This window comes from Eupeodes corollae, chromosome 2, assembly GCF_945859685.1.
Source record: "Eupeodes corollae chromosome 2, idEupCoro1.1, whole genome shotgun sequence".
Lineage (NCBI taxonomy): Eukaryota > Metazoa > Arthropoda > Insecta > Diptera > Syrphidae > Eupeodes > Eupeodes corollae.
The window spans coordinates 49,350,708-49,494,886 of NC_079148.1; the positions used below are offsets into that span (position 1 = coordinate 49,350,708).

At 34.7% G+C, this 144,179-nt stretch overlaps 2 protein-coding genes and 1 long non-coding RNA gene across 4 annotated transcripts; 2 read left to right on the plus strand and 1 right to left on the minus strand.

Annotated features, from left to right (window-relative positions):
• Positions 1-18,442: 18,442 nt before the first annotated feature.
• LOC129945406 (von Willebrand factor A domain-containing protein 8) lies at positions 18,443-28,355 on the plus strand. The gene is made up of 10 exons (XM_056055143.1): positions 18,443-18,727; positions 18,787-19,046; positions 19,111-19,278; positions 19,336-19,500; positions 24,570-24,725; positions 24,787-25,111; positions 25,178-25,424; positions 25,482-27,605; positions 27,670-28,101; positions 28,164-28,355. Exons 1-10 carry the CDS (start codon positions 18,535-18,537, stop codon positions 28,261-28,263), a joined length of 4,170 nt encoding a protein of 1,389 aa, XP_055911118.1. The 5' UTR covers positions 18,443-18,534; the 3' UTR covers positions 28,264-28,355.
• A 4,721-nt stretch (positions 28,356-33,076) lies between these two features.
• Positions 33,077-104,098, minus strand: LOC129944655 (mitogen-activated protein kinase kinase kinase 7). Its single transcript, XM_056054242.1, has 10 exons — positions 103,837-104,098; positions 103,303-103,413; positions 103,041-103,229; positions 89,458-89,637; positions 89,219-89,354; positions 88,975-89,153; positions 88,476-88,898; positions 88,358-88,409; positions 33,744-34,102; positions 33,077-33,658 (listed from the first exon to the last, which is right to left on the minus strand). The coding sequence occupies exons 1-10, from the start codon at positions 103,903-103,905 to the stop codon at positions 33,413-33,415; spliced, it is 1,944 nt and encodes a 647-aa protein (XP_055910217.1). The 5' UTR covers positions 103,906-104,098; the 3' UTR covers positions 33,077-33,412.
• Positions 79,267-102,989, plus strand: LOC129944656 (uncharacterized). Of its 2 annotated transcripts, XR_008781471.1 has the most exons (6): positions 79,267-79,329; positions 79,382-80,069; positions 88,478-88,702; positions 88,767-88,929; positions 88,999-89,165; positions 102,800-102,989. It is a non-coding gene; the product is annotated as an uncharacterized LOC129944656 (long non-coding RNA). The 2 variants fall into 2 exon arrangements; XR_008781472.1 differs by lacking the exons at positions 79,267-79,329; positions 79,382-80,069 and adding an exon at positions 85,001-85,733 and having other exon boundaries at positions 102,800-102,984.
• Positions 104,099-144,179: the final 40,081 nt, after the last annotated feature.

The window sequence follows — 144,179 nt, forward strand, 5'->3', positions numbered from 1 at the left end:
ACTAAAGTATAGGTTTAAAGTGAAAATGAGCTTGAGACGGACAATTTATATAACCTTAATAATGCTGTGTTTTTTTTTATATAAAATCTTTTTATTTAAAACTGTTGGAATTCCTCTTTTTGCCTAAGCCGACAGACTTATTTTCCAGAAACGTATTTACAAAAATAAATTTAATCCAGTTCATATTTGACTCGTTCTTAAAGAACGCGTTTTTTCTGCGAATTAGAACCGTTTTGAAACTGAAATTTAGTAATAATCAAAATTTTCGTGTTGAAAACGTTTTGAAACTTAAATTTACAAATAATCGAAATCCTTAAAAGAGTTTTTGTTTGGAAATTAAAATAAAAACATACAATTTTTGTGTAGTAGTACCCGTGGCATGATGGTTAGTGCTTTGGACTGTCCTTGTTAGTGACGAAGGTCGAGCTTCAGCTTATCTTCAACGCAATAAAAAAACAAAAAGTCAGAATGTGTCGATGTATATCCAACGTTATAAAGAGACATTTACCGATTGAGGCAATTAACATTTACACCACGCTCTTCAATAATGCACAGACTAATGCTTATTATCCAGTGCATTGGGAGACCGCTGTTGTGCATCCCGTCAAATCTTCGGTCGATAGGACTTCTTTCGAGCATCAGCAAAGTTTTCGAAAAGATCATCAACAGAGCTCTGACTAAGTGGGCTGCGGGCAACGAAATGACTCCGGATTAACAGTTCGGGTTTAAGGCTTGTCGTGACACAATTCATGCTGCGTCTATACTCGTTTTTCTTGTTAGAACGTCTCAGAGAAATCATTAAAAAATTTGTTTAAAATTGAAAAGTGTTTTTGTGTTGTAATTAAAAATCCCAATACGAATTTTATTGAAAAAAAAAATAACCATAACATATCAGGAAAAGTGTTTTATTTTTGATGAAAGGAAAAATACGTGGATACGAAAGAGTTTACGACAAAACTTTATTAACCTTTGGCAACATTTTTGGCCATATATGAGGCCAACGTACATATTTCTAATTGCATTAAGGTAGTTTGTTTATTTCAAATCAAATTGTAATTTTCCTAACTTTTTTGATAGTCGTTCAAATCCGTTTTCAAAATGCATTTTTTTGTCATTAAACCTTTTTTAATTCAAAAAAACCATATGTTAAGTTTTTTTGAGGCTATTTTAATTTATAAAGCAGTTTTGTTTTTCAATAGATTTCATGATAATTTGCAAATCCAATTTCCAAATTTTCAGTTTCTTGCTTGTTTTGTAAAAAAAATTTCATAGTCGTTAAGACCTCACCTGCGCCCGATAAAGAACGTTGAAGCATTTATTTGCTGAAACGATTTTTAACAGAAAACGCAAAACGGTAGGAGTTATAACATTTAGTTTTTAGATATTGAAACATACAAACATAATTTTCAAAAAAGGGTATTTCTGAGTTTGAACACAACAGCTAAAATCAGAGTTTTGATTCAGAATCATCATTAGAAATAAACTTTTAAAACGAGCTATTCAAAAGCATAAAGAAAATTACATTCAAGGTTTTTCAAAACTTCCAATAGAGTCAAATGAAGACCTTTTAGTCATCTAACAACTATAATGAGAAATCACGAAAACTAAGTGAATTACTTAAATGAATAACGTTGCAAAATCATCATACAATTTATTGTTCGCTCTAAAATGAATGTATTGTTTTGTTGTAATTTAACTTAGCCTTGAAATCCCTATTGAATGTGTCTAGCGTTTTTAAAGTGAAAGATAGGCATTTGTGAATCGTTTTCCTTAAGAAGATTTTTATAAAGGGTGATTTTTAAAAGCTGTAGGAAAGTTTTTTTCAAAAAAATACATACAATTCATTAAATCTTTATTTGAATCGATTGTGCGGTCCATATAATTTAATGTTTGAAGACTATTTCATGTAAATGTTGACCTTAACTGCTCTTTTCAACATGTCTAACGAATAAATGCTTCAATGTTGTTTTCCAATGCGTCTATATAGATATGGACTTTAACAAAGCTCCACAAAAAAAAATCTAAAAACGTTAGTTCGCACAATCTATAGGAGGATAAATAACCGGTCCCGAACGTGAATTAAAGAGTTCACCGAACTCGCCCCTCAGTAAGTCCATTGTTGAGCGTGCTGTGTGGCATTTTGGGAAAAAAAAGTTGGATATCATTTCAGGGTAGAGCTCACCTTACACAGTTATATTACCATTCCCATCATCTTTGAAGAAGTTCGATACAATGATGCCATCAGCCCATAAACCAAACTCTGACTTTTCTGTATGCATTGGTAGCTCTTGCAATGCTTCTGGCTGATATTCACTCCAAAATCGACAATTCTGCTTATTTACGTACCCATTGAGCCAAAAATTAACTTCGTTGCTGAACACAATTTTTCGGCAAAAAAGTGGATCTTCGGATAACTTTCCAGGAGCCCATTCACCAAAACCGTTACGTTGCAGTACGTCTTGTACCAGCTGTATTTTGAAAGGCATCACACCTAAATCCTTCCGCAAAATTGTCCACGTTGTTGTGTAACAGAGGCCCAATTGCCTCGAATTGATGATCATCATTAACACTGGCAGATACCGCTGCGATATTTTCTTCAGTTCGCACTCTACGTATAAGCGTGTTGGTGGTTTAATGCCCAACTATATAAATTTGGCGCCAAATTTAGTCACAATAGCCCTGATAGCCGCTTCAGTGGTTTGATTAAACTGACCATTAAATGGAAGAAGCCCCGACCATAACTGAAGATGTTTGACTGTAAAACAAAACACGAAACGTGCGTTAAAACCAGTGTTGCCAAAAAGATAATAGCTAAAAAAATAACCTTTTATTGATACGAACAACATTTGCATCAGTCTTCTGCGACTTTTAAAATTTGCAAAGGTACGAGTACACCTGTATTTTTATATTATAGAGCAGATCAAATTAATATAAAACTCCTCTTTGATAGTTATTTTTCGTGTAGAAACGATTTTCTACACTGCATTAACTTTCTATGATAACATGCGCAAATAGAAATACAAAATTAAAAATGGCCTTTTGCTGTGTTGTAGGGATTTATTTCATTCATTTAATATCACAAAGTAAAGTAAATCGAAACTCAATTTTAACAAATTCAATGTGAAAAAAAATTGAAAAGTGGATCGTTTTATTTTTATTAATATATGTGAACTTTTCTTCTGTCAAATCTCAAAAGATGACAACTTTAAAAGTAACATCTGCCCAAATACGCCGGTATTATTTAAAATGAAAATTGCTCATTTTTTTACGAATTGGCATAAATTGCACTGCTTTAGGTAATTTTTGAAGTGCTGTAGAAAAAAGCAAGCAACAATTTCACCATCAATATTTTTATACATTATTTATTCACATTAGAAGCATACAAAAAAAAATAAAAAAGTAAAAAAAAAATAAAAATTATGTTAGTTATCAGCTGATGGAGTGGTACGTCTCAAAAATTTGGTGCGTGACCATACCCACGATTTTAACTTTCCTAGAAATCTGAAATTAAAAACTAAAAAAAGATTATTAATCTGCAATAATGTCGCAATGTCTGGAACTACGGAAAAGTTACAAACATTTTTTTTTACAAAATGATGACTGCCTAAAGAAAAAAAAAATTACCATTTTTCTTAAACATTCTTCGATTTGTTGAAAATAGTAAAAATGAAAATTTGGGGATGGCCGTAGTTTCGGACGTAGACAAGTCCCTAAAGAAGACTCTCTTAAAATTTCAAGTAAATCGGTTCAGCAGAACCTGAGAAATCGTGGGTATCAGATTCAAAAAGACAGTTCTGAGAAAAACGCGTTTAAAGTACCCCATTATGTCTTTCGTTCGATTAGTTGCAGCCCAACCTATTTGGATGGCTGCTCAGCAAAAGGGTTTTGTTTAATTTTGACTTTTCAACTTTAAGTTAAAGCTGATTATTTTGCAGTAGAATTTAACATGAATTTCAATTAAATCCTTTATAATTTCTTAAACGAGTAAACTAGCAAAAAAATGTTAAACTATTTTTTAAATAAGACTATTCAAACTTACTTAGCAGCTCCAGATCCCATAAAATTTGCTTTGAAAATACATAGTAAAAAACCAAGGGAAACCTCTAGATATCATTCTTAGAAAAGCTGAAATAGACAGATGTATTATTTTACGGAGCTTTAGAGTTATGTGCATTTAAAATCAAAAACATTTTATGTTTTCGGATCTGTCTAATGTAATTGAATAGTGTGCATTTAAGGTCTTAATTTGGATTTCAAAATGGTATTTATAATTATACTAGAAATCCCATAAGTGGTTGATGGATACCCTTGATTCTTGGTTAAACAGAACGCGATCTGGCGGGATGGTTAGACAACATGGTGGTGCCCTACGCGTTCCGATACATCAAACGAAACTAGGTCAGCTTTCTGCGTTCTTTTGACAAAGTTCTAAAAGTCAAGGCAAGTTATTTTTCTTTACTTTCGTAATTAACTGCAACAAAAAATAATTTAGCAAGCAAATCCAAAAAAATTCTAATGAAGGAATTTAAGATTTTCGTGAGCAGTGACCATCAACGAAATGAGAAAAAGCTAATATTTCTTTAAGGACTTTTGATTTTTCTTATTTTTTTTTAATGAAAAAGTAAAAAACATAACCTTAATACACTCTTCTAAATTAAAATGTCACAATACAATCATGACCAAATTAATCATTCAAAGTTTAAGAAAGTTAAATAATATGACAACTTGAGAATTGTTGACAGTTCTTTGGTACAAAAACGTGTCTTTTTTTATAATGGAACAATTCTTCATACATTTGCCGAGTGTTTTTCGTAGAAATTGGAAGTACCTGATGGATTTACTCGTTTGTTTTAAGATTCCACAGTTTTGTACCTTTCTTTCCACAAAGATCACACTTTTGCCATAAACCAATACAAATTTAGTGAACAAATAATTTCTTAAGCACCTAATAAGGACTATTCCATTTTGTTTATGGCCCTCATTAGCACCACGCTATTTAACGATTTTTAGCTAAAAAGTGTGTAATGGCTTATTTAACTTTTCGCAATACGCTAAATGGTATCTGTCATTATTCTACAAATAATTTCTTGCCAATTTTACGTGGAAGAGTTGATTTGTGTGTGTTTTTTTTTCGGTTAAGAGCTACAATTGTTTTCTTTTAAATTAAGAAGCGATTTTAAGAAGACGAAGATTTTGAGATATTTAAAGACTCGTCTTTGTGCAGAACATTGCAATGTTGTATGTTCCGAGCAAAATTTCTTCGAACAACTGGATAATATAGAGAAATTTACTCTATGTAAAGCAGGTTTGGTAATGTAAAAGTTCTGTTGTTGGAACACCAACATTACACAGGAACTGCAAGCACTTATAGCACACATTTTTGTGTATAGAGAAGTATGCCTTCAACTGTGTCGGTAAGTAAACTTCATAATGAAACACGAGGTTATATCTATGTAAAATTAAACTTATATAAGTGTAGTGTATCAAATGGGCCAGTCTAAAGTTGGGAATTCCAATTAATAGGTAAGTTTAAGTTTGTTTCATTGGTTTTTTTACGAACTGTCACTATTTTTCTTTCCTCAAAGCCAAGGTAGGGTTTCCAGACCCAAAACAGGAAATGCTGGGAGAAGGTACAACGTCTAACGTCTAAAATCGCAAGAGATAGCCAAATGCTTCTCCGACCGAGTTACAAGTAACCTCTCTCGAAGTTCTGTGCCGCCAACACAAAGTATCGAAAACCAGTTCCAACATTGCCAAGATGCAATCAGAGAAGACGCCCCTGACGTGCTGGGTTTCAAGTAGCCACCAACAACCAACCCCTAGTTTGATGAGGAATGTTGGCAGACAAATGTAGCCAAACAACAGGCACGCAAAGCGGCGCTGCAAAGAAGGACGAGAGCTGCTCATGAGCTCTATGAGCAGAAGTGGCGAGAGGAACACTGACTTCTCAGAACGAAAAAGAGAGTGCATGAGAAGCGTGCGGTCAAAGATGTTGAGAGGTTCAAAATCAGGAATAAAGTTGGAAAGTTTATGAGCGGGTGAAACGGAATTCACAAGTTTAATGTCCTTGAACCGAAGGCTGCAAAGACGAAAGTTTAAACATTTTAGTTGAATCGCAGTCAATGCCAGGGACCACTTCTGCAGACTGTATAACGGCGACGACCTACCATTCAACATAGACGACGAAAGCCAATAATCCCTCTGAATCTGAAGTCGAATAAAGCCACTGGAGCAATTGGCTTGCATTCCGAGCTCTTCAAAGCAACTGGAAATAAGGAGGTTAGGAGCATGCACCAACTTATCTGTAAGATATGATCGGAAGAAAGCATGCCCGATGAATGGAACCTCAGTATTGTTTGCCCGATTCTGAAAAAAAGGAGACCCTCTAAACTGCACCAACTATAGACGCATCAGTCTTCTTAACATCGCTTACAAAATCTTCTCTGCCGTAATATTTGAACGTCTAAAGCCCATCTTCAACAACCTGATAGGTCCTTATCAGTGTGGTATTAGACAAGGAAAGTCCACAGTCGATCAAATATTCACATTACAGCAGATCCTGGAAAAAACCCAAGAACTTCAAATCGACACCCACCATATTTTCATCGATTGCAAGGCCGCATATGACAGCATCTACAGGGTAGAGCTCTAAGAGCCATGTCTAGTTTTGGTATCCTTTCCAAACTCGTCCGTTTTGTGCAGGATGACAATGGAAAATTCACGATGCTCCATAAAGGTTGGAAACAACTTAACAGAACCTTTCGATGTCAAAAAAGGGTTTAGACAAGGTGATGCGTATCATGCGATTTTTTTAACATTGTTGACTGTTGCCAACAGCTGTTTCTTTGGGCAAAAAAAGCAATTGAGTAGACAAGCGTGCTAGATGGAGAAGTTTATTGGGTGAGGCCCTAGTTCACACAGGACTGTAAGTCACTATTTAGACGTGTTTGGATTCCCGTTTTGTTATAAGAGGGAATTAGCAGTTTAATAGTTTCACTAAACGAAAAGACAGCTTAAATATTTTTAAGTCGCTTATAAATTCCCTTAACAATAGTTTGTTCACAATTTCGCATCAATGTATTTTAATGATTTTTCTTTTACACAGCTATAGACATTCGCAAACCTCACGATCTTGTTTTGCCCATAGAGGTTTGTCGGTTTTGGTTGTTTCTACTGAGTGTTTTATCTTAAATTATTCAAAAGAACATCAACATTTCTTGCAAATCTAATCTTGAACCATCCAACTATGTAGTAAATTATTTGAAAGACAACATTTAACTGTTCTAGCTTCGGCAGAACATATACTAAAAATTAAAGACAACCTTTTAAAAAACGGCCAACTATAAAATTAATGATATTTCTTCAATTTTGAAACTCCATTTAATATTTCATTTCAATTGTTTCCTATTTTAAGGACTTAACATTTATTTCATTTAAATAGATATAAGTAAATTATATTCAATGATGTCTACAAGATCTATACTGGCTTTTTTTTAAGTAGGGATGGAAGTGAGGGTTCCTATAAAACCAAAATCCAGAACACTGAAAGTCTTGAAATTGTGTTCTGAAATAAAAGTTTTATATGCATAAAATGAGAAAATTCATATTCTTTTTTTTCTAATTTCGATTTACCTTCTGGTCTGAAACTTATATTTTGGAATCTATTTATAAAGTACAATAAATGCTATAGAATCAGTATAAAATGCTAAAACTTTAAGTCATCAAACTTTATTATTAATAACTATTCATTATTTGTTTCAAAATATTTTAAATCTAAAGCAATTTTTGTAAAAGTATCTTGCATAATTTTATATTTTTTATGTTTTCGGTTTAAAAATAAAACCAAACAAAACCGCTTAACCATATAAAACTATACAATCTACTTATGATAATATTCACTGCTCTGCAAGTACAAGTACTTATATCAGCTTATATCAGATAGATTAAGAATCTTAAACCATAATATATCCGTGAGAACCTGCAGCACATATTATTATTTTAATTTTAATAATTTGTTCCTTATAGAAGAATATTGTTTTTTTTTCTGACAACTAACTTTAAAATATTTTCTCAGATTAAAGATTTTCAAGTCTTATCAGTTGCGCGCTGTCTGAAGAAAAATAGAAGTGGTTTCAGACATCAAAACACAACAACAACAACAACAACAAAACGTATCAAAACAATAACACACATTATTTGTTTTTAATTGTGGGAATAATTGTTATCAGTATCAGTTCGAAGTATAATTATGTATTATTCTTTGTAGAAAGTTTCCATATAGTTTCATTCGTTACTTGAAGTAGGTATAGGTATGTTGTACCTCGTATGTTAGGTTTTATTGTACAATTTAATATTAGGGGTCAGTTGTTGTTTAAAAAAAACATTGTCATCTCGATTGCTTTAAAACTTGAACAAAGTCAAATTTGATTAACAAAACTAACTATAGCATTCACTTATAAACATCTAAAAATTTATTAAAAAATACATAATTTTTATAATATGTAGTTTGTATTTAACTTTTTAAATCGTTTCATCAAGCCCATCTCTACAAACAGCTCATATTATTTTAAATGACATTCACTGTGTAACCAACTCTCATTTAATTTTGATTTAGAACTAACAACAAATAACGTATACGCCCCATCGTACATACATAGTTTGCACAGTTACACATTTTTAACAAGAAAATAATATTACTTGTTTAAAGTTATTAAGAGCCAGTTTATGCGACCTCTCAATGTGAGGTTTCAATTAAATAAAATCATGATAAATTTGTATTACATTTTAAAATCCCACGATAATTTTTGTTGTGTTAGAAAGAATGAAAGTGAAATTTTAATTATTGTACTCTTTCGCAAATAACGATAATCTTATATATTTTATATAAAGTCTCTCATGAAAAATGACGATTGAAGAGTCCCCTAGCCAAGACGTCAAGAAATACATTCTGTTAGAGTTCAGATTGAGGTAAATCTAACAGTTAAAAAAAAAACTTTCATCTGTTCACTAAAAGCAGAGAAACATTTAATAGGCTTTTGACACCAAACCCAAAATCGGGTTTTCAGCAGTTTTCAGTTTTGAAAACACAAAAATCGTTCACACGGAACATTTGTTTAACACCGTCTGTAAAATTTTTTATTAATGAAAAAAACATTTCAGAATGAGCCGCAAAACTTTCGATATACTCTGCAACGAACTAAAGAATCTGGAAATGCAAGATACAAACTTTAGCCTTATGTAGGTACTTATCAAGTTTTCAGGAAGGCAACGATCTATACGAGCTCAAAAAAAACGAATGGGATTCAGTCATTGAGTTGTTTAACAAACGTTTCGATACGAAAATACAAAAAAATACTCAGTATATCACCACCCATAAAATGAAAATATTCAAGTACTTCCTTTCACACATTGAAGATGTTCTATATTGTACATATTTATTCTCTCAAGATTCAATTTTTTGAAAATTCTTGAAGTGCAAACATTCTCCTAAGGATTTTTCCTTGCCGTCGACACCCTTGAGTCGATAATCCTTTCCTGTGCTGTGATAGAGCAGCATTTCAACGCAAACAAAGCCTTAACACTAGCTCGTCTCGAAGAGGAGTTTCAACTGAAGTTCTGGGGACGGGTAGAATGGGCTCACGACATGAACCAACAAGAACTACAAGCTCGCTTGGCTGCAACTATCATCTTTGTTTATACTTCAACCGGTCCGATCAATTCACTAAGGAGAAGCTAATTGTCTAGAAAATATATCATAGCATCAACAACAAATAAAACTGTTACAATAAAAATTAATTTTACTTCAAACATTTTCTTCTTCTTTCACAACAAATTTAATCCAAAATACTGAACTTATGACTATTGCTTCTGCTGGCCAAATGTACTTTCAGAATCGCCATATATTGTGGCCGTCCGATCAACTTATAGGCGGAAAAGAAAAGGTCAATTCCTAGTTTCAGATTCGTACCAAAATCACACTCATCCAAAGCGATCACTGAAGCTTTTATGATGGGCTGCAATTTCTCCATGACTATCTCTTTGGTTTCTTCCTTTGAGAACTAGCCTGGCTTGTCTAAAGAACTGAGGAATTTCTTCATATTGGCATCGCTGTCCATCAAGGAGCTTGTAGTTTTATTTACTGGAACAACGATTCCTACATTGTGGAATGTTTTGGCAATTTTTTTTAGCTAGCTGCGACTTAGCCTCCACCAGAGATTTTCTTTCATACTTATTCTCCTCCACAAATGAACTTATCCACTTTCTGATATCTACCAAACCCTTGTGATTAAACGGAGTGAACGCAAAGTCTTTCTCCAGGTAGTAACTAGTAAGCGAAAACGTCGAACATATTTGTGGCGACGAGTTCGAAGACGCGTCGCTTGGAAACTTTATTATGAACTATGAGCAAGTCTTCCTCGTCCTTTGGGTCGTCACGACAGTAGCCATATTGAATTTCGGTTCCTCGTTTAGAAAAGATCGGAGTATCATGAAAGATCCGCTAGTGTCGCAAATAGTCACCGCAGATTTATTCTCGACGTTTTTTTGTTGTTGCCCAGAAGCAGTCCCCACCAAAGTTTCCTTTTCCTCTTCCATATTCTATAAATAAAAATTAAAAAGCAATAATTCTTATTTTGTAATTAAATTGTATAAATAATATTACTTGCCACGACCAAACTTATATCAAATTGATATATTTGTTTTGACAGCAGCCATCAGCTTTTTTCTTTACATTAATTTGAGCGCTGAATGTTTCGAAAGGTTTTATATAAAACTTGTGGTTTACGAAAACTTGTGGTTAACCAAAAATGTATGGGAAAACTTGAAATTTCGATGTTTATAGGTTTTCGGCGAAAACCGGGTTTTGGGTTTGGTTTAGAAAGCTTATAAGCTTCGAAGTCAAAATTGTTGTAAGATAAAACATTTAATGGATAATTCAACTGAATTGTCGGAGGATGATGAATTGACAGGTGCATAACAATTTAAGAAATAAGAGAAAACCTTAATCTGTAATCTATGTTATGTTCCTATTAGCTCAATTTAAATTCTATAGGATTAATAATTTATTTGCGAAATCTCCGGTCTTAAAGGATTTACGTTTAACAGAAAACTATCCTAACAGAAACGAGGACTTATAGTGAAGTGACAATACCTAGATATAGTTTGGAAGAATTTAGATCTCATTTCCGAATAAGCAGAAGTTGCTTTGCGGTAAGATTATAAGTTGGTTTGTTCACAGTAGATAAAGTTTTGACTTAATGGTGGAACCAATCGCAAGAACTTTTGTTGCATGATATTCCCGTTTGGTTATTAAACGCTTATTTAAAAACAATTCAAGGGGCACCATTAACTAGAATATCCAACAAAATGTGAACAAACTGGGCTTTATATCAATAATGAATTGCTTATTAACGATTTAAAATTAATAGGATCTCTTGCACAAAGTGCAGCAAAATAAAATAACTTTTAACTTGGAGAAAAGACTATTGTTTTCTGTTTGAATCTTGAGTAAGCAAGAAAGTTTCTTATCAGCTGGAGACGGGTTTAATTTAGAAACGAATTGTGCTCAGCGAAATTCTCCAAATCGTATGTTCATTGCTCGGAGAGTATATTAAATGGCCAACTGTTCAATATTACAACAATATTTCCCAAGTAAAATCCCATCATCAATATCACTTAATCAAATTGTTAAGTCTGAAGATATTATTTTCCAAAATACGCATTCCGAGAAAAATCTGGAGGCTATATTCCAGTAGTTGTTGGTGCAATTGACCTTTACAAAACCTTATTGATTATTATAACCAAAAAAATACTCACTCCATTATTTTGCAAGGTAAGGTTCTATCAATTTGTTTCCCTATCCGCTTGGCAATAGCCTAACATAGCGAATTTTTTTTAAGTTAAATGTTTAAGAAATGCTTTATAAGTTCCATTGTCCGTTTTTTTAATGGCTGAAGCGCGTCTGCATTACATTGGGCCTGCTTCGATGTTGCTTTGAATGACACTTCCAATCACAGTTGGTCATCTGTGACACAAATTTGGTAATTAATTTTTAACTTGATCAAATTGTCATTTTTTATTCCACTTGGTCATATTTTTCGGAAACGAAAAAAGATGTTCGACAATTTGAGTTATGAAAACATCTTTTTGACATACTCACTTGGCTAAAAAGAAACAACGGTTTAACTCATTTAAGCAACTTTGTGTACTTAAAAACTGTATTAAAAATATAAACTCTTGATCTGAATTGGACTTAGGGAAAAGAAAAATTGCCTACTCATTACATAAGCCGTAAAAATTCTCAAAATACCTTTCAACTCTTAATACAATTATTGTAAAAACAAAAGCTTTACATTTTTATTTATGTACTTTTATGTATTACGAATTTTTAAAACGACTACTACTAGTTATTTAAATTAAACCTTAGTATTAATAATTTAAGAAATATATCCAAAATAACTCCAAAAAGTTTTGTGTCGGTTTTCGAAATTTCAAAATTATCTTTAATTGATTTCTTTCTAAATTGGTTCAAGGTTATCCAAAAGATGAAGTAATGGAATGGACTATGCCTGTATTTTCAAAAAAACACACAATCAACGATAAAATTAACACTATGCGAATTTTTCGGACTTGAATTAATTATGTTCGTCATTTTTACCAACAAGTGGTAATTCTTATTTTAAAAATTGCACACAATAATTTTTTTCATGTTGGTAACCGTGCTTCCAATATGACATTTTTAAAATGGCACTTCTGTCATTAGCAGCTGTTATTTTTTCTCAAAATAAAAAATGATATCAGTTTTGAAACCAGTCTATAATAAGCAATAGGTATCCCTCCAAAAGCAAATGTATTTTATTTGTTGGCTTTTTTACAGTTGTTGAGCTGTCAGACAAAGCAAACTTTCAGCAAATTTGAACAAGAGCTTCTGTTTGAAGTCACATTTCGTAATATAACGTTATTTTCTTACTATTGTCAAATGATACGTGAGTTCGAAGCTTCATTGTGATAGCATGCATTGAATTCCTCTGACTGAACTCGTAAACGTCAGGCGAAGCCGAAGCTAAAGAGTGTTTGTGTTTCAGACATAAGGTGTTTGTGATGACAGTTGTTGTTTCACCGATGTTCACATTGGAGCCCCAGGGAGACTAGTCAACGCAGCTTATCCTCTAAAAAAATTTGGTTACACCATTTCGTGTCAATGGACACTTGACACCGAGACAAGTCCATTGCAATACTCGCCTCAGTAGTGCTCGAGTAACCATTGAAAGAACATTTGCTTTATTGAAAGCACGATTTCGCCATCTAAAATATTTAGATGTTGCGGAACCATTGATTGGCAAATAGCTTCTTTATCGTCTATTATGTACAGAACATCCTCAACAAATAAAAAAGAAATTCAGAAATTCTTGGATACCGCTTTGGATACCTTTTTTGACATCTCAGCTGTTATTTAACACGTAAAACACTAACAAAAAGGTATCCGGATACCCTATGTGTCTGAGATTGAACGCATCCAATGTTTTAAACTTCATTAATACTCTATCGTATCAGTTGATACTAAAGTTGCAGGTTGTCTTATGAAAGGTGATAGCATCTGCTAGCATGTAATGACAGCTACGTTTTCAATAAAAAGTTCAACAAAGCTACAACTTTTTTACTTGCGACATAAAGAAAGTATATGGCAATTTTTGCATTCGTAAAAAATGTCAAACTCGAGATTTTAATCAAATATGACATTACTGTCATCAGCCAAAAGACAAGGCTGGAGAGAATACTGTGAATCAATCGAAGACATAAAGGATTCCGCAAGGCTCAGCAAAGTTTTATCGAAGGAACATTGTAATCCTTCATTTCTTAAAAAGCCTGATGGAACCTGGACAGCCTCTCCAACCGAATCTCTTGAACTACTGATGAAGACGCACTTTCCGGGTTGCGAGAGTGATAACCCCGAATCGCTTGAAACCACAGAGCTAAACGTAGCTCATATGGAGCAAGTCAATTCCGTTATAACCAGAGAAAATACTTTGTGAGCCATCAATACTTTTTCTCCATATAAATCCTCAGACATGGATGACATACTGCCAGTTATGCTTCAAAAGTTGCCATGATGTGGCAGCTCCATGGCTGGAACAAATTTTCAAAGGATGTCTCCTTCTCAAATATGTGCCCATGTCGTGGAGACAGGTCAAAGTAGTTTTTATCCCGAAAGTGGGTAGGCGAGGTCACGAATCCGCGAAGGATTTCAGACCGATAAGCAAATTCTTGATTACCATATTAGAGAAATGCTAGTTGGACGACCTCTCGAAAGCTCTCAGCATGCTTATCTTAAGGGCAAATCTACGGAGACTGCCCTCCATGAGGTAGTGCGTCCATTATAAAGAATTTACTCTTGCCACCTTCCTAGACATAGAAGGTGATAATAACAACGTCCTTACAAAATCCATAGAAGAAGTTCGCTGTAGAAGACTTAATTCGAGAATGGTTTATTTTAATGCTCAGTGGTAGGAAGATTCGAGCCACTCTAGGCAATACAATCGCAACAACATGGATACAATTCTCGTTAAATTAGAGAGATGTGGAGTGAAGGCGGTAGCCTATGCGGATGATTTGGTGCTATTGGTGTCAGGAAAGTACACCTCTGTGATTAGTGAAATCACGGAGTCAGCTTTGAAGAAAATTAGCAACTGGGCCACGAGTTGTGGACTAGGAGTTAACCAAAGTAAAACTGAACTGTTGCTCTTTACCACCGAAACTAAAGTACCGCCCTTCACGCTACCTCGACTCAACGGTCAAATCCTATCATTGTCTTCCAGTGCAAAATATTTGGGAGTTATACTCGACCCTAAACTAAACTGGAAACTAAATATTGCAGTACGGGTTAAGAAGGCCTGTGTTGCCTTCTACGCCTGCAACAAAACTTTCGGCAAAAAGTGGGGACTTCAGTCGAAGATGATTTTATGGGCGTACACAGCCGTAGTACGCCCTATCTTAACAGATGGTTCGATTGTGTGGTGGCCTGCTCTTAGCAAAGCCATTAACATTAATAAGCTAAAGAAGGTTCAGAGAACAGCTTGCGTGGGCACCACAGGGGCCATGCGTACTAGCCCAACGGACGCCTTAAACGTTATTTAGGATCTTCTACCAATCGATCTTTTTATTAAATACATAGTTTCCTGCAGCGCTATTAGGCTGCAGGAATCAAATAGCTGGTTGTCAAAACCTTATGGTCACAGCAACACTACGAAATTAATTCCCTCAGATATTATCCCGGTAGACACTGACTACTGCACTCCTACTTTGAACCTTAGTAAGGGTTTTAAGGTTATTTTCCCATTGGGAGGATGACATCGTGTCGATAGGTTTTGACACAACCATCTTTACTGACGGCTCAAAGATGGAGTGCGGAGTTGGTTCTGGGATCTTTTCTGAGTCCCTAAATGTAGCCAAATCCTTTAGGTTTCCTGAGTTTGCTAGCGTTTTTCAGGCTGAACTGCTGGCAATAAGGGAGGCATGTAAGATACTTAAACAAAGTCCAAACCAAAACCGAAATGTGGCTATCTTTACAGACAGTCAGGCAGATGTCTAAGCCATTAACTCGACCACATCCTCATCTAAATTGGTCCAGCAATATCGCGATGAGCTTGCGAGCCTGAATATTAACCTCGGTGTCATCCTGTAGTACCCGTGGCATGATGGTTAGTGCGTTGGACTGTCATGCAAGGGGTCTTGGGTTCAATCCCTGCCTGTGCCACCTTGATTTAAAAAAAAAATAATTTTCGCGGGTACTACCTCTTGCGAGGAATTGACAAATCCTTCAAGAGTAATTCTTGTCATGAAAAAGTGCTTTCTCAAACTAGCCGTTCGGATTCAGCCTAAAATTGTAGGTCCCTTCCATTCCTGAGAACAGTACACGCACACAGGAATGGTTGAGAGTTGTAAGTCACTAGGCCCTGGTTCACAACGGACTGTTGCGCCACCCCATTTGATTTTTGATTTGTCATCCTGAACTGGGTTCCGAGCCATAGTGGTATCGTGGGAAATGAATGGGCTGACGAGCTAGTCAGACAAGAATCGGCCCTTCATAGCTCACTTGCGGAAATGGTTAACATTCCTCTTGGTGCTATGAAGGGTAAAATCATTTCTATCTACCAAACTGAATAAAACCGAAGGTGGAGCAATTTACCCAACTGCATTATATCTATAAGAAGATATGACACACCTATAATAAAACGATCTTCTATGCAGGCCAAGGCAAGAAATAGCCAGGATTTTTGCGGTTTGTACCGGACATTGGCCTATAGGAGTTCATGCGGAGAAGTTGGTTATCTCCTACAACACCTTTTGCCGTAGTTGTAATGACCAAAGAGAAATGAAACGATAATCCATTTCTTCTACAAATGTCCTGCTTTGGCAAACACCAGAATGAAATGCTTTGGAAAAGCATTCTTTCAAGAACTCGATGAGCTATCTGAGACAAAGATTAAAGACCTAATCTTTTTTCTCGCTATGAAGCTTCTCTATCAATCTATCCCTTTCAATCAAAGGTCAAACGAGTTTTTGGTATCAAAACGGCGCACTACAGCGCTAATTGGATCTCAGGCTAGGTTGCCTTGAGATCGCCATTTCTACCTACCTACCTACCTATGACATTACGATGGTAGAGAGGTTAAAAAAATGGGTCCATTGATTTCGTCCATCTGTCTGCCCTGGCCCCTATACAGTGCAAAGCATTGGGTCGATTAACTTCAAATTTCGAATTCAAGGTTTTGGGCCGATTTGTACGTTTGCTGTTTTTTTTTTCAAAATACAATTTTTTTAAGAATAAAAATATGCGTAGCATCACACACATTTTTGGTCAAAAAACGAAAATTTAAATCGTCTCAAAAATAAATATTTATTTAAAAAAAATATTTTTGTATTGCTTCAGAAGATTTTTTTTTTAAGTTTTCTCAAGAACTAATCAATCGATTTTATTATTTTTTTTCTGCACAAGCTCTTATACTGACCCTTTATTGATGATACTTATTTTTCCGAAAATAATTTGAATTTAGGAAAATCCTCTTGTAGACATATTCTAAAATAGTTAAACTATGAAAATATGAAAAAAAAATCGATTTTTTTTTTATTTTTAGACCAGAATACCCCCTTAAGAAGCCTAAAATTTGTGTTTCTTTGTTTAAATTCAGTAAGTTATTAAAATTATCCATAGAAAACTTTATTTTACAATAATGTTGGCCCTCGAAATCTAAATGTTTGTCTGCTTCTGTGAACAGCTGAAAGTTATTTTTATTTTGAGCAATGCTACCTCAATTAAGGTAACTCTTCTAATAAGATATTTTAAAATTCACCTATCCAGAGAAGCCTATCCAATACGAGATTGAAGGCAGCCATTTATACACGATTTCGTTTGACATTTGATATTTGCAAATCCTGGAAAACAAAACAAAAGAAGTACATGGAAAAAGTAAGCTCGTTATAACAATTGAATTAAAATTAAACAATATTCCTTTATATTTCCTGAAGATTCGTACCATCACTTTTTGGGAAAATTAAACTTTTTAAATATGACCCGCAGAACGTTTAAAATACATACTTACTATGCAATGAACTTCGGGATCTGGAAATGAAAGCATTAAACAATTGGAAGTGTATTCCATTATAAAAAATAGACATTTCAATATGTACCCTGTAAAACCTTTGAATACCTAGGTAATAATTTCAGCTATCTCCGTTCACAACTAAATCAAGGTCTATTTAAATTCAAACTTCTGGAGTTGTGGACAAAAATTAAAAATATCAAAGTTGAATATTTCTTTTTGCAGATGCCAATTAGTGTTTTGTTTACATTTAATTGGTCGCTCAATCCTGGAATTACTACTAGTTTTCGACATCTTTTATATAAACGATAGTTAAGCTCAAACCGAGTTTTTGGGTTTGGTGTGAAAAGCCTGTAAGGAAATGAAAAAAAATATATATTAAAATCTATCAAATCTCCAGAAAAATCATGCATGGCATCACTGAAACAAAAAAAGAAATGTCAAAGTAAACCCTTTTTGCTTTGCCCCATATATATTTTTTGAACATATCCATCAAATAAAAAAATATATATCAATATTCGTGGTGTTAAGGAAAGTTGATCGCTTTTTGCCACCAAGTTGTCAGTTTAACGTAAATTATTATAATAATCAATAATTATATGTCAAACCATTTTTTTTAAATCTGCAAATAATTTTCAACTTTGTTTGTTCAAATTTTGGTTCTTACTGTCCTCACAAATTTATTCTGGTACAATTTTTGTTTTACATTTTAGTACACTAGTTTCTATGCAATCTTCTGTTTCATTCTCTCTCATACTGCCATACCCGATTTGTTGTTATTCCCCTCTCATGTTTACAATCTGTTCTGTCAATCATTTCAAATCAGCTGTTTAATGTAATTTCACTTCCTGATTAGAGTAACGTCAACGTGCGTAGTTGATTATTTTTTATTTCATCACATCCCAATTTGTTTTGTTAGTTTTAAGTAAATAAAATAATGTTAATTCCTTCTCGTTTTATGTCCCATAGTGGACGACTTTTTACGTCTATCCACAAATATAATGTAAACTCCTATAAATCGTTGTTATTTTCTACCAAAGCCAAAACGGTCGAAGGTCAAATAACGATAGGTGATGTAACCAAAGATATTCAAACTCCCGCAAATCCCGAACTAGTTCCCATCAAATATGGTAAGTTCTTCCAACTAATTAATTTAAAATATCCTCATTCCAAGTCGTTTTATCTTTAGTGCAATATAACAAAGATGGATCCATACAGTTGACCCAATCTGCTCTGCATCACTTACGTTGGATGCTCCAGAAGGATTCCCTTAAGCAAGATATGTTTCTGCTTGGCTATCCTGGACCACTGCGTCGAAACATAGCCATGCAATTCTCTGAATTAACTCAAAGAGAAATGGAATACATTGCTCTGAGTCGAGACACAACCGAAAGTGATCTCAAGCAAAGGCGGGAGATTAAAAACAAAGGTGCTGTATACTTTGATCAGGTAATTTGTGAACATGAATAACTATAAGGAATCCGTGTCTTAGCTTTTTGAGAATTATTTTTAGTGTGCTGTCCGTGCAGCCTTAAATGGACGTCTTCTAATTCTCGATGGAGTCGAACATACCGAAAGGAATGTTCTTCCGATTTTGAATAACTTGCTTGAGAATCGAGAAATGCATTTGGAGAATGGAAAATTCCTAATGGCACCTGAAAGATACGACACGTTACTCAAAGTAAGTTCTTATCTATGAAGCTATTTGTATTGTTAAAAAATAATTATCTTTTTTTAGACATACAGCGAGGAGCAGTTAAAGGAATGGGGTTTGTTGAGAGTCTCGGAGAACTTTAGAGTTGTTGCACTGGGTCTTCCAACTCAAAAATACAAAGGAACACCTTTAGATCCACCTTTGCGTTCAAGATTTCAATCTAGAAACGTGACGCACTTTACATTTGAGGTAAGCGAATAATTGGAATGATAAGACAAAACTAGATCTAAAAGGTTTTGGAGTCTTAAACGGTAAAATCTCCTTAATTTAATAGTCTGGTAAAAATAATTTTCTGTTCTTAATGATTTTTGTCTGTGAAGTGTCAATATTTGTTTAATGGTGATTATTCCCTACACCTCCAAAACCAGCAAAGGATGATTGCATGTAGCAAAGAATCGTAGAGCTTAGAGCTCAATCAATAGCTGGTTTATGGGTGCAATTGAATTATTTCTAGAAGAGAGAAAATGTTATTCAACGATTTGTTATAAAAGTCATGTATCAAACCTGTTATAAGGCCGATCTAGATCCTTCTCGATTTGCTGTAATACATACATTTAGTCAAACGAAATCTTTTGTAGAAGGCCAATTCATCGAAACTAAAAAAGTGCTTATTTCTATTGTAAAGCTGACTGGGAAAACCAACATCAATCAATTCAAGAACCTCGATATCATCTTCCAGCAAATCACACAACATAATCTCCTTAGTGAAACTTAAAATTGTATGTGTTACTATTCCTTTCCCATAAAATAAGTTTCACTTAGGTTAATTTATATCAAACTTTGAGTTCTGTGCAAAGCATAAACAGAACTTAGTAACTTATGTGGAACTTATGGCTGAAACACAAACACGCCTCAGCTTCGGCTTCAGCTTCAATGCATGCTATCACAATGGAGATTCGACCTCACGTTTCGTTTGACAATCGTAAGGAAAAGAACGTGATGTAACGTAATTTTACTCCAAACCGAAGCTCTAGTTCAATTATTTGAACATTTGCTTTGTCTGACCGCTCAACAGCTGTAAAAAAATGTCAACAAACAAAATATTTGCTCTTTGGAGGGATAAAATAATAGAAATGTCATTCAAAGCAACTTCGAAGCAGGTCCACCGTAACGCAGACGAAGCCGAAACTGAAACGTGTTTGTGATTCAGCCATTTAATAGGTATGAGTCGTATCAGCAAAAATCGATTTTATGTACATAGAAATGAAACCTACACCGTCAACTTTATGCAGTTCTTTCCTAACAAGATCGAAGCTTATTGTGAAGCTAACATAAAAATCTACTGATGATGAATAATTGAGTGTTAACTTATAAGATCTATAAATTCCAATACAGTTATTTTTCTACATATTTTCGCTAGACCTTATAAAACGAATTTCTTTCATTTCAATGAACAGACAGAATGTCTTCCGAAAACTCATCTCGAGTCTGATAGAACCTTCAAAATATACCTCCTCTAACTGTATTGAAAAGTCTGTCCAATTGCTAGCATATACTGATGACATTGGCATAATCGGAAGAACTCAGCGTTATGTCAATGGGGCTTTTGTGAGTATTGAGGCAGAGGCGACATAAATGGGTTTAACGGTTAATGAGGGCAAAACAAAGTACATGCTGTCGTTAAGAAAGGACATTCAACACCGACGTCTTGGTCAAAACGTCACCAACGACAGACGTAACTTTGGGGTAGTCAAGTAATTCGTCTACCAAGGCTCCGCTGTAAACGCTGAAAACAACACCAGCGCTGAGATCAAACGACGAATAACTCTTGCTAACTGCTGTTTCTTTGGGCTAAGAAAGCAATTGAGTGGCAAAGTACTCTCTCGAAGGACCAAAGTTTCGCTATATAAAACCCTTATCATCCGCGTCCTGCTATACGGTGCAGAAGCATGGGCTATGACAAAAGCGGATGAAAGCACCTTGGGTCGTTTCGAGAGAAAAGTTCTTCGTGCGATCTACGGTCCCGTATGCATCGAAGGGGAGTGGAGAAGAAGATGGAACGACAAGCTGTACGGGTTGTACAGCGACGTAGACTTAGCCACAAGGGTAAAAGTCCAACGGCTAAGATGGCTGGGTCACGTAAAGCGCATGGAAACCAATGCTCCGGCCTGAAATTATTAGAATCCACACCCACAGCCCAGTAGAGGAAGGAATCAGGTGGCTCGCACAAGTGGAAAGTGACCTCACCCAACTTGCAGCGCGAAACTGGAGACATCTATCTAGGGACCGAGCTAGATGGAGAAGTTTGTTGGGTGAGGCCCCAGTTCACACAGGACTGTAGCGCCACCTTAAGTAAATGTATTACCAAAACGTCAATGGCCTAAGGACAAAGATAAATACGATCTATAAAAATATTAACGATCTACAACATGACATAATTACTCTTACAGAAACATGGCTAAATAATTCCTTCATAGATACCGATCTCTTTGACTCAACTTACCAAGTTTTTAGACGAAATAGGCACCAATCGAACGACTCGGGGACAGTTGGTAATGGAAAACTATTCGTGGTAAAAAAACTACCTTATATGCACTTTGGTTGGTATTAAAATCAAATTAGAAACAGGTTATGTCTTTATCATCTCAGTATACATACCTCCAAGATCTACCAGTTTTGTCTATGAAAATTGCATGCATTTAACTGAGAAGATCCACTACCAAATGGAACCTAATGATGAACTGCTGATCGTAGGTGATTTCAATCTTCCGAACCTCAACTGGACAAAATCATCATATTTCAACTATTTTATACCTATCAGTCCAACGAGCACCAATAAATCCACAATTATTGATGGCTTAGCTTCGTGTGGACTTGTTCAATTTAATGGGGTTGCCAATCAATACAACACATATTTTAACCTAATATTTTTCTCCGACACGATAAATACTGACGTAGCTGTATCGCCGATGTTAAACTAGTAAAAGAAGACCGTCACATTCCAGCTTTAAATATATCCCTGAATATAAATGTGTGCAATAAAAAAACTTAATTTCAATTTTAAAAAATGAATTCAATTTTAAAAAATGTAACTTTAATGATCTAACTAACTTATTGTGTAATGTTAACTGGAATCAACTGCTCTTAATCGTACTATTGATGACATGTGTCTAAATTTGTATAGTATTTTTTTAACTGTTTTTATGAAACTACGCTATTACGGAAATCTCGCTATAAATCTAAAACTCCACCATGGTTTGACACTCAATTATAAAACTTAAAAAAAGAAAAGAAATAAGGCATGGCTAAAATTTAGAAAAGCAGAGCAGAAGAAGACTTCAGGATTTACTCCGATCTTAAAAATATTTTCATTGACTCCTCCTCCGTTTTAATATACGCTAATGACATTAAAATTTTCAAATCTATTAGTTCAATTAATGACTGCTCACAGCTTCAAGAAGATCTTCATAGTTTTAGGAAATGGTGCAATACAAACCGACTTTTATTGAATATTGACAAATGTAAAACTATGTGTTTTACACACAAAAAAAACAATTATAGATTATAACTATTTGTTAGATTCTTCCTCCCTTTGTAAGCTTTCCGTTTTCTCTGATTTAGGTGTTATTCTTGACAGTAAATTAACGTTATGTGACCATTATAACTTTATAGTTAAAAAAGCTAACAAGATTCTGGGTTTTATTAAACGTTTTTCTCGTGACTTTCGTGACCCCTACGTCTTAAAACTTCTTTATGTATCATTTGTCAGGCCAATACTTGAATACGGCTGTGTTATATGGGCACCATACTATTCAGTCCATATTGACAGACTTGAAAGTATCCAAAAAAGATGTATGCGTTTTTGTCTTCGTTTTCTTCCGTTTTCCCAAATATTCACACCAACCTCCTTATTCTCAGAGACTTTTGCTAATAAACCTCCCTACACTCTCACAACATAGACAATATCTCCAATTTTGTTTTATTTTAAAATTAATTAATGTTTCTATTAAATCCGCAACAGCTCTGAATCGTCTAAATTTTAGCTATAGTCAAATTAGCATAAGAAGACAGATACCTTTATGTCCGATCTTTAGCAGAACTAATTACTATGGTATGAATAGCCCTTTAAATCAATTGATTTCAGTCTTCAATAAATTTTATAATCTAATTTCATCTGTTAATGACAATGTTAAAAGTAAACAATTTAAAGAAAGCTTTTTAAATATGTTATGGTATTAATTTATTTCTATGTTAATTAAAATTTTAAATTAAAAATTATGTAAATAGCTATAAGTTTATATCAACGTTAGATAATTAACGGATTAAATAAATAGATAAATAAGTAACTAAGCTGTATTTAACGAAGCTTACTGAAAAGAATTTATGAAGATGAGCAAATGTGCTCCACAAACATCTATAAAAAATATTAAAAGATACAACCCTAAGCAACCCCATAAGTAGAGCTAAAAACAGATTGTTTAAAATAGTGTTCCTGTTTTGTTTTTACAAAGGAGGGGTTACAAATTTTGAGAAAAATGCTCGTCGAAACTTAAGAACTTAGGAAAATCCTAAAGCGGATATTTAGTCATATATCCGAAAAATGCTATAGAGGAGAAGATTTAATCTTAAACTATACAAGCTGTTAATGTAGTCCAAAGAACCAAAACACTCCGATTACGCTCAGCCACATCAAGCGAATGGACAACAACGCTCCAGCAAAAAAAATCTTGCAATCCTAGTCCCCAGTTTCGAGAAGACTAGGAAAACCGATCCTCCGCTACAAAGACCAGGCGATTACTGACGCAAGTGCGCTTGGTCTGGCCGACTGGAAGCAGCTTGCAATTAAATCCTAACGATGGAAGAACGCAAAATCTCTTTCTGAGACCTTCTAATTGATAAGAAGCCAGATAAGTAAATAAATTAAGTAACTATGTCTTACGCACGGCTTCTTTTTAAAAGAATCTTCATAAATTCAAATTTTAACCGACAAGATCATCATTTTGCTTAGAAGCAGCAGAAACCTTACGTTAGATTGGGAATCAAAACAAAGATCAATTCCACCGGAACTCTAGGCTAAAAGACATGAAAGATCTGTACAACTTTTTTCTCCACAAGAACTGCGCAAAGACCACGTCAATAATTTAAAATGTAAATCAATCAAAATAGTGCCTAAAAATTATAATTTTGTTGACATTTAAATTAAATTTCTTATAAACGTAAATCTCAAAACACTTTTAAAACTAGTTTTGAAGAAACTCAATTATACGTCAGTAAAACTATTCATGATTCATCATTTCTATGTATTATTCTTTTTATAGGAAATTCTATCAGACCTCCAAAAACAGGCCCCAAAAGTCGGTGAAGATAAACTCAAATCCTTGATATCTTTTGGTCTGGCAGTGCATTCAGCTGATTCATCAGTGAATCTACCCGATTTTCCTCTGGACAATCTTAACTTGGTGGCTAAAATGATGGTAAATTCTCCTCGTTGACACATCTAAGCATTTAAGGATAATTCAAAATAACATTTCACAGAATAGCAATCCTTCGTTGAGTGTACACGAGTGTATTTGCGCCCTCTATCCATATCAAACAACACTAAAGAAGGAAACCAACGACCGGGTTATGAATCTTCTTGATTCATTTAAAATTTCCAATAAACAAAATCAAAATGTCAAGGAAATAAAAGTGACTAAAAGTTCAGGTGATAGCGTCCATCTGAGTATTGATGGTGTGAGTCTTTCCGTGCCAGGAGGCCACAAGCCTCATGAATTCAAGGGTTTTGTTGATTTGGATCATCAACGAGGTATTCTTTCGTCATTGATACAAAAGTATGCTGTGGGTGATGTTTGTTTGATTGGTAAGTCTTCAACTAATTGAGAGAAAGAAACCAAAACAAGTTATAACACATATTTTTTGTATGCAGGACAAAAAGGCGTTGGCAAGGCTACTCTGACGAATCAACTTCTGCACCTACTTAATCAGTCTGTAGAACCGATGGTACTCTATGAGGATATGACCTCAAGAGACTTGGTTCAACAGAGAATCACGACAGCTGAGGGAGATACTGTTTGGCGTGATTCTCCACTAGTTAGAGCTGCTAAAACCGGCTCCGTTGCAATATTAAATGGTGTCCAAAGATTGCACAAGAGCACTGCATCCGTGTTGCAAAGGTTTTAAAGAATTCTTATCCCCATATCTCCTATACATTTTCAGTTTTTATTTTCCAGACTCATTCATGATCGTGAATTACAACTTTGCGATGGAACTACAATGTTGCGAAGTGACCGCTATGAGGCACTTCTCGCCCAAGGTCTAACCCCAGCCGATCTAACGAACAAAAATATTCTTAAAATTCACGATTCATTCCGATTGATAGCTTTAGCTGAACCACCAAACCTCAACTCTAGCGGCCAAAATTGGCTGACTCCAGAGATGCTCAGTTTATTCCTGTTTCAAGAAGTTCGTCCACTCCATCAGAGTGAGGAATACGAGATCATTAGTAAATTGTATGGCAACATCGATGAAAACATTCACAAAATCATCAAACTCTCGCATATTCTTCGTGAAGCCTCCGACCCAGTTTTAAAAGATCTAGCTGGAACGCTATCGACGAGACAGCTCCTTAAGATTGCTCGTCGAATGTCCATCTATCCCACAGATGATCATGTAAAAAATCCACTGAATTCGATATACGATATAATTCAGAATACATTCCTGGCGAAATTTTTGCCGGCTCTTCCGCGGTCTGCATTGGAGAATGCCATCCGGGAAGCAGGTATCAAGAAGCCCAAGCGCACTTCCTCGGGGCAGAAACGATCCATAAGCGTAGATGGAGATGTCTTGCGAATTGGGAAAACCGAAATGAAATTAATCGCCACTGAGGACGAAAGTAAGATCCCCAGTACTCTGTTCTACGATGTCCCACAGCATATTGAGTTGCTCGAGAGACTGCTTCAGGACTTTCTGATAGGGGATCATCTTCTGTTGGTTGGTAATCAGGGTGTAGGAAAGAACAAGCTCATTGACAAGCTCCTGCAACTCATGAACAAGCCACGAGAGTATCTGCAGTTGCACAGGGACACCACAGTGCACAGTTTGACTGTCCAGTCGACCCTGCGCGACGGACAAGTCGTTTACGAAGATAGTCCTCTCGTTAAGGCCGTTAAAAATGGCAACATTCTGGTCATTGATGAGGCCGATAAGGCTCCAGTGAATGTAACTTGTATCCTCCGAACTCTTGTGGAGAATGGTGAGATGATTTTGTCTGATGGAAGGAAGATAGTGCCTGCTGGGAGAGGATCAAATGAGTACGGAATCATAGAATCCCATCCCAACTTCAGAGTGATTGTTCTGGCTAATAGACCTGGTTTTCCCTTCCTGGGCAATGACTTCTTCGCATCTCTTGGAGATGTGTTTAGCTGCCATGCTGTGGATAATCCTTCTCCGGAGTCTGAGATATTCCTGCTTCAACAGTATGGCCCCTCTGTGTCGAAAAAGACTCTTTCAACTCTTGTGAACGCTTTTGGTGAATTAAGGAACATGGCTGATGAGGGTCTGCTGAACTACCCCTATTCCACTCGAGAAGTGGTGAATATTGTCAAGCATTTAGAGAGGTTTCCCAATGAATCTATGTCGGAGTTAATTGGAAATGTTCTCGATTTTGATCGATACTCGCCAGAAGCTTTGGAACAAGTTACCACCGTTCTGGCCAAACATGGTCTGCAAATTGAATCCTACGCCAAGAATGAACTGTTTGCTTTGCGAAAGAAGAAAGAACTCCAATTGACAGTGAATCGCACGAGTGGCTTGGGTGTGTCTGGTCCTAAATATGGAAAAGTCGATCCTAAGAATGAGCCTCATGTTGGTGGAAACACGTGGGCTGGTGGTTCTGGAGGACGTGACACAGCTGGATTGGGTGGAAAAGGTGGACCTTTTCGTCTAGATGCCGGACACAAAGTTCATCAGTTATCGGACGAGGAAAAGGATTCTGTTCCGGAGGAAGTTAAACGAGCTGCCAGAGAGATGAATCGCAAAGCCTTCGAACAAAAGTTGAAAGACATAAAAATGTCCGAACACGACTACAATATGTATGCTCAGTTTAGTGCTCCGATTCGGAAACAGGTGCAGCAATTAAAGGCAATCATGGATGCCCTACAAACGAAGAGCAAAGAGCGACAATGGCAGAAGTATCAAACACATGGCGAATTAGACGATACGCGACTGATTGAGGGCATAACTGGGGAGAAGAATATCTACAGAAGACGGGCAGAGGCAAATCCATGGGCCGACCATGTTCAAGAGAAACCAAATCGATTGAAGTTAGTTGTAGACGTGTCTGGATCCATGTACAGGTAGGGATACATTTACTTTAAGTTATTAAAGAGGAAACGAATGTGGAGAATTTATCACTTCCAGATTCAATGGCTACGATCAGCGGCTGGACCGAGAGTTAGAAGCTGTTGTCATGGTAATGGAAGCCTTCGAAGGTTACGAAAAGAAAATCTTCTACGATATTATAGGCCACAGCGGCGAAGGATGGGATGTGCCATTTGTTGTGGCGGGTAAACCCCCAGCAACAGACAAAGAGCGGCTACAAACGCTTCAAATGATGCATGCTCATTCACAGTTCTGTTGGTCTGGTGATAATACTGTTAAAGCAACAAAAGAAGCCGTCGAATCGCTGGCCGAGGAAGATTATGATAATTCAATAGTTATTGTTTTGAGCGATGCCAATCTCTCACGGTACGGTATACATCCCAAGGAGTTGGCTAATGCTTTGAAGAAGGGCGATCCAAAGGTTCGAGGACATGTGATATTTATTGGCAGTTTAGAAGAGGAAGCTGATTTGTAAGGATTTAAGTTGAAATATGTTTTATTGCCCGTAAATTAAATTATTTTATTTTTTTTAGTATAAATGCGCAAATGCCAGCAGGACATAGTTATGTTTGTATGGACTTATCGACCTTACCGCAGATCCTTAAGCAGATATTTACCTCATCATTAATGTAAACAAAGTGTAGCTAGAATTGAATTTTAGCAAAATTTTAAACTCTATTGTTAAGTTTTATTTTTTTATATAAAATTGTATAAAATTTCAAACAGAAAAAGTTGCTTTGATTTTCTTTCCATAAGAATCACGTCGCGTCGGTACCATTAACCCAGCCGCAGAATTCTCGAACAAACTAAGTAAGTAAGTATGTTTTACTTAGTTTGTGGATCCTTGAAGTTTTATTATTGCGATTGATTTGATAAGGTGCAACAAACAATATTGTGACTTTCGAGGTTGTTTCATCTTAATTGGAACTCAATCATGAAAGGTGGATAAAGGTTATTTTGTTAACAGGAATAAGAACCCCACAGCAAGGAGAAGTTAAAATTTGGTCGATTTTGATTGCACGTCATCGCGATGAATATTAAAAGTAGATGGAAACAGCTGCAGACTGTTTTTTACAAGGGATTAGATTCGATTCCGTCAGAACAAAGCCAAAAAAGGTAAGGCATTTGAATGTTGTAAAACAAAAAGTTAAAGGCAGATAGGGATAAGAAAGGAGTTTAAGAACAGGAAAAAAAACTTTGTGATCTGATATACGCTTAAAATGGGTGTGTTGTACAAAAGCCTCAAGATTATTAGTTAGTTTTTGAGAAATTTACTGATATTATAATATTAGAAATGATATCTGAAAATGGTCTCATCAGGCTAGCTATAAATCTTGTATCGTGATCATGACACTTGTGTTACTTTTGCCTTCAAAGCTTCATAGCAAACAGATTTTTTTTGTACAATAAGCGCTCACTGGAGGGGACGTTTGATACCTTTATTATGCCAAGAGGCAGTGTAAGCATTATGAAATGGTGATGGTTTGAAAGGAGATGTCGGTGCACATTAATGTTTGAATTCTTGAATCTTGCAATGACTGCGAAAGACAAAATTTGGTAAAGCAATCCACATTCGCGTATAACGAATTTCCTTACTTTACAGTACGACCGAAGTTAGGCTGGAGCGTAGACAGATGATAATTCCTAGATGTTGATAAAACTAGAATGGAATTGCTTAAGTTGGTGAATACAACTGGCTTTTTCTCTAGACGATTTTGCGACGGTGCTTAAGCGGTGCACAGTGGCCCGTTTTGACTTTTTGATTTAAAAATTCATATCTCCTAAACGAATAAAGACATTGCTTACTTTTGTTTATCTTAAAGGAAATTTCCAAGGCTATACAAATTGGGACTTTAAAAAAAAAACTGCATTCACAACTTCTCTGCAATTCAAAACGTTCAATATTACTTTGAGCCTCATTATAACTTGTCCATTGAATCCAGTTATTAGAGCGGTTGCATCTGACTGTGCAAAAAATCTTCTTGTAGTGTTTCCAAACCCTAGCTTTGGTTTATCCACATCAAGGCCAAGCTCATCGTAAAAACGCCTTTGGATCTCTTGTTTTCTTCTATTTCTCGCCTCTTTGTTCCCAATCGATTCATCATTACCTTCTTGTCGAAGAGCATACGCAAGCTTCAAAATAAATTCCATGCATCTGATTTTAGCTTGCAGTGGAGAGATCCATATTCGTAATTATGTTTGTCCTCGACTCATCTTTAATGAAGTTCTTTTGTGTTCTTTTGCATATCGGATAATTTTTGACCGCGTAGACCTTGGTTCCGTTGATTCGTTTAATACTTTTTCGTCTATCATAGTTAAAAAGAGCTCGTGATTCACAGTTATGTTATTTCTAAATTAAGTTTTTATATTGTTGGTTGAAAATCTGCTATTTCACTTTAAATATTATTGCCTGTGGTATTTATTATGGCTCTAGTCTCATTAACATATTGGAACATTATGGGCCGACAGAAATAAACTGATGTCCACCATTTGTACTATTGAGTCGAAGCGGTACAACTGATGCCACGAACGTGTGTGCGTCTGTTTCACCACCTGTTGTAATTATTTTTTGCTTGTAGACACTTTGTCCAGGTGATCCATCGCAGCCCCATATACTCTGTAACGTGAGACTAATTGGAAGGGCAATTATTTGATCCTCAGTTTTGCTTTCTATTAGCCGCCTTTTTGTATGATCCATCATGTTTTAAAGTTTCACTCTAGCTAATATTTCCGTGACTTCTCAATTTTCGGGAACTGCCTCTTTTTCGCAACTGTTATCATATTGTAGGATGGCAAGACATCAATGTTGTGATGTCTTAACGAAGTTCTCAGGATTTTATATTTTTCTTTTAAGAGTAATTTTAAGGTATCTAATCATTGGTATATTTTATGATATATATTTTATGATACTTGTTGTAAACTAAAATCAATTGGTTGAGGCATAGCTGAATGTACTCTCTGTGTTTAAAAAGCGATTTAAGATTTATGAGCGTTTATATGGACTGAATAATAGGGAGCCCATATTATGCAGCCATATTTAAATATTGGTCTTACAAATGATATATAATGAAGTTTAAGAATATATGGGTCGCGAAAATCATGTGAAAACCGTTTTATAAATCCGAGTGTCTTATTTGCTTTTTTAATAATATAGTCATAGTGATTTCAAAAAGTTAATTTTGAGTCAAGAATAATACCTAGATCAAAGAAAGTAGAGAGTTTATTCAAATAAGAAGAGTCTAATTGATAACTGAAAGTCAAAACATTTTTGCGTGTAAAACACATTGATTTACGTTTGTCTATGTTTAGTAAAAGCTTATTTGTAAAACACCATTCGCGAAAAGCTTTTGGATCATATTGTAGGAGTAAATAGTCGTCAAGTGAGTCGATACGTTTGAAAATTTTAATGTCATCAGCGTAAATTAAAACAGATGAGTGTTTTATAATAGAAGGTAAGTCGTTAACGTACAAAATAAACAGTAAAGGTCCTAAGTGGCTACCTTGTGGTACGCCAGAGTTGGTATCAAAATATGATGACTGCTCATTCCTTAAAATTACGCTGTATGATCTATTATATAAGTAAGATGAAACCCAACTAATAAATTTATCGTTAAAGCCTTGGGATTTAAGTTTGGAAGTTAACGTTTTATGGCACAATTTATCAAAGGCCTTATTGAAGTCTGTGAAGACACAGTCAACTTGTGTCCGTTTTTCAAACGAATCTAAACAAAATGTAGTGAAATGAAAGAGGTTAGTAACTGTTGACTTATTTTGAACAAAACCATGTTGACTGTCACAAATTATAGACTTACAATTAAACAATATGACTTTACAAATAATGGACTCAAATAACTTAGTGAAGACGGGCATTTTTTCAAAATATAAGAATGTACACCATCTGGACCAAGGCTATAACAAACGTCAAGTTCTGAAGCTTTGCGAACGATTTCATCTTCATAGCTTCAAAGTTTTTTGGGTTGTTTTTTTTTTTTTTTGTCGGTTTCAGTATTTAAAATAAAGTCATTATAAAGAATATCTAATTAGTCAATCAATATATTTCTTAACTCATTGTATATTACCAAGTCATTATCAGCTTTTGTTTTATTATATTTAATCAAGGCCTTGTTTCTTTTATTTTTTAAGTTTTTTAAGCAAGAGTCAAACCATGGAGGAGATTTAACACAGTAGAATTTATAGCATATAGCATTAATGTCACAGTTTTCAAAGAAATGATTCCAGTTAACATTACATAAAAGGTTGAAAAGTTCATTAAGTCTACATTTTTTAAAATTTAATTCAAGATTTTCTTTGGAGCAATTAGGAACATTACATACTATTAAATTAAAAGATAGGTCTAATGCTGGGTGATGTCGGATTTCTTCGACAAGTAGGGTATTGGCTAAATTTACAGCAATATCAGCATTGAGGTCCAATATTTTGTTGAATATTGCAAGCAGTTTTGCATAAACGGGCCACAGATCTTTCCGAAAAAGATGATTGAGATACACATACCGAGAATATCTAATTGTTCAGTCTTCTTGATAAAAGTGTCGTTCATGGATAGTGGCAAATGTGGTAAATTATGTTTTAACGACAGTAGGAAGCATTGAATTCTCGAAGCATTACATTCTACTCGATGTTTGATTCACTTAATACTGTAGTATTAAGTAAGGTAAGTTCGTTAGAAGTTTCAGACAGGGAATCGTTAAAACAAATGAGAAAGAGTTTCGGAGACAGAACAGAACCTTGTGGCACACCATAAAATCATTTGCACTCTCAAGTACAGTTAGAGTCATAACAGTTTTTGGCAGCGTTGAATTGTTGGCGAACTGGCTAGCAAAATGAGCGTTGCATACCTTACTTGAACTTTTTCCGGTATTATAAAAACGGAAACTAAGATTGGTGTAGGACTAAGAGTTATGGTGTAGGGCGTGAGGTTAAGAATATGTGATTTATAAAACATTTAATACTAAGCTTTAGAACTGCCGTCAAAAGTTGGGTTTGCGGCCAGACTTTGTGTTGAAATGAAAATAAAATGGGAGACAGGATGAATAGTTAGATAAGAATTAAAAGAAACTTTTCACGCTATACCTTAGGTCTTACAGTGTTATAAGGGGTGAGTTTAATACTGCAATTAAGAATATTAACTTGTTTGTTTCTTGGGGGGGGGGGGGGGGTTGTTTATGTTTATCCACATTGTTTTTCATTGTTCCTAATTTGATCGATCCAACGGGTTAATAATATTCACATCCATATTTCCCTGGAACGGAGACTGTAGAACTGCTAGTTGCAGTGCGTTTGTAATCTTCATCTCATAGTACGTATCCACTTTTTGGGTTTCGAGGATTTTTCCTTAATTCAGTCTTTTATCCTATTTCACTCCCAGAAAGGTCTCTATTGTATTCTTTACCCGAAATTAAATTAAAAACAAAAAACAACTACAAAGTATATCCTTACGTATATGGCAACACTTTATTTATTTAATTTATATCCTAATAAAAATAACAATAATAGTTTAGGTAGGTAAATATGTATATATGTATGTATGTAGGTTTGTATGCATGTATCTATATATATGTGTATGTTTTTATGAAGGAAACAACATTCAGTTCAACGCTCACGCACATTTCACGATCACACTTTAGTGATAAATGTTTTTGTTTTTCTTGTTTTTATAATTTTTTTAAGTACTTACAAAGCTAATAAAATAAAACTTAATTAACTAACAAAAATAAATGACTTAGGATCAAGGTTTTTCTTTTGCTGCATAGCTCAACGATTGCTACGTATTGTTTTCTTTTGTAGGAATCAGAACCCAGCCATCATCAGCAGGATCTGCGGCAAGACTATCACTGCTTATTTGTGATTGCAAGACATTTACTGATCGTGATGTTTGGGGATCAGACGTTGAATTTAGTTGAGGTGATGTCGGCGACGACGTCATCGTCGGCGTCGTCGTCGCTTGTTGCGTGGCACGAATCCGTTCTATTTGTTGTTTCAGATCGTTGTATAATTCAAGAAGTTCTTCCTGCAATATAAGATGTCAATTATTTATGATTACTATGGTAAGATTAAACATTTGATTCGTACGTCGCGTCGTCGTCGTCACTTACCTTCTCTTCAAGCTTTTTCATTAGAATTATTTTCTGTTCCCGTTCGATGGGATCCAGCGAAGCCAAATACTTATCACGCCGGTCAGTTGCATAATATAATTCTGTGTCTACACGCAAATATTCTTTGGCTAGTCTAGTGTGATCCTGGTAGATTTCTTGTGAAAGTCTATTATTTGGTATTGGAAGCTCTGGTTGCAGGGAAGGATCTAGCATTTGATGTAACGATTGATCGGCCGCATAGTCATCGTCGACTGAGCAAGCGTTTGGTAGGTCATCGTCGTCTTCGTCATCATCATCGTCTTCGGGTATCACTGGTTTTGTTTCTGTGACAGTCAAACGTTGTTTACTATCACTTTTTGCTGAAATAATAAAATACAATTTATTAATTAATAGATACAATTAGTAAAGTGGGATTCATAAAGATATGTAAATGGCTTGAAAATTGATATCGAGCGAATCAGATTCGAAAATTGATAAGAAACTTCAGTCTCATAGGTATATGGAAACATTTTATCAAAAAGCTTTGAGGAGAATATACTCAAGATTCAGATTCGTTCGATTCCAATTTTTACTAAAAAAAGGAGTTGCTAAATATGCATACTATAAATTATCCAGCAGCTATGAAGATCATTTTGTTTTGGAATTAGGGCAGTTGTGTCGCACATTTTGTAGCTGTATTCAAATCTAATTGCTTAGCTTTGACGAATCACTTTTTTATATCTAAAGAAAAGTTATTGAAATAGGATTGTAAAGTAGAAACTACAAAATTTCCCTTATTCTTCCATTTGGTACACAAAAAAATATGTTAAGGCTATGTTTGGTTTTTGAATTCTTCTAAAAGTTGGGTTCACTAAAAAGGTTTCAACAAGTAAAGGAAGTAGCAAAATCAACAAATCTAATCAATAGGGTTATCGAGATTCGGTTTATTTTCAAAAATGTCAAATTTTCTTGAGCAGCTAATGAAAATGTTGCAACATCATTTAGAGAAACGTGACTGATAAATTTAACAGGATTTCATTATTTTATTAAATTTTGCATTTTCCATTCGATAAATATCACATTTAACACAAGTTTATTAGCCACCACTCTTTTAGACGTTCAACTAAAGTCAAGACTAAAATGTTTGCCCAGGTTTTTGTTATCTTGTATCTGATTCGAAGGGCAATTTTCTTCAGGTAAAACCAAAGGGTTGATTTTGACAGCTTGAGGCTTCCATATTGCTTTTTAAACTTCTTGTCAAAATATTGTGCAGGTTCAGACAACATAAGGGACTTCATTTGCAGTCAACTGCATTCTTTAAACGTAAATTTTGACCAATACAACAAGTTAGTTTGTCAAGTGTTATGAATTTCAAATTCAGAGCTTAACTTCACAAACCTTTACTTTAAGTTCATAATACAAAAACTATTAAAATCATTATTGTCTACAAAACACTCCTTAGGTAAGCTGCAAGTCCTTCACGATTTATATTTTGTATTGTAAAGAAATATTACTTATTTCTTTTCCAAATTGACAGGAACCCTTTTACAGAAAACATTAAATGCAGTTGTGCAGAAAATAAATAAATCATAGAGCAATAAAGTTTAGCTTTCAGTTGAATGAAAAATATGATCGCCTGTCTTTTTGACAGAAATAGTCTTGACTGATAGTTGGGGAGATTTTTCGTGACTAACTTTCCAGTTAACTTTCCATTAAAGTTGCCTTAATTGGAAGGTAGTTTTTTTGGCAGCTGGCCAATCAGATACTAGAAACTTGCTTAACTTTCTAGTCCCTTATGTTATCTGAACCTGCCCAACACAAAATTTTAAAAACTTCAATCACAATAAATTTGTTTGCTTTTTTAAAATATAAATAAATGTTTTCTTAACCGTAGACAAAATTTATTCGTTAGCAAAATTTTTTACGTTTGAAGCCAATATTGTGGTTTTGTTTATATAATTTACTTCTGCTATAGAAAAAGTTGTCTAAGATTAGATTTGATCTTTTTATAAGTCAATTAATATTGGACTGTCATACTGAAATTACTGTCGGATTTTTGGGTAAAAATAGCCCAATATGACAACCCTGAACAGAATATGTCAAATGTGGTTTAAAGGTTTTTATTTGCTTTTTCCAAATGACAGGAGGTTAGTAGGACACACGTCGCTACTACAGAAACAAAATCAATCAAATTTATTTTGTACAATAGGCCAGTTCAAATTTCTTAAATTTCAGAGATTTTTCTTAAATATTAATTTATTTTTCTTTTTTTGCTGTCAAAACTCTAGGAATAGTATTTTTGTGATGTCCTCTATTACACAATTTTAATAGAGGAAGAAAATAAAATGTACATTTAAGTTCTGGGTTAGGGGAAAAACTGGTCAAATGTGACAGTAATTTGTGTTCCTTAAGGTAAAGTAGATTGATTTGTTTTTGATTTTTAGATTTTCGACAGATTTACTCATTGGTTGCGTTCAATTTCTGAAAGATAGGACATCCGGATACCTTTTCCCGATATAAATCAGCTTTGAATGAAAAAATGAAAGCTATCCAAGAACTTCTGGTATATGTGGGTATCTGACAGAGCAGTTGATTCAACATATGGTTGAATTCGGAGGAACTTAAAATTGATTTCAAATCTAAATGTAGGATTTGTTTTTGACAGCTATCTCAACTTAGCCATTTGACTCACTCAAAAAAGTTTCTTTACATTCACCTATCCAACACGAGATTGAACGCAACCATTTTTACATATAAATTCATACAATTTGTATCTGTCAGTTTGATGAATATGGTTTTTAATGAAATTTAATTCGTTATTGAAAATCGTATTGAAGTATTGAAATAATTTAAAATTACACCTCTTTATATTGACAAACTCAAAAGAAACAAAGAATTTTTCAATTATGTTCTATTCGTTGAAAAAGTAATCATTTTTGTTTATAAAAATCTAAACTTTCAATCGAAACCCCTGGAAGCCAAGTGACATATAAAGATTCGGGTGAGTCTGCACTGAGGAACTGGAATATTTGATAGATAACTTTAAAGGAGTACATGTTTATTTTGGAGTACTAGATTCTTCACACGCTTTTGGTTAAGAATACCGGATAAGTAATTTTTCTTAAAGCCGCACTTCACGAATGTGACAACATTACCAATAATGTTTTGTATTCATTTATAACTTTTTAAGTGAGATCAAATTAAACAAAAAAAAAATTTAACAAATATTTTTAATAAATTCCTCACAATGTAATGTTTTGTTTGCTTCCTCAATGTGAACATGATCAAAAAATTATTCAATTGTCAGTTTTTGGTTAAGAACAAACGTCGCGTAGTCGCATCCGTCGGCAATGAAGCGTGATACACATTAAAACAAATCCCACCAAATTCATTTCAATGTCATACCAATTGAAAAGTGTACACAAAATGTTTTCAAATTCAATTATTATTTGTTGGTATCCTTGAGTGTACTCATATGTACTTTGTGTATGATAATGTAAAGCTCATTGCACATCGTTGCATTTATTGTTATGTCATCAGAATTTATTTAATATAAACAAATAAAATTAAAAAAAGATATATCCAAACGTAAAACATGTTTTAATATATTTTTTTTTCTCAATCAAATGGAAGAATTCGGGAAAAAAGGTTCGTAGAGCGGCATCTTACAAACTTGGCTATTTAATTCCAAACGATTACGAGTAGGCAACAATTTAAGATATATCTTATCAAACTATTTGTAGTTCATCCTTGAAAACTCGTAATAATAGTTTTTTAGAATGCTCTTTTCTGTACACAAAAATTCCGGTCTACGATATTATTCTTCTTTTTTTTCAATCAATCTTTATGACACAATTTATAAAATATAGATACAAAAAACTATTTGAGAAATAATAGCAACAACAATTAGAACAAATAAGAAAAAAAGATAACTATCCCGATTTGAGGCGGTTTTGACTCGGCAGCACTCCAATGCGAACTAACCCAGCGAAGCAGCTGTGTTCGCCTCCGCAATCTTTCGAAAATTGTTCTCCGAAAAACTTATGGCATTTTGTGGCTAGAAATAAACTCACATCGTCAGAACTCGAATGTAAAACGAATGGAAATATGCTTTTACGGATAGCAAATTATATTAAACCAAAACAGAAAAAAATAATAAACTAAATAAACTGCAGACAAGCGAGGCAGGCTACGGCACTTTTGTCGTCAGTCAATTGTATATTGGCTCTTTGATTTTTGGTTCTGGGTTTGAGTTTGGGTTCCTTATTGTGCTTTCTCTGTTCTGTTTTCTAGAGATTTACATTTTCTCTGATCAGTACAGTGTATTCGAAAAGTTTTAACACGAAATTGAATTAACACATAATTTTTTTTTTAACCTGAGCAAAAGTAAAAATTGTTTATTTTAATTTGATTTAGAAAGCAAAACTCTCAATTTACACTCTACAACACTTATAGGGTTTTTCATGGACACATTCAGATTTAGGTCAAAAATTCATTTTTTTTTCGAGGCGCATGGAACACGATATTGAAGTTTTTTTTTTGTGGTTGGGCAACTTTGTGTACAAGTGCGGTAGAGTTGTCAAATTTCCAACTTAACATTTTGTTTATAATTGTATTAGTGTTTGTGCAGAGTGGTAAATCTTCCCAAAAATCCAGGTCTACAGATGTGTTCCATGAAATACATGATCAGGGGAAATTTGAGTTTTGACAGACCTATTTTAAAAATAAATTGATTTATTTTACCAATGGAAAACCAACCGTATAAACTTACAATTTTAAGAGGCAACATTGCCAAAACTTCATTGTTAAGTATTGTCAGTTGAAGTTTTAAATTGTCAGATATGGTTGTTCAAGACATTTGTTAATTGCTGGAAATAATTATACTGTGTTTGTAATAAAACAATCTCACAATAAAATTGTACGACTTTAAAGCCACATCTGCTAACCTTCAAACAGACAAATTTAAAGATTGTTGGTTATTGTCAGTTTCGTCAGATTACTAAAAAAACCATCAAAAAACTTCATTATTACTTGCGACCTATAGGAACTACATACAGTTGTGTTCATAAAAATAGCAGTGCGGGTCGCATTTTATTAGATTGTCAATTATTTAAAGAACAACAATTCTTACAAAAAAATTACCATATTACTCGTACATGTATCTAACGGTCTTTCGTTTTCATATTAGAGACTTTTAGCTTGAAGTTATACCATACTTTTCCCTGTGAACACCCATTATTTCAAACTCCCTGGATATGGAGTGTTCATAAAACTATAGAAGTGCCTTTGATTTTGTAATTAAAAAGTTTTAAAAATTATTTTTTTTTTATTTTTCGGTAAGTAAATATTTTATTATTTAAAGTTTTAAGGTTTTGTAACATACTAGCATATACAAAATTAATAAATATTAACTCAAAAATGAACAATGGGACGGTCAATACACTGCACCGAAGAAATTCGAAAACTTATTTGAAAACAGCGTTTGGGGGGAAAAACCTACCAAAATATTCAAGGCATCCTAGGCTGCTCAGCAAAAATGGTCTGTAACGCCTTAAAATGGCAAAATAAACCGAAAACGCGAGGTCCAAAAAGGATGACTACTGAAAAAACTGACAGAAAAATTGTTCAGTTAGCAAAACAGAACCCTTTCTTGCCACTAGCAAAAAAAAAGGACTTCAACTGTCTGTTAACGCTGTCACAACACGAAGACGTCTTTTATAAGCGAAGTTACCAGCCCAAAGTCCACGCAAGGTACCATTCTTGACGAAACGGCATGTTCTATAGGAGGCTATGTTACCCTATGCTGAAGAGGAAATGCCGTTGGTTTGGGTATACCAACAAGACTATGACCCAAATAGGGTGTCCATAACGTGTTTGAAAAAAAGAGAACATTTTCAAAAATTCAAACTTCTACTGTTATACTCTGTTATACTTAAATAAATCTAGGTACCTGCACTACTCGTACATACATTTAAATTTATTTGTAGATACAAAATTCTTAAAAGAAGTTTAATAAGTCAAATTTAATTAACCGTTAGAATATTTTGTCATAAAAACGGCAGAAAACATTGGTTCACTTTCATTTTTGTATGAATTCGGGTCTAGACCATATTTTTGCGTTTAGATAAAATGAATTGGATGGCGCAACAGTCCGTTGAGTACTAGGGCCTAGTGACTTACAAATCTCAACCATTCCTGTGTGCGAGTAATGTTGTCAGGAATGGAGGGGACCTACAGTTTATATGACGAATACGAACGTCTAATTTGAGAAAGCACTTTTTCATGACAAGATTTACTCTTGGAGAATTTGTCAATTCCTCGCAAAAGGCAGTACCCGTGAAAGAACTTTAGATGGCATAGGCAGCGATCGAACCCAAGACCTCTGGCATGACAGTCCAACGCACTAACCATCATGCTACGGGTACTATACTATTTTTTGCGTTTAGATTGATGAAATGTCAAATGGAAATGGAAAAACAGAAAAGAAACACAAAAAATACAACACAAATTGGGTGGTGAGTTTAGAAGAGTACATTTAGAGTTATTTTAGTGGACACGTCAAAGTTTTTTTTAATGAAAAGGGAGTAAGATTCCTATTTTTTAGGCACCAACATTTATAAAAAAGAAAAAAGAGAACATAAATAAGAAAGAGTACAAAAAAAAAGAATTTGATGGAAAAAGAAAGAATAAGCAAGATCGAAGTCCAAAAAGAGAACATGTTCTCTTTAATAGAGATGTTCTGGAAACCCTACCCAAACAATACTTCAAAAAAGGCAAAATCATGGTTTACGCAGAAGAAGATATCCATTATGGAGTGGATCGCCCAATCCCCCGACCTTAACCCCATCGAAAATTTGTGGGGGGATGTTAAGAACGCAGTTCATGAAGCAAAACTCAAGAATTCGAAAAAATTGTGGGAAGCAGTTCGTGATTCGTGGAACGCAATACCTGTCGAGAGGTGTCATGTTTTAGTGGACTCGATGCCACGTAGATGCGAATCATCTTAAAAAAGCAATGGTTATGCAACAAAGTACTAATTTTAAGATAACATTATTTGTATACATTCATAAAACTTATTACAGTTTTCCTTACTTCTTACGTAATACTTATTTTCTGTTATTATGAATAAAATATTTTAGTTCGTTATTAGAAGTTTAATGAAATATATTATAACGTTGATATTGAAGGCCTTTTTGTTTTATTTGTAGAGCACTGCTTTTTTTATGAACACAGTAAGTATTGTATCCGTAAAAAATTTCGAACTCTAGGTTTTAATCAAATATGAAACTTCGATGGTAGAGCAGTCGAAAAAAGTAGGTCCCCGATTCAGTTCGTTTGTTTGTCTTTCCTCGCCGTTACAGCCAAAATCATTGGGTTGATTGAGTTCAAAATTAGAAATTAAAGTTTTAATATAAAATTTTGTTGGTCAAAAATCGATAATTCGAATTTTGCCTTTTCATAATTTGTTTTCTTTCAATAAAGACAAATATTTTTGTATTGCTCCAGAAGGGAAACCCCCATATTTTATGGCATTTAAATTTATAAAGACGGTTTTATAATTTGTTTAAATATAAGTACTATTTTTAATAAAACCCCTGGCTACAAGACCAAGTCTTGTCTTATATTTCTTGGGCTATGGAACACCATTGAAAAAAGATTTACTTCTATCAACTAGTGTCGAAATAGCTATCAAGATTTTAATCAAATCTATCTTTGATTGATTCTTGGTGATATTTAGAAAAACGAGTTATTTTTAAGAGAAATGAATTGATGTTTATTTCACTGCTTAGATAAGTTGATAATTTTACAAATTCCTTTTTAAGGTCTTGAATAGATTTTGGTCTATTGGCATATTGCATATCTTTCACAAAGCCTCAAAGAAAACCATTTAAACATTTTAAAACACAAGATCACGATGGCCAGTTTATGACCCCTTTGAAAAATAACACGGTCAGGAAACTTTTGTTTTTCAAAATTGCGACGATACGTGTCGTCTACATTAATATATTTTAATTTAAAGTTAGGTAAGTTTCTAGTATCTGATTGGGCAGCTGCCAAAAATTTACCTTCTAATTAAGGCAACTTAAATGGAAAGTTGACTGGAAAGTTAGTCAAAAAAAATCTCTCTAACTATTAAGCCAAGTCAACTTATGTCACAATAACAATTGATCATGTTTTTTTTAAATTAACTGAAAGCTGAACTTTATTACCTAACATTTTATTTATTTTCTGCACAACTTTATTTAATGCTTTCTGTAAAAGGGTTCCTTGTCAATTTGGAACAGAAATAACCAATATTTCTTTAAAATACAAAATACAAATCTTGATGGACTTGTAGCTTGCCTGAGGAGTGATTTGTAGATAGTAATTTTGTTGACACTTTTTGTACTATGAACTTAAAGTAGAGGTTTGCGAAGTAAAGTTCTGAATTTGAAATTCATGACACTTGAAAAACTAACTACATAGGTGCTCTGTTCAAAATTTACGTTCAAAGAATAAAGTTGACTGCAAATATAGTCCCTTATGTTGTCTGAACCTGACCAATGTAAATCCGAATTAGTGATCCAATCAGCAAAGGAACGTCAATTGTGGTTATTAACCAGCTTGACTTCTTGTATTAACTGAACCTTGAAAGTTTTAATTTAAAGATCGACAGGGAATTGAAAAACCTAGGGTTTCATCAGCAATATTATCAGTTTTTCTTAAGTGAGACCAATTGTTTAAATTCTTGACATAACTAACCTGGTTAATTTCTCAAATTTATCGGCACAATGTTCACAATTCTTGTAGACAAATTTCCAGTGCAATTTTTATTATTGGCGTAGTTTTTACATGTCAAATGTCAAAAGATGACAGCTTCATAATTGAAACCTGTCCACATATCGGGATATTTAAAATAAAAGCTCTACAAGGCTATCAGGAGTTTCAACTAGCAAATAAATTTAACTTCAAACTAAAAAATTATATTGCACAAGTCTCCAAGAAAACTAAACAAATATTTCAGCTTTGAACAAAATTAATTCCGAATTAAAAGCTCACATTTTGAGAAAAGTAAAATTGAATTTTTCGGGTGAAAAGTACAAGAGTGAGAACTGCAGGTAGAAAACTTGAATTATAATTACCAGATTTGGAGCAAGGTGAAATTAATGTTTATAAATACTTTTAACCACTACTGTTTTAATGAATTTTACAATCATTGACTTATTCATAATATCTGACAGGCATGAGGGTAGATTTAGTTATGGAGTTCAAAGTGTATCTCATCACCTTAGAACTATGACGGTGATGGTGACTAAACTCTGGGGATACCCTGGCTTGATGGTATTTTCCTATTAAGGTGAACTTAACTTAATTACTCATAATGACGACGCACGACTGCTTAATGACGGCAGTGGCGACGGGAACGGCAACGGCAACAACGACGAGGAGGTGATGTTTAACGTAGTCGTGACCAAAAGAGGAGCCAGAGCCATATTCTGGCGAAAATTCTCATTCTCATTGTTTATTTATTTTATCTTACTTTATTTTTTCGCCGGCATGTTAGAAGTATTTCTGGATTTCTAATTATATCACATGTCAGCCGCACATCTTGGCGCACATGTTCGCTGTGGGATTATTACCAATTTGAACGTTAGCGTTTTAGCGATCAGAACCATACAATATACTCGTACATATTCCGATTGAATCATCTTTTGTCTGGTCAGAATATTATAAAGAGATGCTTTTAATTATATTGCGCAAACTCATTAAGAAAAATTGATAGAAGGAAAACAAACTTAAAACCAAGATAAAGAAAAACTAAATAAATTGTTCCGAAAACTTTTAATGGAAAGTATAGACTTTTTAGAAAAAAGAAAAATACAAAAATGAAAATCATTCTCATGAGTTTGTGAGTCATAAAGTTGATGTGATTTTACGAGAAAGCATTCGCATCGCACATCTGTTTTGTTTAAATAACGATTTCTTAAAATAATAAAAGTTTCAAAAAAAATCACAAGTCATTAAGTATAAAGTCAACAAAATATTGATTTGGTTGAGCGAGTTGTAGTTGTTTAAAAGTAAAGATTTGAGATGGTTCTCGGTTTTCAGAGCCAAAAAGATTGGCGGCGATTATCTTAGAATTAGCAAAGTACATCATGACATAAATATTATAGTTTTTAAGAGGAACAGCTATTTTCTTCTGAAGAAATTTACGATGTTGAAGGCTGCGTGTGTCATAGTTCTGCGTATTTCACTTTAACAATGGTGAAAGATTTTTTTATATATTTCACAATAAGCTTTAGAAAAAATATGCTATGTTGCTAAGACTTTGTAACATACCTTTCTTGAAATTTCTACTATCTAAGTTCATTAGGTTTCATTGTAAATTCAAAAAAATTAATACAATCAAAAAGTGCGCAGACACCCGAGTGTGCTTTTAACGTTTTAAGTCAGGACCTTCATAGAAGAATTAATAGAATCTAGAGTGTTGGAAAATTCAAAACTAAGCTGACAATTTCAAATTTACATAATATTATTCTGGGAAAATACTGTTTTTTTTTTATGACCGATAAAATTAATATAAAAAATTGACTTGTTTTAATAAACTGTTGAAATAAATAATCTCGAGTATTTCAAGTTTGATAGTGAAATAAATGTTCGTTCATTATTTGCTTTAACTATTTTTAAATGGGTTTTACTTCGAGCGATATTTAATAATTGCAAATTTAGTATTTTGAAGTTTACTAACTAACAACATTCAAACAAATTAGGGAAGCACAGTACTAACTGTAAATAAAATAAATATCGTAAAGGAAAGAAATTTAAATCTTAGAACATTTATTTTTTACGTTCGCGACGTTTTTTTTCGTCGTCCATAGCTCAAGAACCAGAAGAGATATCGACTTAAAATACATTTTGTTATACAGATAATATGGGGGAAAAATTCAGAAGGGGCTCTCAAGAAAATTGCGTTTGTGGATTTTTTACCATAGCAGTTTAAAAAAAAGTTGAACATTTTGGTTAACCCTAAATAATTTACGAACCAAAAACGCAAGAGACTTAAATTAAATCTTATATAATATAATGTAACGTGATACAAAACCAGTATATTTTTTGAAAAAAAAAAAAATTTAAATTAACAGTTTTTTTATACAAAATGATTTTATCCAAAACTTTTTTTAAATCAATTGACCGTTTTTTTAATAAAAAATAAAAGACTAAGAATTACTCAAAGTTTGTAAAAATTGAATTTCGACTCAAATATCTTTTTAAAAACTTGAGATTATGGCTTCCAACTAATTTTAACTTATAAGAAATATTGTTTCCAATATTCGGAAAAATTTTGAGAAAAATCGAATTTACAATTTTTCTTAAATAACAACCTAAACAAAAAAATTAATAAAAGTTGATAAAAATTGATTTTTGGCTCAAATTACTTTTCAAAAATTTGAGATATTTACTTGAAACTACTTTTATCTTTTTAAATATATTAATTTCATCATTCAGTAAAATGTTGAGAAAAATCTAATTGAGAGCTTTTTACAAAAAATAAAAACCTAACAAAAAAACAATACTAAAACTTGTTAAAAAATTTACTTTCGATTCAAATAGCTTTTCAAAAATTAAAAATATTGTCTTAAAATTTTTTTTTATTTCACAGAAAATATTGTTTTCCATATTCATTATTTTTTTTTTATAAAAATCCAACAGACAATTTTTTTCATAAAAAATAAAATCTACAAGAAATAGTTCGCAAATTTGGTAAAAATTGATGTTCGGTTCTTGATATATCTCAAAATAATTTCTAAGCCGCACATTAAGCCACCATCAGTTCGGATAAGAAATGATTTGCCAAAAATCTTTGGTAAATGTGAAAAATAAATAAAATAAAACGCAAGCCATATAAATCAGCAGAAACAACTCAATTATTCTTGAATATTCAAGACATTTGTTTCTAATTCACAAACATCAAAAATAAATTCTATGGACAAAGTTTTCGCCAAAAGGAGCTTAAATAATTTTGCAGATGCCTTTTTTGGGGTCGTGGAAAACATGTTGGAAAACAATAAACAATTAGTATAAAATATTATTGTGTTATAATTTCTAAGCCAGAAATTTCGTGTTTTCTAAAAGGGACACTTTCAATGCTTGAAATATGTACCCCTTAGTACGGGGATATACTTTACAAGCGTATTCGAGGAGGGGATTGACAAAATGTGATGTAGAAAATTCGGGAACGTAGGGGTTGAACAATTTCTCTGATAAACAATTTACAAAGCAGTTTGCAGAAAAGGCTTTGAGTTTTATATCATCTATATGAGCAAGGTCTCAAATAACATCAATAGAGAGATGTTGTTAGTTATGGAGAATGTTTGGACGGGGTGAAGATTTTACCCGCTTTCATGAAAAAGGAATTGACTGACATTTTTTTAAATTTAGATCAAAGCAGTTTTTTTTAAACCAGACATAGACACTGCCGAGGTCTAGTTGAATAAGACTAAAATCATGCATTGTCGTAATGCACTTGCAAATTTTGTGTTTTAAGCGAAAAAAGGATATGAAGAAATATATATTTTAAGGGTAAAAAGTTGAGGACCTATGTGGCTACTTTGTGGTACGCCAGAGGTTGGAGAGAGAGCATGTGAAGCAAACATAGTATACGCGATTATCTAAAAAGACAAGAGTTGAAAGCATAAAGAGTTAAAGTTTTTTGGATATTTTCTCAAAGGTTTTCTTTAAGTCAGGGTAGCGAAAATAAATTTTCCTTTTTCAAGGACCGAGAGTGTTAGGGACATGAATTTCATAAGGTTCGTAGTTGTAGACTTAAATTTCTGAAAACCATGTTGTCTAGTGAAAATGAAATATTTACAATAAAAAATTAAATATAGTCCAAGATATAATATAATATAATAATTTTTGGAATAAGACAGTAGTTTGGCAAATGGGTAATAGTTTCTGATACTGTCTTGAGAATCTTTTTTGTGAACTGTGGTTACGAGGTTTTCTAAACATCATTGTAAAGTAAAATTGTCTATTGTAATTAGGAGTCTATTAAAGCAACTTTAAGAGCTTTAATTCTAATTTTCGGTCCTAATTATCACCCTATAGTAGACAGACAATAACAAGTTTAGTAAAAAATTTGAGTCTTCATATTCATTGTGTGATGCTGCCATGTAATGACACAAGTCGTCCTATTCGCATTCGATAACTTTACGAGTTCCATTTTAAGGTTATAGAACTTATATCTTAACGTAGCATTAATTTGGCAATTCACAAGTTTAAGGTGACCAATTTTGATCACCACTCTAAGAAATAACATTTTCAGAAAAACCTCAAATTTTGAATCAATACGAAATCTATTATTCTAAAATAATTTAGAAAGAGAGATCCTCGTAAAACATACGATTTTCTATAGCTAGGATATGAATTCGAAAAAAATAGCTTGAAAGGCTTACAAATTTCGAAAGGAGGAAAAGATTATATATCCTGGATCAATAATCTATAGGTAAAAGCAAATCCTTCGTAAATTTTCCGTCTAGCAATTGAGAATACCATTCATTAAAAATACTGTAAAAATTGAAATTTTTCCACAAAAAATGAAAAATCAAATTGAAAAACCGCAGAATAAAAACAAAAAAAAAAAAAAAACAACATCACTTTGGCCCCGAATGATTCACCCGCATATTGAGAACATCATACACTTATTATTTCCTTCGAAAATATTCAAATCCGGGAACCCAACAAGCCAAGCGGGGAAGCTGAAAAACATCAGCTAAATTCTTGGCAGTCGGAGCAACGACAACAAGTATTTTCCAATTAACAAGATTTCGTATCTGTTGTGGCAGTGGCACACCAAGACGGCTAACAGCATCATCATTCATCACCAAGAGACTAAAGAAGCGGAGACATATATTTATTTGCTTTATGTGGGATATCTATGCCATCAGGCGGCCTGTGGCGGCCGGCGGCACATTTTGACGGCAGTGGCGGGCGGCGGCGGCGTGTATACATGTTGCAATTCAGTCGAGTTTTCATCACAAAATCACTGCCGGATTTTCCAGGGAGGGTATTTCGAAATTTAGTTTTTCGGCCGTTCCCAACTCCTCCTGTATGTGAGATGAGGAAATATGTACAAATAACATCCCCGTCTTGCTCGTAGATGATGCTCTGTGAGTCATAGTTTTCGATTAAATGATTACAAATAAAAATATTATGTTTTTCCAAGCCCAATCATTCATCATTAAAAAATTGGTTTAAAATTGGTGATAGGTTTGGCTCATTTTTCCTTTATTTTTGTTTGTTGGTTTGTTGTTGTTTTGGCCTTTGAAGTATGTTGTGTACATTGCACGCTAATACCTGGTGGTTGTTTGTTTAATGCCACCACATGCTCTATCCGAGCAAATAAGTAGGACATTGTATTGGAATGTGGCCAAAACAAATTTTTAAACATTTACGATAACTTGGATTTCTTAAAATAGAGGTAAGACCAAAAGGAAAGAAAAGAAAAAGTTCCTTTAAAAGTGTGAGAAGAATAAACACTGAAGAAAGTACAAAACAAAAAACCAAAACAGCCGGCAACCTAAGGTGAGGCCATTATACCTGTGGCTTGACGTATTTTTATTGAGTGACGCCTAAATTAAATAGTGCCAGAAGATTGCCAAAAACAAATCTATCAAATACCAAAAACGTCGTCAGCTACATTCTACATGAATTCATACAAACTTATCTACATAACTGCATATGAGTGTTGTGCAGATACGTTATAAGAGGAAGGACTTTACGTGTCTATAAATCTTATGATTTCAAAAGAGATTTGTAAAATGTGACAGTACATTTTCAATATTATAAATTATATTTCTACTTTTATTCTCATATGTTAGATATCCTTACAAAAAATTGTGAATCATGGAGGCATATTTTAAAACATGTGACAGTTATTTAAGATTAACACTTTCAGAGCTCTTTTTTACTCACAAACGTCAAATTATTAATTCGAAAAAAGCATCACAAAAGTGGCCCCTGACAGCTTTGACTTGCATTGTGAATGCATCTTTAAATTAATGACAGAAGTGTCACTGTCAAAAAACATTTTAATACTTGAAAGTTTACAAACGAAAAAAGCTTAAAGAAATAAATTATAGATGACACCATTCCTGTGTGCGACAACTGTTGTCAGGTATGGAGGGGACCAACAGTTTTAAGCCTAATCCGAACGACTAATTTGAGAAAGTACTTTTCATGACAAGAATTACTGTTGGTGGCAAGAGGCAGTACCCGTAAAAAAAACTTTAGATGGCGCAGGAAGGGATTGAACAAGACCTCTCGCATGACAGTCCAATGAACTTACCATCGTAAGTTAAGATTAAACTATCAAAAATCGATATCTTACAAATTTTACATGTGTCAGTTTCTACATTGTTTCGGAATATATGTAAGCAAACCATACAAATGTTAAAAGCTTGTAAATAATGTTTGTCTCTTTTCATACTATGATATAAGATTGATGTAAAGCCGTACATCTTTGCAGGCTGTAAATTTATATGTAAGAGAACCTGATGTTTCTTTTTATTTTATTAAATCTATCAGACATTTCAATACAAATTGTTTGTAAACCCGATTGGCAGATTTAGATGTCTTCAACGTGTACAACAGTTTCAAATGCCACCTGACAATGGCTGACAATGACGTTTCTGGTAATATTTTCACTCAAAAGTTATGAGTAAGACCTTTGGAACAATTTTTTAACTTACAGATCTAAAAATATATGACATTTGACAGTTTCAAATTCCATCTGACAATGACGTTATTCTTAATAGGAGGAGTCATGGAGAGACTAATTTTAACAAATGTGCACAAGTATTATTTTTCTAATGTATAATTTTTTGTAGTAAATGTTGGCAGACCTTGAAAAAGAACGATGTCACAGCTTAAAGTTTGTAGTTTATTTAACATAGTCTAAGGTTGGACTAATGATTTATTTTAAGTTACTTCAACAAGTAATAACGAAAGAAGACGGTACGATCGGGTTTTGAACTCCGACCTTTTTCGACTTAATCTAGTTACAGAACTAATAAAGTCATAAACTTCAATCGGTACTTGAAAATATCAATTAAATATGCCAAAAATCAAAAGATTTAATAAAATGTAAAAACTATTTTGAGCAATATACTAAGTTTAAAAGATGATTTACGGAATGACTACTTTCACTTTTAGCAATTTTCTAAACCCATATGACATATGTCTAATTATTCTTATAAGAGTAGTGGATTGAATGGTCTAGTCAAGAGTATTTGATTTGATTATTTTCACGAACTGTCTCTTTTTAGGCTTGTTTGGATGCTCGTTTTTTGATAAAAAGCAATTAGCAATTAAAAGTTAGCAAAACGAAAAGAAAGGTTTAAAATTTTGGACTCCCTTAAATATTGTTAAAATTGTTAAATATTTATAAAATTGATAATTAGTGAATTGTTAAACCCTTAATGATACAAATTTTGAAATTTAGGATTAAAGAAAATTGGAGTATGTTTAATAAAACTGCACATTAGTGTGGTCCACAATTGTATGGCAATTTTTGTTTTAAATACATGAAACGCTACCCCCTTAATTTGTTACACATACAGAGAAAATTATTTGTGCAAGATTTCAGTCCTTTAACTTATATATATAAGAGAGTGCTCAACGCACTCATTCATTTTTTTATTGTTTTTTTTATTTTTTTTTATTTTTTATTTTTACAAACTTTTTTCGCTTTTTTCATTTTCTTAAAACTATGGCTGACAGCTCCTTTTTAGAAATTTTAGTTGAAATGCTTTTCCGGTTTTGTTCTACGACATGACGTAAAAATTGCTTTTCTTCTTCATTCTTAGTGAGTATCGTATTATAGTCTTTAAATAATTTTACACCTCTCTCCGCTGTATCATTAACAACACGCAAATTTTCCACGCAGTTTTTTCCGTGAAGGTAATCGGAATTGTCACTCCAAGTCTCAGGAGGTAATTGCAAGAAAGAGCCCTTGATATCTAGAACTGAAAGTGTTTTAAGCGTTCTTTGTGATAAAAAAACTTCCAATGTAGCCTCCAAAGTAAGTTTAGTGGAATCACCTCGTTCTAAACGCTTACCACCATCAACATTTATTTTTTTTACTATGGCCGTTTTCTCACTATTTGTGAGCTTGTAAGAAAATAGGGCTAAGGCGACCAATTCGTCAGACAAATACCATAAGTGACTCTAAGACACCGCTAGCTACTACACTTATTTTGGCATCAATGGCTTCGTAGAATTTTAAGTTTTTCCAAAGAAGAAAGTCACTGGTGCATCTGCTGCCAATGGTGCTTCCATCCAAATTTTGGTGTAGATGAGTGTACCAAAATTAACAAATCGAACAATTTGTTTTTCTTCTCTCTTGGTTAGCTTAAATTCTTGTAAATTATTTCTAAAAAGAAAAATCTTCCAAGCATATAGTAACTTCGCAATCCAACGAGCACGCCAGTGAATCTTCGAAGGAGGTTTATTCAAAACAATCATCGTAAGTTCTATTTTCTCCTTGTAATCATCACGTCCTTGATTCTTTTCAAATAAAGTAATTAGACTCTTGAGAGTATTTTCCGCTAATTGTTCCTTCGCCTTCGCTTCGACGTCAAGACAGTCGTAGTGTTCTTTTGGTAAAATTACACAAACATCACTGAATCTTTTGAATAGAGGTATTTAAGGAGAGTTTAATGGTCCAAAGCACAAAGTAAATACTTAAGAAAGAATTATTTTAAATACATGATGACGACAAGCAAGCCACAAAAGATTATGTCCTATCTTTTCCTCTAAGAGAGTGCAAGCTCCTTTTTGGGTACCGATGTTTGAAGCAGTAGTGGCAAAGCTCATAGCGCGGACTTTATTTGTGATATCCCACTGTTGTATAATGTCAAAAACTGCATCCTATATTTGTTACCCTGTTCCTGAGGTAAGTTTTAGTACGCCTAGTAGTTTTTCACAACCATAACCCGAGACAAGAATTGGAAGACGTTCTACTTTCTTACTGCCAGTTATATCGGGCATAAGTTTACCATCCCAATGTATTACAAGCGGTGAATCGATGTCAAAATTATTTTTTATATTGGAGTTGTATTCGGTTCTGGCTTTTTTCCTTGCGCGTTAAATTAATTGTGCTGCGAGAAATTGGAAGTGAAGCAGGATAGTAACCGAGGGCAGCAGACAATAGAATAATCATTCGCATTGCTTCCCGATCGGTGATTTTATTACGATCAAGAGCACTGGTAACGTGTTTAGTACATATATCGCTAGTAGAAGGCACAACATCAATAGACCAAGTAGCTCTACTGGTCTGTTTTGGTAAAACCACTTTAAACTCATCATCAGACTTACCCTTTAATGTGCTTGCATTAGAAGTACTGGTGAAGCTGCAATCAAGTTCTAGTTTTTGACTTGACATCATGGAAGATGAAGCATTATTTTTAGAAGCAATTTCTCGGAGTTCTTGAGCTCTCTGTTTTCGTTTTATAGAACGTGCTTTGACCCTTTCTACCTTCTTGTCAATTGATGTCATTATCATCTTACCTCTTTGATCAATGAGAAATGCTTTCTCTTCCACAATTTTCATCAAATTCATGGCTCTTGAATGAGCAACTTCAAAGAGTTTGTCTAATTCGTCTAATTTTCTTCAAAAGAAGCCACTTTTTGTGCAATTTTATCAATTTTTCAATGCAGTGATTTTGTTGCCTTGTTGGAATATCGAATTTGGCCCATACTTCTAAAAGTTCTTGCACAAGTACATTCGCCGAATATTTCGCGTTTTTTAATTTATTTAATATATGGTGGCAATGAAGTAAGACTTGTTGAAGAGTAGGGAGTTGGTTAAGCCTTATCAACCGTTCAATATCTCGGCACCCAAGTAAAAAAAAATTCAAAAATTCGTTTTTTTCGAGTAGATAAATACATTTTGCAAAACTTATTTCCTCCGCGTCTATTGTTTAAATAATTTATAAAACTGTTCAAAATATTTAATATAACTTCCTTATAGTTTATTTTAATAACGATCTTATTAGGTAAGCACACCAAACTGACCTATAAGAACAAGTTAACCCACAAAACTGGAAGGAAGAAACAGTAAAAATTAAGATCTTTTTGAGAGAACGAAAGTCGATTGAGCACCCCCTTCCAGTTTAGTTGTACAAACAAATTTTTGGCGTAGTCAAGCTGAAATTTAGAAAACAAAAAAATAGACCACCCTACTGCACATAAGTCTGATGTCAATTATTCACAATAGGCTTGGAAAAAAAGGTATTAAAGGTTAAAAAGAGACTCTATAGAAGTCAGAATGCATGAGATATTACTACATAAGCCATCAACATGCATAAGCTACGTCTTACCTTAAGTTTAATGCTTTCAAATAAAACTCAGTAAACTGGTATAAACATAACAACATAAACATTTGTAAATATATGGTACAATAACTTATTGTTCTAATAACAAGGTCTCATGCGAATCTCTGCCGTCATTGTTGGATCTATTTTTTCTCTTTTTAATTCTCATTGATCGAAGCAATTTATTTTACTCAAGATGACATAATAAAGCCTTGATCTGGTTGAATTAATTTCAGTTAAAACAAAATAATAATAATAATAATAATTTTGAAGCCAAAATCTTTGTGTTCCTTAAATTCGATAAGATTTTTAATAAACAAAACAAAAATAATAATAATAATATTATTTTCCGAGTAGGTAAAACATAATTTTTAAATGTCAGCTGCTGTCTGTCAGTTATTGTAGCAATAAAAGTCGACTTAATTTAACTACGCTATTAATAAAAACCTAATCGTACTGTGACATCTGTGATTATGAATTTATATTTTTTTTTGTTGTTTTAAATAAATATAAATATAATACACAAAAATCGGATATAGACATCAAAAGATTTTTATCTTTCAAGAAACATTGGTATACATATATAAAAATAACATGTGTGAATGTAAGTATGTATATGTATAAATATATAAATTATGACAGTTTTATGGACTATTAATATATTTTTTTTTACAAAGTTAATTCTGCGATGAATCAACATGAACATTCTATTTTTGTAAGTCGTGACACACGCAGATATGATTTATATTTCCGGAATACGAACATAATCTGCAAAAGTTCAATGTTCGGTTTATAGATGAATAAATCTTTGACAACTGATAACGATGCAAGCATAATTGCATAGGCTGTGGATGGCTTTAGTCTTGATCCTGAAATTAAGGAGATCTTGAACTGCACTAATAATAGCAGAATTAGTCTGCTTTACATCATCTACAAGATTTTCTCTGTCGTAAGGTTCCTTAAATTTTAAAAGGCTTTGTCCAAAACTTGACAGATTTTTATCAGTGCGGCTTTAAACTAGTTTATGCTACAGTCACTCAAATGTTGTAAGAATTCGGAAAAAAAACCTAAGAACATCAAATCAACACCTAACGACCTAAAGTCGTATCCTTGTGTTTAAAATGGCTATAGAGAAGTCGTGCTGATCAATAAGTGTTGGTAGCACTTTTATTAAACCCTTTGGTGTCAAAATAGGCTTTAAACAAAGTGATGCGCTGTCATGTGGTGTTCCTAACATCGACATTGAAAGAGTATTGCAGGCCTTCCACGTCAACACAAGGGGCACTCACTTTCAAAAGCCTTTTTGATCATTCGCAAGTGCAGGCGGTATTGACATAATCGGATGAAATCAACGCAATGTCAATGTGACGTTTGTTCAGAGCACCCAGGTTTTGTTCCATATATCACCATCGAGAGATGTAAATGAGGAAGATCAGACTTTGTCTTCTTGGGGTTAGCTCTGAAAACAAAAATTAACGCCTTCGTTGACATCCAACGAAATTACTCTTGTTAAACGCTGGGTTTTTAGGCTAAAATAAAACTAGTGAGTAGTAAGGCCCGTGGCATGATAGTTAGTGTGTAGAACTGTCATACCAGATGTCTTGGATTTAATCCTTGCTTTTGATACATTAAGTTATTTTTAAGGGTACTGCCACTTGTGAGGAATTGACAATTACTCTAAGAGTATTTCTTGTCAGGAAAAGTGCCTTTTTAAATTAGCCGTTCGGAATCGGCATAAAACCTGCAGTTCCGTTCAATCCGTGACATAACCTGCTCACAGTAATAGTTAAGGCCATGTTTGTTTACGAGCTGTTGAGCCAACTCATATACAACTACATATTTAATATAGCCTTTTCATTAGCAATTCAAAAATTGATTTGGAGTTAGCATCTACAGATGCCAGATAACGAACTTTTTTAGAGGTATATAACTATAAGTTGGTAACACTATTTAGGTAGGTAGAAATGGCAACCTAGCCTGAGATCCAATTAGCTCTGTAGTGCGCCGTTTTGGTACCAAAAACTCGTTTGACCTGTGATTGAAAGGGACAGATTTATAGAGAAGCTTCATATCGTTTATGTTAGAGCCATTTTGTGGCATTGAGAAAAAAGATTAGGTATCTATAGCTCATGAAGTTCGTAGAAGCTCATGAAGTTCGTAGAAGAATGCTTTTCCAAAGTACTTCATTCTAGTGTTTGCCAAAGCAAAGAGATAGAAAAGATTTTACCCTTCATAGCACTAAGAGGAATGTTAACCATTTCCGCAAGTGAGCTTTATGAAGGGCCGATCCTTGCCTGGCTAGCTCGTCAGCCCGTTCATTTCCCTCGATACCACTATGGCCCGGAACCCAGATCAGGGTGACACTGAGGTTAATATTCAGGCTCCCAAGCTCATCGCGATATTGCTGGACCAATTAAGATGAGGATGTCTGTCTGTAAAGAAAGCCGCCTTTCGGTTTTGGTTTGGACTTTGTTACAGTATCTTACATGCCTCCCTTATTGCCAGCAGTTCAGCCTGAAAAACCCTAGCAAAAAAAGTCAGAAGCCTAAAGGATTTGGCTACATTTAGGGACTCAGAAAAGATCCCAGAACCAACTCCGCACTCCATCTTTGAGCCGTCAGTAAAGATGGTTGTGTCGAAACCTATCGACACGATGTCATCCTCCCAATCTTCTCTGGAGTGGAAAATAACCTTAAGACCCATAATAAGGCTCAAAGTAGGAGTGCAATAGTCAGTGTCTACCTAGATAATATCTGAGGGAATCAGTTTCGTTGTGTTGCTGTGACCATAAGGTTTTGACAACCAGCTGTTTGATTCCTTCAGCCTAATAGCGCTGCAGGAAACTATGTATTTAATAAAAAGGTCGATTGCAAGAAGATCCAAAATAACGTTTAAGGGGTCCGTGGGGCAAGTACGCATGGCCCCTGTGGTGCCCACGCAAGCTGTTCTCTGAACCTTCTTTAGCTTATTAATATTATAGGCTTTGCTAAGAGTAGGCCACCACACAATCAAACCATATGTTAAGATTGGACGTACTGCGGCTGTGTACGTCCATAAAATCATCTTCGACTGAAGTCCCCACATTTTGCCGAAAGTTTTGCTGCAGGCGTAGAAGCCAACACAGGCCTTCTTAACCCGTACTTCAATATTTAGTTTCCAGTTTAGTTTAGGGTCGAGTATAACTCCCAAATATTTTGCACCGGAAGACAATGATAGGATTTGACCGTTGAGTCGAGGTAGCGTAAAGGGCGGTACTTATGTTTTGGTGGTAAAGAGCAACAGTTCAGTTTTCCTTTGTTAACTCCTAGTCCACAACTCGTGGCCCAGCTGCTAACTTTCTTCAAAGCTGACTCCCTGATTTCACTAATCACAGAGGTGTACTTTCCTAACACTAATAGCACCAAATCATCCGCATAGGCTACCGCCTTCAATCCACATCTCTCTAATTTAACAAGAATTGTATCAATGACCAGAAGCCATAGAAGAGGCGAAAGGACACCACCCTGGGGTGTTCCCCTACTCACGTGTTTGGTTTCGATTGTATTGCCTAGAGTGGCTCGAATCTTCCTACCACTGAGCATGGAAATAATCCATTCTCGAATGAAGTCTTCTACACCGAACTTAACGAGCGATTCTTCTATGGATTCGTTAAGGGCGTTGTTAAAAGCACCTTTTATGTCTAGGAAGGTGGCAAGAGTAAATTCTTTATAATGGATTGTTTGTTCTACAGCACGCACTACCTCATGGAGGGCAGTCTCAGCAGATTTGCCCTTAAGATAAGCATGCTGAGAGCTTTCGACACTATTTAACTGGAGGCCATTTTGTAAGCTGTCAATTGATTTATGTCTACGTCGTTGTACAGCTCGTATAGCTCGTCGTTCCATCTTCTCCTCCACTCCCCTTAGATGCATACGGGACCGTAGATCACATGAAGAACTTTTATCTCGTAGCGACCCAAGGTGCTTTCATCCGCTTTTGTCATAGTCCATGCTTCTGCACCGTATAGCAGGACGGGGATGATAAGGGTCTTATATAGCAACACTTTGGTACCTCGAGAGAGGACTTTACCACTCAATTGCAATTTACAGCGGAGCTTAGGTAGACCAAGTCTTTGACTACCTCAAAGTTAGTTCTGTTTTTCGTGAACTCGCTTGACTATTTCCTGTGGGGATGTGTGAGGCCACTAGTGTACTTCGATAACCCCAAAATGATTGACCACTTCGAGGACAATATTCGCCGCGTTATTGCTTGCCCATATACTGTCACAAATGTTGGAAAAAGTGTACCCCAGTTTGGAATTCGTTCAAAAAGCTATCCGTGGCGGTCTTATGCCAGAAATCATATTTAAGTTATAATTCCAGAAGATTACCTTTTAAATAAAGTAAATTTTAATTCAATTATAAATATTTATGTTTAACACGATTTTAAAGGGACATACAAAAATTACAGTTTTCAAAAATTTCGAGTTTTTGTGGTTTTGGTACCCGGGATTTTACTGGAAAATTTTAATATTTTTCTGACTTTTTAATGTTAGATGGTCATTCTAATTTCTGTGACGTTTTTCTAGTATTTTGTTACCTCAAATCTAGACAAACTTGAAATCTCCAAGATTTTAAAATAACAAATTGGGATAAAAACTTTTTGTGGTTTCGAATTTAGAATTGTTGTTTTTTTTGACTTGTCATTATTTGGTTTGGATTGTATGCTTATGAATATTTAATTAAAACAAAGAATACATAAAACTCTTCATAATATCCTTGCAAATTTAATTAAATCTATTTTAATGTAAAATCTACACTTAAAAAAACCTACTAATCCGATGAGTGTAAAAGTTATTCTCGAAAGACTACAAACCAAAAAAAAAAACCACTCATAATAGACTACACGGCAATTTGAAAAATTAATTCCTTAATGGTCCATTAAAGATTAAACATCAAAGACTCAACACCATAATTATGGTTGTTGGCATCTTTTTTCAGATTATAATCATGAATTATTTATTATTACGTTAAATGTGTCACACCACACACAAAAAACCGAAAATATTTATATTCTAAAACAAAAACTTAGAAATTAAAAATAAAACATTTAATTAAAATCTTAATCAAATTTATAGATATTTGCTCGTATAATATTAAATAATCAATTTGTTCTCCCAAAAACTTTTGTTATAGAAACATTAAAGCTAATTTAATAATATTTATTAAAATTTATTTGTTTTTTCTTAGACAAAAATAACAAAAACAATGGGACTGGGATAATAATTATGTGGCGTAAAATCAAGAATAAAAAAAAACTAAACTGTTTTGTGTGTAAAATGGAAATAAAAAAGAAAATAATTCTTTCTATAATTTAATAAAAGACAACATAAATTTCAATCTTGAAATCATTTCACAGAACGAAGGTAGATTTTTTTTTTAGATAAGGAGACGGAGGCATAATCGAGCCAGGAAATCACACATTAAGTATATCGGCCTTCGGTTTGGGAATTCGCTGTGGTGCGTTTATGGTGGGTGGTCGAAAAAACGAAATGATTCACTTTGCTGTATTGACCCATTTTTTCAAAAATATAAATTATTGGAATTATTTTTGTACAATACAATAGGAGATGATGTTTTCTTTTTGAAACATGGGTTATAATTTACTGATGATAATCAAGAAAGAATTTTGTTTCCAAAGACACCAGACACATGTTTGTATATATACAAAAAAAATACTAAATATTTTCGAAATAGAAACTCCAAAGTCAACAAATATCTCAGTTAAAAAATAGTTTTTCTTTCACATCTTAAATTGTTTATACTCAGATGACAGGGTGATTAAACAACTTAGATATGCGTACATACAATTATAATAAGAAAAATGTTTTTTTTCACGACTTTTCATGTTTTAAAATACATTCTCACAATCGTATCGTCAACTCCACGTGGTGCTCACCGGATAGCCAAAAGGTGATCTAACGAAGAAAGTTGGGCTTAACAGATCCAAAGATGTGACATTTGAGTATCTGCAAAAGAAGAGATATCGTTTTGAAGAACCAGTTCCAACGATCTTAGTCATTAGCAGGCTTCACAAAACGGACATGAAAGGAAAACCTAGTTGTCATGACTGATAATGTCTTATGAGCAATGTCCCAAAAACGAGTAAAGATACTAATGGAAGATTTTAATCCAAAAAATTGGTAACGAAGATACCTTTAGTAGTTTAAACGGAAGACAGCCAACGCGATATCACGTCTTACAACGGAATCAGGTTTTTCCATTGGCAGCTTTTTGAACAATGCATTAGGAATGCAGCTGAAGAAGTGCTAGGATTTTCACAGGCACCACCGTGGAACCCTTGGTTGGGTTCCGAATGTGCTCAGGCAAGCAAAGCAAAACAGAGACCTACTGGTCGTGGCAACATAGGGTTTTTTGTCAATTCTGTGTTGACAAGCGCTTGCTCAGGTACAAGTACAAAGAACCATGAGAACCATGAAGACGAGAGACATTTTAGCGGGAAGGTTAGGTTAGGTTGGAGTGGCTGTCCAGATGTCATTGACACACGTAGACCTCAAGGGTCCATTGTGATACCACTAATGAGGTTACTCATGGGAGAGTAATGAATTTAAACAAACCATTTTGTACTTTTAATAAAGTAAGAGACACATTTTGTGTCAATCGTTGCCAGTTCACTGGTGTTATCGAAGAAGGGATTACCGAGAAAGTAATTCCTTCTAATGGAGAGTGCTGGACATGTACATAGAAGGTGTTGGACCGTTTCCTCTTCCTCCTTGTCCATGCAGCTTCTACAGAAGTCATTTGTGTAGACCCCTAGCCTCAGAGCATGTCTTCCTATGAGGCAGTGTCCCGTTATTACTCCAATTGTAGAGCTTATACTTTGTCTGCTCAGTGATATCAAGCCTTTCGACAGTTTTAAGTCAATACTTGCCCATATTTGCTTGGTTGCTAGGCAGGTGGTACTTTGTGACCATCTAGCATTTGTTGTTTCTAGAGCATATTGCTTGAGAAGATATTTGCATGTAGCAAGTGGTGTTCCTATGTTATGTTTTTGTCTAACATGAGGCAGAAGTGTTCCGTTTTTGGCGAGCTCATCGGCTTTGCAATTTCCCGGAATGTCTCTGTGGCCCGGCACCCAAATGAGGTGAATGTTAAACTGTTCCGTCATCTCATTCAGAGATGATCGACAATCGTGGACTGTTTGAGAGTTTGTGGAGACAGACGCGAGAGATTTAAGAGCGGCTTGGCTGTCTGAGAAGATTCGTATATCCTTACAAGATATAACGTTTTCTTTGAGCCAGGATAGTGCTTTTTTAATCGCCATTACTTCTGCCTGGAATACACTACATTGATTGGGAAGTCTATAGGATAGACTAAGATTCAGTTGTTCTGAAAAGATACCACTTGCAACTCCGTGATCGGTCTTTGAACCGTCAGTATAGAAGTGTACCGCATCGTCTTTCAGGGGTCTCTCTTCTTCCCAGGAGGATCTTGAAGGGATGGACACATGGAATCTTTTACCAAATACCATTTTTGGGGTGGTATAGTCTAAGCGATCTGGGATAGATCGGAAATTGTCTGGAATAGTAGTATGTCCAGTATTGTTACTGGTCCATTGAGAGGTGGCTCTAAGCCTTACACATGGGTTGGCAGCCACCTTTTTAGAGAAGATGTCAAGTGGTGTTAGGTTTAAAAGCACTTCCAGTGCTGCGGTTGGTGTTGAGCGAAGTGCTCCTGTGATGCCCATACCTGCTGACCGCTGGACTTTGATGAGCTTATTTAGATTTACCATCTTGTCTAGTGCGGTCCACCATACGACTGCTCCATAAATGAGTATCGGCCTGATTACCGAAGTATATAGCCAGTGGGTTATTTTTGGGGAGAAGCCCCATTTTGATCCTATGGCCTTTTTACAAGTAAAAACTTTTTACAAGTAAAAAGCGCTTCAGTAGCCTTTTTGACTCTTTCATCAATATTTGCCTTCCAATTTAGTTTTTTGTCTAAAATGATGCCCAAATATTTAGCTTGATCGGAAAAGCTTAATGGTATTCCTCTAATTTTAGCGGTAAACAGGTACAAAACTTCTACAGAGGACTAAAAATTAAAAAACGAGGAAGCAAATACCATAGTGAAGACGCAGTTGAAGCATCTAAAGGCTCTTTCAAGCTTCCACTCAAAGGTGATAGAAAATAAATAGAAGGCTGAAGTCGAACAAAACTGCCCAAGTTATGATGGGCTAACTTTACAAGAACACCACCGGAGATGATTTGGTAAGGAACACCAACTTGTAGCCAAAATTTGGTCGACAGAAAGTATGTCGACGAGTTGAATTAAAGAACTTTTGCCAAATTTCTGTTTTAAGTAGAGGTATTAGCCTTTTAAACGTCGCATACAAGATCCTATTTATTGTATCTAACATCGACCAAATCTTCACTGACCTCCAAGTCCTGGGGAGGACCCAAGAGTGGAACATCGATACACATCACGTCTTCATCGATTTCAAAGCAGCATATTAGGACGAACTAAACGCCTCATCAGAATCGGAAGATAGTCAACAAATACTTTCAAAAACCAAGAAAGGATTACGGCAAGTCAACGTGTTGTCATGTAGCTGTTACAAGAGTCAAGTTCTTGAGTGGTTCGCCAATTCATTGCACCATCATTCAAAAGTTAACCAGTAATCTTAATTAAGCAGATAACTTTGACAGCAAGGTAAGAACCAACCGAACAGTTACGGGTGTATTTTCAAGTATCGAGTCCGAATGAAACAAAACAAGGTTGGTATATGCTGAAATCAAGTGTAGAATAAATCTTGGTAGTCGCTGCTTCTTTTTACTAAGTAAGCAATTGGGAAATAAGGAGAGATTGTACAAAACCATCATTATCCAGGTTTTATGGTATGGTGCAGAAGCATGGCGGATGAAGGATCTAAAGAAAAAGGTTCTACCTACGATCGATTTATGTCAACAGGCAAATGTAGAAGCTGTACAGCGGCCTTAACATAAGTCATAAAACTGCGGGTTCAAAGTTTAAGGTGTCTAGGGAATTTTGAGCGAATGAATATCGGAGCAAATGAAAATAAAAGCCTCGAGTATTGTTTTCGATACTCGAATAAAAGTCAAATTTTATTCCACAGCGGGATTTCACTTCACCTTTTATCGGTAGGGATTCTACTGAGGGTATTGTATTTGTTATTCATTTAAATTTGTACTGCACTTTGTATGACTTTTTAAAAAACACGAATAGTATCTGTAGGTGGTCATAATGCCAATGGATATTAATTCATCCCAAACGGATATAAGGGCCATTGTTATGACAAAAACAGAAACAACAGAAATAATCTAACAAAGCCGACACCACCCACAAACAGCAGCAGAAGTTGAATATAACGAACGGAACCGAGAGAATATTTTCTACATGCCTCATTATGCCGTCATTAAACCTACAAGTACAACAACAAAACTTAGAGTTGTATTTGATGGGTCGGCAAAATCGACCACAGGAATGACCCTTAACCAACTAATGTTAGTTGGCCCAAAACTATACAAGACGACATTACAGCAATTCTGATGAGATGGAGGAAACATAAGTACGTGTATACTTCTGACATAGATAAGATGTACTGCCAAATCGAACTACAAGAAGACCACCAAGTCTATCAGAGAATTTTGTGGAGGAGTTCAATGATCGACCCATTAAAGAGTATAAGCTCACTATTGGCCATGAAGACTCTTGAACAACTAGCTGAAGACGAACAACGGAAGAACCCTATCGTTGCAGAAATAGTCAAACATATGACTTTTATGTCGATGAGGTTATGTCCGGAGGGGATATGATGGAAGAGTGCAGAAAAGCTCAAGAACAACTTAATGGAATGCTAAGTAGTGCAAAAATGGGCTGCTAACAACAAAAAACTGCTTCAAAATATACCAATCAATTTACAAAATCAACAGAAAAGAAGGAAGAGACAATAAAAACTTTGGGAATCCACTAGAATCCTGTAAGTGACACTTTCCAGTTCATGGTCAGCTTGGACACAAGCGTCAATACCATGCTCACAAAACGAAAACCTTATCCGAAATAGCCAAACTGTTTGACACCCTTGGCTGGTTGGCCACTGTGACTGTTAGCGCAAAAATCCTAATGCAGCGTAATTGGAAATCTGAAATCAACTGGGATGACCCCCAATAAAACTTCAAAAACAATGGAACAAGTTGAAAAGGAATTTAATATCATTTGAGGACATCAGAATCCCAAGGTGGACAGAACCTACAAGGAATCAACATTTTGAGCTTCATGGATTCTGTGATGCATCCGAAGCATCATATGCAGCAGTGATTGCTCCATCACTCCTAACTGCAAAAATAAAAGTACACCAATTAAAAAGAAAGTTCCTCTTCCAAAACTAGAGCTATGAGGTACTCATCTGCTGTCAAAACTACTGGCAGGAACTTTTTGAATTTCGTATTTTGTATTTTTGCCATTAATGCTAATGAACTCTTTTTGTCCACACCAAATTGTTCACACATTTAATTCTAGGGATGCAATCGTAAGACACATGGGAATAAATTTCGATCATTCACGAAATTTTTGTGTATGGTCATTATGTCCGTGGAATTTATTCAACCCCATCCTTAAACGTTGCCGTAATTATTTAAAAACTTATTAAATTACACTGGTCAACACTGTTTTTGTCACACGAACTTTGTGATGATTTTTATTTATGTTGATGTACCTTATTCAAAAATAAATCATTATTTTGTATGAGTCACATCCAGTTTTTTTGTGACAGTTACATTTCTGACCTCATTTACGTGGTTTTATTTGTGCTTGGTTGCACTAGCGCAAAAAAGAATGGCTAAGTTCCAAAATGTAAAATAAAAGTTTTGATGCGGCAGTAAAACCCTATTCATACGCATCAGCTACACAAATCTGCTACTTTGTGAGCATTTAACTGCACGGTCTACATTGAACGATTTTCCCAGTGCCGACAAAAATTGTTGTTGTAATTGTGCGCGATTGAGAGGTACAACATGTCTTCTGTAGATCTCAATCGCACACGAATATTTTTGTCGGCACTGGAAAAATAGTTCAATGTAGACCTAGTAACTTAGACCGGAAATACGCTTCTGATGCATTTCGGAACTCAGCCAATCAATTCATGAAAGAAAACGTATGATTTTTAGAAGGAAGAAAGGGATGTTAAAAATGCCATCCCTTTCTTTCTTTCTAAAAAACAACAGTTCTATTTCGTGAATTAATTCTTTATTGTACAGGTGTAACCAAGCACTTTGAATAACGTTAATTTAGAGGACTATATAACGATTGCATTTAATTAAATAAAAATAAATAAATATGCCGCGAAAGTGTTCTAATAACTCAGACAGTTTTTGTTATGTGTGTGGAGAATTAACTTTTACATCTCAGCGTCGGAAATTCACGCCGTTAATTGAAAAGTGCTATTTAGACTATTTCGGTTTTCCTGTACGCCACCAAAATAAACCCTGGGTTCCACATATATGTTGTTCAACGTGTGTTAGACTCCTATTAGGTTGGTCTAAACAAGAATCTAGACATTTGGCTTTTGGTATACCAATGATTTGGACGGAACCAAAGGATCATGTAAGTGATTGTTATTTTTGTTTGATTCCAACAAAAGGCATAACAACTAAGTCTAAACACACTGTCCAGTACCCAATCGTGTCATCGGCCAACAGACCAATTCTACATAGCACCGAACTGCCGGTGCCAAAGCCTCCAAATCAAGCAGAAAGTCTTGATTCTGTTCCTTGTCCGGAATTTGTTCTTAGCCAACAAAGTGGGATATCTCAAGAGAGTGACCCAAGTTATGAGCCGTCAACTTCTAAAGAACCGCATTTATTGACACAAAGTGATTTAAACGATTTAGTACGCGATTTGAACTTGTCAAAAAAACAGGGTGAGCTTTTGGGGTCTAGATTAAACGACTGGAATTTAATTTCACCTGGTACGAAAATTTCTTATTTCCGACATCGTGACGAAGAAATGAAACCTTACTTTTCTAAAGCAGATGATTTAATCTATTGTAATAACATTCCTGTGGTGATGAATTTCTTAAATTTTGAATACGATCCAAGTCACTGGCGATTGTTCATTGACTCTTCAAAAGCTAGTTTGAAAGCAGTGTTGCTACACAATGGAAACAAATTTCCTTCAGTGCCGGTTGGCCATGGTTCTAACATGAAAGAGACTTATGAAAACATGAAGTTCCTTCTTGAAAAAATTAAATACAGTGAACATGTTTGGAAAATTTGTGGAGATTTTAAAGTCATTGCTCTTTTGCTTGGGCTACAGCTTGGTTACACAAAACATTGCTGTTTCATTTGCGAATGGGACAGCAGAGACAGAGAAAGTCACTACACAAAGAAAGTATGGCCCAAGCGTGAATCACTTACTCCAGGGCAGAAAAATGTTAAAAATAATTCTTTAGTAAATCCTAACGACATACTTTTACCACCATTGCATATTAAGCTTGGCCTTATGAAAAATTTTGTAAAAGCTATGCCTAAAGATGGCAGTGGATTCTTATACCTGAAAGAGAAATTCCCTAAACTCAGCGAGGCAAAAATTAAAGAGGGAATATTTGTTGGTCCACAAATACGGGAACTAATGAAGGATACAAACTTTGAAGGAAAGCTGAATGATCAGGAAAAAGTCGCCTGGAAATGTTTTATGAATGTTGTCCGAAATTTTCTAGGAAACCATAAAGCGGAAAATTACAAAGACTTAATCAGTGAGCTTTTAATTTCTTACAAAGCTTTGGGATGTAATATGTCTTTAAAAATACATATGCTGTGCTCTCATCTGGATGTTTTTCCCGAAAATTTGGGTGCTGTGAGCGATGAACAAGGCGAGAGGTTTCATCAGGACATTTCCTTCATTGAAAAGCGCTATCAAGGGAAATGGAGTCCAGGAATGCTAGCAGATTACTGCTGGGGAATTAAAAGGGACCTACCAGAAGCCAAACATTCACGCAAGTCATAAATATTTATTTTACATTAAGAAATATTTTTGTATACATTACTGATTTTTGAACTTTTCATAAAAAATATAAATCTTGATGTCACAAAAAAACCTGATGTGTCAATTTTTTTCTGTTAATACATTTTTGTTTGGTGGCTATAGGACATTCTAAATCTGGTAAAAGTTTTCGTGTGACAAAAAAAAGGTTGAATTTTGTTGACTAGTGTTATTTATTCTGTTCATAAATGAAATGGAACACCCTGTTTTATTTTTGAAAATCTATTTTCCAACATCTAAAATAACGAAAGGGTAGAAAAAAAATCACACGCAAACAAAAATACTTAAAAAAAAAAAAACACAAAAAAGTCTTTAAAAAAAAAAAAGAAACAAAAAATGTTCTTCCTCGAATTGATTTTTATAGATTTTCGAAAAAGCAAAACGAAAAAATTATTTATGTTCTTAAGCGTGCATCTGTTTACTATTCGGTCCGATGCGATTAAACTACAATAATTATTCGCAGCAACCATCAAGATCGCCATCGCTGCCTGGTGTTAGGTCTTTGGAGACGAGCCAGAACTGAATTGTGCGTAATTTTGGCCAACACGCGATGAGTCATCTTCTGATGAACATGACGAAGCGTTTGGTTTTCTTTTCAGGCGGTTGTCGGTGTCGTCGTTGCTGTAGCCGATAATGTCGGTGTTGGGCTAGCCATGCAGAGGACAGTATAAAATAATTTTCTTAATTATTTTGTATATAGGTATATTTTTATTTTAAACTTTTGGTAAATTGTATATTTTTGAACACGCAATGTGCACAACACAAAATTTGTGTTTCCTATGGAAAAATTTCAATTTTAAAGGTGAGGTTGGTGAACTTAATTGGAAAATGAAAATAATGGAATTACATTACATAGGATTGGGCAGTTTAATTTTCGAAAACATTTCTTTAAAAATTCATTATATTTTTAACTAAGTGTTAATGGAACTATATTTTTTTTGACCAGACTTAAATTTATACCATTTTTTAAATACTAATTTTGTTAAAATGCCAAAACTGCGCAACAATAAGAAACATCACGAGACAAAAATATTTAAAAATAAAACGCGAGACTTATTTGTTGTTATGGTTTAAAAGTATTCATTTTTTTAAAAATTGACGAGACTAAAAATAAATTGATAAAATATTTCTACGGATTGATAGACAGGAATGCGAAATATCTGATAAATTTAATAAATCTCTTCAATGAATATTTGTATGCTTCAAATAAAGATTTTATTAAAATAAGAGGTTTTCTTTTGGAAGCTGTTACCTTTTGACAAAACTACAAAACTACGCCTTACTAAAAATTTAACAATACATGATTAAAAAAAGCATCGAAATTTGTTAAATTCACTGTAAAAATGGTGAACATGTCGAAGGTTATCAATCAAAGTTTCCTGATCGTGTCATTTAAGTTATACGTTTGTGGATCGCGTTTTTTCCTTGATTGACCTATTTAACAGCCTTTAAGTTTTTATGATTAATCGAATTGACATGTAATAATAAATAGAAAACCCGAACCTAAAATAAAACTTGGTAAATTTTTCAAGGTTGTTGGAAAAACAACTAAATCACAGGTTTTAAGGCATTTTATATTTGTATGGAATTAACAACATTTTCATAAGAAGTTCATCTTTCATTTTTAATAGATTGCTATTTAGGAAAATCTTAATTTTCAAGCTATTACATTTGAAAAGTAAAAACTACGCTATTAATAAAAGTTGCACGTGTGTATTATTCTGTTTCTATAAATGGCGCAGTTGAAATTGTTTATATTGACTAAAAAAAAGCTGAACTTTTTCAGTTAGAGTTCGCAATTAATCAAAACGGATTTCTTGACCATGTTAATTTGGTTCTGCGTTTGCGGATTGTCTAATTTTTCATCTGATTAATTATAGTTACTAAAGATAAATACATAGCATACCCCAGATGACTTTGCAAGCTCTTAAGCGCAAACCTGACGGAATGTTGTTGTCAAATCAAAAAGTCACTTTTTATGGAATCAGCAACTTCTTCAAAAGTAGTTTTTCTTTTCGTAATAAGGAATGTTTCTGTAAGCGGTTTCATTATGAATACTAAGCTATTTGGGTAGTTTTTTTCACAGGTAATAACTATGCCGTTATTAAAAACTAAGTTTTAAGTAGGTATTCATTGTAGCTGTTAAAAATGTCTATAAAAATATTTTAAATTTAGCTGTCACAATTCGAAAACTACAGAACCTTTGGGCAGTTGTTGAACAGATTTTGGGACAAGTTAGTAATTTAAGGAGGGCAGGCACCAGGTGGAACAACATCACCACGTGTCAAGTCACAAAAAACATCTGGCCAACACTGGATTTAAAACATTCAAGGTGCTTGCTATCTCTAAGCATATCGCATATAAGCTCGATAATAGGTGTCATAACCGGACACTGTCTAATAGGAAAGCACGCCACAATACTAGGCATATTCTCAAATGAATTTTGTAGAAGCTGTATGGACGAGGAATTAACGGTTTTCATCTTCTCTGCACATGCCCTGCTCTGGCTAGAAAACAATTACATAGGAGAATTCTTCTTTAACGATCTAAACGATCTAAATCATATCAGTATAATCAGCCTCTCACATTTCGTATGGGACTCAAATTGGTTCCATTGAGCTTAGGAGGAAGCCTAAAGATTCATGTGGTATCACAATGGGCCATTAAACTGGCCTACGTGTGTCCGTTTCCATCTTCGATAGCCACTATAACCTAACCTTATCTAGTAATTTGAAAAATTGAAATTAAAACAACACAAAAAATTGAGGCTGAAGCCCGTAGAGTCGTTTATAGAATCCTCGTCGATCTTTAAAATCAAGAATTCCACAAACATGAAAAAACAGGTCTGAAGGCTTTTAAAGTTCAGTTAACACAAGAAATCAAGCAGGTCGATCACGAGGAACAACTTATCTTCACTGATAGGATTTTTGAAATGCATCTCACCATTTGGTATTTTCATACAATATTCATCTTCAGTCATGAGGATCATTTTCATAATAGAGGCTACGTTAAGCAGAACTATTGTCTCATTTGGAGCTCAGATCCTTCTAAGAATTTATTTCTACTCCCAACTGGGGTTTTTGAGCTGGTGCTAGAATTTTATTTTTTTGATAATCAGGCTGGTACAACTGCAACGGATAATTGTTCTATTTGGAAAACTAATTAATATCATGAAGTCATTGCCGGAAAAAATTGATATCGATGATATTAATTTTCAACAAGACAACGCAAAAAAAGAAATTTCTTCCAAAATTCCAAATTTTTCTGGCCGTGTTTTTTTTCGAAAAGATGATCACAATTGGCTGCAGAGATATTTAACACTTTTGAGAAAACTAAAAGGAAGCTCCAAGACTGATTTAAGAAAACGATTCTCTTGAAATTTTGATCTTAAACACATTTTTATAGGTTTTTTAATTTATCAAGAAAACTCTCAGTTAATACCCGTGTTTTGTTGGAAAATCCATCAATAGTATAGTAGGATTTTACACGAATAACAAAACCAATATCCGCAGTATGAATACTTGATATTGCATTTGTATCTCGATGGCTGTGTTCGTTGAGTAGTTGTGCAGTTGGAATTATGTGTTTTCCATTGGGGAAAGAAATCAATCTGTTACTGTTGATATTATTTAGTTTTGTTAATGAAAATGGACTAACTGGGCTTATTTTGCAAGAGAAAACAATAGAAAAGATAATTAAGTTTTGCTATGTTTTCACCAAAGGTTTCTCTCAGTTTAGATTAAATAAATCTTCTTGGTGTTTTCACCGCACAAGAAGATTTAAAAATGATTAAGTTTGACAGCACTTTCTAAAATGCAAATGGTGCTTCGATGTTTCTTAAGAAGTGCAATTTTATTTGAAATTGATTAAACCAAAACAATATTTTGTGTACACAAACATGCACATAAACAAACAGAAAAACACACAGGTTTTTCTTCGCAAATTTGGACTCGATTCCGATCCCCGACCGGAATCGCGGAGAATCAAGCTCATTTCAACTCCATTCAGGTATATAAAGAATTGAGGCGAGCTACAAGCTCGCTTCAAACACCACATGTTAATGTAGTAGTCTACGAACAAACCTCCTTCTTGAAGTTTATATTTTATGTCAAAGCTGCAATTGTTAAATGAACTTAGTTCATAGAATTTCAATTTCCAAATGTTTTCTTACCATTTCTTCTTGAGAATTGTCCATTTTATTAGTTTTAGTTAGTTGTTTTTGCTTAGTCAATTTTAACTTTTAATTCTCACAAGACTTTCTTCTATTTGTGTGTGTTTTTTTAAATTATTATTCTGACAGCTCTTTCAGTTGTACCAACTTTTAAATACAAAAATCTGGGTACCGTCGATGCGTTTTTTTGGGAATTTTCTACTATACTATTTATAGAATGGCAAAAAACACGGGTTGATTGCCAATTGGCTATGTAGTTAGGTAGGTGTCTAAAACGGATAAAGAATAGTTCATTGGCGTGATCAGCTTTATGCAGCAGATAGATAGATAAAGACATGTTTATGATGAATTTGAAGGAATGTTATTACATGTAAACAGTAGTTGTATATACATAGGTATAGTGTGTAAACGTTGAACACGTGATTATAATAGAAAATATATATAATCTTTCTGGCCCGTTTCTTCAACTTGTACCAAGTATTTATTGTAGTACCCTGCCTGTGCCACCTAAAGTTTTTATTCATGTGTGCTTCCTCTTGCTAGGAATTGACGAAGTCATCAAGAGTAATTCTGGTCATGAAAAAGTGCTTTCTCAAATTAGCCGTTCGGATTCGGCATACAAATTGTAGGTCAACTCTATCCCTGCAACTACTCGCACACAGGAATGGTTGAGAGAAATTTCAGAGCTATTATTTAGTTCAAGAAAGCAACGCAATTCACCATCTTGAGACATTTGGAACTTCACAAAACGTTTCGAGAGCCCCACGTGCAAGAAAAACCACATTAAGAGAAGATCATTTAATACAAAGAGCTTCAACCGCAGACCCATTCAAGACTTCAAACCAAATAAAATCTGATGTTGAGTTACATAATGGTATTTCTGTGTCTTCTCGGACAAACCATTCGTCTCAAAAAAAATATAAAGTGCAGAATTCCGTATTCTAAGGAACACCTAAGAAAGCCTCTTAATTTTTGGAAAAACGTGCTCTGAAGTGATGAATCAATGTTCTGCAGATTCAGATCAGATGGATGTCAAAATAAGCTCAAAAATGGATCAAAATATTTATAAAAACATATTAACAGATCATATGATTCCCTGCGCTGATGACAATTTGCCTTTGACATGGCGTTTTATGCACGATAATGATCCGAAGCATTCTTCTCGGTTAGTAAAATCATGTTTAGAGGATAATTGTGTTAGGGTTTTGAAGTGGCTCAGTCTCCCGATCTCAACCCGATTGAGAATCTGTGGAATGACATTGAACGCCAATTGGAAGGTAAAATCCCAAAAATTTTGAGGAATTGTGGAAAAATATTAAAAATGCTTACTATTTAACACCAATAGCAGAAAATTGGTGGAAAGTCTGCAAAGAAGATGTCAAGCCGTGATTGACAGCAAGGGTTTTCCAACTAAATATTAAGTAAAATGGAGAAATCAAAAGGTAAATTCAATTTTATAGCACATGTGCTAATTAAATGTCCAAGCTATAATGACAAAAGTTTACTAACTGTGATTCTTTTCTCGTCTTTCTTACAGAAATAACTGAAACTAAGAAACTTATGGTTCCTAATACATTAAGAAATATATGAAATTCAATTTAAGCAATAAAAACTTTATGTACATAAACGTTAAATGTTCTTTTCACTTGAATTTAATTAAAGATTAAAATTAACAATAATGAGTCCCATTTATATAACCACCACTTTACACTTTATGTCGCAAGAAGTAATGAAAACAACGCAAAGCTTCATTTTCTTTTTCTTTCTAAAAAAATAAAAGAAAATAGGTAAGTTAAATTTTATCAAAATCTTAGATCCGATTTTTAACTTCCCATAGGAAGTTATTGTGATGGTTCCGATTTGTCAGATAGAAAATGTTGACATTTCTCGACGTTTAAAAGTCCCTACAGTCGAAATAAAAGATTTTTAGAAAGATATCTGTGCGTGCGTGTGTAGGTACGTTCGTACGTTCGTACGTCCGCGACGTTTTATTCATCGTTCATAGCTCAAGAACCAGAAGAGATATCGATTTCAAATAAATTTTGTTATACAGATAATAAGGCAGAAAGATGCAGAAAGGGCTCTCTAGAAAATTGCGTGGGTGTTTTTTTTTACCATAGCAGTTTAAAAAAAAGTAAAAATTTTGGTTAACCCTAAATATCTTACGAACCAAAAACACTAGCGACATAAATTAAATTTTATATAATACATTGTAACGTGATATCAAAGAAGTATATTTTTTGAAAAAAATCCATTTAACTTTTTTTTCATAAATCAAAAAAATGGAAAACAAATTTGTCACCTCCAAAATTTTAAGACTTAAATATGATTTCATCTTCAAAACAATTTTGTGCAACGAAGAATAATGTTTTTGACATCTGATAAGATTTTGAGAAAAATCTAAAAGACACTTTTTTAATAAAAAATAAAAATCTAAAAAAAGCAAAGTTGGTAAAAATTGAATATCGATTCAAATATCTTTTGAAAACTTGAAATTTAGGCTTCAAACTTATTTTTATCTCATAAAAAATATTGTTTTCAACATTCTGAAAAATGTTCAGAAAAATCGAATTGACAGATTTTTTTACAAAAAATAAAAACTTAAAAAAAAATTTATGAAAGTAGGTAAAAATTGATTTTCGACTCAAATATCTTTTCAAAACTTTGAGATATTGGCTTTAATATACTTTTATCTTTCAAAAAATATTGTTTTCAACATTCAGTTAAATTTTGAAAAAAAAACCGAATTGACAGTTTTTTTTACAAAAAATTAAAAACTGAAAAAAATATTAACAAAAGTTGGTAAAAAATGATTTTGGACTCAAATATCTTTTCAAAAATTTGAGATAATAGCTTCTAACTAATTTTTACTCATAAGAAATATTGTTTTCAACATTGGGACAAATTTTGGAGAAAAATCGAATTGACAGTTTTTTTACAAAAAATAAAAACTTAAAAGAAAATTTAACAAAAGTTGTTAAAAACTGATTTTCGACTCAAATATCTTTTCAAAACTTTGTGATAAAAGCCTCCAACTTATTTTAGTTTACAAGAAATATAAAAATTTTGCGCAAAATCAAATTGACATTTTTTTTGTAAAAAATTAAAACCTAAACAAAAAACTTAATAAAAGTAGGTAAAAATTGGCTTCGACTCAAATATCTTTTCAAAACTTTGTGATATTGACTTTAAACTACTTTTATCTTTTGAAACTTATTGTTGTCAACACTCAGTGAAATTTTGAGGAAAATCGAATTGGCAGTTTTTTTTTCCCAAAAATAAAATCCTAACAAAAACACAATACTAAGACTTAATAAAAATTTTCTTACGACTCAAAAAGCTTTAAAAATTAAATATATTATCTACCAACTCTTTTTATTTTACAAAAAATATTGTTTTCGATATAAAGTAATTTTTTTTTTTCATAAAAAAATAAAATCCACAAGAAATAGTACGCAAATTTTGTTAAACATTGATGTTCGGTTCTTGAAAGCTCTCAAATTTATTTCATTCATAAAATTTGTTAAAATTTAAGAAATTCTACTTAAATTGGTAAAAATTTGTTTTCGACTAAAAATCTATTTAACAAGACTAGATTCTTAAACTAAACTATTTCTTTAAATGAAAAATACTGTTGGTAATTTTAAAATTTTGTAAGAATAATTCAACTAACAGCTTTTTAAACCCAACACAAAATACTACAAACTTTTAAGCAAGGAAAATAGACAGACGGGATGGGAAGTTATCAGTGTGGGTCGCATCCCAACCTCTTTTTAATTTTTGAATGGAAACACCTTTTTAGGAATTTTATCATAATGGGTGACGTAGGCGTATACGCACTTTTTTAAAATTGATTTTTAAAGACAATTCAATTTATATTCGTAGGCAAAGAAACGTCTGTCAGGCCAGCTAGTACATATTCTGTAAAACAATTTAAATTTAAATACTTTGGTAAGCGAACATTTTTAGGACTTTTACATACAAAGGCTGATAAACACATCTTTATTTTTATACAATATTTTCAGAGGTTTACAAAACAGAGACATACGAAGTTGACCTTTGAAGAAATAAAATTGACAGTGTCCAAGACAAGGCAATTCAAAAAATTGAAGAGGGAGAGTGATATTATTTAAATTTAACAAATAGAGATCAATTTAATTTCGGAATCTCTTCAAATGTTTTTTTATCGATACACCGAATTCCAGCAGAGCAGGAATTTTGGTTTGTAATATTTAAAAATTATTATATAAGATATTTAAGAATTGTAATTTACTCAATGTAAGTTTTAACAACAGACAAAATCATCTGTTTGCTACGCACAAACATAGGTACATATGTTTAAAATGTTTTAGCTTGACACTGTTTTTTTTTCAAGACCTAATCAAATATGAAATTGTTCCTTCTACATATTGAAGCACCTTTTAATTATTACCCATGTTTGCTAGGGGAATCATCTGTGATGACGTGATTTTTCGTTGTTGGTTTGTTTTCTGTTTGCAGTTTTCAACTGCTGCTGTTTCCGCCGCCACCGTCTTTACCGAATTAAACAAACTTATTTATTTACAATATTTTATACGAGTACTAAATGTTTTGTATTCGCGCAGCACTTAAACAAAACAAAACAAACAATCTCTGCTAAAATAGTAATAGCAAAAATTCACATACTAACCCGACGACTTATTGTTTTCAACTGAGTAAGTATCGAGCGGGAAACATTTTACCCCAACAATAATTATTTCAATTCAATTAAAAAAAAAAAAAAATTTACATCTCTCGAAAGCACCTATTTTCGTATGTCTCTATAAAAATGTTTAAAGAATCTATAATAAAACGTACATGTGTACACCTTGTATCAAAAAAGTGATGCGACATCCCTTGCCGGAATTTTTGAGATTTATGTATGTAAATTTGTGGCAGCCGGCTATGGCGACGACAACGATCGACGACTTTGGCGGTCGGTAAGTTTCAGATAGTTTAAGGTGCAAAAAATGACACATATTGCTCATTAATGAAACATTAAAACCTCAAGCGATAGATACAATTTATCATATTATGAGTTATTCATATCATCGCACTATGTCAAAAAAAAAAACAGAAAACACGACTATACATCACACTCACCTTGATTTATTGAGCCAATTTACTTAAATTCCGCACAGGTGAGTCGTCTTAAAATTGCGCGACCAAAAGTGTCGACACTACGATTAATTATTCACCAGGTTGCCACTTAGACTGATTCATTGGCACTCAACGCATCAATTATTCCAAATTAACATGATTAATGGGCGGCCGACACAGTGACGAGAAGACGAGAAACGCTCGGGGGTACTTTCTTTCAAATATAAATTTTACCCCCAAAGTGAGGGCTTTTCCCACCCACACCCGCACCTGTCATTTTTTTTTTAATTGAACTCATTGGTTCGATGAATTCTCACTCAAAGTGAGTGAGTGTTGTTGGGATTTATTGCGATCATTGACGAGATCAGTTGATGACGACGCGTACAAAGTTTCCAATTAAAAAATGTTTGGGGGGGGGGGTATGAATCCCTTATTTTGATGATGAATCATTGTGGCACAAAATTCAAGAAGCATTTCTGAATCATTAACACTCAATTCATTTGAGCTTAGGGGAAGGGGTCCCCCTTGTTAGTGTCGAAGGTTGAGCTCCAGCTCATCTTCAATTTAATAAAAAACAAAAAGTCAGCAGGCGTCGATGGTATATCCAACGTTGTACTAAGACATTTACCGACGGAAGCAATTGACATTTACACCACACTCTTCAAAAATGCACTGATATTATCCAGTGCATTGGAAGACCGCTGTGGTTCATCCTCTCCCGAAAAAGGGAAAGGACAACTCCAACCTGTCAAATCTTCGGTCGATAAGTCTTCTTCCGAGCATCAGCAAAGTCTTCGAAAAGATCATTAATAGGGCTCTGACTTAGTGGGCTGCGGACAATAAAATAATTCCGGATAAACAGTTCGGGTTCAAGGCGGGTCATGACACAATTCATGCTGCGTCTAAACTCGTTTCTGATATCCAATGGAATAAATCAAAACAACAATGCACAGGTGCCTTTCTGGTTGATTTGGAAAAGGCTTTGACACCGTGAGGTTAAAGGGTCTTTACCTAAAACTGAGCTGGCTTGGTATAAGCAAGCCGTTATTGTATATACTTAACGGTAGAAAGTTTGTTGTCAAAAGTGGCAATGTAACTTCTACCACAACATTCTCAATTAAAAATGGTCTTCAACAGAGAGCGTTGAATTCGCCAATTCTCTTCAGCATTTACACCAGCGATCTGATAGATAGTCTTACAAAGGCAATTGCGTACGCCGACAATTTAATTGCGTACAGAACGGCCCGAAAGGTTGAGGTTATTAGAATTCTCTTGCAACGTGGTTTCGACAAGATTCAGCGATATTGCGACGACTGGAAACTGAAAATAAATGTCCAGAAGTCAGAGACAATTCTGTTCCGGACTCCGTTGGCTGGGGCCACAAGGGATACGTGTAAGAATTGGCGCAAGATGGGCATCGTTGATCTTCACGGGCAGCCATTAGCGAGCAAAAGTGTAGTGAAGTACTTCGGTATCTGGTTAGATCAGTATTTATATTTCGACAGACCAGGCCAGAGGAGCCTTCGCTCTGTCGGCTGTTTTTTAGCAGTCGGATTGACCCCAGAGTGAAGGTAATTTGCTACATGGCCCTCATACGGCCAATGATCGTTTATGGTTGTCCTGTGTGGTTCAACGTTGCCCATTCCCAGATGGAGAAGTTTCGGGTGTTCGAGCGGCAGTGTTTACGACGCTGTACCGGCTTATATCGAACAGCCGAATCTTCATGGCACAAGGCGGAACAGAGCTCCTTCGGTCCAGCAGGGCTGTATCCGAACGGAACCGAACTGATAGGGTGAAGCAGGAGAACCAGTTATGGTGGCTTCAATCGGCACTTGATAGTGGGAAGTCGGGATGGGGTTTTAAGCCTTGGCCGGCTTACATACTTGTTTAATAGTTTTAGGGTTTAGTTTTAAGTAAACGGTGATTTTTTAAGAGCTTGAGAACTTTTAAAAAAAAAAAAAACGTATACAATTTGCAAAATCTCATCGATTCTTTATTTGAAACGTTAGATTGGTCCATGACATTTACTTTTTGAAGATAATTTCATTTTAATGTTGACCGCGGCTGCGTCTTAGGTGGTCCATTCGGAAAGTCCAATTTTGGGTAACTTTTTCGAGCATTTCGGCCGGAATAGCCCGAATTTCTTCGGAAATGTTGTCTTCCAAAGCTGGAATAGTTGGTGGCTTATTTGTGTAGACTTTAGACTTGACGTAGCCCCACAAAAAATAGTCTAAAGGCGTCAAATCGCATGATCTTGGTGGCCAACTTCCCGGTCTATTCCTTGAGATGAATTGTTCTCCGAAGTTTTCCCTCAAAATGGCCATAGAATCGCGAGCTGTGTGGCATGTAGCGCCATCTTGTTGAAACCACATGTCAACCAAGTTCAATTCTTCCATTTTTGGCAACAAAAAGTTTGTTAGCATTGAACGATAGCGATCGCCATTCACCGTAACGTTGCGTCCAACAGCATCTTTGAAAAATACGGTCCAATGATTCCACCAGCGTACAAACCACACCAAACAGTGCATTTTTCGGGATGCACGGGCAGTTCTTGAGCGGCTTCTGGTTGCTCTTCACTCCAAATGCGGCAATTTTGCTTATTTACGTAGCCATTCAACCAGAAATGAGCCTCATCGCTGAACAAAATTTGTCGATAAAAAAGCGGATTTTCTGCCAACTTTTCTAGGGCCCATTCACTGAAAATTCGACGTTGTGGCAGATCGTTCGGCTTCAGTTCTTGCACGAGCTGTATTTTATACGGTTTTACGCCAAGATATTTGCATAAAATCTTCCATGTGGTCGAATAACACAAACCCAATTGCTGCGAACGGCGACGAATCGACATTTCACGGTCTTCAGCAACACTCTCAGAAACAGACGCAATATTCTCTTCTGTACGCACTGTACGCATTCGTGTGGTTGGTTTAATGTCCAATAAAGTAAACTGAGTGCGAAACTTGGTCACAATCGCATTAATTGTTTGCTCACTTGGTCGATTATGTAGACCATAAATCGGACGTAAAGCGCGAAACACATTTCGAACCGAACACAGATTTTGGTAATAAAATTCAATGATTTTCCAGCGTTGCTCGTTAGTAAGTCTATTCATGATGAAATGTCAAAGCGTACTGAGCATCTTTCACTTTGACACCATGTCTGAAATCCCGCGTGATCTGTCAAATACTAATGCATGAAAATCCTAATCAAAAAAATCACCCTTTAGACAATAAAACATAAAAACAAAAAATGTTAGATTTGCTGCTGTGGTTGTTCTAGTTTTAAGTAGTTTATAGGTAGAATAGGTAGTTTAAGTTAGCTTTAAGTTTTACATTGAGGACCTTATTTTAAGTAGTTTTTAAGTAAAAATAAAAAAGGACCTTGATATTAGTTTTTTCCCATAATTTTCTAATAAATACAAAATAAATAAAATTTAAATTGAAGTAAAATAGATCTTAGGGCTGAAAGGCATTAGTAGTTAGTGTCATAGTTTAACTTAGAGTGTCCGTATGGGACCATTAAGTTAGTTGTAAGTTATGGATAATTATTCCATCGATGATTTTTACGAAAAATTAAACATTGTACGAGTATTGAATATGAAGTGGGGTACTCATTACCCAACAGCCCCTGTGCACGTTTGCCCCTGGTGTGTTTTTTGAGAATATTGAAACTCATCTATTCGCACAATCTCACTCAAAATGAGTGAGTTTAATTTTGTGTTTTATTGCGATCATAGATGAGATCAACTGGCGACGACGCGCGCCAACCAGCCGATTTATTTATTAGGGGGATGAACGATGATTCATCGTTTGATTTGTTGCCGCAGATATAAAGACACATCCCTGGTCGTTATACGTTCGTTTTTTTTTTTTGAGGCGGTTAGGGGCAGCGCTGCGGTAAAGCGCAGAGTAAGAATGGAGGCTGTGATAGTTGTTCTATTAATTTTCTGTTTGTTTATAGGAAATGTGAATAAAAATAGATATAAAGCAGCAGGATGACAGATTTGGGAGCATTTTTTAATCGTGCAATTAGTGCAGAGCAGTGCACCGCTACTGTCGTGTTTTTATTTGCATTAAATAGCTGGGTAATTGTTATTTTTATAGGGAATGATTAGTCATTGCGAGCGGTGTGTGCGCGAACAATAAATCAAGAGTCCTCTGATCCGCCAAAAGGGGCAAACATTTATTTTTACCCTAAAAATAAAAACGATAAAATAACAAAGAGAGCTAGAGAGGGTTTGTGTTTGACCAAAAAATATAAATAAAAAAAATAGTTAACATTTCAATTGTTTTGGTCATAAATTAAGACTAAATTTGGTTAAATCAAATAATTCGTCCGTGATGCTCTTCGGTGAAAAATCCTTTGATTTTCATTCCACCAACGACGATTAAGTAAACATACAATTTATCGTTATAAAAACAAATATAAAAATGTTTAAGGTAAAACAAGTAACATTGTGTAATAAAACAAAAAATAAAATAATTCTAAACAAAAACAAAAGAATTATACAATTATTATGTGAAGAATAAAATAAAATGCGAGAAGTAAGATTTTTCACTTCACTTCAAACGAATATTCTTATTCATTCAATGACTTGCGAGGTTCAAATTAATTGAAAATAATTTATCAAGCACGTGGAATTAATTAAGTAAGTATCTACTTGTTTATGTACAATGTGCATTTACATATATGTATGTTTTTAAACAAAGTTATTTATAAGTTGAGTCAAAGATCATCTTGTTGAATATTCTCGTTGTTATTTTAAGGTTTGGTTTGTGGTTTGATTAGAAAAATAAAAACTTTCGATTTCATAGAAAATTGGATGCTTAAACATTATAATTATTATTATATCATTGTTAATAATATATACAGTGGAACACTATTAAATTCAATGGAGGCATAAATGAACAGTATATGAAGGATGGTCTTATGTCAAGAAATAAGTTAACTTCCAGTGGTGGACACGAACTAAGCATAAATCAATTAGTCATTGCAAAAGGAAAATGGTGATCAAAGGAAAAAAGAAGCCTGATCTTAAAAATGAAGTCAAAAGGGCGGACGGTAACAGACATTTCTAACTTGTTAGAATGCTCCAGGAAGCTGGTTTATAATGCCCTTCGTCTTTTAAAAAAAGTTTGGAGTGATGGAAAACGTTGAACAAAACTCCCGGGCCAGAAAGACAACTACAAAGGAAGATAGAAATACTTATAGGTTATCGACCAATGATCTTCTTTAAGAAGTCCAATGTCATTTGAAGCGAACTTTCAACGAACTATGGAGTAAATGTTTCCTCAAGGATCATAATACGCCGATTAAATGAAAACAATCTATGTACTTGTTTGTATAAACAAAAATCTGAAATCTAGGTTATAGTTTGCCAAAGCTCACCTAGACAAACCAATAAGTTTTTCGAAAAACTTGTTCTGGAGCGATGAATCCAAATTCTGCCAGTTCGGATCGGATGGGAAAAAATACGTACGCTATAAAAAACAGGGAATATGATACAAGTTACACCATTAAGACGGTGAAACACGGTGGAGGCAACGTTATGGTCTGGGCTGCTTTTTCTGCATAATAAAGTGTTCCCTACCAAATACTAAAAAAACTGTTGAATGTGCTAAATTCGTGTTCAGGCGAAAAATAGATGTTTCTACATTCCATACTTTTTTCTTCGTACAGATGTTAAACATAGTTGATAAAGTACTATGAAAATATTGTGCTATGTATAAGTAATGTAAAAAAGAGGCTGGGATGCGACCCACACTGATAACTTCCCATCCCGTCTGTCGATTTGTCTTGCTTAAAAGTTTGTCTTTATGTACTCGTATCAATTTTTACCAAATCTGCGTACTATTTTTTGTAGATTTTATTTTTTTATGAAAAAAGCGGACTGTTGGATTTTTATATAAACATTACTGAATATCGAAAACAATATTTTCTGTGAAATAAAATAAGTTTGAAGCCCATATTTTTAATTTTTGAAAAGCTTTTTGAGTCAAAAGTAAATGTTTACCAAGTTTTAGTATTGTTTTTTTTAGAGTTTTATTTTTTTTTAAAACAACTGTCAATTCGATATTTTTCAAAAATTTAAACAAATGTTGAAAATAATATTTCTTATAAGATAAAATTAGTTTAAAGCCAATATCTCAAAGTTCTGAAAATAATGTTTCTTGTAAGCTAAAATTAGTTGGAAGCTTTTATCACAAAGTTTTGAAAAGATATTTGTGTCGAAAATCAGTTTTTAACAACTTTTGTTAAATTATCTTTAAAGTTTTAATTTTTTGTGAAAACAAATGGTACTGAATATTTACAACAATATTTTTAAAAGATAAAAGAAGTTTAAAGCCAATATATCATAGTTTTTAAAACACATTTGAGTCGAAAATCAATTTTTACGATCTTTTATACATTTTTTTTCGGTTTTGAATTTTTTGTAAGAAAACTGTCAATTCGATTTTTCTCAAAATTTTATCAGATTTTAAAAACATTATTCTTCGCTGCTCAAAATTGTTTGGGAGATGCAATCATATTTTAGTCGTAAGATTTTGAAGGTGACAAATTTTTTTTTCGGTTTTTTTGATTTATAAAAAAAAAAGTAAGATGGATTTTTTTTCAAAAAATGTATTTCTTTGATATCACCTTACAATATATTATACAAAATTTAATTCAAGTCTCTTGCGTTTTTGGTTCGTAAGATATTTAGGGTTAACCAAAATGTTTACCTTTTTTCAAACTGCTATGGTAAAAAAAACCACCCACGCAATTTACTTGAGAGCCCTTTCTGCATTTTTCTGTCTTATTATCTGTATAAAAACAATTATTTGAAGCCGATATCTCTTCTGGATCTTGAGCTATGGACGACGAAAAAAACGTTGCGAACGTACGTACACACGCAGGCACAGACATCTTTTTGAAAATCTTTTATTTTGACTCTAGGGACCTTGAAACGTCGAGAAATGTCAAAATTTTCAATTTGACAAATCGGACCCATTACAACAACTTTCTTAATAAAATATAGCTAATTTCATAATAAGAAAACAAATTGAAAATCAAATGGTTTTTATTTTCTTTAACAAGTGTACTAAATTCTTGTCCACCACTGTATGTAGTTAATTTATTGAAATTCGTTAACCAAACTTACTTTAAAATTTTAAACTCATATGACATTTTATTAATTTTTTATTGGAAGTTATTGTAATTGGTTCAATTTGTCGAATTGAAAATTTTGATATTTCTCGGAGTTTCAAGGTCCCTAGAATCTAAATCAAAGATTTTTAGAGAGATGTCTGTGTTTGCGTTTGTACGGATGTACTTTGGGGATACCAGTTTTCGTCGTCTTTATCTCACGAACCAGTCGAGATATCGAATTTAAATAAATTTTGGTTTTACAGATAATTACATCAAAAGATGCGGAAAGGACTTTCAAAGAAATATTGAGTGGGTCGGTTTTACTTGCGGCGTAAAGGAACTACAAATATTGCAAGTTTTTTTTTTAAATTATCTTCTAGAGGTCAATAGAGTTTAAACATTTGAAAAATTGTATGTCATCAGCATAAATTGACGAATATTTCATGATGAAATGAAAATCGTTTATATTCAATATAAATAGTAGAGGTCCAAAGTGGCTTTCTTGTGTTACGCCAGATTTTGTGCGAAATTGTGATAAAGCACATTCCTAAACATGATGATATACTTATATAAGTAAGAAAAAAACCACCATTACATATTTATCGTAAAAACCTAGGGCCTTCGGTTTACTGAAGTCTGTGAAGATACAATACGGTTGATTTCGTTTTTCTAACAATTTTAGGCAAAAGTAGATAAAATGAAAATGAGGTTGGTAACTGTTGACTTATAACGAAAAAAGTCATGTTGAATTTGACAAATTATATTTCTAGAACTAAACGATAACAAATTTGAAATAATCGACTCAAACAGATTAAAAATAATCGATAGTTTTGAAATGGGACGAAAGTTTTGTATTTCAACTTTACTACCCTTTTTATAGATTGGAATTATGTAAGAACCTTTTCAAGGTTCTTGAAAAATTGAATCTCAGTGATTCATTAAGAAAAATGTGAAGAGGAGGATTAAATAGAGTACGGAGTTTTTTTTAAATATAAGTTCCTGTAATTTTCAAACTACTATTGAAATCACTTCAGAGTCATGGCTAGGTTTGTTTTTAAAAGACATGTAATTTTGATACCCATCAGTATTTTTTTTACTATTAACATAGCTTCAAGAGTTTTTCGGTTTCTTTTTTTTTAACTCGGTTAAACGTTATAGATTAGTAAGCCACTAGAGGCTTTTGTTTAATTTTTTTAATCCAGGCATTGTTTATTTTATTTTATAAGTATTTTAGACAAGAGTCAAACCATACAAAAAGTTTTAAAAAAATGTTGTAGAATATAGCATTAATGTCACCTACAAGATTCAAAAGATCATTTAGTATGAATTTTTTAAACTTCAATTCTAAGTCTTAATTGGAACTAGGAACATTGCACAAATTTATGTTAAGTGATTAGTCTTACGCTTATGTTGGTCTTCTTCCACTAATAGGGTATAGGATGGATTTACAGAAAAGTCAACAATGATAATTGTGTCCTTGAACAACATTAGATCCAATCCTTTTTCAAAGTTATTGAAAATCCCATTAAATTGGATAAGTCTACATGAGGAAAAACCATCATTGCAAAGAATCAGTTTTTGAACAAATAGAAGTATATTATGGTTGTAGTTCGTTGTGCAAACAGCTTTAATGATTTTAAGACATTGATGAATTGGCCGAGACTGTAAGGTTACAGAATTCCATCTTTTTCATGAAATGTTACATCTTCAATTTACACATTTGACGTTTTATATGTATTCGATAACTTCACAGATTCTATTTTGAAGGTCTTGAATTGACTTGGTGTTAAATGACATGATATCTGTGCCGAATTGTGATCAAGATAATAAACCTTTTCCATAAAGCACAAGGCACATCTTCGAAAAAGAAAGGTCTAATCACACGATAGACTCAAAGCCGCACCAAACAGTGACACATTGAGAAGAGATATTTTTGTAACAATTCTTAGATTCTTTGCGCTTTTTCTGTTTATTACTATGGGTGAAAATGGCTTCATCACTTAAGACAATATTTTGCCAAATTCCGGATAATGTTGATACACTTAAAAAACCCAATACGGTGTAATATCGTTTGTGAAATGACTAATTCAAAAGATTGCCGGGTACTATCGGGTACATTAGCAATATTGTCAGTCGTTCTTTTTGTCTTTTGAATATGTCCGGATTTCTTTGACTTACTTTTCAGACTTTTTTAGAAGAATTTTTAATGAAAAAAATGAATTTTAATTGCTGACCTAGGAGCTATCAGATTCGTGATGGTCGCCTAACAATAGTTGTTTTGCATGAGTACTGCCTCTTGCAAGGAATTGACCAATCCTTCAAGTGTAATTCTAGTCATGAAAAGTCCTTCCTCTAGGTATGTCTCGCTAGGCCCTGGTTCCCTACGAACCTATTTTATACAAAAAGCTGTAGAATAAATACAAATTTCAAGTCTTCGTGCTGTTGTATTAGAAAGCATATCCCAACAAAAATATCTTCCTAGGCCAATTTTAAAACACTGTGCTGCACAGCGTTTGTAAAATGAATTTAAAAAATAATAAAAACACAGAACAAAAAAAGAACAAATTGTATTTTTATTGTAAAATGAAAATTATATGGGCGGGTTTTCAATGCTGCTGAGCTACAAAGGCGACAATTTGTCGAAAGACAAGCAGTCTACTTCTGTTCGCGTATTATATGAGACCATAATATTTGCCGCATTCTCAAAAAACCTCATGACTCATCTCACATCGGGTCTTTTGAATTTTTGTATTTTTTTATTCCGACTTTTATTTTTGGGATCGGCCTCTGTTATGCGTAGCCGAGAAGATAGAAAGAAAGAAAGCCTTCGAATTTCAATTTTCGATTCGACTTACCGACCGAACGGCAAAACGAGTGAAAAATGACATTTTGCGTTGTGCTCTTGTGTTCGAGTACGTTTTCAATGATTTTAATTTGTTTCAAAGACGCAGCGGCGGGGGTTTGAACTACATCGGTCGGTATATTGGTTTGCATGGAATGAATCACTTTTGTGCGGATATTTTTGTAAACAATACGATGAAAATTCAAAGTGAATGGAAATTAAGTCAGTAAATTATTATTTAATTAATCACTCGTACGATTCACTATTTTGGGAAAGCCATAAACAAAAAAGGAAAGCGTATTGAAAAAAAGCAAAAATGTCGTCATGCGTCGTGGGAGACTAGTAAGTTAATTTTGTGAATTGTTTTTCGTGAAAAACAAAAATGAATAGTTGGTTTCTAGGAATTGAACTGAATAAACCGTTTGGTAGTTTTAAAGACAAAATGTTATTAAAAAGTTTTAACTTCTTGGTTTGTTTTTCCAACATGATACAAATATCTGATTTAAATAAACTACGAGTATAATAGATTTTTTTCAAGATTATTATTTGAGGTATCTCGGCTTTCCTATCGTTATACTATGTATTTGGTAGCAGTTTTAAGTTTTCAAGTAGTCTTTGTTGTAAAATTGAGATTCTAGGCTTAAAAAATGTAAGTATAAAGCAAAATGGATCTTTGTGTTAATTTCGTCAAATCTCAGGATTGTCTTAACCGATTTGGATGCTCATTTTTTTATCATTGTCATCACAATGACAGAATAGTTAAGAAAGAAATCCTGACGAATTTGAAGGAGGAGTCTTAAATTGAATGCATTACGTGTGTTTTAGGAGGCATTAGAAAATTAGGAACAGAAAACCTCCCAGAAAATATTACTCGCAGTAGTCAATCAAACTCTTAGAACATTTTATGTAAAATACAAAAAAAATTAACCCCTCCGGGAATCCTACCGAATCTGACACAACTTCTGATAACGGATTCAGGCTCATCAATTTTTGTATGATAGCCAGTACACGTTTTCCACACCTCAACATTCAAAAATTAACATGTAGTTCTCCAAAACCATTTATCGTCAACCAGATTGACCTATATATGGCGATCGATGCTAGACACGCTTCAGCATTATGGGTTTCCAAGCTTTCCGGGGACACTACTTCGACACGGACCACTACCTTGTTGTAACCATAGTAGTAATTCAGGTTTCTAGACTTAAGGCAAAACAGGGAGATGCTGTGAGAAGATACAACGTCGAACTGCTACAATCCCAAGAGAATGCCAGATCCTTTTAAGACCGAGTCACAAGTAACCTCTCTCAAAATCCTCTGCCGCCAACACAATGTACTGAGAACCAGTGTCAAAATTGACAAGATGCAATTAAAAAAGCCGACACTGACGTGCTGGGTTTGTAACAGCTACTAACAATAAACCAGTGGTTTGATGAGGAACGTCAGCAAGCCAAAAGAGAGAGCAAGAGAAAAGTGCGGTCGAAAATGTTAAGACGCGGAAGCATTAATAAAGTTCGAGTTCTATGACGAAAGTGGAAACAACTTATTAGAACCACTGTCAATTCTGAAAATATGGAAGAAGACTGTTTAACGGGGACGAGGAACCGAAATCCTTTTTCAGAATCGATATTTAATTCAATATACATGACAAAGCTAGAAATCTTGTCTTCCCTACTTAAACGAAATAGATGATGACGATTGCCATATCCTAACTGAAGTCTCACAAATCCACTGAAGCAGATGGCTTAAATGCCGAGTTTTTCACAGCAGTTGGAGATAATTTCGTTAGGAGCATGCATCAATAAAACAACAGTAGCGCCGAGATTAAACGGCGATGATTATTAAAGCCCTCCTTCAAGCAACTAAAGACTCCATGAAGTATGACAAAAACACCATCGTTTCGAAAAAAAAGTTCTTCCGTGATTTGCGGTTCTATGCAAGGAAGTTGAGTGGAGGAGAAGATGAAATGCCCAGCTGTACGGGCTCAACAGCGAGGTAGACTTAGAGAGAAGGATGCAATTCTAACGATTGAGATTCGTGAGAAGTTGAGATGGTTGTTGTTCATAACTTGACTGTTGAGAATGTGAAATTTGTTAATCTAGAGTTTCAAAATCGTGGAAATATAATTTTAAAACAAACAAATTAATTAAATCTGTTCTAAGAGGTCAAAGAGCATTTTCACTAATGAAGCTTTAGTGATGAAGCTCATTTCGGTACTAAGAGCTTCTCTATTACTTTGTATGCATTTATGTTGGTATTTTAACTCAGTGGTTAATGCCGAGAAGTCAGCAAATCTTCAAGCATTCAAGTATTGACGACATACGGCCATATTTATTGAAAGAAAGCACTGAAAAGTGGGACTGATCAAATATACCATACCATGGCATGAAATCATTTGATAGATATTAAGAAATAAATATAATATTATGTAATATTATTTAAAGCACTCAAGCCCTTAAAAACAACCCCTACATTTTTGTAGATAACGTAAAATGAAGCATTTTTTGAAAAGTTAATAATTATTTTTCTTAATGTTTTAAGATATAGTCTCGGTATTTGAATCAAATATCAAAAACAAAACAAATTATTTTGGGTAGACATTTAATTTTCGTCTAATCTATTTACTGAGCGAATAAACTATTTAAGTCTATGTATTTGTTTCGATAGATTAATTATTAACATAGATTCCGATTTTTTAATTAGTTTTTTTTTTGAGGCGACTCATTTTGAAACTTTATTAATTTTATTAAAAAAAAACTGTTTATCTCTCTTTCCTTGCCTTCAAGTCGTAATTTGGCAAAATGATGATATGTCAAAAGAAGTCGCTTCAAATGAGTCCAATGTGAAAACCCAACCCAATCTTTAAATTAACCATCGAAATTAATAGGATTTGAATACTACAACAACAACTTGACATGGCTGGAATTAAATATGCTTCACTTAACTTAACTTAATTTAAAACTTACATGTGTTTTCAAAAAAGTCAACCATATTGTCGTTTTTCAGTTCCCATGCATTCTAAAAAAAAATAAACATTATGTTTTTCTCTTATTCGAAACATTTCAAACATTTTCTAAAACTTACAGGATCTATTTCCACTGAAGGAGCAGTCATCATTGGAAGATTTCCCCGTTTTAGAATTTCATTTCTGATTGTTTCATTTCTATTGACAGTCTCTTGTGATGGTTTCAAACGGAAAGGATCATTCGAATGAACTGATGAACTCCAAGAATCAGACTTCTCTTCAGAAATTGAATCATTATTATTATTATTATTTAAAGTTGACGTAGATACACTAGGACTAAAACGAGGTGATCTCTTGCCTGCACTATTCGGACTATTTGCATTACTAAGATTATTAAACATATTTGCCAGATGACGAACTGATTCTGAATTTGTTGGTGTTTTCTGTGATGAATGCAAAGAGGACCAAGGACTAAAGCACACACGACTGTTATCGATGGTAGCATCAGTTTCGCTGAATTCTTTAGACGATTGTTGGTGAAACTAAAGAAAATGAAAAACATCAAAAATTCAAGTAAAAATTATGAGATATTTTAAAAGAAATTCTAATTAAACATACATTTAATGTTTCTTTATATTCTAGTGGCTGATCGGCACCAGGAAAATACTCGCAGAGTAAAGTCATGATTTCTACAACGTGCTGCATAGATGGACGGTCTGATGGTTCACGACTCCAACAAGATGTGTAGAGTTCTTCGATTGGCTTGGGGCAGCCTTCTATTATTGGTGGACGGTTGCCTTAATTAAACGGTAAGTAAGAAATTAAAAATTAATTTTAGAATTTTATAAGTAAGCAGATTTACCTTTATGAACTCCCCACAATATCGACAAAGCATGTTGTACATCTTTAAAGGGTTGTTGTCGAGCCAACAGTTCCCATAGAATTATACCCCAACTAAAAACATCACACTTTTCTGAATAATGTGACCCTTCGAAAACCTAAATAAATTGTTGTTTTAATAAAAATAAGCATACATGCAAGCAAAGTTTCTCAGATATCAAAAATATGAACAAAAATTGTGAAAAAAAAATGTTTATCTACTTCTGGTGCCATCCAAGCTGCACTGCCTTGATTGTTTGTCATCCAAGTTGATTTATCTGCCGCTGTTCCAAAATCACAAATTTTTAAATTCCTTGCAGAGTTTACAAGTAATAAATTTGGTGGTTTTAAGTCTCTGTGAATGATGGGCTTTGGTTTCATAGCATGCAAATATGCAACACCCTATAAATATAAAAGATAAATATCAAAATATTAAATATTACTAAATTAAGAAATACATATATGGAATATTTTAAAGTATTATGTTAAACAATGTAAATATATTTGTTAAAACAAAATAACAAACAAAATGCTAGAAGACTATGTCGTCAAAACGAGACACCAGAAGAGTATGAAATGAAAACCGAATCGTGTAGTTCCCAATAATATTAAAAAAAAAAAAAATCATGTACATAGGTAGGTAGGCACTCTTTGAAGATTTTTGTCTTTATCTATGTCTTTTATATATTTTAAAATTTTGTGCGAATTTTTGTGAGTAAGCCTCAATATTCTTTCTCTCACGAGTCAGTTGTGTCATTGATTTGGTGGACAAAAACTGGACGGACCATACATGTTGCTTTGAACTTTTTATATCAAATACCTTGGTGATGGTTGTGAATCCTAAATTAATCCCTTTTCTGCGATTTTAATGACTTCTTGATATTTTTGGGCCTCATATTTTGTGTAGTGAACATTGATAGCCTTTTGAAATCATATCTCTTTGCAATATTTGATTCGTTCCTGTATTCAAACTTAAACAAAAAAATATATTCTATAGCTTCCTTCTTCCCCTAAATGTCTAAAACCCTAATTAAACTTTTTTGAAATTTTGAGATGACTTTAAGTTCATACTATGACCATTGATTCTTTTAAGTAATGGGAGGCCAAAGACCGTGAAAACTTTTTCATGATTATTTCATTATTACCATTTACAGTCAAACTTCCCTATTGCGAATTTTGACGGGTCCAGAAAATTATTTCGTTATATAGAAAATTCGTCATACAGAAATTTTCTGTTTTTACTTTTATTTAAAGAAGTCAGTGATTTTAGTTTGGACAACATTCTTCCGTTTTTGTTTTTCAACAAAATCGTCTAATAAATTGAGAGATTCAAATAAACGGTAATTTTTTAAGAGCTTGAGAACTTTTTAAAAAAAAACGCATACAATTTACAAAATCTCATCGATTCTTTATTTGAAACGTTAGATTGGTCCATGACATTTACTTTTCGAAGATAATTTCATTTAAATGTTGACCGCGGCTGCGTCTTAGGTTGTCCATTCGGAAAGTCCAATTTTGGGTAACTTTTTCGAGCATTTCGGCCGGAATAGCCCGAATTTCTTCGGAAATGTTGTCTTCCAAAGCTGGAATAGTTGCTGGCTTATTTGTGTAGACTTTTGACTTGACGTAGCCCCACAAAAATAGTCTAAAGGCGTCAAATCGCATGATCTTGGTGGCCAACTTACCGGTCCATTCCTTGAGATGAATTGTTCTCCGAAGTTTTCCCTCAAAATGGCCATAGAATCGCGAGCTGTGTGGCATGTAGCGCCATCTTGTTGAAACCACATGTCAACCAAGTTCAGTTCTTCCATTTTTGGCAACAAAAAGTTTGTTAGCATTGAACGATAGCGATCGCCATTCACCGTAACGTTGCGTCCAACAGCATCTTTGAAAAAATACGGTCCAATGATTCCACCAGCGTACAAACCACACCAAACAGTGCATTTTTCGGGATGCATGGGCAGTTCTTGAACGGCTTCTGGTTGCTCTTCACTCCAAATGCGGCAATTTTGCTTATTTACGTAGCCATTCAACCAGAAATGAGCCTCATCGCTGAACAAAATTTGTCGATAAAAAAGCGGATTTTCTGCCAACTTTTCTAGGGCCCATTCACTGAAAATTCGACGTTGTGGCTGATCGTTCGGCTTCAGTTCTTGCACGAGCTGTATTTTATACGGTTTTACACCAAAATCTTTGCGTAAAATCTTCCATGTGGTCGAATAACACAAACCCAATTGCTGCGAACGGTGACGAATCGACATTTCACAGTCTTCAGCAACAGTCTCAGAAACAGACGCAATATTCTCTTTTGTACGCACTGTACGCATTCGTGTGGTTGGTTTAATGTCCAATAAAGTAAACTGAGTGCGAAACTTGGTCACAATCGCATTAATTGTTTGCTCACTTGGTCGATTATGTAGACCATAAATCGGACGTAAAGCGCGAAACACATTTCGAACCGAACACTGATTTTGGTAATAAAATTTAATGATTTGCAAGCGTTGCTCGTTAGTAAGTCTATTCATGATGAAATGTCAAAGCATATTGAGCATCTTTCTCTTTGACACCATGTCTGAAATCCCGCGTGATCTGTCAAATACTAATGCATGAAAATCCTAACCTCAAAAAAATCACCCTTTAAATGAGTCGGTACGTTACTCTTCATCTCCAGAAAGGTTCGAAACACTTCAATAGTAATATCTGTTTGTTAAGTCAATCGATCTTCAACTTTACTAATTGTCAACAACTTTTTCTCCAGAGAAATGCTACTTCGAGACATTTTCAATTTCAATTATATTCACTGAAGCCTGAACATAGAATGCTTGCATTTAAAATCTTGGCGAAATCCCCTTATAAGGTTTTTTTTTTCTCTGCATGTTTGAAATTATTTGAAAAAATCGTTATGTGGAAACAAAAACGTATAAGATTTGGATTTCCAGCAATAAAATTTATATGTTGTAGAGAAAAGTTCGCTTTATGAAAATTCGTTATAAGGAGATCAAAAAATACCAAAAAGATGTGTAGGTACTCAAAATCAATTCGTAATAGAAAGATCTTCGTTATGTAGAAGTTCGTTATAGGAAAGTTTGACTGTATTAATAAAATTCTCAAGCGATCTAAAATGTTGTTTTGGCATAGAAATAGAGGGTACAAACTATACAGTTATCAGCAGTTTTTTGAGAGTACATTTTTTATACCTAATAATAAACTATTTCTTCTTTAACATGCGTAAGCTTTTAATTATTTATTAAATCTAAATCATGATAATAAATTAAATACAAAAAAAGTTAGGATTTGATTTTAAACCTCAGAAATGAAACTGGGGATTTCAAAACTAGTTTTTGGAACTATTGAGAACACTGTAATCACTAGGCTAGATGAATTACTAGTATGGTATTTTGTAATTGAGGGGCTGCAATACATTTTCTTAGCTCATTTTGCCTATTCCTTGTGTTCTAAATTATATTAGTTACACAAAACATACGCTGATGGAGTTTTGAACTTATAGGAATGAAATTAGATAACGTGTTGATAGCTCACATATTTTAAGTTTGATTTTTATAATGTCTTCATTGATAATTTGAAAGCGGCAATTGATATGCATGTCCCAAAAGTAAAAATTAATAAAAACTCAAAGCCTCCTTGGAAACTAATGGAAAATGTTTTTGGTCATTTATTAATAGTAAATAATGTCAAATGGTATTCCTAGCAGTACGAACTACCTTGGTTCTACATTTTCGGATTTTTCAAATATTTGTAATTCGTTTGCACATTACTTCGAATCAAATTATTCAAAATCTAGTTCAGATCCATTAGAAATACCCGAATTATCTAATCATATTTATAAGCTTGACATACAACAATTAGAAATTAATATTTCTTGGGAAAGGTGAATTTCTTTCAGTGTGGAAAAAATCATTTGTTTCTCCAATTCATAAAAATGGTCCTAAGCAGGAAGTAAATAACTACCGTCCTATTTGTAAATTATCAAGTATACCGATACTCTTGGAGACAATTATCTGTAAAAAGTTGCCATTTCTCCTTAAGGAGCATATTTCACCTTTTCAACATGGCTTTTTTGCAGGAAAATCCACTACCACTAATCTTTCTATCTTTTCCAATTTCGTCTTAAATAAACTCTAAGAAGGCTACCAAATTGATGTTATCTATACTGATTTTGCGAAGGCTTTTGATAGAGTTATTCATACTATTTTGATTGAAAAACAATTTGGTTTTCACTCAAATAAGTTGAAATGTTTTTAGTCTATCTAAGGTGTACAATTCGTTTGTATTGCTCAAGTGCTCTCAAGTCCAATTATTATTACCTTGGGTGTCCTGCAAGGAAGCCATCTTGGTCCCGTTCTTTTTTTTTTAATATTAATCAATGACCTGGCTGATATCTTCTTAAATTCTAGTACACTTTTATTTGTAGATGATTCAAAGTTGTTCGGATGCATAAATTCTTTAAATGGTTGTATTCTTTTGCAAAATTATCTCCAAAAGTTAACAGAATGGTGTACAACTAACCAATTATTTTTGAAAGTTAAAAAATGTAAAATTTTTTCCTTTTGTCGCAATTTAAAAAAAAAAATCTTTTGATTACAAAGTTAATATCGTTGTTCTTGAAAGAGTTTTAGAGAAAAAAATTAAATCTAAACTTTAGCAAGCATATAGAATATATTGTAGCTAAATCCAATTCATTGCTAGCTTTTATCAAACGTAATTCAAAAGACTTCAAGGACCCTTTTGTCCCTAAACCTCTATTAAACTCATTTGTTAGATCAAAATTAGATTAATGTTGTGTGATTTGGAATCCTTACTACAATATTTTTTCAAAAAGAAGTGAAATGATCAAAAAAAATGTACAAAGATTATAATTCAGAAATTAGATTGGAACATCAGCAATGTTTATAAGTGACTTTTGTCGCATCATTTCAAATACCCTTTCCTTTTATCGTTGGTAGATTTGTATGCTCCCTCGAATCAAATAAGAGAACGTTGATTATTCCGAGAAAAGGAACATAGGGTAAACAATGCTCGTAATGAACATTTAACTCGCTGTGTTAGAGAAACAGATACACTTTGAAAAATAATATACTTTTGTTCTTTTCGATTTTATTAATCAAACCATGTTTATATAATTGTTATTTTAAACACTTAATATTATACATATATTATTAGTCCTATTTTTTTTTGTTGTTATAAATGATTAATTATTTCTCAACCTTTTTTAATCTAATTGTAGATGTTAAGATCTCTAATTGATGTGAATATAAATAAATAAATATAAATTAGGTGGCGCAATAGTCCATGTTGAACCAGTGCCTAGTGACTTACAACTCTCAGCCATTCCTCTGTGCGAGTAATGTTGTCAGAGATGGAAGAGACCTACAATTTATATTCCTAATCTGAACGGCTAATTTAAGAAATTCAGTTCCTCGCAAGACTCAGTACCCGTGAAAAAGTTAAGGTGGCACAGGCAGGGATTGAACCCAAGACCCTTTGAATGACAGCCCAACGCACTAACCATCACGCTACGGGTACTACAATTGATGTGAATAAATACAAAAATTTAATTTTATCTATAGAAAAGGAGAAAATTGCGAAAATTCTTTTTCCAACCTTTCACTCTCCATAAATTGCAAGTAATTAATAAATAATAATGAATTCGATGAAGATTGAAGAGTTTATGGACTTTTCAAAAACAAATTAAATTAAATTTCTCAAACGTTGAGCCCTTTTTCTTATTTTACTGAACTTCTAATTTTGTGGAATACAATTTCTGAACTGAAGGTTATAACCGAAGAGGATTTTTCAATTCGATTCAAATGTTTAAAAAACGAAAAAAACTTGTAGAATTTAATAATAATAATTGCAAATATTGACATATCTCGACGTTTCAAGGCCTTTATAATCTAAATCAAAGGTTTTTAGAGATATGTAAGTTCAGAATACTATTTTTAGTTGTCCATGTCTCAAGAACTTGTAGAGATATCAACTTCAATTAAATTTTTCTATTACAAATAATAACATCAAACGATGTAGAAAGGACTTTCATAAAAAATTGGGTGTGTTTGTTTTGGTATAACAATTTAAAAAAAAGTATATATTTTGGTTCACCCCAAATATCTCACGAACTAATAACACTAACGATATGACAAATTTCTACAAAATTTCTAAAGTGAAAAGACTTCCCAGCTTTCAATTTACCAGAAATTCTCCTGTCCTGTAACTGTCCTGTTAGATGCAATACTCCCCCGAAACGGCTTAACCAATTTCATAGAAATTTTGCATATAGATTCGGTAGGTCTAAGAATAGGTTTTAATCTATTGTTTATATTCGTAAGTGCTATGGTTTAATTGCATCAACACCGTACACGGTGCAACGATCTTGCGGAAGTATTCAGTGACGCTATGTACAATGAAGCATTGATTTCTATTGAGGATCTTTGCATTATCATTGCCAACTTACCACTAAGTCATTTTGGTATTCATTCACCAAATCGAAATGCATCTGATTTATTAGACACTGGGGTGGAATCGGCTAAGATGATTGTTGATACATGACAATCAAAATGATCGAATTTGATCTCCATAAGGTGATAGTCAAATTGATACCTAAAAAGCTGTCACAAAAAAATGTGATAGCCGTTTTCAAACAAATATGTTTATTCCTAATAGAGCTACCAGACGCTCACACAAACGAATGGTAAATTTTTTATTTATTCATTTATTCAAAATCAGCCAATTTGAAACTGAAATTGTTGAATCCAATTGAATTGAGTTGAATTACTCTTACACAGAATGTGTACACGGAATGAAAATGATAGTCAATTTGATTATCAAAAAGATGATAGTCAACTATCACCTAAGCCGCTTCCACCCCTGAATTGAATCGTGAACTACAATACAATACTGTAGAAATGGCAGCAGCAGCGATTGTTGCTCGCAATGTTCCACTATTGAATGAAGAACAAAGAAACATTTATGACCACATCCAGGATCGCAGTTTCGACAGGACAAGGTGGATTCCTTTTTTTTGGATGCACCAGGTGGAACTTGCAAAATATCCTTATTTCTCTAATTCTTTCAAATAATGGTATTGCATTTGCTTTTGCATCTTCTGGCATTGTGGCAACTTTATTGTATGCCACTAAATCATCTATGGCTACACTATGGCACACAAACATTCACTTAAGGCTTTGAACAGGGCATTGAAAGATATAAAAAACAACGAGAGACTATTTGGCTGCACTGTTTTCAGGTGATTTCAGACAAACACTTCCCGTTATTCCGAGTTTAACATACGCTGATGAGATCAACGCGTACTTAAAATCATCGTCACTTCGGCGTAATGTAGAAAAATTACAACTGAAATTAAATATACGTGTTGAAATGCTTCAACATCCATCCGCTGAAACATTCACAAAACAACTGTTAGATATAGGCACCGGAAAAGATAAAACTGGATGCATACAATTACTGGTCGATTTCTGCAAGATTATTGATTCACAAGATACTCTCATTGACCACATAATTCCCGATCTACACAGACAATATACAAATCATGAGTGGCTGACAGAAAGAGCAATTTTAGCAGCAAAATTGGATATCAACAAATCAAATCTCAAGATACAACATTTGTTACCAGGAGACTTGGTGTCATACAAATCTATTGATACAGTTTGTGATGATACCGAAACTGTAAATTATTCAACTGAGTTTTTGAATGAGTTTTACGGTCATTCCGTAAAACCATTATGGCTGAAACACATACACGCTTCAGCTTCGGCTTCGTCTCCGTTACGTTAGGCCCGCTTCGAGGTTGCTTTGAATGACATTTCTATTATTTCATCCCTCCAAAGAGCAAATATTTTGTTTGTTGACATTTTTTTCCTGCTGATGAGCTGTCAGACAAAGCAAATGTTCAGAAAATTGAACTAGAGCTTCCGTTTGGAGTCACATTACGTTACATTACATTCTTTTCCTTACGATTGTCAAACAAAACGTGAGGTCGAAGCTACATTGTGATAGCATGCATTGAATTCCTATGGCTGAACTCGTAAACGTCAGGCGAAGCCGAATCGACAAAGTGATATCGTCAAAACGATACCGTTTGCACGATAGCTAAATAGGTATCGTCTGTCATTGGTTTTCAAGTACTAACTAAGCAAATTGAAATACAAATGTTTTGGCGTAATTGAGTTTTGTAACAAAGTTAAAATAAAAACTCAGAAAACAAAAATAAAATGAATACCTACGGTTATCGAGATAATTAAGAGACCTTTATATTTTCCAACCTATTTGTAAGCAATTTGTTTTTGATGTCTCACGTGTTGTAAAATAATCTAAACCATTATAGTTTTGTTCAAAGTTTTTCAATAATATCAGATATAAATGTCTTAGATATTGAAATTATAGTAACATCGTTGTCAGCGGCAAAAAAAAAACAGTAACAATAAACACCACAGAATAGTTGGTAAGTTTGCTAAAAAGCAATTTGTTGCAAATTTTCACAACTTTCTATAGACAAAAACCAAGTTTAATAACACTTTCAAGTTATCGAACAAGCATGATCTTTCGTTGAGTTCATTTTGACATTTCAGTAATCTTATGCTGAAAACGATAGACGAGACGATAGCGACAAAGTTACGTGAAGTAAATTATTGACGATATCGTTAATGATAATCGTTTTGAAAATTACGGAATGACTCCGCAGGCATGCCACCGCATAATTTACAACTGAAGATTGGATTTCCGGTAATTTTTGTTCGTTGTTGAACCCACCACGGTTGTACAACGGCACGCGATTAATAATTCAAAAATTACTTTAAATGGCAAATTTCGAGGTGAAAATGTATTATTACTGCGAATTCTTATTATACCCACAAATTTGCCAATTCAATTGCCTTCAATTTCCAATTCGATTCTCGTTTGCAATGACTATCAATAAGTCTCAAGGCCAAACGATGTCTGTCTGCGGCTTAGATTTGAGCACTTCATGCTTTTCTCACAAAGACAATCATTCATGGCGTGCTCTCGAGTGGGCAACCCATCCAGTTTGTTTGTATTGGCGAAAGATGGGATCACAAAAAACATTGTACATTCTGTTGGATTGTTTTTTTTTTTTAGTAATATTTTCATAATCAGCGATATGTATATAACTTAAAGAATTAATTGTAATAAATTAAAACTAATTGTCACCGTTTACAGTGCTCTATACCTCTCCCACTTACAGTGGCGAGCAAAATAATAGCAGTGTAATAGGCAAGAACCTATAATTTATCATAAATCAATAACAAAGCCACTTTTTCGCAACTCTACTGTATTATGGTACTTAGAGTAATTATGTTTAAACGTGGTGATAATTTAACTGTATATTCTCATTGCTTTGTTTAAATGGCGCTTTGTGTAGTGTGATTCTTTATTTTAAGCGAGCAAAATAATAGCAGTGATTGACAAATTTATTTTAAATAATTGTGTTTTGATTTAAATTTTTATTTCAAAAGTGATAAAAAGCAAGTCCTGTTATTCTATTTTATAGTTCCATTAAAATTGTAATAAAATTATTGAATTTATGAATTTAAAGTGGGTCGAGGCAAGCACTGCACACTGGAGAGGCGGGAAATTATAAAAAAGCTTGATTTGGAAGGCAAAACCTATAAAAAGATTCAAGAACTTCTTGGCTGTTCGGCGAAGATTATGCGGAACGCCATAACTTTTGAAGAAAAAGCAGAAACCAGGGGACGGAAACAATCTCTAACACCAACTTTTAAAAAACGTGTGGTTCGCTTTTTAAAAAATAATCCTACAGCAGCAGCTAAAGAGATTGCAGACGAGCTTGAGGTTCAGTTTGTGAGAAGACCACCGAACATAGGATATAACCCCAGATACACCACAAAAATAATTAAGCATGGGGGATCCAGTATAATGGTTTAGGGATGCTTCTCCTATTATGGAGTTTGCCCAATATACTAGATCAAAAGCATTATGAATCAGCACTCTCACGGGGATATCCTTCAAAACACCACAAAAAAACAAGGCGTACCAGTAAAGCAGCCAGGCAATGGTTCCAAGATAATAGGATTGAGGTCATGGAGTGGCCTGAACAGTCTCATTACCTCAATCCCATCGAGAATCTATGGACAAATATTAAAAAAGAAGTATTCAATGCAAAACCAAAAAATAACAAAGAGTTATGGAGCGTTGCTGAGCAGGCTTGGCAATCAATAACATCATCAAGATGTCAGGGACTTGTGGAGTCAATGAAACGTCGCTGTGAAGCAGTTGTAAAAAATAAAAGTCGTGCTACCAAATATTACCTTTTGCTAAATAAAATACCGTATGAAAAACGTTTTGTTCCCCTGTTTTATTTTAATTTAATAGAAAAAGAAAATCACTGCAATTTTTTTTTGTATTTTTGCAATATATTAAATTCCACTTTTACTAAAAATTAAATTTTAATCAATCTTAAGGAGTTTTATTTAGAAACATTTCCAACACCAAAGCCCTATTTATGTTTTATTTAAAATAATTTTCCAAGCACTGCTATTTTTTTTCTCGCAGCTGTACGAGTATATACCACACCTTTACACACTTACAATAAGTTTATTTATTTCCATAAAAATATTCTCTAGAAATAATTTATATGACAACACAACGTTTGTCGGGTCAGCTAGTTTGAAGTATAATTTTTTAATTCATTCGTATTTTGAAAAGTTAGAAAGTAAATCTTATATTTTGTAACACTGATTGACGATTTTTCTGGTTACACAGTGGTGCATTTGCTAAAATTGAAAGATGAAGTAGCTAGTGCTATAAAGGGTTATGTCGCAGCTATGTTCAACAAGTTTGGTAGAAAACCTTGCATTCTGGACAGGGAAGGAATACATCATCAGTATGCGGTTCCATACACACCACAGCAAAACGGTGTAGCAGAACGCAAGAACCGAACCCTAACTGAAGTAGCGAAGTGTGTGTTACTTGATGCAAATCTTCCAAATTGTTTCTGGGGAGAAGCCGTGTCAACAGCAGCCTTCTTGCAGAATAGGCTACCCAGTAAAACGCTCGAGAAGACTCCTGATCTGAGCCATATTAGAGTGTTTGGATCCAAATCGTGTACCTTAGTTCCAAAACAGAAGAGAAAGAAGTGGGATGACAAGGCAGAAGAAGGCGTTCTTTTTGGATACGATCTCAACTCAAAGGGATATCGTATACTTGATCCAAAATCTAATAGAGTTTGGATATCCAGATCTTTGAAAATTATCGAAAATGAACCTAAGAACCAGCAACACACAAAAAGCCAAGAATCCAGAACTGTACACAAATATAAAACGGAAGATACTTCTACGAAAGAAAATTCAGAATATGTTTCAATAAGACTGGGAAGAAACGAAAGCATCTCATTTAATGACTCGGTTGTCATTGAAGAGGAGCAAGTATTTGAAGAATATGAGCCCCTCGTTATAGAAGAGTCAGTAGCCCAAGGCGGTGAAGACATTCAAGGTCAGACAGAAAATCAGGAAATTCGAATTTCAAAGCGTTCAAATAAAGACATTCCTCCAATACGTCTGTCGTACAAAGCCCTGGTTAGAATCTCGAAAGAACCAGAATCCTGGGATGAAGTATTTCGTTTACCACTTGCCGAGAATCAAGTCAATGAACGAGCTTAAAGTTTCGACACTTACAGATCTGCCGCCTGAGGGAACAGTAAGTTGCAAATGGGTATTTAAATCCAAACTAAATGTAGACATTAGTACTCATAAACCCCGACTTGTTGCAAGATGATTTTCTCAAAAATTCGGTGAAGATTACGATACGACCTTTGCGCCAGTTGTTAAACACGAAATTATAAAAACTCTTCTAGTGGTTACCCAATTGAGACGTTTGCATGTGCCGCATTTTGATGTGAAAAATGCTTACTTGAATGCAACACTGAGCGATGAAATTTTCATGGACCAACCCACAGGGTTCAAAATGTTGGGTCATGAAGAAAAGGTGCTTAGACTTAATAAAAGCATATATGGTCTAAAACAATCAACCCGGGAATGGAACAAGAGAGCAACAGAGATCTTACTTGGAATGGGATTCAAGGCATTGACAGCTGATCCGTATCTGTTTTTAAGGAAAGGAAGCAACGGCCAAACAACATTTATGTTTGTAGAACTTATAAACACCATATATTAAGAACTCCAAAAGCAGGTAAAGACGAAAGACTTGGGTGAAGCGAAACATTATCTCGGTATAGAGATCGACGGGAAAAAGAAGACAAAAACCTACAAACTTGAAGATTCAAAAGGAACTTTAACACCAATTGAAACAGGTTTCTTGAGTCCAAGTGAAGAAACAAGTCCGAAGTTACCAAATAATAACTTATACCGCAAAGCTATTGGATCATTACTTTATATTGCAACCGTTTCAAGACCAGATGTATCCTTAGCTGTTAATCTTTTGAGCAGAAGAATAGAATCTCCAACTGAAAGTGACTGGAAAGCTGAAAAAAGGGTTATGCGATACCTGGCGACGAATGTTGACAAATCTTTAAGGCTTCAAACAAATGAATGCTGACTGGGCTGGCGATTCAAACGACAGAAAATTAACCAGTGCGTATGTATTCCAATTCGCAGGAAGTAGCATAGCTTGGTCAAGTCGTAAACAGACCTCAGTAGCTATGTCTTCAACCGAAGCGGAGTATGTAGCGGCATCACATGCAAGTCGAGAACTAATTTGGCTACGAAGACTCTTGACAGAAATTGAGGTAGATAATTAATCAGCCCACAATTATCTATGAAGATAATCAAGGATGCATTCGCCTAATTGAATCCGACAAGTTTGGAACTCGAACAAAACATATTGATATTTGACACCATCATTTAAGAGGCCTAAGAGAGAAGATGATCATCGAACTAAGATACTGTCCATCAAATGAAATGAGAGCTGATATTTTGACAAAACCACTTCCAAGAGATGTTTTCCTTAATTTTACGAATCTTTTAGGAATTCGAAAGGATGACCAATCGAAACCATCTGGAGCGAGAGGGGGTGTTGAAACTGCGCTCTCAGACTGTTCAATAATCGACGGGCGGCCACGGATGGGAAGTTATCAGTGGGGGTCGCATCCAAGCCTCTTTATTTCTGTTGGAATTGAATTGGAAGTTATAATCGAATGCTTCAATCTTTCTATGATCATAAAACATAAAAGTTTGACCTTCATTAACAAAAAGGACAAAAACTTAGTATTTCGGGATAAACACGTAGTATTTGGATATACTCAGTGATTTGTATCTTTGTGCTTTGTAAAATCAGACGCTTCCCTTTCTATTAACACCCTTTTAAAAAAAGTTACAGAAATGTAATAATGCTGTGTTTTACTTTTTGATTTGGTTTTTTTGAACTATTTTTAAGCTTTTTAGTTTTTGACTTCACTCTTTTGAGTTCATCAAATTCATGACACACACAAATTTATTCTACACAACAAATCCTCTTAAACATTTAGACAAAAAAACGTTTCTCTGGAAATGAAATATTAGCCTAATAATATAAATCTATTTGTTTTTATTTACAGATGGACGTTCAAACATTCGAATACAGGTTTTGAAATAAAACGGAATTGAACATCTTATAAACGGTTTGAAAAAAGTTGTATTATTTTTTTAATTTCCTAAATAAATGTACCTACAAGTAAACTTTAAAAATGACTTATTAATAAAATAGTTGAGATCGTCTTGAGCTTAAATTTTAGGCAATTAAATTTGTGTATTTATATTTTCTGTTCTATTATTTTAATTCCAATATTTTTGTATTACCTCTGCACATTGGAGTGCCCAGTTCATTGCATGGGCCGCTGAATAGTATGGCTTCGCCTTTCCATGGAGAAAATCATAGAGGGATCCTCCTTCTGCGTATTCCATGATAAGATAGACGCATTCGTTTTGAATCGAAACGCCATACAATGCAATAATATTCGGGTGCACAACTCTAGACAATTGTTTCACCTAAAAAAAAAACAAAGAAATTATATTTAATACTAAGTTTGATTGTCTCTATGGAAGGTTTCAACACACTTACCTCGGCTTGAATTGCTTTTTGTTCGGCTGTGATGTAAAATTCCTTAACTGCCACATAATGATTCTGCCACTCAGCCTTGTAAACAGTTCCAAAGGATCCTCTGCCAACAATCTTCCGAAAAACAAAAACAAATGAAAATAAAGATTAATCAAGAAAGTGATTCTATCCCTAATAAGTTTGTTGTTGTCGCGAACTTTTGGCATTCCTGTCCACCCCCGCAGACACTCGAAATAGGGTAACCTAATTTCGATGCTCGCTGTTTATATAACAAAAATAAACAAACAAATTCTTTGGCATTCTGGCCTTTGTTTTGGAAGTGTCTCTGGGTCGGGGACGAGGAGTTCTTATCTCTCATACAATCAATCCTCTTTATACTGCACTGCTTTCCACAAAAAACTACCTCATTTAGAAACTTTAGAGAAGCTTTTAGTGTGCGTAGTTTGTTGAAATGCACATCACGTTAACAACAACAAAAAAGAATATTAAAAAACAAAAAGAAAACCCCACAAATTATTGTTGTTAAATTTTACAAACCTCTCTGTTATGGATTTCGTCGAACTCGATTTGCCGAAGATTTACAATTGGTTGTCTGGCTTCAGCCATTTGGATTTTCCTCGGTTATTTAGCAACACTTCGATTGTTTTTTATATTTTCTTAGCATTTTTGCTTTTTCGACGATTGCAAAAATTAAATGAGATTTTAATTATTTTGTGGGTAAAACTCAATGAAAATAAAATTTAGTTGATAAAAATATAATTCTTCTGATAAAAATCGACGGTGGCGGATAGCTGTCAGCTGTCACGTAAACGTCAATTGTTTTTTTTTTCCTGCAAGTTTGTTTTGACAGTGATACCAGGTAGGCCAACATTGAGATGTATGACATTATGAAGCATATACAAGAACCAAGTAATGTTTGTTGCATGAAAATGAAGAGGGCAGCAAAATCTTCTGCGAAATTGTACAATGCATAAGGTTGGGAATTTCAATTTTTTGATGCAAATAATTTGGAAAGTATTTGAAAAAAATTGGAGAACTATTTCAAGAATTTGGAGAATCCTATGTATAAATTCCTCCATTCCTGAAAACATAACTCGTACACAGAAATGGTTGAGGTTCGTAAGTCACTAGGCCTTAGTTCTCAACGGACTGTTGATTTTTGTCTATGCGAAAATTTATTAGCAATTAAAGGTTTGGCATGAGTGACGCATAGTAAGAAAATTCAAATATTTGACAGTTAAATAAACAACAATTCATAAATGGCTACGCTATGCATTTTAATATTGATGTGATTTTTGGTTTATCATTTATATTAAATTACAATTTATTTCAAAACTTAACATATTAACAGATCAATATTTGTTATTCGCCAATTGATTTGATCTTTGCTATTTATCAACATAAAGAAAAACTGTCAAAACAAACATTTAGATAGTTTTAGGGGATTCCATACCATATTGGTGGGCTGCTGAACTAGATATACTCAGGAGAGGTTGTAGAAGGCTTTTCAATCGAGCAAAAAAGACTAGACAACCAAGACTAGTCTTGGTTGTAGACTAGATCAAGATTGGGACTCCTATAAAGAATCCCTCAAAAAGTATAAACTAGAATTGAGAATAGCCAAAAGATCCTCATGGAGATCCTTCTGTAATTCCATAGAAGAATCCGCGGAGGCATCAAGGATAAGGAAGTTTCTCCACAAATCCAACTATGCGTAGTTGTCTTAAAAATCAGATGGTACATGGACTAACTCTTGCGAAGAAACGCTAAACCTTCTATTAGACACCCACTTCCCAGATAGCTCCTAATCCGTTAATACAACAAACAGTCCTGGGTCGGGTATTAACTCATGGGCTCTGAATAGTTTTAAACCATACAAATCTCCAGGTCCAGATCAAATCATACCAACTGCGCTACAATATACCATTGATATAACTTCGCCCATCATTGAGATGATCTTTAAAAGTTGTATAAATCTGGTCTATATACCTTAGCGCTGGAGAGATGTAAAGGTAGTTTTCATTCTCAAGGCGGGCAAATGCTCGCATGTCACCCCTAAGGGCCTAAGACCTATTAGTCTTTCATTCTCAAAAACTCTGGAACGATTGATCGATATCCATATACGTAACAACATTGAGAAGAGACTATCAATGTCTCAGCATGCTTACTGCAAAGGGAAATCGGTAGAAACAGCCTTGCACACTCTGGTAAGAACTATCGAATACTCCCTAGAGAAAAAGGAAGGGCGCTTTCAACAACGTTGACACATCCGCTATCACTTCTGCTAAGACGACCTTAAACGTCGAATACTCAATATGTGAGTTGATTGATTTAATGCTAAAAAGCAGGATCATCAACTCTAGTTTGGGAGATTTTTGCACAAAAAGGTCTGTCAGTAGAGGCACTCCGCAAGGTGGTGTTCTGTCCCCTCTCCTGTGGAACATAGTGGTTAACCAACTATACTAATATCCCTTGAGAAGGAAGGTTACAGAGTGGTTGCATATGCCGATGATGTTGCTATCGCCATTACAGGGGAATATCCTAATACCCTGAGAGACCTCCTCCAAAATGCACTCAATATGTTCACTAGATGGGCTGATAACAGCGGACTTAGTATTAATTCTCAAAAAACAGACCTCGTCCTTTTCACACGGAAATACAAGATCCCAGTAATTGTATCTCCTTCAATAAAAGGTATACCACTAATTTTTACCAATGAAGCCAAATACCTTGGTCTGATATTGGACAAAAAATTAAGTTGGAAATCCAATATACAGGAAAGAGTTAAAAAAGCTACAGTAGCTCTTTTCCTTTGCAAGAAAGCTATAGGAAGCAAATGGGGTTTTCAACCTCGCATAACCTACTGGCTATACACATCGGTCATCCGACCAATACTTATGTACGGGGTTGCAGTATGGTGGACTGCACTGGAGAAAGTCACATACTGCGACAAACTCAGCAGAGTTCAGCGCACTGCATGTCTCTGCATAAGCGGGGCATTGCGAACCACACCCTCAGCAGCGTTAGACATTCTCCTCCATCTGACACCCCTCGACATCTTCAGTAAACAAGTGGCAGCGAGTACAGCGATAAGACTCGACGCCTCATCTCAATGGACAAACAACAATGTGGGGCACTCCATCAAGTAAGTAAGTAAGTAAGTAAGTTATTCATTTATTAACAGTTAAATACAATAGTTTGTTACAAAATTTGAATCTTAGAGCTATGGCTTAGCCGTCAGCCTTATTGGCAAATTTATATTTTAAATTTAATTAATGACTATAAATAAAATAAATTTTCAATAAATTCAAAATGGCAGGTATTTAAATGTATTCAGATATTAACAATTTTCTGTATTTGTAAACTGTTTTCAAGAAATTGCTAAGAGTTTTCCATTCACATTCGTTTAAAAGTTGTACAGATTCTTGTAATGTTAAAGTGGGTTTACCAAAATGCATAATTCTTTGTGGTCTGAATATAGGGCATATACTAATAATATGAAAGCAGTCTTCTTTTGCTTTAAGGTTGCACAGCGAACAGAATTGGTTAAAGCTTCCATTATAGGGGTTCCCATTGAGGTGAAGGACCTCGCACCTTGCTTTGAAGATTATAGATATCTCATCATACCTTAACGAATCATGGAAGTAGTTCCTTTGTTTTAGATTGTAATCCAATTGGCTGTATAAGACTCTGTTATCAGACTCTCGCGCCTTAAGGATGAACATATCACGAGATGCGTCTTCATTCTTCTGAATAATGTTGTAGAGATTTTCTTTCAAATTGCTTAAGTTGTTAGTGTCAATTATTAAGTTTTCACCACAAGCGTTACCAATAGTCTGCCATTTTTTATACCACCAGTCTTTGTTCCTTAACTCATACAAAAACAGTTTCTTCGAAAGTCGATATTCTTCATAATGACTACATAGCTTAATTATGAAGTCAGCTTGAGATTTCAGAGTGTTGGTTAGGAGTTTTGGAAGGCCAGTTTCCAAGTAAATACAATAATTTGGTGTATTTTGTGGCAGGTTAAATAGTTTCTTCAGAAAATTTCTTTGGAATAATTCTATTTCCTCGTACTCATCTGCACCCCAGACTTGAGAAGCGTAGCAAAGGGTTGATTTGACAACTGAATTAAATATCTTATGTTTTGAGGATAAAGTGATTCTTTTGTTTGAAAAAACATTTTTCCAGGTTAGGTTGATTAAGCTTTGTGAGCTATTGCTTTTCTCGGCTAGGTGGTTCTTGAAACTAAAAGTTGAACTAAGTCTCACACCTAGGTATTTAATTTCTCTCACGGTTTCTACAGCTTGTCCATCGTAATACCACTGTCTGTCATTATGATTTCTTGAATGTCGCTCGAAGACCATCATTTTCGATTTTTCTGTATTTATAGATAGATCCCATCTCTTGCAGTAGTTTGACAAGCGATTTATCATCAATTGCATCTGCTCAGGTGATTCAGCTAGTATGACAAGGTCGTCTGCGTAGAGTAACACATTGACTAAAGTACCAGCAATTCTGACTCCACCAGGTAGATCATCTACTACGTCGTTTAAAAAGAGTGAGAACAATAATGCACTGAGGAGACAGCCTTGTTTCACACCAGAATTAGTTCCGAACCACTCCGAGTACGTTGTACCATCCCAAACTGCTGCATTAGTATCCGTGTACATTTCTCTAATCACTTTAATGAATTTTGACGATATACCAAGTTGCGACATTTTGTAAAAAAGAGCGTCCCTGTTAATAAGATCAAAGGCAGCTTTGAAATCAACAAAGAAAGAGTATACTTTTTTGTTCCTGGCTTGGAACGCTTTAACAATAGACGTAAGAACATATATTTGGTCAATAGTGGAGTAATTCTTTCTAAATCCCGCTTGTAGTTCAGACAGAATGTTTTTCCTTTCAACCCATCTCTCTAATCTTTCAACTAAGACACCACAGAAAATTTTTGACATAACATTCATGAAAGAGATTCCTCTATAATTTTCTACAACGTCTAAAGGTCCTTTTTTGTGGATCGGGAAGATCACAGATTTCCTGAACGAAGAGGGGATGCTTGCCGTTGATAAAATTTTGTTGAACAGGGTCCTTAAGTTGTCATAATATTGAGGTGTTGCATTTTTAAAAAACTCATAAGGAATACCATCCTCACCTGGCGCCTTTCCATTTTTCGCTTTCATCAACACAGATTGTATTTCTTCAATAGAGATGTCGGAGTCTAGTGATTCGTCAATGCATAAAGGTTCTGCGTATGAGATTGTCAGATTAGAATTATTTGAGAGGAGAAGTTTAAAGTGGTTTGCAAGTAATTCAGCCGATACACCTGTACCGATTTTATAATTCATTCCGTTGATTTCCCTCGCAATCTTCCAGAATTCCTTGGCGTTTCGAGTTTGTCCTAAAAGAAGAGCTTGTTGGTTTTCAAAGTCAGTTTTCTTTTGACGACATAAGTTTTTGTAATTTGTGTTGGCTTCGATATACCAAGTCCTAAGGTGTTGGTTGTTTGATGAACGGATTGTGCGTAAAATGGAGAACGACTTTATTCTAGCTTTCCAGCACTCTTTGTCAAACCATTCCTGTTTAAATGATAACTTCGGGTTTATAGTTTTGCTTGGATAAGAATTTCGAATACATTCAGTAAGTTGATTTGAAAGATCTTCCGTGGATTCCGTTCGCAAGGCATTAGTTAGTAAAAAATTTTCTAAATTTCGCTGAAACGAAGTTTTCTGTTCATATTTCCAACAAAGACGAGGAAGAAGTTTAAGATTTGTTTCAGTAGAAGGTGCTTGGTTTAAAAATTCCACAACTATGGGCATGTGGTCTGAGAAAGTCTTACACTCAACTTCAAATCTGTTGACACGATCAATCCATTTATCATTTACAGCGCAAAGGTCAATCACAGATTTACCCTGTGCGCCGATGAAGGTGAGGTGGCCATCTTTATCTCCTATTGTACATCCATTTAGAATTGTTAAACCATGAATTTGGAGCAACTGGAGCAATTCCACTCCGTTTTTATTGCATACACTGTCAGCTGAATTTCTTTCGTTGGTAGATATCGAAGGATTTGATATATTTTTTGCTATTTTTATTTGATTTTTTCCAGTTCTTGCATTACAGTCTCCAATGAGGAGTATACTCATACTGCTGCTATCTAGACTTTGGATTGTATTGTAAAGTTTTTCGAAATCATTTTTCCAGTGATTGCAATTTATGTAACATGGTACGATACACATATTCTTCTCCTTCACACATTTTACAATTGTTGTTCCTTCACATTCGTCAAAAATGAATGTATTTAGTAACGAAGATCGTATCCCATATAGAGTGCCTCCACTTGCTCGCCCTTTATCTGACGATTTAGTTGCTTCTAACCACATAAGCTTATAACCACTAAAATATTTTTCAAATTTAATAAAGTTCTCTTTTGTTACATGTGTTTCAAATAATAAAAATATTTCAAAATTTTTAATGTAATTAAAGAAGTTTACAAATAAAAGTTTATTATTTAACCCTGATATATTGTATGAAATTATTTTAAGACAAATTTTAACATTATTTTGACTGACGGCTTCTAAATTTCAGTTTCTATCAAATCTATTACAATTTTGATGTTGATGTTCATGTACCATCCCTGTTGATATTTGCTGTTCTATTACATTTATTTCTTGATGATTGTTGTTTGACAGCATATTTTCTCTGACAGATGTGACAGCTGTTAAGTTTATAGAGTTGAACATATTTTGTAGTTCTGCTTCTCCGTTTTTGTTTAGATATTTTAAGATATTGTTTTTGTTTAAATAAAATTTTTTATCATTAATTATAAGAGAATTGTTTTTAATTAATATTTTTTCTGCTGGGTTACATTTTTTGATTGCTTTTCTATAGCCAAGTAAAATGCGATTTTTAAGTTGTGATTGCTTACTCCGATCATGTTGTATATAGACACCCGTGCCTTTCAGTTTTTGTACTCCATCATTTTGAACCTCTTTGGTTCTATACCAAAGTACATAGACTACACTATTCCTAAACCCCTATTTGGAAAAAACTTCCAGGTATCCATTCCAACCAGAGATGAATGGGGAGACAAAAAACTCCTGGATAACAAAAGTATTCATTTTTATACAGATGGATCCAAGGCAATTAAGGGAGTTGGTAGTGGTGTGTACGCAGGAAAGCTTAATCTAAGCATCTCATTCCGCCTCCCTAATCATTGTAACGTCTTTCAAGCGGAAATTTTATCGATCAAAGAGGTTCTCTCCTGGCTAAGAGAAAACGTGATATCAACTTCTGATATCCGCATCTTCTCTGCCAGTCAAGCTGCTATCAAATCCCTAGACGGTGTCTCGACCAAATCTTTAACGGCCCTCGATTGTCGATCGTCTCTTATGGAGATGGCGTAGCAATTTAACATTCACCTCTGTTGGGTGCTGGGCCACAGAGACATCACAGGTAATTGTAAAGCCGATGAACTCGCTAAAAATGGAACCGACATACCTATTTCACCTGAAAGGGAGAAGATATAGGTATACCGATAGCTACATGTAAACTTATGCTAAAAGAAACAGCTTTTGCGATAGCAAATTCTAGGTGGCACAGCTTACCAACATGCGCAGCCACAAAACTCATATGGCCTTCACTGGACCAAAAGCGATCTAAAGACTTGTTATCTCAAAGTAGACTTCATATTAGCTACCTAAAAGGTGTCCTTACGGGACACTGTCTTATAGGCAGACACGCAATACGGCTTGGCGTAGCCTCAAATGACTTCTGTAGGAGCTGTATGGACGAAGAAGAAGAGGAAACAATCTCTCATCTCCTATGCACTTGCCCTGCTCTTTCACTCAGACGCAAACTTCATCTGGGGGACTATTCTTTTGATAATCCCAGTGAACTAGCTAAAAAGGATATCAAATATCTTCTTCGCTTTATAAAAAGCTCAAAATGGTTCGACTAGTTAGAAGTAATTCTCTAGATTCATGTGGTATCACAACGGGCCTTTCTCTTGGCCTAAGTGTGTGGATTTTTAATCCGCAGCAACGTTAACCTAACCTTACCTAACCTAGGTGTTTCCATGAGTAAAATAAATCAATTTATTCTTATTCTTGATCTGTCAAAACGCACATATCCCCTTTTTTCCATTTCATGGGGTAAAATAAATTGATTTATTTTGTATTTAAAGTCAAATCTGCACCAATACTAATATAATTTAAAACAAAAATTCAGTTGCGAATTTGACAGATCTTCTGTACTCATTAACACGTTGCACCAATACTTTAACAACAAAAAACGTCAAAAAATGACAAATAAATCAGTTCATTTTAACCCCGAAGTGCAAAAACAGATGAAAGTTATGCTTTGACAGATCTAGATCAAGAACAAATTGATTTATTTTACCCATGGAAAAACACATAACTATTTGAATGTTTGATTTGCCAATTGTTTTTGTTGTTGTTGACAAACAGTGAAGATTTATTTATAAAATATCAAAAAAAAAACATTAACTTTTAAACTATTCTCCTGAAAATTTGCTAAAAATTGCTTATGTTGTCAATAAAATATTTTCGATCTTATTAAGAGTTTTTCAAAATACATCATTTTAACCATTACAAATTTTTACTTTTAGGATTTTGACAATACAGTACAATATTTTACGAATATGTAGGAAATACTTAAAGAAAAACTCGCTTATGTGAAAAACAATCACACAAACATTATCTTCTCTTTTATGAACGTTCGAAAAAAAATTTGTTTGACATTCTGATACCCTTGTTACACTGTATATTGTAAATACACAATTTTCATTCCCAACTCTTTTTGTTTTGTATATCTTTTTTTGTGGGAAAAATAAATTATTTAATTTTTTAATTCCGAGATTCGTCTTATTTTAGCATTATTTCAAAACGTTTAACAGATCTTGCAAACTTGACGTTTTGTTGAAAACAAGAGGGAGAGCGAGAGGCATAAAATAAATCCCGCAAAACTTTCCTCCATTGTCATAGTTTGACATTTATAAGGTTAAAGCCCTTGTATCATCGTTTTCCAGTTATAATTTGATGGATATTCAGTTATATTTATAAACCCATTCCAAAACGTGCTCTACCTTAGACATTTAACAAGTACAAGTTTCTTTTCTAAAAATGCAGAAATATGAACAAAATAAAGTTTGTTACTGTAGTTGATAACAGGATTTCGGATTTTTTTTAGCGTAAAAGATTGATTTTGACGTGTTGTTTTGTCATTCTGTTCTGCGTGAACCCAAAGTCGGTTGATATGGCTATATAACGCTCAAGCATTGTTGCCAACCTCATTTAAGAAAAAAACCGGTTTAACATCTCCTTAATCAGTTTGAAACTGTCACATTCTGTGTATTTATTGGCTTCTAATAAAAAACTTGAGGCTTTCCCGAGCCTTAGATCGTTAAGATGCAAAACACATCGTCAGAAATGATTAATTTTTAACCACAGTTGTCGTCCAATTCAAGCTACTCTCAGGCCTTAACTGTGAAACTATAATATAGCTGGTAAAGTTACTTGAAACTTCTAAGCGACTCTAATAGCAAGTGTAGTGGGTGCTTAATTTCGACCAAGACATCTTTTTAAAAACGCCTATTGGGCTACACAGCACCCAGTTTCAAAATAAGTTTTAAATACTGATACAGATTTTCTTTTACGACTTCGAGCGGGAAACAGCTTTCAATTTAAAATAACCTTGATTTTTTTAGTTATTTTTGATACCCTTATTATGCTAAGACACAGTGTGAGCATTAGAATTGGCGGGTTTGAAGTTGCACTTTAGTTCTGACCAGCGTTACCACTTTTCAAAAAAAAGTGGAAGTAGATTTAAGGAAAAAATTGAAGTAGATTGAGAAAAATGGAAGTAGATTTCAAAAATTAACTTTTTCATATTATTCTACATATTTTTAAATTATTTTATTTCAATAAAAAAGTAGAAAAAAAATGTAATTATTTAAGGCTTCATATCATATATATAAATCTTGGTTGTTAACAACGAAAAAGCAAAGATTGGGCTCGTGTTGGCCATATCAAATGACTTTAGGATGTTTTTATTGCAAAGGACGAGTTCTTCAAGAAATAGTAATTGTGATCGTAATATAATTTTTTAGCATACATTTTTAGTACATCAACAAACCTTTTATCTTTGTTATTGGACAACTTGAAAATATCTTTTCATATTGAAAACAAACAATCAAATCCAAAATAAGACTAAGGCCCAATTTAAAACGTCAACAAACAGAAAAAAATCAAATGCACGACTAGTTCGCATGAACTCGCTCATGTATTCAAAAATGTCTGTGTAAAACTATTTCCTGTAATGTACCTGCAAAAAAGTTTGTTTTCAAAAATGTAAATGCCATTTGATTTTTCAAGAAAAAATAAAAAAATTTTAAATTTGCGTTTGAAAATCGTTTTTGAATTTTAGTTTAATAATATTTTTGGTATATAATTTTGAACTTATTATTAGACGACTGGCATTTCAATTTTGTAAAAAATAATAACCCATTTTCAAGAAATCAAATTTCGAAAAAATAATATTTGTTTTTAAATTAAAAATTAAAACAATAATATTTTTGTCAAAAAAAAATAGTTTAGTTCTTGAGAAAACTTAAAAACAAAATAACGGTTCTAACTGGGATGGGATAGCCTTTATATATTTTTATATTGAAAGAAGCTAAAATAAGAAGAATACAAATTTTAGCAAGAATTTAAAAAAATTGATCAGTTTGTTTTTGAAAAAAAAAATCGAATTATCGATTTTTGACCGTACAAATTTGTTTTGAATCTACTGTTATTTTTAGTTTGCAAACATCGGTGGACCACTTTTTTCGTCTTTTCTACAATAATGTCATGTTTGATTAAAATCTCGAATTTGAATTTGTTTTCGAATGCAAAACTTGCCATACAGGCCTTATGTATGATAGATAAAGATATTTACAAAATCAAACTATGTAAATTTGTTATTAAAAGATCGATAAGCTTTGAAAACGTCGTTAAGGATTGTTTGAAAACGAAACAAAAACAATGAATAATTTTCGTCTATTGAAAAGTGAAACGATGAGAATTGGGGCATTATTTTCTTAAATCAAGTCGTTGTTATTGAAATACGGCTTAGACATTTTCAACAGCCTTTTTGACTAGAAATTATGAAAAAGGTCCTTCTAGGCCCTTTCATGTATGATGAAAATGACAAAAGGGTTACACTAGAATACATTAGATAAGACGTTACTTCATTGTAAATGCAAATACTCAAGCGATTTTTAATTCTCTAGAAAGTTTTAAGACTACATACAAGAGTGAGAGAAAAAAGGAGTAGATTCCGTCTATTTTTATTAAAATTGAAGTAGGTAAAAAACCAGATATTAAAAATGAAGTAGATTTCAATATTTTGATGATGGTGCGAAGTAGGAAGTAGATTTTAAATTTATTTGAAAAAAAGAAGTAGATCTACTTCAATTGAAGTGAAGTGGTAACGCTGGTTCTGACTTCTGAGTTCCTAAATATTACAATGATTAGGAAAGACAGTGTGGTAAGGCGTAGCTCGAGGGTATAGTCATGGACATTCCTGGAGGCACGAGTATTACGGTTGAAAAGCTTGAGGGGAGGAATGCAGCTGGCTACTGCTCTAGAGCATAATCCATTAAAATAACGGAAAAAAAAGGTGAAACCAGAAACTTTACGACGATGTTCAAGTGACGTACATAAATGATGCAACGATGATATCATCACCAATCAATTTAAATACTCTAAGCTCAATATACTGTCCAAGAGAATCAACCTTTAACTAGTGACGTGTAGACTCACAGGCATCAAGTGTTTGCGATTCTTGATGATTTAATGCAAGGTTGAGTGGGTCTCAGAATTTTTAGTTTTAGTGTTATACATTTTTTATGTCCCTAGTTAAAGGTTAATCAAGCTTTGGACGTTTATATTTATAAACGATTTAGAAAACAGTAAGATCAGAGGGGTAGAAAAACTTCTTGCATTGTCTTAGGCAAACCAAAACATCTTGCGCCTTTTTTTGGTAACAATGTAAATGATCCTTCCACAAGACTTGGTTGGAGATAATTATTAAGCAATCGATTCTACCCCATTTTTGATTCCCCATTTAACAATGCTGTCTAGGTAAGAATTTATTGAGCTCGAAGATTGCAGTTGAAGATACATATACATTCGAAGAGCCAGGGTTGAGAATCTAAAAATGAGTATGAAAAGCTGAGGGTTCGATCTCTAGCGAAGCAGGTTAGTGGATTATAAGTATCAGTCAGGAGATCATTAATAAAAATGAGAAAGACCATAGGAGACAAAACAGAGCCCTGGGGCATACCAGCATTTATTTTGTGTTCCTCAGACTTGAATCAATCCAATACTACTTGCATTGAACGGTGTGTCAGGTAATTTTAAATCTAACGAAGGAGGGATTCGTCAAAACCGAATGCACTCATTTCCAATACGAGAGCTTGATACCAATCTTTATCAAATGCTTTTGAATTATCAAAAGCAGTAATCTTAATAATCTTTGGTAAGATAAACCATCACCTCACCAGCGGGCATATTGCTACAAAGGCCGAACTGCTGGTAAATCTTCAGCCTTCGAGATATTTATTGAGCTGATAGTTGATCGAAGAAAAAAACGGATAAGTAGATTTGGATATTTTTAGATAAGAACAGAATACCTTTCTGTTCATGAACCGGCTAACGCTTGAGTCATTTTTCCCGCATAATGACGCAGTGCCCCTGCATTTTTGTCTTACAGTTCTCACAAATAGGATGCTTCGAGAGAAAAATTCTTCGGTTGATTTTTGGTCCCGTATGCAAAGATGGAGAATGGAGGGAAGATATAACGACGAACTTTACGGGCTGTACAACGACACTGGACTAGTTAACAGAATTAAAGTCCAACGGCTTAGATGGCTAGGTCATGTAGAGCGAATGGACATCAACGCTCCAGCCCGGAAGGTCTTCGAATCCAATCCCGAGGGACGGCGCAGGTGGGTGAAGACCTTAACCAACTTGGCGTGCGAAACTGGAGACAGCTAGCTAAGGACCGAGCTGGCTGGAGACGCATGTTGGTTGAGGCATAGGTCCGCCCCGGATTGTAGCGCCACTTTAAGTAAGTAAGTAAGTTCTCACAATAACATTAAATTCTGCAAAGGAGGATATACCTTGACGAAACCAATCGACGATGAAGAAATCCTTGCACTCCCGAAATCCTTAAACGAAATAACAGAATTTTTTGTAAGGATATGGATAGATGTTTGATAGTGAGTTGGTAATCTTTTTCATATTTGGAACCTTTCAAAATGGTACAAAATTATGTTTGAAAAGAAAAAATAATTTATTAAATTAAAAAATACACTTATACACATGTTATAAAAACATATTCATACAAATGAAAAATTCTTTTGTCTACTCCTTTATCATAAAGCTAATTAAAGAAATACATTTTATCTCCATATCCTGGACATGAAAGTATGCCTCCATTTTTCTGTTGCATAAAGTATGATAAAAAATATTTATAATTCTTCCTTTGTTGAAATTCATTTGTGTTTTTACAAAGAGCCAAGGATGTGTGTTACTTTGCGTATTTTTATTCATATTTTTTTACATTTAAATAAATTACAAGTAATGGCGTATCCATTATAATTTGTATAAGATTCTACATTACAGCACATTATCCTGGTGGAATGGATGGAGCATCAAACGGTTTTATTGTGTACCTATGTGTACTTTGTGCTGATTGTTTAGAGTGTAAGCATATATGCAGAGGAAAAAGGTTAAATTTATTTGATTTTCATACAAAAAAGGGTTGTAACAGATTCAACATTTTATATATATTTATACGGAACAATAGATATTAAATTACGCATACACACACATGTCTCTTCTTCACTCCAAAAGGATTCACATCAGGGAATGAGTTTTAATTATTTGCTTTTCGTTTACGTCAAAATTTACCCAAATGGAAGAGAGTGATTGTGATTGAATCTGACAGGACGCACAAATGCTACAGGAATGAAATGATATCGCCTTATCTTATCATATACGTCTTACCCTCAGAAGCTTTAACTATGTAAGAAATGTGAGGTGGGTGTGATTTTTTGTTCGGTGACACTTGGTAATATTAATTATCGCCATTAAGTTTTAAATAAGAAGTATTCAATTTTTTGTTTTGATTCAAGACAACTCAGGAGAATGTTTAAAAGTTTTTCAATATGAAAATAATGTTGAAACCTCAGAGATAATTTAAGGCGGCATAAGTTGATTTTCTTTTTAATATTGGAGATACCAAAGTATAAAATTTATTTTCCGAATTCATTTCAATTTGAATTTTCTTCTGGTAGTTTTTGTTTTTGGAATGTGAGGACTCACTTCGATGTATGAACCTGAGGGCCACACAGCACCAGATTTCATCAATGAGAGAGAGGTTACATGCGCTATAAAATGGATATCTTGGGGCTTAGTGAAGTACGTTGTTGGAATCTGACAAGTATTAGTATCTCACTGAAGACACTTGGGAGCACTCGGGAAATTAGAGTTGGGCTGCTGCTAACTAAATCATATATCAGAAGCCTGATTTCATGGGAAGCACTAGGTGGATGAATTTTAAAGGCCAGATTCTGGAACGTCCCTACCATACAATGTTACGCTCTAACTGAACTCGTCCCAGACGAAGAGAAAGAATGCTTAAGCATGTCGGATAGGTGCAGCCTACATTAACACTCCACGAGGAGATATCTAAGGCTTGGCAATAACAACGATAACAACAAAGGGCTTAGACACATCATGGGAAAACATGGAGTTGGCAATTACAACGACAATGGTGAGAGGTTTTTCACTTCGCGATATGTCGACACTTTAGAAGCAGTCACTAGCATGCCAGAAATAGAAGAGGTGCTGACATGGGGCTTGTCCATGATCACCATCTTATGATACTTACTTACTTAAGGTGGCTCTACAGTCCTATGTAAACTCACGCCTTACCCAACAAACTTCTCCATCTAGCTCGGTCTCTAGCTAGATGTCAACATCTTCGCGCTCCAAGCTGGGTGAGGTCACTTTCCACATGTACGCGCTACCTGATCCGCGGTCTTTCTCTGTTGTGCTGTCCTGTGGGTTTGGATTCGAAGTCTTTCCGGGCCGGAGCATTGTTTTCCATGCGATCTACGTGACCCAGCCATCTTAGTCGTAGGACTTTTACTCTTGTGGCTAAGTCTACGTCGCTGAACAGCCCGTACAGCACGTCGTTCCATCTTCTCCTCCACTCCCCTTCGATGCATACGGGGCCGTAGATCATACGAAGAACTTTTCTCTCGAACCGACCCAAGGTGCTTTCATGTGCTTTTGCCATAGTCCATGTTTTTCTGCACCGTTTAGCAGGACGGTGATGATAAGGGTCTTATATATCAACACTTTGGTCCCTCGAGAAAGGACGTTACCATTCAATTGCTTTCTTAGTCAAAAAAACAGCGGTTAGCAAGAGTTATTCTGCGTTTGATCTCAACGCTGGTGTTGTTTTTTACGTTTACAGTGGAGCCTTGGTAGACGAAATCCTTGACTACCTCAAAGTTGAGTCTGTCGATGGTGACATTTTGCCCAAACGTCGGTGTTGTAAGTCCTTTTTTGACGACAGCATGTACTTTGTTTTGCCCTCATTAACCGTTAAACCCATTTTTGCTGCCTCTGCCTCAATACTCTCAAAAGCCCCATTGACATCATGCTGAGTTTTTCCGATTATGTCAATGTCATCACATATGCTAGTAATTAGACAGACTTTTGAAAGATAGTGCCTCTAGTGTTGCCATGTGAGCTCTGCACTATTCTTTCAAGCACGATATTAAAAAAATCGCATGACAAGGCATCACCTTGTCCAAAACCTTTTTGTCATCGAAAGGTTCTGTTAAGTAACGGACGAGTTTGGCAGGGATGCCAAAACTAGACATGGCTCTATACAGCTCGTCTCTGTAGATGCTGTCATATGCTGCCTTGAAATCGAAGAAAATTGAAAAGAAGGTGGGTGACGTTTTTGAGTTCTTGGGTTTTTCCAAGATCAGCCGTAATGTGAATATTTGATCGACTGTGGACTTTCCTGGTCTAAAACCACACTGATAAGGACCTATCAGGTAGTTTACGATGGGCTTAAGACGTTCACATATTACGGCAGAGAAGATTTTATAGGCGATGTTAACTAGACTGTTTCCTCTATAGTTGATGCAGTTTAGAGGGTCTCCTTTTTTCAGGATCGGGCAAACAATACTAAGGTTCCATTCATCGGGAATGCTTTCTTCCGACCATATCTTACAGATAAGTTGGTGCATGCTCCTAACTAAATTATCTTCACATGCTTTGAAGAGTTTGGCATTCAAGCCATCCGCTCCAGCGGCTTTATTAGACTTCAGCTTAGATAAGGACGGGATTGTTGGCTTTCGTCGTCTATGTTGAATGGATCATCTTGCCTGACGGTTCATTGTCACCGTTATACAGTCTGCAGAAGTGGTCCCCTCATAGCCTCAGCATTGACTGCGGTTCCACTATGATGTTTCCACTTTCGTCTTTGCAGCCTTTGGTTCTAGGTTTATGTACCTGTGAATTTCATTTCGCCTGTTCATAAAACTTTCGAACTTCATTCCTTATTTTAAACCTCTCAACAAATTCGACCGCACGATTCTCATGCCCTCCCTTTTTCCTTCTGAGAAGTCGGTGTTCCTCTCACCTCTTCTGCTCGTAGACCTCATGAGCAGCTCTCGCCCTTTTATACAGCGGCGCTTTGCTTGCCTGTTGTTTGGCTGCATTTGCTTGCCGACATTCCTTATCAAACCAGGGATTCCTTGTTAGTGTTTTCTTAAAACCCAGCACGTCAGAGGTGGCTTCTCTGATTGCATCTTGGCAATGTTGCCATTGGTTTTCGATGCATTGTGTTGGCGGCAGAGAACTTCGAGAGAGTTTACTTATACTTGTAACTCGGTCGGAAAAGGATTTGGCGATCTCCTGCGATTGTAGCCGTTCGACGTTGTACCTTCTCCCAGCATCTCCCTGTTTTGCCTTGGGTCTGGAAACCCGAAGTGCTACCTTATGGTCAATCTGGTTGACGGTAGATTGATCTGGAGAACTCCAAGTACCTCTGTGAATGTTAAGGTGTTTAAAACGCGAACAATGCTACCATGACGTTTCACTTCGCAGCAAAATCTATGGGCCTGAATCCGTTCTCGGAAGTGTTGTCGTGCAGGCTGTTTTTCCCGATTATTCCATCAAAGATGTCTTCGCTTCCTACCTTGGCATTAAAATCACCCAGGACAATTCTAATATCGTAGCTAGGACACTGATGTTCAAATGGTAGACATGGGCATTCAAGAGGACACAAGCGTCCACAGGTTTTTTCTCAAAACCCACCTCTGTTTATCAACTCCTACTCTCACCTCCCCGCGGTGAACATCGGGTGCCTAGTACCTCAACTGGAGAATGGGTTCTAACTCTAGTGAAAAGTTGTTGGGGGCAGCAAACGAGAGAGGGGGAGAGGTGTTTCCACTAAGGCACCTCTCCTTATCCAGACTGCAGCGAACGTATTCTCGAGGTGGTATCCACGGTGGCGTCTACAGTTCCAGTAAGGTTGAACTACTTAGTGAACACCTTAAAGGGCTTCTGCGACTTAGTCGGAGCCAGGGCCTAAAAGGAGTGGTTTATCCGGCTACCCTCCCTTGGAGTTACCGAACCGAACAGATCAAAGCTCCATTTGACGGCTTAAGACCACGATTTTGCACTAGATCCTCCTGCATTGTTCACATCAACATCTTGCGGTGCGTCGAATGTCGATTACTACTTCACCTGCCGTTTATCAATTTCGAGAAGGCTGACAGCGTTAACAGAAGTTTATCTGGCGTACTTTGTGGAGTAGGGGTCTCCCGGATGTTATTAAGGCGAATTATATCACAATTTTACGTCTTAAACAGAGTTAGATTATCAGAAGAGTTTGAAGTCCAAAGTGAAGCCAGGCAGGGCTGCAGAGTATTAATAGTTGTCTACGAAACAACTTACGGGTTTTCTGGTGCACTTTACAGAATGACGGGTCTGGAACGAAGGTGCAAGTGGCAGTGGATTGGATATTCACTCACTCAAGAAAGCAGAAGGTCTTAAGACCGAAAAGCAGACGTAGAAGAACAGCTGGGAAGCAATTGTCGAGATTATTGGGATATACCGCTTATGCACTAAAGTCTTCCTAACTTAATGTTCTTAACTGCAACCCTTTGATCATACAGAACTTTCAAAATCTCTGCAACCAATTGATTGAAGTCTGCAATACAGGCCGTTTAATTTTTGATGATATGGGACTGCGAAGAACTTATTTTAATTATACATTTTGTCTAAATAAAAGAAATCTGTTTGCTTCATTTGGGCTTAGGAATCTGATGAAAAATCAGGATAATATGTTGCAGAAGTTTTTCCTAGCGTACAAGTCTTTCAGCAGTTAAGAAATTGTTGTGTTAGAATTTCGTTAACTATAGAGTGTCATGCAAAAAAGTGGTACACAATGCTGCGGGTCTCAGGTCCACTGATTCACATTGCGCTGTCATCCGTTGACCAACATCATCCATCTATATACGAGTACTTACCAATGCATATATACTCACATGCATGTATGTCTATCTATAATAGAAATGCAAAAGCATATTTAATGTCCCGTAATTGCGTTCCTTGTACCTACCGCTACATACAAAATTCAACTTTCTAGAAAATAAATAAAATATTCGTCCTTCGTACTTCCATCATGGTGGGGTCCAACATATGCATAGAAAAAGACATAATACATGTATATAGACAAACATACATCGACATACTGACAAAGCCCCTAAGTGTGTGCATTTTGTTTGAAAAACTTTTTGCAACTTTGTTTTGGAGATTTATTTTATTTCAATTTCGGTTTTACGAGTACTCCCTTGGCCAACACGTCCACCACCAACCCGTTCCGTCCAGCCAAGCCAAGCCAAGCCAAGCCCAACCAGCCAGCCCAGTGTTAAGACTTCAATTTCGCCACCCATAAGGACTTTCCAGCTGCTGCTCCTGTTACTGATGCGGATGCCAATGGTAGAGACAAAACAAAAGTTTTCAGGATGCTTTTAACGTCATCTCCATATGTATGCAATCCGGCCGGTTCGGGGTGGGCCGGGCCATGCAATGCTGAAGAATGGACGGATGGACCGGACGGTCGGGTGAGAAAAACTGGCGGGAGGGCGAGCTGAGGTGAGAGGTGCGAGGTGGGCTAAATCAAACACATCTCTGTGTTGCATTTTGCTTAAGGATATCCTTTTGAACTCTTCCGTTACCATTTTATTTCATAGCAAATACAGCTAAAGCACATTTTAAAAAAAGGATCCTTAACTCACCCCTTGACTGTTTGTAGCGCTCCCTGTGGATGGGAGGCATGGACTTCTATACTTCTGCTTTTAGTTTGCATATTTATTGTATAACGATAATGTGGGTCGTTGCCATGGGTTCCTCCTAAGACCGACATGACTATGATGAAAGGACGAGTAAAAGTTTCCAACGTTTTTCTTTTAGGTTTTAGCCCGTTCTTTATTTTTTGTTCGTCCTCTGATGATACACCACTACCACTGCTCCTTCTGCTGAATGTTGCTATACTTTTGTAACCCAGTATATTCAAAGGATTTATTTAGAATTTCAAAAACTTCTTTGTGATGAAAAGGACTTTCATCGTCCTGCATGAGAAATAATATATCAGTGCTCGTATAAATATGTATATTTTTTGGGGACTATACTTTTCAGCACTTTACGTTTGGGTTCACAAGAAAAATACAAAAAAAAATAAAGGGTTAATGCAAATGTATGATGATGCGAATGGACTTCTATACTATGCTACAGACGGCACACAATATCAGCTCCAGCATATAAAACGGACTTGGACAGGTCACAAGGACAAGAGGGGTTGTTCCCTGATGGGATTTGTATATACACTTAAAAATCATGTTGGGTGGATGTTGTGTTGTATCACTTAACATTACATTTTATGAGATGCCACCTGATTTTTGAAGAGTTTCTGCATAAGTTTAAGATGATGGACCTTGCTATATCTCAAAAGAATAAAATTGATGAAAGGTTTGATATGTTATACTATATCTACTTTCTCTAGATGCGGAGAAAAGAGGATATACGTCAGTGAATTTCTAGAGGTTTTTTATCAGGCTTAATTCTGTATAATAGTTCAATGGGAACTAACATATGTGTACGTAGAGTTTAGCTTTTTTTGAATGAAGTAGTGGAAAGGTTTTAAAATTTTGCATACAATTTTATCTTCTATTTTTAGAAAATATATTTGGGGGCGTAAAAAATACTTTCTTAAGAGTACCTTTTTCAAAAACGAAAAACTAAATTGGATATTAGTTCATTTGTCCTTGAGATGATTGGTAAACAAAAGAAAAACAGTTTCATTAAATTGAATCAGTTTTCTATGGCTTCTTTAGAAGCAGATTCACTATACAACCAATCTTATTGAATTTGTGTCAAAAGCTCTAAACAAATTCGAGAAAGGAAATTAAGTAGACGTTAAAATTACAGACTTTAGTAAAGCCAAATTATTTATATTAAACTTAAAGCCCTAGATTCTCCATCCTTTAGAAAAAATGTAGGAGTTCCTCAAGGTAGTCACGTTGGTCCTTTATTATTTGTCATAATTATCTACGAAGTTATTAAATGTCGTTGATAATTTAACTGTCTCTATTTACGTTGATGACATGAAAATAACAAAAGATTTTTTCTACTCAATCTGATCTTGACTTAATGTAGACGTGGGGCGGCAAACATTTCTTAGAACTCAGTGTTCATAAATACCAAAGTAACAAATAACATTCATTCCAAATCAATTACAACTTACAATCTGCAATCGTAATCTAGGATTGGTCTAAATAATTCTCGGACCCCTATGTCATTAAACCTCTATAAACCACCTTTGTTAGACATCTCCTTGAATACGCTAGTCAAGTCTGGTCTCCCCATCAGAACTCTTACTCTCAAAGAATTGAATCTGCAGATTTGTTCAATTCGCATTCCGCGGTCGTCTTTGGGGTAGAACTAATGTGTTCGGGCTAAAGCTTGAGCATTATATAAAACTAAAAAAATAATAGATTTAAGCCTACCTTTAAGTCCTTACTATTAAAAGCTTGCATTTAGCGTATTTAAATCTAAAAAAATACGCTAAGTAATTTCTAGCAGATCGTTTCTATGTGGTTCGTAATATACAACCAATAATTCCCCCTCGGAGTCGAAACATTTGATTTTAGCTTTGTCGTTATCATCTCGAAAATAAAGATTTTTCTTATGTTTTGATCGGTAAAGGGAGCTTCTAGCTTCATCTTTGCTATTTAGATCTATATCTTAGGTCTGCTTTTCTGACCCTCTGCACTTTGCATTGTAACTTTGTTTGATGAAATAAACACTAAACTAAACTATTGCCTTAAAACCTCTCTTTGCTTCCAAATATAAGTTTTACACTGATTGTGTTGCGAAAAAGTTTAAGACGTGCATAAGACACAACTCTTGATTTTTTACAGCTAGGCTTATCTTTCTATGCTTCTCTAACAGTGTCTTCTAACATATTTAAATCCATTGATTCATAATAAAGTTCGTGTTTAATATTTTAAGCTTTAGTTTTGTTTATTAATATTTGCTGGTTTATAAGCTTAAGATTAAACTATCTACATTATATGGTATATGTAAAACTAATATTTCCAGTTTTAATCTGAATTAACCGATACTTACTTACTAACTTAAGGTGGCGCTACAGTCCGGGCGGACCTGGGCCTCAACCAACAAGCGTCTCCAGCCAGCTCGGTCCCTAGCTAGCTGTCTCCAGTTTCGCACGCCAAGTTGGTTGAGGTCCTCTCCCACCTGCGTGCGCCACCTGAGTCGCGGTCTTCCTCTACTGCGCCGTCCCTCGGGATTCGATTCGAAGACCTTCCGGGCTGGAGCGTTGATGTCCATCCGCTCTACATGACCTAGCCATCTAAGCCGTTGGACTTTAATTCTGCTACCTAGGTCAGTGTCGCTGTACAGCCCGTACAGTTTATCGCTATATGTTCTCCTCCATTCTCCATCTATGCGTACGGGACCAAAAATCACCCGAAGAATTTTTCTCTCGAAGCATCCTAAGACGATCTCATCTTTCTTTGACAGGGTCCAGGCCTCAGCGCCATAAATGAGAACCGGGATGATGAGTGTCTTATAGATGGTGATTTTACATGCTCGAGAGAGGACTTTACTTTTCAATTGCCTTCTAAGTCCAAAGAAGCAGCGATTTGCAAGAGTTATTCTTCGTTTGATTTCAGCGCTGGTGTCGTTGTCTGTATTAATAGCGGTGCCTAGGTAGACAAAGTCCTTAACTACCTCAAAGTTATAGCTGTCCATGGTGACGTTTTGTCCTAGACGTCGTCGTTCAGTGTCCTTTTTTGATAACAGCATATACTTGGTCTTGCCCTCATTGACCACTAAACCCATCTTCTTCGCTTCCGTCGCAATGCTCAAAAACGCTCCACTGACATCACGCTTTGATCTTCCAATTATGTCAATATCATCTGCGTATCCGAGTAATTGGACAGATCGTTAGAAGATTGTGCCTCTAGTGTTGACGGTTGAGTTTTGCACAATTCTTTCCAGAACGATGTTGAAGAAGTCGCATGAGAGTGCATCGCCTTGTCTAAAACCTTTTTTGACATCAAATGAATCGGTAAGATCGTTTCCGACCTTGATAGAGCAGCGTGCGTTCTCCATCGTCATTCTGCACAAACGGATAAGTTCGACAGGGATGCCAAAACTAGACATTGCTCGGTAGAGCTCTTCCCTATGGATGCTGCCATGCGCGGCTTTAAAATCGATAAAGAGATGGTGGGTATCAATTTGAAGCTCCTGGGTTTTTTCCAAGATCTGCCGGAGTGTGAATATCTGGTTGATAGTGGAATTTCCTGGTCTGAAGCCACACTGATAAGGACCAATCAGGTTGTTGACGAATGGCTTCAGACGCTCACATAAAACGGCAGAAAGGATCTTATACGCAATGTTAAGGAGACTGAAGCCTCTGTAGTTGGCGCTCCTCCTGATCTGCTCCTCTGATGTTGAGTGGTTATATCTCCGTTACAGCGGAATTCGGTTCGTCATCGCCGTTATATAATTTGGAGAAGTGATCTTTCCATATTCTCAGCATCGACTGCGGTTCTACTACGATGTTCCCCTGATCGTCTTTATAGGCTTCAGTTTGTGGCTGGTACCTGTGGTAGGTTTTTATTTACCGTTTGGTAACTGCTGCTCGCGAGCAGCTCTAGTTCTTTTGTGCAGCGCCGTTTTGTATGCCTCTTGTTTCGCTGCGTGCGCTTGCCGGCATTCGTCGTCAAACCAGGGGTTTCACTGTGGTGGCCGTGTGAAACCTAGCACTTCAGAGGCGGCATCTCTGATGGCTGCAAGGCAATGTTGCCACTGGTTTTCAATGCTCAATGCAGGAAGCATAGGACTCCTTAAGAGGTTTTTAGAGACTCGATCGGAAAAGGACATGGCAGTCTCTTGCGATTGTAGCCGTCTAACGTCTCTCACAGTACTTCCTTGTTTTGGCTTGGATCGGGATATCCGTAGCCATACCTTGGGTACAACGAGGTAGTGGTCCGAGTCAATGTTGGCCTCTCGGAATGTTCGGATATACTGGATACTGGAGAAGTGTCGTGCGTCGATCGCAATGTGGTGAATCTGGTTGACGGTTGATTGATCAGGAGATTTCCATGTCCCCTTGTGGTTATTAAGATGCGTGAATTGCGTACTAGCTACCAGAACGTCCTGCCCCGCAGCGAAATCGACCAGCCTGAATCCGTTGTCGGAGGTGGTGTCGTGCAGGCTGTATCTCCCGATTATCCCACCAAAGATGTCTTCTCTTCCTAGCTTGGCATTAAAATCTCCTAAGGCAATTTTAATGTCATAGCCAGGGCACTGCTCATATGTCTCGTCCAAGAGCTCGAAGAATATGTCTTTGGTGTCTTCATCTTTCTCCTCTGTTGGGGCATGCGCGCATATTAGGCTTATGTTGGCGAATTTAGCCTTGATGCAGATTGTCGTGATGCACTCGCTTACACTGTTTAAACTCAACACTTGTTGCCTGAGCCTAGTTCCAACAACAAATCCACACCCAAATAGACGCTGTCTTTGTTCTCGGTAGCAGTCGCCGTAGTAGATATCGCAGTCTTTTAGTTTGCGTTTGCCCGGTCCATCCCATTGCACTTCTTGGATGGCAATTAACCGATAATTGATGAATAAATCCAAGAAAGTTGTTGTCATACCATCCTTTGTATTGTACATATATCCACTGCTCATCACTTCTAGAGCTTAATGGAAACTTCAAATTTTATACTGGTGCAGAACATTTTAATGCCATTCAATTGAACTTTCAATGTTGTTCTAACTTTTCTAGGACGGTAAGCTCCAATACTACGGATTTTGTATTTTAAAATTTAATCAATACGAGCTTCAAACAATTTTATTAAACTTCGTAACTGTCGAGCAGTTCTAAAAAGTCTACTTCTGATGTTTTTGGAAGTTAAAGTTTTTTGTTTAAAAAAAATTTGGTATATTTTTGGCTTGTTCATTTCGTCTAGTCTACGAAGGTTTATTCACTTGAGTAACTACCTTCGCTTTCACCTACTCGTAGATGTGCTTGGTGTCTGCATAGGCTTGGCTAGCTGATAATGAAGTGGCATGAAAATAGTCAGGTACCTAATACATTTTTTGAAATAGTTAGATAAATTGTGAAACACAAATCGACAAATGGGAACCATACCCCTTGCAGTTGCGACATTCATTTTGCTCACACATTTCTCTATAATAACACACTCTTGGTAGATTTTTTCATTGAATTTTTTGTCTGTATCTGTAGGGTGTTTGAAGCCAAGATGTAGTACCGTATCCAAAATTTCCATAACGATATCATTTTCCTGCATTTTCCCGTTTAATGGTTGTAATGGTTTCTTACGCATTCCCTTCGACTTAGCTTTGCCTTTTTTTGTATTAATAAGTCCCATAGAATATGTGAAATTGTTGAGATTTAAGTATGTCTTAATATGCGAACAGATAGTTACTAACTCAAATAGTTTATAATAGTGAATATAATATAAGAAGGAAAGAATCAAGAAACAAATTAATTCCATTTATGCAATATATTTGATCCAACATCAAACATGTTTGATACAACACTGAAAAAGTTTAATGCGGTATTTACATTACATTACATACTACTCAGCACACAAATGTACGGAGTAGAGGCACAGCACCTTGAGCGACTGGACTATATACGGTGATTTCAACACAAGACGGAACATGACAGCAGCAGGCAGAAGGTTTCGAGATTGTCCCCCATCTGTGTATTAACCGCGCTCACTGATGCTTGTTGTTCGGAACAGATGCTTATCAGTGACTATTAGATGCAATATTACATTTCTAAGCAACTTGTTTGGTGTAATATCCATCATGTTCGATGCAACATATTCAATGGATCACAGAACATACAACTTCAAACATCCAACATGTTTGATGTCCGATGCAACATCCAACATGTTTGATACAACACATACGTGTTGATGTCCTTTAAATTTCATAAGTTGTGACCATAGTAAAGACTCGATACAAGTTTCGTAATCAGCACCTACATAGCTTTATTGGATTTAAGATTCTATTCAGTGATAACATATTTTTTACTATAACATTTTCATGCTTATTTATTGAGTGTAAGCTTTTATCCTTTGCAAAAAATCAGTGCAAGCATTTTACATAAAATTGTCTGTACAGCAATTTGATTAAATTTAAACATTTCTATCTTTCAAACTTAAAAATTCAATCTGAAATTAAGGTTTAATTTTATTTACCGACGAAGGAATTTTACACTCCGTAATTGGCTATATATACAGAAGAATATGCATTAATACCTTAGGTGTAGGTTTTTCTGTACGAAAGCTCAAATTAAGGGGCCTTTTTACATTTCCTATACAAAACATTTATGCACTTCCAACCCTCAAGTGTATGATAAACTTCGACCCCGTCAGTAAGAGTTACCTAATGCTGTCCTCTCTCAATCTGTTAAAACCAATCTTTCCACTCAATAAATTTAGTGGCTATAAAAAAGAATATATATCTAAAACCTGCTTAGACTCATAGATGCATAGATTCAAAACCTGTAAGAAACATCAAACAAGAATATGAACAATATTTTTTCTTATTTTCATAAAAATACATACATTCGCTTGGATCATCCAAGGGGTGCTCCTTGTGCTAAAAAAAGAAAACTCACATTCCCATCAAAACATATTGTTCTTATATTGGCCAAACTAAACAAACGCGATTCTCAATTACATCGGCACACAGGACGATATGAGGGTTGAAAAACAACAACAACAAAAATAAAGAACATAGGAAACAAAAAAAATCGCGACTTTTTCCCATTTGAGTCCTTAAGTCACGGATCGAAGGATATTAGCTTCGTAAAAAGTAAACTTCCAACCAAGAAGCATCATCTCCTGACTACTACACACATGGGAGCTATAACCACCCATAACTGCCGCTGCTCCAACCCCTCTTTAGCCACCAGAAATCTGATGGGCCGAACAAATTATCCACCCCATCTCCATCCCCCTCAACACATATCCAATTCTCGATGTGTAGTAAATTTAAGTTGTCTTGAAATAGAAACAACACAATAAAAAAAAAATTGCAAACGGGACAACAGCGGGTATACCCATAGTCAAGTCATTCCTGATGCTCTTTTGGTTTTGTGTACAACTTGTACCATTAGGTCTGTCGTAAGGGGGACACCGGCCACCGTGTAGCGGATTCCCGTCCTTTAGATCGAACTTGAACAGTTAAGTAATTTTTACATCGCCTTTGCCTTTGAGTAAATAAAAAAGAACAGAGTTACTAAAAAACAGAATCAAGCAGAACAGAAGGGGGAGGTCAGAGGAGGCTAAACCCATTTGATCCCGACACATGTGCAAAACGGATAAATAACTAAAAAGCAAAGGGGAACTCCTCTCCGTCCCATCTGCTGGCCGGACAAAATTAAAAAAAGGACAAAGTGTGGTCGTGCGTTGAATACGATTTTTCTTGGAAAAAAGTCAGGGAGTTGGGGTTGTTGTGTGACACAAGGTGTGCTCCTGCTCCCGGGTGGGTCAAATTGGAGGACACGGATCATCATCATCATCGTCATTACCATCATTGATACCAATAAAAAAGTTGACCGTTGTCATTCTTATCGCTTTCCGGTTCCATTTCAATGGTCTCTCTGGAACGTCGCCGCCGTAGTCATCGTCGTCCTTCGCTCGGCTTTTGAATTGAATGACCCATTCAATTAAGCGAGCAACTCTAGAAGAAGGATAAAAATGAGGGTGGTTTGTGGAGTTGATGTAGTTATTCGAGAGGCTAAAAACGAGGCAAGGAAGAATATGACAATAAAAAAAGGACATCGAAACAGCACTTAAGCCAACCGAGTAACCAATACCACTTTCGCTATTTTCCCGCTGCTCCTAACATATCTATAGATACAAAGATATATGTTATACATTATCCTTATAACAAAGTATAAAGTTATATCTATTTGGAAAAATTCAAAAGGTGTAATACGATTTTGTGCTATAATACCCCAATATCCGGTTGACATGTGAGATGTGAGAAGTGAGTGCGTGCGTGTTTCTAACTTTCGTTCCGACACGAGTAAAACTTCCACGAACCAAAGTACTTATAGCCCGAAGGCGAAAACGAAAACGAAAACACAGTTGGTTCGGTTCGGTTCGTTAGGGTCCTTGAGCGTGACATAAAATTGCAATTGAGCCAATTTGTAATGTATCCTCTGTCTATACTATATATTATGGCTATATATGGCGATGGCGTTTATGGATTCTTTTTGTAAGTGAGTGTGTGTTTTTTGAAAGGACATTTGGCGAAAGATGACAAAAAAAAAAGAAAACAAGGAAAAGCCAAAAGTATTACTGGACACCATTTTTGTGTAAGTGGAACACATATGGTATTTTGTTTCAGTTTTTTTTTACATATATATTTACAACTTATTGTTGGATTTTTGTGTGTTAACTTCGGTTCAACACAAATTGGATTGTTTTACTTTATTGGAGTAATTAAAAGATTCACGAGTATCTGTCGGTGTGGTGGATGGTTTTCGAGCACTTGATGGATGGTTTTTCTTTTTTTTTTTCGTTGGCTAAATTTAGAAACATCTCAGCTAAAATTAATTAGATTGCGAGGAAAATCATGATAGGAATTACATATAAATACTTATGTAGGGCGACCACGTGACGCCCGTATCACTTTACACAAGTGGGGGCTTGGTCTGTACTTATTCTTGTTAAGTTGAACATTTTTAGTGTCAAAAAGTTAATAAGTCATTTGAGAATGACCAGTTGCTTCTTAGCTTTTAGTTAGACTTTGATTTTGCATGGTTACGGTCATGCCCGGGGTCTTTTCAAACCTATATCTCTATCTAAACCTCCTATTCTTATACCCCCACTCATAGCGAAGCATTAGTCTGTTGTCTGTCGCTAACATTGGAAATCTGCTCAGAGGAGCACACATTGTCAAATCATCAAGTTAACTTAAGTCCAGTTAATAAAGGTTTTCACCTACAAAAAAATCCAACAGTTCTGAAACTTGGCGTACTTACTAAGAGATGCCTGGTAATGACCCAAAAAAAGTCCCCAAGATTCCGACGTGAGCTCTAGCGGCAGTAAAGAGAAACATGGAGATTGTTTCAGTTTTTCACGTTTATCTCGAAAACTATTAGTCGTATCAAAAAAATTTGTTGCACAAAATTAAAGTTCATTAAATTTTTTTAAAAAAAGCTTCAACGATTTTTGTTCGTATCTGTTATAGTTTATAAAATAACTCTAGCGGCATTGAAGAGAAACATACCGTTTTTTCGGTTTTTCGGGTTTATTTTAAAAACTATTTGTCGTATCAAAAAATAATCTTCTACAAAATTAAAGCTTATTAAATATGATAATAATTTGTTTGTACTTGTTTTATTTTGCAAAATATCTCTATAGGCATTTAAGGAAAACATGTGTTTTTATAAACGAAAGAAAACATGTGTTTTTATAAACGAAAAGAAAGCTTATGAAATTTCCTAAATGCATTTTTTTTGTGTCTGTAATTGTCCATTGTCCAAACCAAAAACTGTAGTATTCTACTTTTATGTCCCTTCTTACTTCTGAAACTCGTTGGCCCACTATACGGCTCATTGCCTGCATGCCTGGAGAATAAACATGCCAACGATGCCACTCACTATTGACATGATTTTATCTGTAACTAGAAATAAAGGATGACTTTGGAACCAATTTGAAAGCTTTGTAATGTTTGTACTACCTCTGACTTTACGTGCCTTCTCCAAATCTTCATGTTGCTCACTAGTAGAAAAAAGAACGCCAGTGAATTTTTCGAGATATGAGAAAATATCATGAGTAGCATTCAGCCCTAGAACACATTTGCTAAGTACACTATCAGTGATTCCACGCTCTAGTGTCAAGCCACCTATACTCTTCATTCCACGCATTAGAGTTTGTTCAATCGTTTGGTCCGACCACACCCCTGTCCAAAATCGGTCAGTTCTTCTCATGCACAAGGTTTTTAAATTTATCTGGGGTCATCACAGAAGGCAGTTTTATCATGTCCTGCAAATACAGATGCTATGATTTGGCGTACGAGAAGTGTCCGGCGGTATGGAACTATGGAATCATATCCTTCACGCATTAAACATGAACATTGCAATCGCCAGACCGATAAGCGTGAATAAAATCTTTAAGCAATTTAATCATATTAAACAACTGAATTCATAAGGCTGCTTTCGGTCCATTAGATTTGAGTTTTTTAACATTTGTTTTTAGTTTCTCACTATTGTCTGAAATTACGGTTTTTTTAGTGCACATAACGAAGGAGACTCGTCAAGAAAATTTTTCATGAGATTTTGGATTTGTTCTAATTATTCATGTTGGCTTATGTCCACTTGTTCCATAATAACATTAGCCAAAGATGTCTGTATTAGTATTAAAACACGGACTGCTCTAGCGAAAGATTTTCCTTGCAGCATCTTTTCTACAGAAACCGGGGCGTTTATAGTACTCATTAACTCTTGCAGGTCACTTCCACTCATCAGAAAACTTGTTGGAACAATATAGGACATTAACGGGTGAAATCCAAAGCTGCGGCAACGATTTCTTTCAATATCTTTCATTGTTTACAAGGTACTTGAGTCGAAAATCAATCTGTTTTAAGTTGTTTTTGTGGTTTCTTGTGAAGAAGCCAATTAGATTTTGGATTTTAGATTTAGCCAAGAAAATTAACTGATAGTTAACAATAATATTTTGCATATGATTAAATAACATTTAAATTAGTCTGTTTTTGTTCTCGAGATTCTTCGTCGAAAACCATTTTGTACTAATTTTAGTAACATTTTTTGAAAGTTTTTATTTCTTATTAAAAAAAATACTGATTCGATTTTTCTAATAACATCATCGTACGTTAATAACAATATACCTGCATCTATTTATTACTTCCCATAGAAAATTATTGTAATGGGTCTGATTTGGGAAATTGAAAATGTTGACATTTCTCGATGTTTCAACGTCCCTATGGTCGAAATAAAAGATTTTTAGAAAGATGTTTGTGCGTGCGTGCGTACGTACGTTCGTATGTGCGTATGTTCCGGATGAAATATCGACTTAAAATAAATTTCGTAGATAATAAGGCAGAAAGATGCAGAAAGGGCTCTCAAGAAAATTTAGAGTTTTTTTTTTACCATAGCAGTTTAAAAAAGGTGAACATATCGGTTAACCCTAAATATCTCACGAAATAAAAACGCTAGAGACTTAAATTAAATATTATGTAACATATTGTAACGTGATACCAATGAAGTATTTAAAAAAAAAAACAACTAACGGTTTTTTATAAATTAAAAAAACTGAAAACAAAAAATGTTTTACCTGAAAAATGTTACGAATAAAAAATGATTTTATCTCCAAAAAAAGTTTGTGAAACGAAAAATAACGTTTTTAACATCTGGTTAAGTTTTAAGAAAAATCAAATTGACAGTTTTTTTTTTATAAAAAATAAAAAAAAAACATTGGTAAAAATTGAATTTCGACTCAAATATCTTTTTAAAAAATTGAGATTATGGCTTTTAACAAATTTTAACAAGAAATATTGTTGTCAACATTTGGTAAAATTTTGGGAAAAATCAAATTGACAGTTTTTTTTACAAAACATAAAAACCTAAAACAAAATTGATAGAAGTTAGTAAAAATTGATTTTCGACTCAAATAACTTTTCAAAACTTTGAGACATTTTCTTTAAACTAATTTTATTTCGTAAAAAAAATTGTTGTCAAAATTAAGTAACATTTTGTACGAAGAATTAAAAACCTACAAAATACTTAACAAAAATAGGTAAAAATTGATTTTGGACTTAAATATCTTTTCAAAATTTTAGGATCTTGGCTTTAATTTAATTTATTCTTATGAGAAATATTGTTTTGAACATTCGGTAAAATTTCTTGAAAAATCGAATTGAAAGTTTTTTAACCAAAAATAAATACCTAAAAAAAGTATTTCTAAAAGTTCCTTAAAATTGATTTTCGACTCAAATGTCTTTTCAAAAATAAAAAATATTGGTTTAAATCTTATTTTACCTCACATTAAATATTGTTTTCGACATTCAGTGAATTTTTGATAAAATTTAAACAGTCCGTTTTTTCATAAAAAGATAAAATCTTCAAAAAACAGTGCGAACACTTGCGATATCACGTGAACAATAGAAGGTATTGACTTCAAATTAATTCATTCATCCAATTTGTATCTGTAAATAAGAAATAAAAACTTTTAAGAAATGATACTAAAATTGGTAAAAATGGGTTAACGACTAAAAAATCTCGTTAAAAAAATAGATTTTGAAATCAAATTATTTCATGTATGCAAAATATTGTTGTTAATTTTTAATTTTTTTATAATTCAATTGACAACTTTTTTAACAAAATCAAAAACCTACAAAACTTTTAAGCAAGATAAATCGACAGACGGGATGGGAAGTTATCATTGTAAGTCGCATCCCAACCTTTTTTTTTAGATATTCAAATCGAGTATCAGTTTTTACCAATTCTTTGAAGAATTTTAAGTAGATTCTTACCTTTTTATAGAAAACATTGTTTATTGGATTTTTATAAAAATGTGAGTAAATTTTAAAAAATAATATTTTCTATTCGATAAATTTCAAAGCAATTATAATAATAATAATGGATCGAAAATTAATTTTTTTTTATGATTTATTTAAAAAAAAATGTCAAAAAAGTTTTTCCGTTGATGTATAAAACCATTCTTGATGTAATATAATAACTTTGTATTGAAAAATATTAAGGGTGAAAAAACGTTAATTGAATTTCTTCTTCAAATGTATACCAATATAAAATTTAATAAGACTTGCAAGCTTTATCGTTTCGGAAAATAATTGGCTTTTAGAGAAAATTTCTCTTTAAAATCTTTCAGTCCGTTTCGAAAAGAGGTGAAATTTTGACCAACACATTTTTAATAAGGACTATTGTTATTTTTCGTCCTAAGACAAATTAAAAACCACCTAACAAAAATCTGCTTGAAACCATAATTTCCAAGTTGCAACTTAATCGTCCCGATGGTCGAAGGGGCGAGGACAGACAGATAGACTAACATACAGAATCGCCTAAACCACTTTATTATGCTTGCCATTGGCTTAGTTCCGATTGGTCGCAAGTGAAAATAAGAACAATGTAAAAACCTTACAAGCATAAATGTTTACAGTAAATCAAACTTATTCTTGTGCAATGCTCCCTCTATATAGATTTGTACCCACATTTTAACCACTTAAGTACTTAACGTTGGTGGCATGGTATAGAGCCAACCATTGACGATGCATGATGCCTTGGCCAATACCACGTTCTCAAAATCCATACCACAAAAGTTGTTTTTGGAAAAATATTGGTCACTTTTGGGTTTTATTTTGATTAAAGGTCAGTTTTTGATCGTTCACTACAACCACTTAAATAATTACAAGAACAGGTAAAGACGAAAACTCAGCCCGCATGTGGTCAATGAGAAGTCGGCTTTTTCTTAACAACCTAAATCCACTCCGTCACGCACAATAAAAAATAAATGAATTCGCCGGAACAATAGTCTATTGAGAACTAGGGCCTAGTGACTTACAACTCTCAATTATTCCTGTGTGCGAGTAGTTGCAGGGATGGAGGGGACCTACATTTTAAGCCGAATCCAAATGGATAATTTGAGAAAGACCAAATGGATAATTTGAGAAAGACCATGACAAGAATTACTCTTGGAGGATTTTGCAATTCCTGGCAAGAGTCAATACCCGTGAAAAAAAGCTTTTTAGATGGCACAGTCAGGGATTGAACCGAAGATCTCTGACTTGAAAGTCCTACTCCAATCTTACAGACAAAAGCGATGATGTTTTTCGCAGAACCTGCATTTCCATCTAGTGTACTCAAATTTATCCATAACCTCGTGGAACGATTATAGAGACCGTAAAATGTGCAGGGCTTTGGGAATGTTTCCCGAACCATGGGTTACTTCTTTCGTGGTATCAAACTGGTAACGATGGTATTTAACACCTTTCGAGTGGAATCGGTCAAATTATAAAGAGGGTCCAAGCGTTACTGATGTGTGGACACCAGCTGAAAATATTATTGGTGCAATGCAATTGTTACTGATGATATTAAATCATCGATTTACCAGCGGTTGTTTCAAATGTACGTGTACTCCTTGGGCAGTGATTTAAGATCATGATTTTGACGATATTCGGTTAAAAAAAGACAAAGCAACCAGCTACATAAATCTTATGGTTAAATAGAGCATAACAAGGAAAAAGCTAATCCATATTATGGCCAAAAAAGAAAAGAATAATATAAGTCCAACATTCCGAAGAGCAATCAGGTTGCACCACTTGCTTGAAGCCGCTTTTCCTTTTCCGATTTCGTCACATTCATCTGCATTGTTTGCTTAGCACTTAAAGAAAATTGTCTGACAACTTGAATTGTGTGACAAAGGTTTTGACACAATTTCATTTTGTGTGTGCGACATGTTGGCGTATGATGGCTATGAGAGAGGAGGGCTTGCAGCTACAATAGAATGGCAGGTTTTCATGACTGGTGTACTGCCTGTTTCTATTTCTATATTAGGTATAAGACTGCGTTACCTGTGTTAACATACATATATAAATTGTAGACGTTTTTAACTAACAAAACATAAAACAAAAGGGAAGGACTTAAGGACCTGAATAAACATTGTTTTCACTGTATAGTAGCACATTCGTCAGGGGTTAACTCTTTGGTTGGTGTAGAGTGTCAGGATTTGAATCCACAGGACACAGAGCACAACAATAATAATTGTCATATCCTCAAACAGTGCAACAGCACATAGAGGCTAGCTGATGATGCTTCTGCTTCTTCTGCTGCTGCAATGCAACACCTTTGGGCTGTTTGCTGCAATGAGGAGCCCATATGGTGAGCCCCTGTATTTAAAAAGATGGAAAGTCTGAAGGACACTTGAGGATGCGTGTTTTTAGGTTATGTTTTAATTGGCCATAAATTGTCAGATAGCCAAATGGGTTGGATTCCTCTTTTGTTTATTGCTTTTTTTGTTTGTTTATTTTTGCTGACATTTAGCTTTAAGCTATTTGACGCTTTTTTTTGTATGTTTGAGGGTTTGTGTGTTGCTGTAGCTTCTGAAGGAATTTCTGGAAGGATAGAAAAAAAGCAGACATTTTTGTATTTTATTTGAACTCAGAAAGGTGAGGCACCGCACTGTACTTAAACGCGGCAGTTAGTAAAGCTTTTTCGTGATGAAAGGATTTGTGAAATCTGTTTACCAATATCAGTCTAAAAAAAAGCTGAGTAATTCAAAAAAAACTTAAAAACTTAAAAACTTAACCGTCCACACTGTAGACGCACATTCTTCCATAGATCCGTCAAATTACTCCGTTACACTGATTTTATTAACATATAGAAGATCAAAGTGTGATGTCTCTGGGACATTTTTGAGCGTTGCAAGGGAAGCGGATAAAGATGGGTTTAATGGTCAGGAAAGGGCTAGAGCAAGTATATGCTTTCATTAATATAACTTAGCTGTAGTGGAAGACTTTGTCTACCTAAGCATGGCCATACGGCTATAAATTTAGACAACGATAGAAGAGCTAAAGACAAATTTTGGACTTAGAAGCAATTGAGTAGTAAAGTCTTCTTTCGACTATCTTACGTATCCATTTTTAAGTAACTCATCAACCCGGTTTTTATTTATGGTGTTGAGGTTGGACCTTGTCAAAACAAGATAAGAAAGTCTTAGGATGCTACTAGAGATACATTCTTAAGGTGATTTTGGTCCAGTCTGTGGTACTTTACAGCGACATTGACCTAGTCAAAAGAATGAAAGCTCATCGACGTAGATGGCTAGGTTGTGTAGAGGGTATGGACTTAAAATGTTCCATGTTCGTGTGAAACTAGAGACAACTAATTTGGCATCCGTTAATCTATTGAATAACATTAAAAGATTATTTTCTGCTTTCATAGTGGAGTACTTGGGGGTTTCTGGCCATTCTAAAAATGATGTGCAAGTCTTGTGTGAAATCAAATTTGTCAATAACACCAAAATTTAGCGATTATTTGCCTGAGGAATTCAAGGGTCTTTTTGCCACTATTTTATGATAGTCTTATATTATTCCCATGAGTGAAAGTCATATGTAAAAATAATAACATTCATGCAAAACGCTGAGATCAAAACAAATAGTTTTTCAGGTGTTTTTAAACATAACAACATGAACACAAATCAAAGTTAAAATCAATTAATGTGTTATTTTTTAAATCCATTGCAAATTTTTGGCATCAGGGATTTATGGCCCTGTTTCAAAATATCTGTTCCTTTTATTAATATTTTTTTATAACTTCCTATTAACTGACTTTATCTTACGTTACTCTGACTCTTACTTACTCTTTTTCGTCTCTTTCTATTATATACAAAAATCTATGCCACTTTTTGTTGTAATGTTATAACTCAACAAAGCCTTTACCGATTTGGCTAATTTTGGCCTTGAATTATTCGCGAAAGTCCAGAGAAGGTTTGTACGTAGAGAGAGTTTAAAAACAAATCTAGAAAAGGTATAAAATCAACATCTTACTTACATCTATACTCCCATATACAAACAATTTGTACTATATTTAAAGAAATCCCTATTTGTTGATTACCTTGGAAATGTACAACGAAGCTGTAATAATAATTGAAGATATGTGTCTAACGATTGCACTCATAAATAAAGCATTAGTAAAATTGGGTATGACCGCACCAAATCATGAGATACTTGATTTTTTTATCGTGAATTGCAACGTGAGCAGGAGTGAGAGGAGAGAATACAGGTGGATTATATTTCTTGGATGAAGCTGGTGGTACAGGCAAAATTTTTGTTGTATCATTGATTTTAGCGACTATTTGACGCAACAGAAAATTGAATTTGCACTTGCATCTTCCGGAATTGCTGCTGTATTATTAGAAGGTGGTCTGCATTCAAATTGCCATTGAATGTACGGGTGATTGAAACTCCAACTTGCATTATTTCGAGAAATTCTGCTATGGCAACTTTATGTTGCCTGTTTCAGAGTCGGTACACCCAACTGTTATTTATTAATGCTCAAAATGGAAAAAACTAAAAATTTTGTTTATCTTACTGTTTTAGACTTACCCATATAGACCCACCATAGTAATAGTACCCAATTCTGCTGCTAGTTGATAAATAAATTAAATAAGACTTAGGGCGTAGTGACTTACAACTCCGAACCATTCCTGTGTGCGAGTTATGTGAGGGATGGAGGGGGCCTACAGTGTTATGCCGAATCCTAACGGCTAATTTGAGAAAGCCCTTTCTCGGTCGGTAAGATATGCCCGATGAATGAAACCTCAGTATTGTTTTCCCAATTCTGAAAAGAGGAGACCCTCTAAACTATACAAACTATAGAGGAATCAGTCTACTTAACATCGCTAAAATCTTCTCTGCCGTAATATGTGAACGTCTAAGGCCCATCGTCAACAACCCGATAGGTCCTTATGAATGTGGTCTTAGACCAGAAAGGTTCACAGTTGGTCAAATATTTACATTACGGCAAATCTTGAAAACAAATCAAGAACATCAAATCGACACCCACCATCTTTTCATCGAGTTCAAGGCCGCATATGACAGGATATATAGGGATGAGCTGTATCGAGCCATGTCTAGTTTTAGCATTTGCTGATGACATTCATATAATCGGAAGACCTTATGATGTCAATGGGGCTTTTGTTAGTATTGAGGCAAAGGTGGCAAAAATGGGTTTAACGGTTAATGAGGGTAAAACAAAGTATATGCTGTCGTCAAGAAAGGACATACAACACCGACGTCTTGGTCAAAACGTCACCATCGACAGACGTAACTTTGAGGTAGTCAAGGACTTCGTCTTCCTAGGCTCTGCTGTAAACGCAGAAAACAACACCAGCGCTGAGATCAAACTAAGAATAAGTCTTGCTAACAGCTGTTTCTTTGGTCTAAGAATGCAATTCAGTAGCAAAGCCCTCTCGAGGAACCAAAGTGTTGCTACAATCCAGTATGCATAGAAGGGGAGTATAGGAGAAGATGGAACGACGAGCTGTACGAGCTGTACAGCGACGTAGACTTAGCCAGTAGGGTAAAAGTCCAACGACTAAAATGGCTCCGGCCCGGAATCCACACCCACAGGACAGCGCAGTAGAGGAAGACCGCGAATCAGGTGGCGCACACAAATGGAAAGTGACCTCACCCAACTTGGACGGCGAAGCTGAAGACATTTTGCTAGAGACCGAGATACATCCAGAAGTTTGTTGGGTGAGGCGTGAGTTTACAGAGGATCGTAGCGCATCCTTAAATAAGAAAATTAGTACTTTTCATGACGAAATTTTCTCTTGGAGCATTTATTGAAAAACTTTATATGGCACGGGCAGGGACTAAACCCAAGACCTTTGGCGTGACACACTTACCATCGCACGACACGGGTACTACCGTCCCTTTGTTTTTCAAAACTTAATTTCGAACAGCAAAAATTAAAGGAATCTTATTGAACCTTTATTAAAGGAAAAAAAAACACAAGATCTTCTTAAAATCAAATTCAATATTACTTCATTTTTGCATTAAATTTAATTGTTTTCTTGTAAATCTTTTTATTAATTGAAAATTGTGTTTTTTTTCATACTACAGCTGATAAAAGCGATTGATTGGCTTAGAGAACCCGACCATCAGCAATTTGAAAATAAATAACAACAATTTGCAGGAAACAGCAATATTGTAGGCATTAATTAAGCCGGATTTTTTTTTTTAAATTATAAGTACAGGAGGCTTTAAGGAAATGTAGTCAAGATTTAAATTCTAAGCGACTGTAAAAAGTGTGTCTTCGTACTGTCGGGGACGGTAGAACGCTTTTTGTTTAATATGAACAAAAATAAAGAATTAAAACCAAAAAGTAAAGAAGCCTGATGATCAAGTTATGTTACTCGTGAAAATCGTTTTTCGGGTGTTTTTTTAAAAGCCAAAGAAGAATTTTAAATTGTTAACATTAATGATTAATTTTTATTTTGATTTTATATTTCAAGAATCGAAGTCACACGATCACCCACCTAATCGAAGATTCGGTTAATGGCCCTCAAGTCTTAAAAAAGATTGTCGTTGATCCCAATTTTCATAAGCAAAATAAATTATTGATAAAGTCCACTTTTGTTACATCCACAAAATTTGACTGTCAGGGTTGGTGGATTAATTGGCCAGTACTTCTGTAGAAACGATTGAGGCCAGAACGTTCAATGGTGATCGCCAAAGAGCTAGATTTACTGACTTTTTCGTTCATCAATTGAACAGCCATGATGTGCAGGACCTGTGCTTTCAACAAAACGGCACAACATGTTCCACAGCTCTGTAATTGATTTTTGAAGGTAACGTTTAGCCTTACTGTTTGACTTTTCGGACCTGTGATCGCGAGTGTTGAAAACGCTTGACTATTTTCTGTGGGGATATGGGAAGTGAAATTAAAATGTTTCGACTGCTTGTAGGACAACATTTGCCACTTTATTCCCAATATACGACCACAAATTTTGGAAAACTTTATTCGAAAATTGGACTTTCAGATTAGACCAAGTCTCAATCAGTCGAGGCGGTTATAGGCCAAAAAGTATAATAAAATTATATTGACAGAAGATAAGTTCTAATAAAGTAAATTTCATGTCAATTTAAAAAAATCACCTTTGTTTTATTCCATTTCTCCAAATATTTAAAAACACTTAAAAGCGCCCATTAGCAGCACAACATTTTTAACATTAAGACCTTCCAAAGACATCCGTTTAGGTGTTTTATTTTTGTCTTAGTCGGATTAATTTTTCTGAATACCTACTTCAAAACTCACTAAAGTTAAAAAAGATGATCCTTTTGGAAGTAACCATTTTCTAAGGGCACTAAATTGAAAATCTAACGTTTTAAATGTTGAAGTTAGTTTGAAGATACATTTGGCAAGATCTATAAGGCACCAAGAAAACCTTCAAGTGGTACCCTTATGACGTATCGTTACGAAGGTATAATCTCTTATCTAATGATTTGAAATTATACGAACCCTTCCTCAAGCACATGTTATTATTCAGAATTAGACTTTCGCTTACCTTTCTTTTGACTTAATATTTTGAAGGTATATATAATGAAGAAACTTTATGGCTCATGAGTTATGATTATACAAATATATAACCAATTAAATTTTATAACAATTTCACAAAATCTTTTTTAATCTTTATTTGCCGTCGCCGCCGCCGTCGGTAAAAATGGTTTCCTAAGACTCAATCTAAAACACAAACCCTCTCTATACGAACTCATAAACCAAATTGTGGGCTGGTACGAGCAATTTTTGGTGCTGCTTTCTTTTTTTACTTTTATTTTTTCTTCTAGCTATGCTTTACGTCTTCGTTCCCCGAAAATATCTAAGTCAACTCCTCTTCTACGTTTATGGTCGAATACAGCCACAATATTTAGCCACAACACATTGGTCGGATTTCGGGGTAATACATTCTGCAATTTTGCAACCCTTAAGTTTTAACCACTACCACATCACCACGATGGAGCCCACCGATTTTCCCACAGGAAAAACTTCAGCAGAAGAGAGCAAAGTGCAAAATATATAAAAAAAAAAGAAAATAAACTCAAGAAAATCGCTCCCGTCCCATCCCTCGACTCTTCGACCCCTTGATCCACCGCCTGACCGACAACCGAGCGTCGAAGGCGACGATGACGATGTCGACGACGACAACGACTATGTAGCTCGTGGTATATATTCCTTGATATTGTATGGTGGCTTTGAGTTGAGGTATTCCACCGCTGCCACTGCCACTGCCACTGCTACTACCACTGTCAAGCCCGCTAGTAGAGTCTTGAAAGATTTCCCAAACTCCATCCTTATGGCTCTCTCTCTCTCTTCGTGGTTATTCATTGGGGTTGATGATTGTGGGTTTCACTACCGCTGCTGGGTCGAAGTGCGGGGGATGGCTTTGTTGGCGTGCTATCGCTATGGTGGAACGAAAAACTCTTATTTTCTTTTTTCTCTCCATTTTCTTGAGTTTTTCTTTTGCCTCAATTTGGTGGTGTATAAGGTTTATGTATCAACATGTAACTGCGACCATTTACCGTTTGTGGAAAAATCTCTTAAGAAAAATTCAAGAAGATAGATCGAGAAGGAGATGGAGCTGGAGCTGTCCTTGCGTGAGTGAG

Coding starts and splice junctions, on each gene's coding strand:
- LOC129944655 (XM_056054242.1), bottom strand. CDS start 103,905: ATGGCTGAAGCCAGACAACCAATTGTAAATCTTCGGCAAATCGAGTTC. Junction 103,414..103,836: donor ACGAAATCCATAACAGAGAG/GTTTGTAAAATT, acceptor GTTTTTCGGAAG/ATTGTTGGCAGAGGATCCTT. Junction 89,154..89,218: donor ATTGTGGGGAGTTCATAAAG/GTAAATCTGCTT, acceptor CGTTTAATTAAG/GCAACCGTCCACCAATAATA.
- LOC129945406 (XM_056055143.1), top strand. CDS start 18,535: ATGTTAATTCCTTCTCGTTTTATGTCCCATAGTGGACGACTTTTTACG. Junction 19,501..24,569: donor TGACGCACTTTACATTTGAG/GTAAGCGAATAA, acceptor TTCTTTTTATAG/GAAATTCTATCAGACCTCCA. Junction 24,726..24,786: donor ACTTGGTGGCTAAAATGATG/GTAAATTCTCCT, acceptor AACATTTCACAG/AATAGCAATCCTTCGTTGAG.